Source organism: Sarcophilus harrisii, chromosome 3 (genome assembly GCF_902635505.1).
Source record: "Sarcophilus harrisii chromosome 3, mSarHar1.11, whole genome shotgun sequence".
Lineage (NCBI taxonomy): Eukaryota > Metazoa > Chordata > Mammalia > Dasyuromorphia > Dasyuridae > Sarcophilus > Sarcophilus harrisii.
This window is the reverse complement of record NC_045428.1, coordinates 58764674-58908852: the sequence shown is the minus strand read 5'-3', so window position 1 is coordinate 58908852 and position 144179 is coordinate 58764674. Positions and strand designations below refer to the sequence as shown.

Below are 144179 nucleotides of genomic sequence, written 5' to 3'. Positions count from 1 at the left end.
TTTGGGAGTCACTGAATCAATAGCAGCCAGAGCAGCTTTTGGAGGTAAGTGGTCAAAAACCTGGTCAGAAAGAGGTCTCTTTACTAGCATGAAGGCAAAATTCTGCTTGTCCATATTCAAATGCAATATTTAGTCCTGGCTCACAGTCCCAGGGCAAGGAGGAGTGCTAATACACTAGAACTTACAGCCACAGTGGAGTGGGGACTTTCCTCAAAGTTCCAGGGCAGAAAAGCTGCGGTCACCTACAGACCAAAGCATAGTCCAGGAGAGTATTAAATACATCTCCGTGGATCTTACCACCTTGGAAGAATTGAAAACTTACAGGTCCCTAGAAGGATCTTTGAAAACAGATGCACAAAAGATCTGAAGTTTGGGTTATTGCACTCGCTGTCCTAGAAACAGAGCCCTAGTTTAACAAATAGTTAAAAGCCAAAAAATAGGCTGAGAAAATGAGCAAACAACAGAAAAAAAAAGTCTAACCATAGAAAGTTACTATGGTGACATAAAAGATCAAAACACACACTCAAAAGAAGATAACAAAAGCAAAGCTCTTACATCCAAAGTCTTCAATAAAAATAAGAATTAGTCTTAGGCCATGAAAGAGCTCAAAGGGGATTTTGAAAATCAACTAAGAGAAGTAGAGGAAAAATTGCGCAAAGAAATAAAAAAGATACAAAAAGAAGCACAAAAAGCTAATGAGAATGCCTTTAAAAAGTGAAATTGGAAATGGAAAAGGAGGTGTAAAAGTCCACTGAGGAAAATAATTCCCTAAAAATTAGATTTGAACAAATGGAAGCTAATGACTTTATAAGAAATAAAAAAAAAACAACAACAATAAAACAAAATCAAAAAATGGAGAGGAAAAAAGCAAACAATGTGAAATATTTAATTGGAAAAACAATTGACCTGGAAAATAGATCTGGGAGAGTTCATTGAAAGATTATTGGTTTATCTGAAAGTCATAATCAAAAAAGAATCTAGACATCATCTTTCAAGAAATTATCAAGGGAAGGGAAAGAAGCCTGTATGTGCAAGAATGTTTGTGGCAGCCCTCTTTGTAGTGGCTAGAAACTGGAAACTGAATGGATGCCCATCAGTTGGAGAATGGCTGAATAAATTGTGGTACATGAATATTATGGAATATTATTGTTTGGTAAGAAATGACCAACAGGATGATTTCAGAAAAGCCTGGAGAGACTTACATGAACTGATGCTGAGTGAAACGAGCAGGGCCAGGAAATCATCATATATTTCAACAACAATACTATATAATGATCAATTCTGATGGACCTGGCCATCTTCAGCAATGAGATGAACCAAATCAGTTCCAATGGAGCAGTAATGAACTGAACCAGCTACACTCAGTGAAAGAACTCTGGGAGATGACTATGAACCACTACATAGAATTCCCAATCCCTATATTTTTGCCCGCCTGCATTTTGTATTTCCTTCACAGGCTAATTGTACAATATTTCAGAGTCCAATTCTTTTTGTACAGCAAAATAATGGTTTGGACATGTATACTTATTTTGTATTTAATTTATACTTTAACATATTTAACATGTATTGGTCATCCTGCCATCTGGGGGAGGGGGTGGGGAGAAGGAGGGGAAAAATTGGAAAAAAGGTTTTGGCCATTGTCAATGCTGTAAAATTACCCATGCATATAACTTGTAAGAAGTTATATGAAGGGGGCAAATTGGAGCACAGGGTTTTGCAAGGGCTAAGATAGAAAAATTGTCCATGCATATGTTTTGAAAAATAAAAAGCTTTAATAAATAAATTATATATAATATATTATATATATAATAAATATATAATAAATAAATTATACATATATATATGGAGAGAGAGAGAGAGAGAGAGAGAGAGAGAGAGAGAGAGAGAGAATTAGGTCAAATTTATGAGTAGAAATCATTCCCCAGTTGGTAAATGGTCAAAGGATATGAACAGACAAGTTTTCAGATGGAAGAAATTAAAACCATTTATACTCATATGAAAAAATGTTCTAAATCACTATTGATTAGAGAAATGCAAATTAAGACAACTCTGAAGTACCATTTCATACCTTTCAGATTGACTAGGATGACAGGAAAAGATAATGTTAAATGTTGGAGGAGATGTGGGAAAACTGGGACACTACTAATGCATTGTTGGTGGAACGGTGAAATGATCCAACCATTCTGGAGACCAATTTGAAACTATGCCCAAAAGACTATAAAACTGTACATTTCCTTTTGATCCAAGGTCACTACTGGATCTGTATCCTAAAAGATCATTAAAAAATGAAGAAGGACCAAAATTATTTGTAGCAGTTCTTTTTATGGTGGCAAAAAATTGGAACTTAAATGAATGCCCATCAGTTAGGGAAAAGCTGAACAAGTTATGGTATATAAATGTAATGCAATATTGTTGTTTTAGGAAAAAAAATAATTAGCAGACTGATTTCAGAACAGCCTGGAAAGACTTACATGAACTTTATTGAGTGAAGTGAGCAGAATTAGGAGAACACTGTACACAGTAACATCAAGATTATGTGATGATAACTATGATAGACATAGCTCTTCTCAGTAATGTGGTGATCCAGGATAATTCTAATAAATTTGGAATGGAAAATGCCATCTACATTCAGAGAAAGAACTAGGAATAGTGTTTTTACCTTTTTTTATTTGTTTGCTTTTTCTTTCTCATGGTTTTTCCCCTTTTGGTCTGATTTTTCTTTTTTTTTTTTTTTCCTTATTATAATTTTTTTTCCTTTTTTTTTTATTTTTTATTTAATAGCCTTTTATTTACAGGATTTATACATGGGTAACTTTACAGCATTAACAATTGCCAAACCTCTTGTTCCAATTTTTCACCTCTTACCCCCCCACCTCCTCCCCCTAAATGGCAGGATGACCAGTAGATGTTAAATATATTAAAATATAACTTAGATACACAATAAGTATACATGACCAAAACATTATTTTGCTGTACAAAAAGAATCAGACTCTGAATTATTGTACAATTAGCTTGTGAAGGAAATCAAAAATGCATGTGTGCATAGATATAGGGATTGGGGATTTAATGTAATGGTTTTTAGTCATCTCCCAGAGTTATTTTTCTGGGCATAGCTAGCTCAGTTCATTACTGCTCCATTAGAAATGATTTGGTTGATCTCGTTGCTGAGGATGGCCTGATCCATCAGAACTGGTCATCATCTAGTATTGTTGTTGACGTATATAATGATCCCCTGGTCCTGCTCATTTCACTCAGCATCAGTTCGTGTAAGTCTCTCCAGGCCTTTCTGAAATCATCCTGTTGGTCTGATTTTTTCTTACACAAGATGATAAATATGGAAATATTTTTAGAAGAATTGTACATATTTAACCATATTGGATTGCTTGTTGTTTTGAGGAAAAGAGAGATAAAGGAAAGGAGATAATTTGTAATACAAAAATCTTATAGAAATGAATTTTGAAAACTACCTTTATATGTAGTTGAAAAAATAAAATACTATTGAGAAAAAAAGAAAAAGAAACCCCAAAAGAAAAACCCCTAGCAGTGTCATAGCAAAAAAATAAAAAATTCCTATGTCATAGAAACACTACTATAAACATCCAAAAATAAAGAGATCAAATGCAAGGAAACATAATCAGTCTCACAATCAATCATCCAATAAACATTTACTATGACTTACTATGTGCCAAGCATTCTGTTAAATAGTGAGGATATTAAAAAAAGGCAAAAAAAAAATTAGTCTATTCCCTCAAGAAGCCAACAATCTAGTAAAGGAACGATAGGCTTATAATCAAAAATAACTTGGACTTCAAAGATGAGTATAATAATACAGGGGGAGAAAAATGAACCTTTAATGCAATTCAGAAGCATCGTAATTCAAATAGAAAGGGATCTCTGTGGGTTGTATATTGACTTAGAAAAAAATAAACGAACATTAGGTTTATTGTATTTTTATTTATTTTGTTAAACATTTCCCAATTGTGTTTTAATCTGTTTCAGCTCCACTTGGGAATTTTTCAGACAGCCTGAGTTGGATATTCCTGAAAGTCCTTTAGAATAGAATAGAAAGTCCTTTCAAGCATTTCTGATGAAATGAATAGGAATTTAAAAATGCAAATAGAAGAATAAAGAAACTTATTGGTTATAAAATATATCAGAAGATATCTTCAGGTAAAGAATCCAGAAACAGGATGTGGGAAGGAGAAAATTTGGTTGAAAAATAGAGAAAGGCAGAAACCAAAGCCTTATAGTCATCATTATATATTACAAACGACCTGAACAGAAAAAATAGACCAAAAAATGATGTAAGTAATTTCTCTATAAAATATGCTTTATATCATTGGTATATTCAGAATAGCAATCCAGGAAAGAAGAGAGGAAATAGCCAAAGTAAATTTATTTGAACCATGGGAAGAGCCTGTATGATGATGTGGTACTAATGTTGAGTTTGGGAAGAGGATTCACAGACCAATGTCCCAAGGTGTCTCAAAAGAATTTGCAGGCTTGAACCTATTTCCTTGTCATGGGGCAAAGTTTTATCGTAATTATAATGCCATTACAACAAGCCGGCTAAGTTCCAAAAGAAAAAGCAAAGTGCTAAGAGAGAGGAGACTCCTTTATCCAGCTTTCTATCATTGACATCTAATTCTATGGCTCAGAGGTAGGAGAGGAGTTGTCTCCAGAGTTTGGTTCTTACTGACCAGATTATCAGTCAGCAATGAATTTGTGGTCTATTCAGAATCAGTCATATTGTTGTTCTTAGATTGGGAGTGTGGGAAGTCCAGAAGATTTAGGAATACTGATTTATTGTTAGAATAGAAGCTCCCCCTAAAATCAGGGGACCTCAACATCATTGCTATATTACATCACTAATATTCTAATAAAGGGAGAACAAATAAGTATCCCACAAGAATCTAATATCTTCAAAAAGTATTGAAGGAATTAAACAAGAAAAGCAGAGATTCTTCATGAGGGCAAAAAGAAAAGAACAAAAGGGAAAATAAGGATGTGTTAACAAAATGAGGGATAGCTGGGTGGCACAGTAAATAGAACATTGACCCTGGAGCCCAGCCTCAGACCCTTACTAGCTGAGTGACTATAGACAGGTCACATAACCCTGACTGCCTTCAAAATAGCAATGAGACTTCCCCAAAAAGAGGATTATTAAAACATTTTTTTAAAATACACAGAAGAAAAAAGAAGGAAGCACAGACATAGCTACAAAGGTTTCTTCAGACAACTCTACCTTTTCCCCTTCACTGAAATTGTTCCCCGCTACTGCTTCCACATTTTGAAGAATGAAATTACCATTAAAATGAGTTAATAAATTATTAACTACTCTGCTTTGAGTATGGAAATAGCTCTAAAAGATGGTTAGATAACTAAATCCCTCAACCTTCCTATCTCCTCCCTTTCTCCCAGATTTGTTCTTCATTTCCTGAATGCCTCATCTATTTCTTCTCTCTATTCAGGTGGGATGTAGTTCATAATGATGGCTAGCTGGCTTCAGTTTTTGACTTTGTCTGTTTTCAGTCAAATTTTCTCCTCCATACTTCCCACTTCTTGTTTCTGGATTTCCTTCCCTATCTTCCATATATTTTCTTCCAATACATATCTTCCAATATAATGTCCAACCAATAAACATTAATCTCATGAAAATTCTCTCTTTATCCTTGTATCTTTTTTTCCATAGCAAATCTCAATTCATGGTACTCAGATTAAGTGGAAATATTAAAGGCTTAGAGCTGGAAGGGACCTTAGAGATCAATTACTTTAATGCTCTCATTTACAGATAAGGTCCACAGAGGTTAAATGGTTTTGCTAAGGTTATACAGCCAATTAGTATTACAGCCAGTACCTAGGTTGTCATGGCTCCATCTTTAGGGCTCTTACCAAGCAATCTCAATTGTTAATTACCACATACTTCTTGGTTAATAGGACAAAAAAGGAAAATGACAAATGTTGGAGGGGATATGGGGAAAATGAGACACTAATGCATTATTGGTAGAGTTGGAATTTACTCAACCATGTTGTAGAGCAATTTGGAACTATGCCCAAAGGGCTATAAAACCATGCTTAACCTTTGAGCTAGAAATACCACTACTAAAACTGTACCTCCAAAAGATAAAAACAAAACAGACCTATATGTACAAAAATATTTATAGCAGCTCTTTTCTGGGGACAAAGAATTGGAAATTGAGGGGCTGCCCATTAATCCTTCAGGATGGCTGAATAAATTGTGGTATGTAATTATGATGAAATACTATTGTACTATAAGAAGGGATGAATAGCAAAAAGTTATCAAAGTGTGCATGCCCTTTGACCCAGGAGTGTTTCTAGTGGGCCTGTATCCCAAAGAGATCTTAAAGGAGGGAAAGGGACTCACATGTGCGAAAATGTTTGTGGTGGCAAGAAACTGGAAACTGAGTGGATGCCCATCAGTTGGAAAATGGTTGAATAAGTTATGGTATATGAATGTTATGGAATATTATTGTTCTGTAAGAAATGACCAGGAGGATGATTTCAGAAAGGCCTGAAGAGACTTACATGAACTGATGCTGAGTGAAATGAGCAGAACCAGGAGATCATTATACACGACAACAAGAAGACTATATTGTGATCAATTGTGATGGATGTGGCTCTCTTCTACAATGAGATGATTCAAACCAGTTCCAATTGTTCAGTGATGAAGAGAGCCATCTATCCAGAGAGAGGACTGTGACAACTGAATGTGGACCACAACAGAGCATTCTCACTCTCTCTGTTGTTGTTTGCTTGCATTTTGTTTTCTTTCTCAGTTTTTTTTTTCTTCTTGATCCGATTTTTTCTTGTGCAGCAAGATAACTGTATAACTATGTATACATATATTGGATTTAACATACATTTTAACATATTAAACATACATTGGACTACCTGCCATCTAGGGGAGGGGGTGGGGAGAAGGGGAAAATCTGAAACAGAAGGTTTTGCAAGGGTCAATTTTGAAAAATTATATATGCATATGTTTTGTAAATAAAAAGCTTTAACTAAAAAAAAAGGGGATGAGTAGGATGTTCTCAGAAAAAGCTGGAAAGACTTCTATGTACTGATGCAGAGTGAAATGTACTGTGTACAAACAATGTAACAGCAATATTTCTATGAACTGATGCAGAGTGAAATGTACTGTATAAAATGTAACAGCAATATTATAAGATAATCAGTTGTGAATGAAATGGGTATTCTCAGCAATGCAGTGATCCAAGACAACTCTGAAGGATTTATGATGAAAAATGCTAGGATTGTTAATGTATAAATGCAGATTGAAGCATACTTTTTATTTTTTTTTTTTACAATTTATTTTTCTTGAGGGTTTTGTTTTTGTTTTTGTTTTTGGTGGTGTTTTATTTTTGGTCTGTGTTTTCTTTTACAACATGACTTTTATAGAAATGTTTTATATGACTATGCATCTATAACCTATATTTAATTGCTTGCATTCTCAATGGAAGGAGGGGATGTTGGGAAGGCAGGAAGAGGAAGAATCTGGAATTCAAAGTTTTAAGAACAAATGTTACTGGTGGAAAATAAAATTTTAAACTAAAAAGAAAGAAATTGGCAAAAACAAACAAAATCCAACCACATGCTTCTTCTACCTACTCTGTACACTTCTTTTTGTCTCTCTCCTTGTCCATCTTCCATTCTTTTCTTCTAATATCTTCTTCCTTTTCTTTGTCCTTTCCTTTTCCTTCTCTCCCTCCTCTAAACTTCCCCGCCCCCAGCCAAAGACTTTAGACATATAAATAACACAGTCACTTCTCATTCTTGCTGTTAATGATTAAGTTTCAAGAAGTTGCTTAAGTAATTTCTCTATAAAATATGCTTTATATCATTGGTATATTCAGAATATCAATCCACTAAAAATTCTGGCAACATCCCTGGGAAGTAAAGTTTGAGCTACATTGACTGAAGGATTAGAAGGCAGCTTGATCCATCCCATATTTCAGCCCCGAAGAGGCCTCTCTCTACTTGAGAATAAAGGATGTGATGCTTGGGCTGATTAATTCCTTTGCACACACATTCAAACTTACCTGGTTTAACCTTCCTTTTCTTTCTTCTACAAACATTGACTATGTAGATCTTATATCCACATGAATTTGCTGTTCCTAAAATAAATATTTGTAATACAAGAGAAACTTTACTCTGAAACCATTTGAGAAATCTAGGGGAGACTTAATCTTCTGACAGACTAAAAGTCATTTTCTTTTGTCCTTTGTTTACTAAAAATGTTATTTTTAAAGAAAACATGTAATTTTAAAACTCCAAGAGTTCCTGTGATGATATTTTTAATAAAACTTCATCTATTTGTAGAAGATAAGAGATTATTGCTTCCTCATTGACTAAGTAGTCAAAGAATTTCCAAAAGAGGAAATGAACGTAACCACCACATGAAATAATGGTTCAAATTGCTGACAATAAGAGAAATGCAAATTTTTTCTCCTTAAAAAACTTTTATACATATTTTCTGTTTTTTACATCACTGTAGTAATCCACATATCTCTTCTTCCCCTTCCCAGAATCATCCTTTATGACAAAAAAGTATTTTTTTTTGGAAAAGAAAAAAAATGTCAGCACAATTTAATTAATAAATTGAAAAATCTCAGAACATATACAATATATAAGACCTGTGGACCTCTCACTTCTAACCCTTTGTGCCATATCCCCAGAATAATACTAGCTATTGCAATGTTAGAGAGAACACTACCTCGTAGGAGGATGCTGATCTATTTTCCTCCTTCATTTGCTTGGAAATCACCCTACATCTTTGTTCACTTACTCCTCCAGGTGACAGTCGCTCCTAGGAGTTCCAACTCCCCCTCCAGCACAAGTAGACAGTCACCAAATCCCCCAGACCTCATCTAGTGTATATCAGCAGAACTTCTTTCCACCTTCAAAGGAAGATCTCCTTTTTCTCCCCTTTTCAATCTTTCCCTATGTACTTTCTTTTTTCTTTTCTTTTTTGAGTCATTTGGGATTAAGTAACTTGTCCTAGTCAAGACAGCAATGAAGTATTAAGTATCTGAGGTCAAATTTGAACTCAGGTCCTCTTGACTACAGGGTTGGTGCTCTATCCACTACACCACCTAGCTGCCCCTATGTCATGTCCTTTCTACAGAATTTTCTCATTCTGAGACAACAGAGGTCATCTTCCCCTCATTGCTAGTCCTTGATTTGACTCAGGTATTCACTTCTCTTTATCCTTCTCTTCTCCCTTTCATGTACTTTCTCAATTAATATGGTTCCATAAAAAAAAAAAAGCATCAACTATAGACAGGATATCTCCAGATTCTGTCTATAATGTCCACCTCTTCACTATTACCTCTACTAGATTTCTGCCTTCACTTCAGTCTTTTATGGTACATTTAGAAAGAAGTCTTGCTGGTCTTTCTTTTGTCATTTTTTTGCTGTTGTGCTTTGTCATTCTGTTGCTTTTCTTTGCTTTTCCTGGATTATTGTTGTTAGAGGTCTTGAAAAAGCAAATAACCTCTTTAGTTCAGTATTCTTTTCTTTTTTCTTCCTTTTTTTTCCTGAGGAAATTGGGGTTAAGTGACTTGCCAAGGGTCACACAGCTAGGAAGTTTTAAGTATCTGAGATCAAATTTGAACTCAGATCCTCCTGACTTCAGGGCTGGTACTCTATCCACTGTGCCACCTAGCTGCCCCTGATTTTCTTTTTTAAAAAATACTTCAAACTTTTCTTTATTTTTGAACATCCATCTTTTGTCTTGTATGGATAAGCCCAAATTTGCAAAATAAGTCATTCTGGACCATATGCTGAGCTCCAATGTTCTTTGGAACACATTATTTCATTGCTTCCTCCATTTTCTAGTAGGTACAGAATAGTCTTAAATTAATCGAATATCCTTTTCTTTGTATCCTGTGGTCTTTGTTTCTGAATTGAATTGTTAAATTTGTCACTGTATCCTGGAACTTGCAACCTTGAGATTTTTTTTTGTTTGTTTATTTTTGGTTTTGCTCATTTTGGATTTTAGGGTTTTTTGTTTGTTTGTTTGTGTGTTTTTGAGGCAATCTGTAAATTCTTTCTATTGGATTTCTTCTCTATGCAATTGTCTTTATTTCCTTTAGTATAGTGTTGAAGTTTTTTGTCTTGACATGTTCTTTTGGGTGACAATGATCCACTATCCATCTTATCTTCAAGGTGCATGTTTTACTTGCACAATGAATATATTTTTCTGAACACAGTGAACATGTTTTTGGCTTTTGCTTCTCTTCTTCTACAATATCCTCCAAATTTATGTATTTGCAATCTCAAACTATTTTTCTCTTTTTAATTCTTTGGTGAGACTTGCCATTAAAGATTCAAATTTTTCCAATCTGTTCATTATTTTTGCTGTGCAAGATATTCCACTTGTAACATTCTCTCTCTCTCTCTCTTTCTCCTTAATATTATTATATTTTTTCCAATGACAAGTAAAGATAGTTTTCAACATTTATTTTTGTAAGATTTTGAGTTCCAAATTTCTCCCCTTTCTTGCCTCCCCCCTCCCTAAGACAGCAAGGAATCTGAAATAGGTTATATATGTATAATCATTTCAAACATATTTCCATATTTGTCATGTTGTACTAGAAAAATCAGACCAAAAAGAGAAAAAACACAAGAAAGGGCAAAGTTTATTACAATTGTAATGCCAATTAAAGTGGGCTAAATTCCAAAAGAAATTAGCAAAGAACCAAGAGCAAAAAGATAAATTTTATAGGGAAAAGTGAGAGGGACCAGGTGCTTTATGTCATGATATGCTAATTTTATAGCTTAGAGGTAGAGTTCAAGAGTGGTTGATTTTGATTTTATGCAGATGCAGTACCCCTAATTCTCCAGGCAGAGCTCATGAGGAAGAAACCTTCCAGAAGTGTGTTTTTAGGCCTGAAACTAAGTCAAGTGGCAGGCACACAATTTTGTTCTGCACCTGCGTTAACTTCAAGCATCTCATTATTGTTGCTCATTAGTTTCAGAAAGCTCAATATCACAGACCAACAGGGTGTAATCTGACAATCAGCAATATTTGTCGTCTTAGCATCCTGGTTAGATAGAAGTAGATCATTCCCAAAGCCTTAGAAGTTATTGCTATATCCTCCCTAGAAGCTGCACCATATCACTATTGCCCTCTTCATGGAGTTTGAAATGATTCAATAATTCTAGAAAGCAATTTGGAATTATGCTAAATACAGTCTGAAGAATTCTACCTCAACTTTCAGGGAGACCTGTTGATAAAGGTTACTTTAAGATTCAAGGTATTTTATATGTCTGTATCCCTAAAATCATACCTTCGAACTTATATCAATGTGTTTTTCTTTAGTGTTAGTCATAAGGATATAATTGGTTCAAATCAAAGGCAATTAGTGAATTAGTATAGTTTTTTTTAAAGAAATAATAAAACATTTGCCCTCTAAACTCACACACTATCAGTGGAGGGCCATATGTGAGAAATGTGTGAACACACAAGGAATATACAACCGGTTTACCACAGAGAAACACATATGTAGGGAGCACATGTGGCCAAGGGTATAAACATTGGAAAGACATGTGGCTAGGACATATATGGGGAGGGTCAACTTACATCTAAGATTTTACAAGGTTGCTCATGAGTTCAAGTGACATCATTAAACTGCTTCCATCAGGCCTACTTTCTTTAGTCTTATTGTCTCCATTGGACTACATGACTGCACACAGATTCTGGACCTCCAGCTTCTGACTCAACCAAAATCCAAGCACAAGAAGTAGGTGGTTGTCATGTTCTTTTAACTTTAATCCCAGAAGCAGGGAATTTCCCTTCCCAGAAAACAGAAAATCTTGCTTGGAACCAGCAAAATGACTCCCCTTGGGTTTTTTAGTTTTATTCCCTAGGTTTTTTAGTCATTGAAATTTCTTATCTGCTAAACAGGTTTTCAGCTACAGTCACCAATTTTCTTCAGAACAAAGAGCATGATTCTCCCAACTAGCCAATGCTCTTGGACTCAGTATTTTTTTTTAGGAACCTCTTTCACTGGTTTAGAGATTTTGATCCCTATGTATTGCCTCCTAATTTTAGTATCTGAAAGCTAGACTCCAACAAAGGTAATGGTTATTTGTCCAATAACTACCAAATGGCTTTAGGGTTCAGTGTTCTCTCGTCTTTAAACCCCCAATTTCTTCTTTCTCCCCAGTAGAAGTGTGATTGAGGAAAAGTCATAAACAAAGCCAACCCCAGGAGGCAAAATCAAAATTTATTCCAACCTACTGAGCAGGGTATTAGTGGACTTTTCATATGCAAATGTATTCAGCTGGAAGACCTAAAAGACTTCATATGATATACTTTGCATCACACTAAGAATCATTAAGCCATACATACCTTTTGACCCAGAAATATTCACTGCTACTCATGTACTCCAATGATGTCAAAGGAAAAGGTCCCATATAGACAAAAATAGTTATACAAATGCTTTTTGTAATGTCAAAGAACTGGAAGAAATGTGGGTATTCATCAACTGGGGATTGATTAAACAAGTCATTACATTAATCTGAAACTGGGTTCTGGCCAATAAAAGATCTTAGACCTTTGAAACTGAGGGCACATACAAAAGTCACTAACCATTCAAAAGAATTTCTCTTCCTGGATTCATTGGAATGATAAGTACAAACTGCTGAGGACCTCTTGGTGAAAAACAATAGTATAGAGCAGAGTACATTCAGTTCCATCTCTACAACCAATCAAAAGGCTTTTCTTTTCTTCACCACCCAGTAAGTGGGAAGTAGTCAGAGAATACCTGAACACACTTTGATGAAGAGATTTGGGTCCCTCTATTCCATGTCATCATGAATTTCTAAAAACTGACTCACCATACACTCATGCTCTCTGAAGTAGACCCTGTTATCAGCATAAAGAAATATTGCTTTGATGTAAGAAATGAATAGAGTGAATATAGAGAAGCATGGAAGACTTGCTTTTATGAACTGATGTCAAGTGACATAAGTATAACAAAATGTACATTGACTATAGCATTATAAACAAAAAACAAAACAAATAAAAAACCCAAAAATGAAAAAAAGAAAAGAAAACGAATGACTTGTATTAATGATGGCCAAATATGGCTCCAAAGAAGAAACTGAAGAAAATATTTTCCACCCTTCTCTGCAAAAATGGCAGAATACAGATGTGGAACATCAGCAAGACTTTATTGATGAATGTTGATGAGCTTTGCTGAATTGTTACCCCCCCCCCTTTTTTTTTTATTCTTCGTTATAAAGCATTGCTCTCTGGGATTAGGGGAATACACTGGGGAGGGATAATGCATATGGAGAATTCAGAGAAATTTAGAAAGACTTAGGTAAATTGATATAGAATAAAACAGAATCAAGAAAAAGAATTGTATTATGACTATAATAGTGTAAAGGAAAACAATGCAGAATTTAGAAATCTGATTAAACCACTGACCAAATGTGGTGAAGTTTGCTTCTCATTTATCAACAAAAAGGTAGTAGATAACAGGTAGAGAATGATACATACATTTTCCAGAACATAGCAAATATGGTTATTTGGTTTTTTTTGAAATCAATGATTTATTGGTCTTTCTCATACTTATTTGTTCCTAAAGAGGACCCTCAAAGAGCTTTCCTTCTAATAAAGGAGAGTGTATGAGTTCATAAGGATAACCAGGTGAAATCAATAGAATATAACTTGGGGGAGAGGAGGAAGCCATTTTTATACCTTGTGGATGGAGCAATACTGAAAATCTCATTAATTTTTCTTTTTAAAGTGGTGAATTGAGGAAGGGACTGTCTTTTGGCTCTTTTTGTATCCCAGTGCCTTTTTTCAGTCATTTCTGACTTCAAGAGCAGTGCCCTATTCATTGTGTCACCTACCTGCTCCAGAGCTAGAATCTAAGTTATATTGTTACACAGCTCATCTAACATGACAGAAATCCTAGAAATAGTGTTAGAAGATTCTATACCTGAAATAGTAAAATGCTTACTATAGCAGTGTCAGTAGGACATGAGTACCCATTCCTATAATGCTACTATATTTATAACGAAACTTTCTCTCCCCAAATCAAAGTGGAAGGAGGATGTGTTACTCTTACAGAATCCTTCCTTACTCTTATCAAAGAATGTGCTGCTCTTAGAAAATCCTCATTTGTCAGACCAAATCAACTGGGTAGTAGTGACTGAAAGTCAGGAGACCTGAATTTGTTTAGCTTTGCCAAGCCATGTGATCTTGAGTAAGTCATCTGTGCCCTAGTTTGAAACTTGATTTCATAAAGTTGATTCCCTTCAACATAGTAGAAAAACCTGAAGCTGAAATGAATCCTAGAGAATATATAAGGTTAATTGGCTGCTTATTTTACAGTTGAAGAAATTGCTATATTACAGAGATGTTTAATTATTTGTCCAAGTTCATACAGCTGGTAAGTGACAGAAGTAGGGTTAGAATCTAGTATTACTAGCTCTAGATCCAGTCCATTTGGCCTTGATGAGTATGCTGTTTGATGAGATCTGTTCATAATTTCATGACATTGATTAAAAATGGGATATAGAAGGCAATCTTATCTAATGATAAGAAAACCATTCACTTTGGGACTATACCTTAGAGAGGTATTTCAGGCCTTTTAATCTTGTTAGAAGGGATTTCTGTGCAAGGCTGCCAAAATCACTGAGACCTCAAGAAACATAATTACATATGACATTTGCCCAAGTTATTGCTACCTTATATAAATTGACCACCTAGTTTGTTTATTTGCTTTCTTTTTTTTTCTCTTACAGTTGGACCTGGCAGACCTGACATTTCTTTATGTTAAAGACTTACAGAGTCCGTTTTTACAAGATCAAAGACAATCTAGTTTATGAATATTTCAGATGATGCAATGCAGAATCAAGGTCAAAGGAAAATAAGCAGCTATCCCCACTTTTTCTTTCTGTTCTTTTTTTTTTTTTTTTTTTTTTTTTTAAAGGAAGTCTATATTGTGTAAGCATAAGAATCAAGTTCAGAGGTTTTGGCAAGCTGCTGTTGATTCTTAGGAAAGGCACTTAACCTTTCTAAGCCTCAGTTTCCATCTCTGCAAATAAGAGGTTGGATTTATAAATTCTATGGGTATAAATTGCCAGAGTGTTGTAAGACTAATGTTAAGTCTGGTTTTGACAGTGGAGAGAACTTCCTAACAATTGGGATGGTCCAAAAGTAGGATAGATTGTTTCAAGAGATATTGGGTTCTCTGTCAACTGAGCAAAGGCTAGAAAACCACTTGTAAAAATTGCTGTAAAGGGGATAATTTTTTTCAGGTGTGGGGTGGATTAGATATGATTCTGTGATGGGAGGTATTTAAAATCCTCCCTAGCTCTAATTTCCAATAGTTCCTGGGTATTTTCTCTTCCATGAATTTGCTTCTGCTTAATGGACCTTCAAGCATTATGTGTCTAGTAATTAACAGTGGGAGAGTTGATGAAAACATTCCCACAGTCCAATGTGTTTTTCTTTGTTGTAAAAAGTAGAAAAGGATGCCATGTTTACTGGCTTGGCTGGCTTCAATCAACTTCGTGGTTGTTTTTCATGAATTATCAAAAATGTGAAAGTTTTTTTTTTTTAATTACTAAAGTTAGAGAACTAAAATTTGCTTAAAGAAAAGTGAGAATGATTCCTAAGTGCAGTTACTCCAGTAGTGAGCACTGGACTTAAAACCTAATGGGTATTTATTCTTGTAATTTGATTGAGCTTGTGGCTCTGATTTGTTTGAAAGTGCACAATTGATTTTTAAAGCAACAAAATATACCATATAGGGCACTGGACACGGAATTGTAAAAGCCTGGGTTCAGATGCCACTTTAGACACTTACATGAATCTGAACAAAGCCATATCCTTTCCATGTCTTCGTTTCTTCCTCTTATAATAAGGGAGTTACATTTAATGACTTCTTAATTTCAACTCTAAATCCATGGTGCTGTAATCCTGTATCTGAAAAACACAGAGATGCGATTATAATAGAAATTCCCATTGGAATCTCCACTTTACTCCTAGCCACACATACCCGCACTAAACTTTATAGATATAAATTAGGACATAGGAGCCTAAAACCTATTGATACCAACAGAGAAACCTCAGGGTCTTTCAACTGATTTCCATGGCTGTGTCCAGCAGCAGAAACACTAGCACAGTATAGATAAGCACAGATAAGCATATAGATAGCACAGTGGAGTATATGGGATAGTCTCTATCCTCAAGGAGATTACAATCTAGTTGGGGAAGACAAAACAGAAGCAACTGAGAAAGTTAAATCACAATAAAAATGTCAAAATAAAACAAAAGACTACAGTGGGAGCATAAGCAACTGATGACGGTAGGATGGCATTTTCCTTTTGGAAGACATGAGCTTGTTTACTAGATTGGTTTTGATTACAAAACCTATACCAGCTTCAGTGTTCCCTTTCACTTTAGCCACTCCAGAAAAACATGTACCTAGCTCCAACTTCAGTAAGCTGACCTCCATTTGCCAACCTTGTTTCACTCAAGGCTGCTATTTGGGGGGAGGAGGGGGAAATAAAGCCAACATCAAAAGGTAATACTTAGCTGTTAAATGTGAAGTTGTACATCAAGAGCCAAAATCAGGCCTCTAGAGATTTTGGTTTTAGTGTCTGCCTTCTCATTGTGTGAACTTGAGCAAATAGATTTGGAGCTAAAATGGCCCATCAAGTTCAACTGCCTTATTTTTATAGATAAGGAAACAGACACAGAGGGTCAAGGTGACAGGTCATACAGCTAACAATTATTTGAAGTAGAATTCAAATTCGGGCCACCTAATTGCCTGCTCTTTAAAATGAAGGTATTTGATTACATGACCTTTAAGAAGGCTTCTGTGTAAATTGAAGTGAGCAGAACCAGGAGAGCACTGCACTCAGAATCAGGTAAAGAAAAGATGATCAGATATGAGATTTAAACACTCTCATCAAGACAATGATCCAAGATAATTTCAAAGGATCCATGATAAATAATATTATCTATCTTCTGAGAGAGAATTGATGGACTCTGGATACAGAATGAAGCATATGTTTTAAAATTTTCTTTATTTTTTCTTGCTTGCATATGTTTTATTTTGCAACATGGTTAATATGGAAATGTTTTGCATGACTTCACATGCACAATTAATAACATATTGTCTTCTCAAAGTGGGGGACAGGAAGAGAACTTTGAAGCTGAAATTTTTAAAAATGAATATTAGAAATCTTTAAAAATATAATTGGGAAATATTTTTAAATAAGATATTTTAATAATAAAAACTGCTTTTGACTTTAAACTACAAATCTGGGAATCCTTATGGTCAATTATTTGCTATAGGAATTCAGATGAGAAAGACAATCCTCCACTTTGGATTAGCCTGGAAAGTCTTGATCAAGGAGGGTATAAGTGGAATTGTGTCCTTAAGGGTGGCAGTATTTGGAGAGATGTAGAGATAGACATATGAGGAGGATATTCATAGGTAGAGGAGTGTGAAAATGAACTAAATAAAACATGAAAAGGTAGGTAAAAAGAAAGCTTTGGGGGATCAATATGAACAAATTAGTTTGGACAAATACAAAATATCCATTCCTGCAGGCCAGTCCAAATTAGCCTTCTGTTTACTCAGACCACCTTAGAGAACTGCTCTGCCAGCCTTCAGAGGCTTCTTGCCTCAGAGAATCACTGATAAAATTAATGGCTTAGAAATGGGAGAGGCCATGAAACATGACTCATCCTTGCTTCCCTTGCTTTCCTTGTGTAGTGCAGAAAGAAAACAGTGAACAATGGGCTGCAGAGTTTAAGTCCCAGTGTCTTAAGGTAAATATTTCCCATGTGCTTGACGATTTGTTAGTCTTTATTTCTTAAATATCAAGGAACTCATTCTTTTGTCGTTCCTGAAACAGTTTTCGAGCTTTCCAATTATTCCAAAATGAAGAGAAGGTTGGCATTTTCTCTGCCACTTTCCTGTGGCACTAGAATTTGCATTGTAACTAGAGCTTAAAAAGAATAAGAAGTATTTTGACTTCTATGCAAAGTGGACCAAGAGATGTGTATTATTTAGCCAAGATCTGATTTGACAGGACTTTCTGTGAGTGGGTTGAAGACCAAAAAAACCATGGTTACCTGGAAATGTGATTTTTTTGAAGGTAAAAAAATTTTTTGAATTAATTCCACACTCAAAGCAAAAATGGCAAGTAGCCCAAATAATAGATCTTTTAATATGAAAGCATTCCTACAACAAGCTTATGAAGGTGTCTATAGAAAACTCCCCACTGTATCAGCTCCTTGTCTGGGTGATGGTTGAAAGGAAGGCAGTATGGTGCTTTGGGAAGAATGCTCACTATGAAGTTAGAGGCTCTGGATTCAAATACTATCTCTGAAGCAGTGAAGTTGTACAGTGGGTAGAGCACCAGAAGGAGCTGAGTTCAAATTTATAATTTAAGATTGCTCAAGACTTCAGGGCCATCTCCTTTTATTTTGTATACCTCACTAACCTCTGAACCCTGTCTTAAAGCATTAAATCCCTTGACCTTTCCTGAGCCCTGGTTTGAATTTGAGTTCTGAGATCTACTAGACTTGATTTCTAATTTATTTGTCCTCATTCTCACACTCTCCTTTAGCTGTAGCCACCATACTTTGGTTTCCTAGACTTAAGCACTCACTTCCTCTTTCCCATCTACTCTTTGTCTCCAAAAATTCCAGATCATAAGAATGCTTTTTTCCAGAGTTTATTTATAATAGAAATTTGGAAATAGTACAATTGGCTAAAGCACTTAGAAATGCATATAGAAGAAACCTACTCAGTACTAGAGTAAGTAAAATTTCCAACCTAACCCTTAACTTAAATTGTCTAGTCCTACCATATCTCACAATCCCATAGCATTGGGCTTCTTTCTAGGCTCCAGAGAAGAACAATACTCTTTAGAACTCACCCAAACTGATTAGCAGATTTGTCCTTCTGGTCTCCCTGGATCCAATTCATTTGTGCATCCTTCCAGTTCTAGTTTCCTTCTCAACCAATTTTAACCAATTGTGAACTTATGGTACTCAACTTTCCTTTCTCTAGAACCAAGGGAAAAAAATGAAGAAAAGGATCGATGTGCCAACATACCCAGACGTAGCCAGCTTGTGTTTTATATATACCCACATAAACACATATAGCCCCTCACTAAAAAAAAAATCAAAATGCAACTTGATACACAAGTTATCTTTAAGGTTCTTAACAAGATCTTATTTAGGGAATATGCAAAATATAGATTTTTTTTATCTTGTTCTGGATCAAAGAATGACTTTGTTCCCTACTGTTCCCACTGACACTATCTTTGCTAACTATCTTTAATCTAGCTTAAAAAGGCCAAGATCTCCCTTTGCGTCCAGGGCTATTTCTACTCATCCTGATCTATATCTGGCTGCTGGACCCAGATGGCTCTGGAGGAGAAAATGATGTTGGTAACCCTGCACAGCTCTCCCTCACTCAAATCCAATTCACCTGCATATCATGTCATCATCTCTCTGATACCATGGTCTTAGAGAACAAAGGATTGACAATCACAATCTTTGCTAGGATCTTCATTACTACTTATTTAGTAGCCTTCTAACTCATCTCTCCTGGTTTCTCACCAGTTTCATCTATTCTACACTTATTGCCAGATTAATCTTTCTAAATATATTTCCTCCCATCATGCCATTCTCCTACTCAGAATTTTTCAATAGCTATTACTGTAAGTAATAATGATGTTCAGAGGAAGTTGGGTAACTGGGCTAACTACAGAGGCCAGGTATAAAAATACCTATAAAATAAATTATAAAGTAATTCTCCTAAAGCTCAGTGCTTAATAAATGTCTGCCTATAGAACAATGGAAAGAACTCTGTTATATGTACCAATTTGTTACTAATTCTGAGCATTGTTTCTTACTGTATTAAATCCATCAGATTTGACTGTGATTCTTAAAAAATAATTTTTTTGTTGTTTTTAACTTGGACATCCCTTACCACCTCTAGCTCCTCAACTCCATGATCCTTCTTTCCATTTACTAGTTCTGGCTGGTTACCAGGAAAATTCTGCCCACCTCACTGTATGGGGACTTTTCTGCTACGTATCTCTTCTAACATTAGCAAGTCCATTGGAATCTGTTCATCAGTAGCCCTTGATGAATCTTGACCAAATCCCTAGGATTGGGTAAGGCAATATGGAAAATGCAGTGACCCTCCATTGTTTCCTAAATAAAATCCTTTACCATGGAATGAAGTTCTGAACAATTAACTGCAATGTACACTTTTCTCACTTTATTTTTCATGTTGCCTGAGTTTATTCTACCTTTTCCTGTCTGCATTTCCTCAGAGTGCCCCCATCCCTGAAATGTATCTCTACACACCCCCTTTCCTAACTATCTTTCATGGCTCAGTTTTAGAGCTGCTATCCTTGAATCTCCCAGGTAGAGATGATCTTTCCATCTCAAATCTCTTTTAATACCTTTATGAAGATGCAGAGTGAAATAAATAGAGCCAAGAAAACAATTTATGGAATAACAACAACATTGTAAAGACAAATAATTTTGAAAGATGTAAGAACACTGATCAACATAACCACTAACCACGATTCCAGAGAACTCAAGATGAAACATGCTCCTCCTTTGCTGACAGAGATGATAGACTCAAGAGTACAGATTGAGACAAGTTATTTTTGGATTTGGCCAATGTGAGGATTTGTCTTGCTTGACTATGCATGTTTATAACAAGGATTTTATTGTTTCCCCACCTCCCAATAAATAGAGAAGGTAGGAGAGTCAGAAAATAGATTTTTGTTAACTGGGAGAACAAACCCGACCTTTCTATTTATCATTAACATCTATATAATCATTATTTATAAATATGGGTTTTATCCCCTTCTAGACTTTAAGTTCCTCAAGGTCAGGAACTATTTTATTTACTTTTGTAACTCTCCAGGCCTAGCACAATTCTTTTAATATAGTATATGTATATGTTATATGTATTGTATACATAACATAGCATACATTAAACATTTAACATAGTATATGGATATATGGTATATAAATGTCTTCTGACAATGGTATGGAATTAGATACTGTTTAAAATTTTTCAGGCACTCCAGAATAAATCCTAGTTATAGTTTGTGTCATTCTAAATTATTTGAGAAGCAAACTGAATGCCAGAAATACCTTGTCTGTCTGGGTCATTGCAAAAGGCTAAGTACAGAAGAGGAAAAGAAAGCATTTGGGCAAGGTGACAAAATAAGGGAAGAAGTAGCAAGGGAAATGGTATCATCTCTGGAAAATTTCTTTTCCAAAAATGACTTTATTTTCCCTCATCTGAGAGATGATCAAGCATTTCCAAGGAACGCTGATGGTCTGGAAAATGAGAGCTAAGTGACACATAAGAGAAATACTGAACAATGGCTATGTGAAAAGAAAACTGGAAATGCTGGGATAAAAAAGTTTCATTTTGAGTTTAGGGGGAAAAAAACCTCATTAAAATTTTAACAGTTGTAAAGAACTTCAGAGGTCATCTAATTTGTTTGACATAGGAAAGAAAGTGAGGTGTAAAGAAGTTAAGTGACTTAGATCAGGTCATTTAGGCAGAAAGTACCCAAGGTAGGATTTGAACTTAAGTCCTCTGACTCTTGAACACTGTCTCTGCCTTGTCTGTGTCCTTGCCTCTTTCTTCTTCTTCTTCTTCTTCTTCTTCTTCTTCTTCTTCTTCTTCTTCTTCTTCTTCTTCTTCTTCTTCTTCTTCTTCTTCTTCTTCTTCTTCTTCTTCTTCTTCTTCTTCTTCTCTTTCTCCTTCTCCTTCTCCTTCTCCTTCTCCCTTCTCCTCCTCCTCCTCCTCCTCCTCCTCCTTCTGCTTCTTCTGCTTCTCCTTCTCCTTCTCCTCCTCCTCCTCCTCCTTCTTCTTCTTCTTCTTCTTCTTCTTCTTCTTCTTCTTCTTCTTCTTCTTCTTCTTCTTCTTCTTCTTCTTCTTCTTCTTCTTCTTCTTCTTCTTCTTCTTCTTCTTCTTCTTCTTCTTCTTCTTCTTCTTCTTCTTCTTCTTCTTCTTCTTCTTCTTCTTCTTCTTCTTCTTCTTCTTCTTCTTCTTCTTCTTCTTCTTCTTCTTCTTCTTCTTCTTCTTCTTCTTCTTCTTCTTCTTCTTCTTCTTCTTCTTCTTCTTCTTCTTCTTCTTCTTCTTCTTCTTCTTCTTCTTCTTCTTCTTCTTCTTCTTCTTCTTCTTCTTCTTCAATTATGTTACCATTGGGTTAAACTGCCAGCAATGGATATGTTAATTCCACTTCCAAGGAGAAAGAATGAAAAGGTATCAATCATCAGCCATTCATGCCTGATTCTTTTTGTTGGCTATCCTATGCATGACTAAGACAGTCAAGGAAGGGATTCTCTTTTGCTGCTGGAGTAAGAATCAGCGTACCAGATATTCTGACTTCTTAGGGCTATCCACTGACTTCTTTTTTGGAGTCTGCATCATTGGCTCTTTTTGTGCCTAAGATTTTTTATCTGTTGAAAGTCAATGAGCATAAAAACAAACCCTCCTTCACCTAGTTGTTTGGAGAATTAATGTAGGTCTATTGTTTGTTTTAAAATCTGTAGAGCAGGGGCAATAGGGCAGCAGATGAAACTGCAGACAAATCCCGGTCTAAAAAGGTTTAGGAGAGAGAGACCAAAATAGATCCTGAGGCTCTCTTGAGCAAAGGAGATGTGACAGTGTGGGCTCTGATGGGGAGGCAATCTAATAAAAAAGAAGAAAAACCTAAGGACAGAAGTGACTCAGCATCTGGTCTGCCTTTCCTGAATTATAAACCACATGTGCCAAACACTAGTTATTAGAAGGTGGGGGTGGGGGCAGGGAGCGTTCTGTGGGTTTATTCTTATGTGCTTTTTCTTGAAGTGATTTTTTCCCCCATAAAGCATATTACTGCAAAGGAGGTTATGAAGAAGGGATGAGTAATCCTATGGTGAATATATTCAGCACCTGCCCTCCCTCCCAGCTCCAGTTTAGCTGGGTTTCTGACCACTCTTCTTCCAGTCATTTTTTTGGACTTGTGTTTCTGGTGTCATATTTTGTCTGGATGAATAGCTGTTTTTCTGGGCTGTTTCCTGGGAGGGATTATAATACTTTGATGTTCCAGGTCCTGACGTCAGTCTTCCTGAGGGGAAAAATAATATCTGCAGAGACACACATAGAATTTTAATTCCTGGGGCAAAGTAGAATTGCCTTCAATCCCCTTGTTCTTTAAATTGTGATCTCCCCAGCATTCTCTCCAATATATCTCCCTCTTTCTCTTTTCTCTGATCTAGAGTCAGGAGAAGGCTGTGAATCTAACTCTCAGGCCAGCTTAGGAAACATCCTCTGAGTTGAAAGTAACATTTGGTGTCTACTTTTGTCCTGTATTATATTCTCACCTAACACTTAGTTACTCTACCCATCCTGCTACCTTATGCAACACATCTTGCTCTCTCTGAGTTCCTTTTGATAGCACTGTGTAGCCTCAAATAGTAAGATTCATGATCTCAGTAATGTGACTATTCAATCAGAGATTCAGATAGCAATTCATCCGTGCCTGTTCATATTCTGTGATTCTTCTTCCCCTAAATTCACCCATATGCTAAAAGTCTTTCTTGCTTTCTCTTGATATCACAAGATTTCCAGTGGAACAGGGTACTTTTTAGAATCTTGTTGAATATCTCTATATATAATTCCTATTTGAAGGTTTCATACTTTATCTCTTCACTATCTCTCATGATCTATTCTCCCAATATATCATCACATTTTTACATAAGAGCTAGCATTTTTCAAAAAAATTATTATTAAAACTTTATTTTCATAGCATATGCATAGATAATTTTCAAAATTCACTCCTACAAAACCTGGTGTTCCAAATTTTTTCCCCTCCCTTTCCCCTACCCCTTCTCCTAGAGGGCAAGTAATCCAATATATGTTACACAAGTGCAATTAATTAATTTCTGTAGAGGGACAATATTGAATAAGTCCATGTGCAAAGTATATCTTCCACCTGGCCTTGAATATTCAATTCAGATTCACACTTTTGGGATTCACTGGAGCTGGACTCCAACATTTCCACATATCCACAATTATGCTGCACAAGAAAAATCAGATCAAAAAGGAAAAAATGAGAAAGAAAATAAAATGCAAATGAACAATAACAAAAAGAGTGAAAATACTATGTTGTGATCCACACTCAGTTCCCATAGTTCTCTCTGTGGGTGTAGATGGCTCTCTTTATCACAAGACCATTGGAAGTGGCCTGAATCATCTCATTGTTGAAAAGAGCCATGTCTATCAGAATTGATCATCATATAATCTTGCTGTCGCTGTGTACAATGTACTCCTGATTCTGCTCACTTCACTTAGCATCAGTTCATGTAAATCTTTCCAGACCTTTAAAATCATCCTGCTGATCATTTCTTATAGAACAATAATATTCCATAACACTTATATATCATAACTTATTCAGTCATTCTCCAATTGATGGGCATCCACTCAGTTTTCAGTTTCTTGCCACTACAAAAAGGGCTGCCACAAACATTCTTGCACATGTGGGTCCCTTTCTCTCTTTTATGAGCTCTTTACAACCCAGTAGGGACACTGCTGCTGGATCAAAGGTATGCACAGTTTGATAGTCCTTTGGGCATAGTTCCAAATTGCTCTCCAGAGTGACTGGATCAGATCTCACAGAATCACAACTTTACCAACAATGTATTAGTGTCCTAGTTTTCCCACATCCCCTCCAACATTCATCATTATCTTTTCCTGTCATTTTAGCCAATCTGAGAGGTGTGTAATGGTACCTCAGAGATGTCTTAATTTGCATTTCTAAGAGCTAGCAGTAATGCAATGCTCGAAGGTCTAAAAATGCTTTACATTTATTATCTCATTTGATTTTTGTAACATTTCCAAGAGGTAGGTCCCATTTTTATCTCCATTTTACTGATAAACTGAGCCTGAGAGAAGTTAAGTAGTCATTATCTCTAGATCACAATGGAAATAAATAACTGAGTCAGAATTGGGACACAGATATTCTTGACTTCAAACCCAGCCTTCAATCCCCTGCATCATCTTGCTGCCTCTTCACATGTTGGGGAACACTTTCTTAGAATAGTGATGAATTAATATTTGCATCATGCCCCTCCCTAGCCAGCACAGGTAATTGTCTGTTATCTATTGAGTATCAAGGTATAGGATAGCGTGACTGGGATTTGTTTTTATTTTGAAGATGAATTAATATACTATGAGTGCCAAAGTATGAAAAAAAAATTGAAATGCTGAATTGCAAATTTAAAAATCAGTAGCAGAAAATAGGACTCACCATCTGCTGTTTCATCCTCAAAAAAAAAAATCATCTTAGAATGAATGAACTGGAAGCTTCAAGAACAGGCTCTGTCATTCGTGATCTGTGTGACCTTGGCCAAGTGACTGTTCTTTTCTGAGTCTCAATTTTCCCTCTGGATGGCAGATGAGGGTTTGGACAAGATCATCCCCAAGGTCTTTTCAGACCTAGAAGTCTGAATCAGAAATTCTTATTTTCCTTTCTGTCTTATCCATTTCTGGTCTTATTAGCAGCTTGACTAAGAGACAAGCAGGCATGTTGGCAGATTACCAGGGGCTGATGGGAAAGCTCATAATAGTTCTGCATAATCAAACAGAATAACATGAATGAACTCTATTTGGAAGTCAAGACTATTTGTAAAAAAAATTTCAATGTTCCAAAGGATCTGTGAACCCAGTGATATGGATAATCCTCTGGACACATTCATATCTTTTTCAGCTCTTGACTATGTCTTGCTGTAATCCACCACAGGAACTACAACCAACTGTTGGAAATCATCCTTTATTTTTCTGGATATTGCATACCTATCAGTGGAGAATATAATTTATCCCTTATTCCTACTAATAAGTATGTAAATATGGTCCTTTTTCCCCCTCCTAATCATATGTATCCATGATAGCACCTGATACTCTGCTTCCCTTGAGATTCCTCAGTTCAAGCAGTCCACTAAGTCCCATGAGTTTCTCCATTATTCTTTGGGGATGTCCACCTTTAGTTTAATAATATTCTGTGACTTGAAGCGATATAATATCTTTGAAATACTAAAGTTTTTAAAAAGACTTGTTTTAGGAAGAAGTTTAGGGTCTTTAATTTTGCAATTTTCCAAAACTAATGCAACTTACTTTCCTTTTTTAGTTCTGGACCAACTCATTGTCTTTTGCAATATCTGTCAGAGAGACAGATAAATATCTATCTATCTATCTATCTATCTATATATATATATATAGATATCTACACAGACACAAACATATATATATATATGTGTATATTTATATATATGTATATGTGTATCTATTTATATATTTCACATACAAAGATATAAGTTCTACAGATTTTCCATTGAACTGAAAATCATAGTCTGAACAATAGATACTCTTCATCCACTTGATTTTTTCCTGTGTAGATAGTTTGGTTGAGCTCATTTGATTGGTTATGAATCTCATGGGCTAAATATAATTAATTTGGTTGTTTATTCTTTAACTATATAATATTTTTATGTCTCTGGTTTTCACTCTTGAGTATTATCCTGATGAATTCAAATGTAATCAGATTTTGAATTATTACAAGAATATTTATGTTGAAGTTTGATGATGTGCTCAGCTAAGACATAACATTTTCTTTCATCACACAAATTATGCACTTAGACAACTTCATAAAAGAATCTCAAAAATATAATGAAGCAAAGTGAATGTGTATATGATGATTAAAACTAACGTTCACAATAGAGAACAATTTTGCAGTAGATAGACTTTTGGACCTGGAGTTAGGATTTGAGTTGAAATTAAGGTTTAGACACTTACCTGTTCTGTTTTCCTGGGTAATCCATTTAACTTCTTTCTGCCTCAATTTGTTGGAAGGATCAAAGGAAATAATATCTGTAAAGAGCTTAGCACAGTGCTTGACATATAGTAAGGTACTTAATAAATATTTATTTCCTTTCCTACCTAAACTGAATCTTCTTTGTGCTTTCACTGGTAATTTTAATCATTTTCATTTATGAAATAAAATGTTCAGAATTCATTAGAATCCTAGTACTTATGCATAAATGACAATTTTTCTGGATTTCCACATATATGGAAGTGCAAGTTTTAGATTTCTTAAAATTGTTTATAGACAGATTGCACCTTTATTTTCATATTCTAAGTTTCCTCATCTAAATGGAATTCATAATCACATTTTCCTTGTTGGAAAGATACAAATTATATGTGTATATATACATATTTGTGTATATATATATATGTATATATACATACACATATACATATTTGCAAATATAAATAACTTTGCAAATCTTAAAGTCATATATATTTATATATACAGATATGTTATTACTAATTAAAACTAATGATTTTTTAAAAAGAGAACCAGTAATTATCTTTTGAAAGAATTCTGGCATAAATTTGCTAATTATTCTTTCTTGCTGGATTTATGAGCTCTTATTTATCTTGATTACTTATATAGCAAAAGAAATTTTATTCAGGAAATTTGTAAGTGGATTGGTAAATTTTGGGTGGTAAAGTTATTGTCCTATCATAAGCTGGTAATTCATATTCTAAAACATGAAAACACCTCTTTCTAACCAGTCTCCAGATTTCTTTTTTTTTTATTATAGCTTTTTATTTACAAGATATATGCATGGGTAATTTTTCAGCATTGACAATTGCAAACCTTTTGTTCCACTTTTCCCTTCCTTCCCCCTCACCCCTTCCCTCCAGATGGCAGGTTGACCAATACATGTTAAATATGTTAAAGTATAAGTTAAATACAATATATGTGTACATGTCTAAACAGTTATTTTGCTATACAAAAAGAATTGGACTTTGAAATAGTGTACAATTAGTCTCCAGATTTCTTAAAGGGATGACAAACAGGCTCTAACAAAATGAATCAAAATAGTTGTAAAAAAAAATAAATAACCCTTTCTCCAAATAGGTCCTCTTCTGAAGCATGTTGTATCTATAGCATTTTATCCCTTTGAAATTTAAGTATCTTTGGCAGATAACTAAATCCACACATTTTCCAATATGTCAAATAATTCCAGAGTTGGAAGGATTCCATTCCAAATCTCCCCTACCTGATGAATGACTTTCTAACCTTTGCTTGAATGCCTCCATTTATGCTTAATGGTCTAATGGTATGCTTTATTGTTTTAAGAGCTACACAGAAACCATATTAAATTATTTTCTATTAAGAAAGACAGACAGGATGCAAGAAAACTGGGACACTGATGCATTGTTGGTGGAGTTGTGAAAGAATCCAACCATTCTGGAGAGCAATCTGGAATTATGCCCCAAAAGTTATCAAACAGTGCATACCCTTTGACCCAGCAGTGTTACTACTGGGCTTATATCCCAAAGAGATACTAAAGAAGGGAAAGGGACCTGTATGTGCCAAAATGTTTGTGGCAGCCCTGTTTGTAGTGGCTAGAAACTGGAAAATGAATGGATGCCCATCAATTGGAGAATGGTTGGGTAAATTGTGGTATATGAATGTTATGGAATATTATTGTTCTGTAAGAAATGACCAGCAGGATGAATACAGAGAGGCTTGGAGAGACTTACACAAACTGATACTAAGTGAAATGAGCAGAACCAGGAGATCATTATACACTTCAACAACGATACTGTATGAGGATGTATTCTGATGGAAGTGGATTTCTTTGACAAAGAGAAGATCTAACTCAGTTTCAATTGATCAGTGATGGACAGAAGCAGCTACACCCAAAGAAAGAACACTGGGAAATGAATGTAAACTGTTTGCATTTTTGTTTTTCTTCCCAGGTTATTTTTACCTTCTGAATCCAATTCTCCCTGAGCAACAAGAGAACTGTTCGATTCTGCGCACATATATTGTATCTAAGATATACTGTAACCTCTTTAACATGTATAGGACTGCTTGCCATCTGGGGGAGGGGGTGGAGGGAGAGAGGGGAAAAATCAGAACAGAAGTGAGTGCAAGGGATAATGTTGTAAAAAATTACCCTGGCATGGGTTCTGGTTATTATAATAATAAAAAAATTTAAAAAAAAAGACAGAGACAGAGACAGAGACACAGAGACATATATAGAGAGAGACAGAGAGAGGAAAGAAAGGAAAGAGAATGAGAGGGAGAAAGAGGGAGAGAGAGAGAAAGACACCAACAGACAGAGATAGAGACAGAAAGAGAGAGACAGAGTCAGAAACAGACACAGACACAGAGAGAATTGGAAACTTATTTTCCCTGAGGATTAATATTGGGTTAACTCAAGTACTAATTTGCCTAATGCCCCTCTTCTGGCTCCAAAGGACATCAAAGCAATGTTTTAGCTTTATAGCAAGCAGAAAATCTTTGTCTATATACCTTTTCTTGATTTTCTATTTAGACTGAGTTAATCTATATGCTAACCTAATTGTATCCCTAAGAGAGTTTTGTATCCAGGTAGTTGCAGGACAGAGTGCATTCCGCCTGCCATTAAACCTGAAAATTGAACTAAGACTTCTGGGACACACTGTATAAAAATCCATTTTCTGACCCAAAAGTAGGATCAGTCATTCCTAATACAAGATAGCTAAGTGAGTTGAGGGTTCTTCTCAGCAACGTCATTTGTATTATATTATATGCCACATTTTGTACCCATAATTCCCCAACTTCTCTGTCTAGAGGAAGGAAATGTGTTCCATTATATGTTTGGAGAGAGAAGGGTTCAGAGCATTTTCAACTTCCTATCTTCTCATCTGCATCCTGGCCCTTTCTTCCCAAGATAAGAGTAAATGTGGTGATGTTTGCTTGACTCATCAATTCAAGTGATGGTTGAAATAATCACCTCAGAGTATATTATATATACTATACTTGTCTCCTCATTGGAATGTCAATTCTTGAGAGTGGGGATTATTTTCATTGAGTTTCTATTCCCAGTACTGATCACAATTCATGGTACATAATGGGTGCTTAATAAATCCTCTTAATTGTTCTTTAAATCAAGGGGGTCACTCTGGATGATCTCTTAGGCCCTTAAAATATTCTATTGATTCTAGAAGTAGAACTGCATCTTCTCCCAGTTACCATATTTATTCTCTAAGGCCATGACATTAAAAAAAATTAAACAAAACTAAAATTAGTTGAAGACCTCAGCAGATTGTTTTATAGTCCCTTTGTTTTTAGCTCCTGGAACACTAAGACTGTATTAGTTCCAATCTTAACAATATTTGAACTAAAAAAAAAAGAAAAGAAAAGAAAATTAGCTGAGTTATTCCCCCTCATAATAATTATGTGATATATAGACTGAAAGAACCATACATTAAAAGATATACTGAAATTTCCTAAAAATGGGAAGACTGTACCTTTACCATGTTTCCTATTGAATTAATAATGAGTAATGGAAAAATCAGATTTATGTAATGTTTTACCCTGGAAATTAAATAGGCTGGCAGCCTGGTTGAGAAGAAGTCCACTCCTCCCTTTAGAGAAACACTAGTGAGTCCTGGAACATTTGTAAAACAAAGAGCAGGTTTTATCTAACTCTAAAGCACAATGCTTCTTTTAAATAGTCATTTATTTGTGGTCCTGTTCTCCCAGTCTTTTACTTTGTCTATGATATTCCTTCTCGGTTTCTAATCCAAAAGGTCATACAGAGTTGAGTTACTTGGCAGTTTATTATTGCATTTCTAGATGAGGCTGATTGTGTTTCCATGGAAAGTAAGGTAATCCTTAAATAAAGAAGGAAACTTAATTCAAGTGACTCTGGCTTTTGACTTTGTTTTTTTGTTACATATGTCATAAAGTTTACCCATAAAGTCTTATCCCATTAAAAACATCCGGTTCGCTAGCATAATGTTGGTTAAAGACAAACTAAAAACAAAAGGCATCTCTTTGTTTTGAATTTGAAAATGATGTATGCATTGTCACAATGAAAGAAGCCACCCAATTAGAAATGAATGATTTTGGCAGTTTTTATTGATGTTGCTGTTTTAAAGATAAAATGGATTGATGTCCAGGGAAATGAACTTTATAAAGAAATAGATTCTATTCACATGACTAAGGCATTAAAAAGAATAAATTAAAACAATTGTTCAAATATATCCCAATAGGTTTTTTTTGAAAAGTCATTGCTTAAAAGTCCCCTAAATGACATCAATTAACTCACAGGTACTCATCAATGCTAAATTACTTGGTGATATTTTAGAGAACAGAAGGATGTAATGTTGAATAAGGGAGAGAATAAGTTTATAATATATCAGAACGCCAAAAGAGTGGCTTGATACCTGCAGAAATTGAAATGGATTCAGTGTTAAAGAACACTTTAATGTAACTCATTAGGGTGGAAAATTCAGATCATTAGGACTGACCAAAATCATGTCTGATGATGTGAACTCTATCTGTATCAGTCCTTAATACAATTTATGACCAAATTGTATGTTCCTTTTTTGACATGTCCAATCAGTTATGGAAAGAGCACCAGAATTGGTGAAATAATTAATTCTTCCTCCTTTTGCACATCAAAGTCTATAGTGAGAGTTGATTATAAAAATAGAACATTCATCTATATTAAAATGTTACAAAATATAGGCATGGGGGATCTTTAAAAAAATAGTAGAAGGCATCTATCTAAAACCAAAAGCTAGCATTTAATGCATGTATGGGATGTAGAAGACCCTTACCCAAAATGACTACTCAGAGATCACTCAAAATAGAAAGCAGAAAGCTCATCCTATCACGAGATAAGGGAAAGAGAAAGCTCATGGTAGGAGGGGTAAAGAAGCAGTAAAGATACACAGCTTTTATACAAGAGATTACATCACAAGTAAGAAAGCATTGAGAAAGGGAGAGGAAGGCATCTAATTGGTTGTTGCTATCTGAAGAGATTGGAATGGAAGATTTCTGTTTCCCTGAAATCACCTGATTTCTGGGAAACAGAAAACCAGGCCTTCAGGCTTCAGATATAGCTGGCCAAGGCTCAAGTACATATGGGCCTGCACATATTATACAGGTCATAGGGGAAACACAGAAATAATGAAAATAAAATACAGAAAAAGAATTCACATATTCCTGTAAGTTCTTCACCTTATCTCTCTATTCCATCTAGGCACACACTATAATCTTTTTCAATAAATAAGAGAATAAAGCAAGAATTCCCCATGTTCCTCCTATTATTTGTTATTATTCTGGAAATGCTAGCAATGACAATAAGAAAAGGAAAAAAATTAATGGTATAAAGATAGATGAAAAGGAGATAAAACTATCCCTATTTGCTGATATGATCATATATTTGGGGGAAAAAAACTAGAATATCAGTAAAGATATTAATGAGACAATAATAGCTTCAGCGAAGTTTCAGGCTATAAAAGAAATCTCAAAAGTCAAGCACATTTTTATATAATGGTCACAACTAAGAGACAATAGCAAAAAAACCCAATTCTGAATAAACTACAAAATGTATAAAGTAACTGAGGATCAATTTTTAAAAAGCACACAAGCAAAAGCTTCTTGAATGGAATTGCCCAAAGTGACATAGGCACTAGTTGCATAGCCAGTATTTGATGTGAGACTCAAAACCCAATACTCCAAAATTAAGTCCAGTAACCTTTTCTTTCCACCTTATTGCTTTTTATATTGAAAGGACTCCCATGGAGTCCTCCTTTCTAGTTGACATCCCACCATTAATGGTTACTTTTTGCAATAGCCATTTACCCATTTCTGAATCCATTTAACTAAGCCTTGTCACTTCATCTTTTCCATAAAAATAAAGCAACACTGGCTTTTTTTGAATCATAACTTTCTTTTCCAGGTGTTTACTAACTTTAGGTAAGATCTTGTAGAATTTTGCCAAGATTACTAGCCTATAATTTTGCAAATTCCATATTCTTTTTCCTTTCCTTTTTTTTTTTTTTTTTTTTAAAGTTCAACATTTGCCCTTCTCTAATCTTGTGGTACCTCTCAGTTCTTCTCAGCCTTTCAAGGATAAGTGACAACAATTCAAGAATCACTTTTAGGTCTTTCATTGTAGTTGGTTACAGTTCAACCGGTGCAGGTGTCTTGAACTCATCAAGCCAACTGGGTTCTCTCTTACTATCTCCCTACTTATCTTCAGTATTAATTTTCTATGAGCAAGTCTTGTTCTGTTCTTTCCAGTCCAAAGGTCATTTTTTGTATCAGAAGCTAGAACTGAACAACTAAGATTCTTTTGAAATGGTCAGTGGAAGTCACGCTCTTTATCCAATAAATAAAATCTCCTCCTTTGACTCTTTTTTTTCCCTTTAATATAGCTAAAAATCTCTTTCTTCATTCTTTGCCTTCCTTGCCAGCTTCAGCTTATTCCCAGCTTTAGCAATACCCATAGCATCATACTATATATTTAGATTTCCAGGAAGCCTGGAGTCTCAGCCAAAAACCTGTTGTTGCCTTAGGGTTGGGCTTCAAATACCACACCTTAAACTGGAAAGATTGAGGCCTAAAGCTCAGACAACTAATAGAAAACATCCTTAAACACTAGAACAGAGCCTGAGTGCATGCTCAGTATGTATATCAATGTGTGTATCTTTTGCAGATACCTTCTTTCCTAGCCCTCTTGAGATTTAACTACTGCTCAGGTGCCATATTTTAATTCAGAGTTATCTTTGCAGTCCCAGACTGTGGCCACCCGAATACCTAGTAGCCTGGTATTTGAAGAAAGAACATCTCTCCATCCAAGTATCTTAGAAGCAAGAGGCTTCAAACAATATATACAACTAACAAGTTTGCACTTCCTCTTTCCCTAATTGAGATTCAGAGACTTTGTCTCCCAGAAGCAACTTTCATACATCCCCAGCTTCTTTCCCCTTTATTCTTGTCCTCAACCACCTCAAGCCTACCCTGCCAATATGATTTTCCTCCTCTGCCCTCTTTTTCCATTGTATCCTATATATAGTAATGCCTTATCCCCAGCTCCCCCATTAAGAAAGCTGCATCATTAAGTTTTGCCTTTTTATTCCTATCAAACTCTTCCTAGCTTCTTGCATTCATCAAAACCTTACTGTTTTTTGGGAAAATACTGGAGATCATTTTAGGGATGATTCTTCTTCTGTTATCCCTTCTTTCTCATCCCCAGTACAAGAAACTGGAATGGAAAGAATTGATAAGTTGTTGCCATTTTCTTCAACAAGCTCTACTCTTCCCAAGTTTTCCCTATTCATTTATAATGTAGCCCAAATCTTTGTCCTTGTGATCCAGAGGCCTCTGATACACTTTCCATGCTTTCTTAGGGATTTCAGTACCTGCCACATTGTCTTTCTCTTCAATCCAAGCTTTTTTCCATCTTCAAATTTGCTCAAATATCCTGACCTTCCATTTAATGCAATTCCTATAACTTCAGTTGACCTCAGCCACCTATGTGGGTTGTGCATAACTTAGATTTCACCATGACCCATAATCCTACCACCTCCATGCTTATGATCACTGAAATTATCTTCTCTGAATGTAATTTAATCTCCGTTCTTTCTCTTTCATCCTCTGACCCACTTATCCTGAGTCTGTTCTTTGTCTTAACTATGGCCTCTAGTCTCCATATCCCTCCCTGTTCTACAAGTCTTGCTCTGATCTCCCTTTCTCCCTTTCATAGCCTACCTAGTTGCTAGTATAATTGATTAATTCAATTATAATACTCTTTTATCCTTGATTCACTTGACCCATTGTCTAAATGCTATTCCTCAACTCTGTTCTAAAATTTAGAACATATGTCAAATATTTCCAGGCTTTCTTTTCTTTCTCTATCACAAATTCCAAAATGAAGTGGTTACTTCTTCCTGAAGATTCACATCCTTTTCTCTCAATAAATAATCCCCCTTTGTTCATGAGAATTGGATGAAAAATACCCCTAGCCATAGAGCTTTTTCTCTCTCCCTCTCTTCTCTCTATTTCTCTCTAATCTTTAATCTCTTTCTTTGTCTCTCTCTCTAATCTCTCTATCTCTCTCTAATCTTTAATCTTTCTGTCTCGCTAATATCTCTCTTGGGACAGCTAGATGGCACAGTGGATAGAGCACTGGTCCTGAAATCAGGAGGACCTGACTTCAAATCAGGACTCAACACTTAATACTGCCTTAGTTGTGTGACCCTGGGCAAATCACTTAACCCAATTGCCTCAGCAAAAATAAAAAAAATCTCTCTCTCTGTCTCTCTTTCTCTGTGGCTCTCTCTCTTACCTATCTCTCTTTGTCTCTGTCTCTTTCTGTGTCTCTGTCTCTCCTTTTAAAAATGAAATTATCGTTAAAGAAATTATTAGTTTTTCTGATTTGAGGAAAATGAGCTCCTGAAAATATCTCTGTAAGTAAAGATCTTTTGCTATTATATCAAATGTCACATTCATAATCTATTTCCCAAACTCGTTCTTTAGTTTATCTTTATGTTCATGTGGCCAGTTGTATATTCCAAGGTCAATTGATCTTCAAGTCAAATCAGCAAGCATTTATTAAGCATCTACTGCATACTAGGCATTATGCTGAGATGGGAATACAAATACAATTTAAAAAGAAAGATAATCCCTACCTTAATGGAGCTTACATTCTAATGGGTGAAGATAATAAAAGAAGCTGAAAAATAAGGGGAAGGGGGAAAGGATACCTCTGAAAGGGGGAATATGATGGAGAAAGAAATTCAGAGTCAGGAACATGATCCAAAGAGGAATAAAGAAGTAAAAATGGCTGGCCTAGTCCCTCCCTCAAAATAAAACTTCAGAAGGAGTTTACTAATTAGAGGAAGGATTTACTGGGATGGACAGAACTTCCAGAGAGAGAAAACTTCTGAGACTTGGTAGAAGTATTAAATCTAGAGAGTCAAAAGTGGGGTCCAGAGAGGAGTAAAGGAGTAAACATACCTGACCTGGTCCCATCCTTAAAATGGAGCCTCTGTAAGGAACTTACCAATTAGATAGAGAGATAGAGGGATCTTCCAGGATGAGAAGATGGTTGAGATTTAGTAGATACAGATGAGGCTCAGAGAGGAATGAAAAATGAAAGACTTTACAATGCTTTTTATCATGCTTTGATTTCTAGATTTCTTCACACAATCACATCATCTTAATGATTTCACCCCATTTACTTATCCTTTTCTTCTTGAATAAGGAATATATTTTCCATGGTAGATTTCAGTTACAGATCCCATCTTATCATATTTTACCATTAGTTACGAGGTTAAATTCACCTCTAATCTTTAGTATTTATAGTTGACTTTCTCTTTATAGAAGAAGATAATCTGGGTTGTTATATTATAACCTTCTTATTACTACTTATATCCCAGGGCATAATTACAATGTAAAAATAAAATTTAATATGTTAATTGGGCACTAAGCAATTTTTATTAGTGATCAGATTGTTCTTTAAAAGTTTATCCACATTTCATATTTATTGAAGCCTACTGAATACAGTCTAATTTTTTTTTTAAAGAGAAAGCTGTGGGACCTGTCATCCAGAATCAGGTCTGACCTTCCCTGTCTGATCAACTTGATGAACTTATGGGAAGGTAAGCTTTTTTTGTGAATGTGTCTTATCAGTTGGGGATAAATAACTTGTTTGAAATGTTTATGAGTCAAAGTCCCCCATTTTTGTAAGGTAATATGTAAAAATGTGACTTTTTGCCATTTTCTCCTTTTTAGAAGATAGACTAAAGAACTACAAAGAAAAAAAAAAAAAAAGAACTAGACCACAGTACTACAAGTCTTCCCTGGGAATCACTAATGGCTTCCTTGGAGTAGAAGCAGTTTCGAGTTGCTTGAGCTCTCATCTATTTGTCCCAAAAATTCTTCCTTCCTTCCTTCCTTCCTTCCTTCCTTCCTTCCTTCCTTCCTTCCTTCCTTCCTTCCTTCCTTCTTTCCTTCCTTCTTTTCTTCCTTCCTTCCTTCTTTCCTTCCTTCTTTCCTTCCTTCTTTCCTTCCTTCCTTCCTTCTTTCCTTCCTTCTTTCCTTCCTTCCTTCCTTCCTTCTTTCCTTCCTTCCTTCTTTCCTTCCTTCCTTCCTTCTTTCCTTCCTTCCTTCTTTCCTTCCTTCCTTCCTTCTTTCCTTCCTTCCTTCCTTCCTTCCTTCTTCCTTCCTTCCTTCCTTCCTTCCTTCCTTCCTGCCTTCCCTCCTTCTTTCCTTCCTTCCTTCCTTCCTGCCTTCCCTCCTTCTTTCCTTCCATCCTCTTCCTTTAGCTCTCTATCTTTCTAATTATACATGTGAAGTTATGCAAAACACATTTCCATATTAGCTATGTTGGAGAAGAAAAGCAAGAAAAATAGAGTGAAAAAAGTATTCTTCTATCTGCACTCAGAGTTCAATATTTCTCTCTCTGGAGATGAAGCTTTTTCATCATGAGTCTTGTAGAATTTTCTTGGATTGTCTTGATCAGAATAGTGGTATTGATCATTGTTAAAATATTGTCTTTGCTGTATACAATGTTCTGATTTGGCTCACTTTACTTTGCATCAGTTTTTATATGTCTTCCCAGATCTTCTGAAACCATCCTGCTTGTCATTTCTTATGGTATAATAGTATTTCATCATAATCATATACCACAACTGTTCAGCCATTCCCCAGTTGATAGGCATCCCTTCAATTTCCATTTTTTTCCATCACAAAAAAAGCTGCTGTAAATAGTTTTGTACAAATAGGTCTCTTTTATGTCTTTTTTTTCCTTGCCTTGATCTTTTGGGAATATTATTACTACGAGTAGTATTCCTGGATCAAAAGGTATGCACAGTTTTATTGCCCTTTGGGTAGAGTTCCAAATTATTCTCTAGTATAATCAGACTAGTTCACAACTCCAGAAACAGTGCATTAGTGTGCCTGTTTTCCCACACTCCCTCCAGCATCTATCATTTTCCTTTCCCATTATGCTAGTCAATCTGATATGTGTGAGATAGTACTTGAGAATTGTTTTAATCTGCATTTTTCTCATCAATAAATATTTAAGAGCTTTTTTTCCTGTGACTATTGATAGCTTCTTCTTCTGAAAACTACCTGTTCATATAATTTTGATTATGTATCATTTGGGAAATAGCCCTTATTATTATAAATTTCAGCCCCAAAATTGAATGCTTAGATCCCAAATTTATATATCTAGTATTGGAGGGATGTCAGAGGCATATTAGAACTGCAAGTACTTTCCATCACATGAAACTAGAAGAGGAGAAGTATGCAGCCAAATAGCAAGTGTTCTTAAATTCTGCTCCACAAAGCAAAGATTTAGAATTGGAAGGAACCTCAGAAATCATATATTCTTACTTCCTCACTTTATGGATGAAGAAAGTGAGGATCAGAGAGTTTAAGTGATTTGTTCAAGTTCACATTGGTAGCAAGCAACAAAAACGGGGTTGGAGCTAAAGTTATTTGGACTCCTTAAATCCAATATGAATGCTCTTTCCACTGTATTTTTGCATTTCTCATGCTAACCTTGGAATTGTCTCCTAGTAACATAAGTTTAAAAGTTTGGGGACTTATCCTTCTAGAGAGAGAAGAGGAGTTCCTGGGTAGATAATCCTCTTAAAGAGAAAAAATCCAAGAATCTAGCCTTTTATTGAGAGAAGAAAAAAAATTCCAACACATAGGTCAAAGTGAATATACAACTCAATTAGATCAGAAAAGCAGAGATATGAATTAGTGTAAATAATGCCAGAATAAGTTGCATATATACATCCAAACTAACTTTTGGAAAAATCCATCAAGACCTTAGTCATAAGATTTTTCATTTACTTTTTTCCTACTTCATACTCTAAGTTCAGTAAAGTCATCTAGAAGTTGTAATTTGCATCAGAGGAGGAAGTACTCATGGAAGAAAGATCATGGCCCTTTGAAATATTAAAAAATGAATTTTTTATTGAATACCAGAAACCTGAAAATAGAATATGATTTATTCTTTTTCATCCTAATATAGAATCTATTCTTAAGTAGCTCCTAGAAGGGGACAAAAGGGAATAACCATCTATTTCATAATTTTCAGTTTTGAAAGTTAATATTAAAATAAAATATTTACGTACGTTCAGTGTCAAATCTTCCAATATTAGTAAGATTGGGATCAACTTTTCTTAAAAGCATTATCATTCATTTGGTTTATGGCATTAAGTTTGAACAGCATAAAGACTTAGAAATTTTATCTTTTCTTTTTCCATCAGTGTAGACAGTGAAACTGGATAATTCAGACCTCAAAACAGATTTTGTTTTTGGCCTGAGTTACTCCAGTAATCAGAATTCTTTTGACTCACATAATACAGTCGGCACAATTGGAAGAAATCTTTTTGTCCTTTCACTTTCCTCAATACAATGAAAAATGAAAACAAAATGTTAAAAGTTTTATGGTAGTCCTGAGTGGTTTCATCTTTAATGTTCAAGAAATTAGACTGACTAAAGGTGTTTACACTTTTGATCTCTACCTTCATTTATTTCTTTCTGAGAGGAGAAAAAAATTAATGTTTATGTCTCATTCAGCAACTTACCCTTTGCCCTAAATCATGAAGATCAAAGCGTTTGTTAGTGACTGTTAGAACCCTGCTATGGCAGAGTGCCAATGTGCTTATTCAGCTGATGGCTGAACTCATGTAAGTCATACCCCAAAAAAGGTGCTTAAAAGTTATTTTTAGATAAAATGAGTAAATAGAAACAATTCAATTTGCATTTAAAACAAACCTAATTTGAGGGTTATTAATGGATATTGGTGAGTTAATGAATATATGTTTCTCTCATTGTCTGTCTCTATCGATCATCTCTAGGCAGGTAGGTGGCTTAGTTAATGTATTGGTAAACCTCAATTCAAATCCTGCCTCCTATGCTTTCTAGGTGTGTAATTTTGGACAAGTCACTTAATCTCTCTCAACTTTGCTTTCCCCAAATCTAAAATAAGGATAATAATATAACCTGCTTCTCCAATGTTATTAGCATCAAATGGTGATAATTGTGTAAAGTATTTTGCAAATCTTAAAAACACTGGGATAATGCTGATCATAATTAAAGCAGTTTGGTGGGGAGTTTGGTTTGAGGAGGGTAGGCTAAAGATTCAGCCATCAACCTTCCATAAGCAGGGAAAGTTCTGGTTGTGCAGCCCTAAGTCTATGGAAGGGAGTTGTCTTAGGAAACATTGTGAAAGAGACAAAATTTCTTTGGCATCTTTCCATCTTTCCTTTCAATACTCACACAGAAGCCCACAAGCCTGAACTTGCATGCCTTGAACTATATATGGAAAACAGGAAGGAAAGAAGGAAAGATAAAGATACACTCACATAGAAAGTGACAGAGAGACAGAGTGAGAGAGAGAAAGAGAGAGACAGAGAAGAGAGAGAAGAGAAAGAGAGAAGAGAAAGAAGGCAGAAGAGAAAGAGAAAGAAGAGAAAGAGAAAGGAGACAGAGAGAGAAAGAAAGAGAGAAAGAAGAAAGAGAGAAAGACAGAGAGAGAGAGAGAGAGAGAGAGAGAGAGAAAGAGAGAGAGAGAGAAGAGAGAGAGAGAGAGAGAGAGAGAGAGAGAGAGAGAGAGAGAGAGAGAGAGAAACTTCAGCTTAAAATTAATGCATTAAAATACTAGCCTGTCTTGTTCATGTAGGACATGGTAAAGTTCATAGATAGACACATTTAACTGGAGACCCCACTAACTATCAATAATGGTATGTGGTCTTAAATGGGGGTTACTTTCAAGAAATCAATGTCATACCAAAATGAAACTGCAACACTTTGTGTTCATGGTGACATTTCATTTGGGAAAATTAGGTCACTAGCATCTATTGCCTTCCTGCTGATTTTGATGATACGAATTTCAATATGAGTATAGGAAGTAAACAGTGGGAAAACAAATTTGATCCATAAAATATTCAAGTGTAAGTGGGTTTATCTATCTAAATGAGATAGGTAAGGGTCTATAAATAATGGGGGTATGCCCTGATAAAGGTTTTTAATTGGATTGTGTGTGTTATAAGAGGGACCAGATTCAATACAGTTTTGATTGCGAGTGAATATCATTTGAGATATTCTTATGTATGGATGTTGTTAAATTGTGAGTCAAGGCTTCCTAATTGTATAATTAGAACTGTTCAAAAGGTCAGTGGGCTGACTTATAAGTAAGTGAGTGAGTAAAGAATATTTCTTTTGAAATTTCTAAACCTACTAGATGTCTTCAAACAAAAACTTTATAACTTGTTGGGGATGGCATAAAGGAGACTGATGTTCAATTATAGGTAAGTTGGACTCCAAGCCTAAGAGTTTAAAGTACTTCAGCCTCTAAGATTTATTGGGTTAGTAGAGAAAATAGGAAATGGCTATACTATGTTTCTGATTCCAATTAAGATCCTGGCCTGATGTGGTGCTTATTCAGCTGATGGCTGAACTCATGTAAGTCATACCCCAAAAAAGGTGCTTAAAAGTTATTTTTAGATAAAATGAGTAAATAGAAACAATTCAATTTGCATTTAAAACAAACCTAATTTGAGGGTTATTAATGGATATTGGTGAGTTAATGAATATATGTTTCTCTCATTGTCTGTCTCTATCGATCATCTCTAGGCAGGTAGGTGGCTTAGTTAATGTATTGGTAAACCTCAATTCAAATCCTGCCTCCTATGCTTTCTAGGTGTGTAATTTTGGACAAGTCACTTAATCTCTCTCAACTTTGCTTTCCCAAAATCTAAAATAAGGATAATAATATAACCTGCTTCTCCAATGTTATTAGCATCAAATGGTGATAATTGTGTAAAGTATTTTGCAAATCTTAAAAACACTGGGATAATGCTGATCATAATTAAAGCAGTTTGGTGGGGTAATATCCTAATCATGATCTTCACTAATTGAATTGTTCAAAAAGAAGATTACTACAATGGAAACTGATATGTTTACTCATTTGCTGTTTTCTTAGTCTAAAGACCACATACAATTTGATAACATGTATACAAAAGCAGAATTTGTACAGTATTCACATTGGCAATTACATGATCTAAATTACTCTTAAACTAAACCTTCCTAATTAATCCCAATTATTAGAATACACATCTACATCCAGAGTATACTGGAGATAGCTGGAACTGGCTCTCAGTGAAAATTTTTTAATTTTCAGTGTGAGCATTTACAACTCAGGAATCAGTAAACACTACAAATCATAGCTTGATTTATTATTTTGTGGCCTGTCTAGATTTAAGGAAGTGATAGAGAGAATGGTAATAATGCAAATTACTCTTTAAAATGTGCTGTCTGTACACTTTTGGAAGAAAAGCCAATGTCACTTAATAGCAGACTCCTGCTTATACCCCAAGACATATAACTTATGTTGCTTCATATCTCATACATTCACATTTATAACCTTCCTACATAAAATTTTCATGCAATTGCTTCAATTTCATATATTCTACAAAATAAGTTTTCATAAATGTGAAAAACAAGATATCCACACAAAAATAGACTCACTTTAAGGAGTAGGTAGGTAAATTAAGCTTTCTGGATGATAGTTATGTTTGTTTGTTTATTTATTTAGATAGATAGATAAGTAGATAGATAGGTAGGTAGATATATGTTGTTCAATCATTTCAGTTCTGACTCTTCATGACCCATTTGGGTTTTCTTGGCAAAGATACCGGAGTGGTTTGCTATTTCCTTCTTTAGTTCATTTTGCAGATGAGGAAATTGAGGCAGAGTTAAGTGACTTGCCCAGGGTCACATGGCTAAGTAACTGTCTGAGGTCAGATTTGAATTCAAGAAGATGAATTTTTCTGATTCTAAACATTGTGTTCTATCCATTCTGCTACATAGCTGCTTCATATTTTGGATATATGTAAATATATAGACTGTACATAAATATTTATTTACAAACCATGTCCTGATTAATCTCCATTCAATGTTTTTTTTGTTTTTGTTTGTTTGTTTGTTTTGTTCAGGCAATTGGGGTTAAGTGACTTGCCCAGGGTCACACAGTTAGGATGCATTAAGTGTTTGAGGTCATATTTGAACTCGAATCCTCCTGAACTCACACCTCCAGGACTGGTGCCCTATTCACTGAGCCATCTAGCTGCTCCCATATTCAATGATTTTTAAAAAAATTTCTATAGCATTTATAGTATCAGGAAGACCTGAGAATGCATCTTATCTTAGACATTTACTAGTTATTTGACAATGCTTAGAATATAGTGTTTAATAAGTTTAATGAGTCAATTTACTGACAACCTCTCACCCCCAATTACCTCATCTATAAAAGAGGGATACTGATTGCATCAATCTCACAAGATTATTGTGAGGATCAAATGAAATAATCATAATAATGTAATATATTTTGCTGTTCAGTCATTTCAGTCATATCTTTGTAAGCCCATTTTGAGGTTTTCTTGGCAAAAATACTGAGTGGTTTGCCATTTCCTTCTCCAGCTCATTTTACAGATGAGGAAACTGAGGCAGACAGGATTATGTGACTTGCCCAGGGTCACATAGCTAGTAATTGTTTAAGGCTACATTTGAACTCAGAAAGATGAGTCTTTTTGACTCCAGCCCCAGCACTTTATCTACTGTGACTCTTAGCTGCCCATATTACCTTTACCTGGTAATAGTAGATATAGTGTAGACTTAATAAATGTTTATTGATCAACTGAATGAATGAACAAATGAAAACATTTATTAAACAATAAGTATTTTATGTTAAGCATTGTTCTAATTGATAGAACACAACTAGAAAAAGTTAGAAAGTCCCTGTACTTAAGAAGCTCATACTCTCATTGGGGAAAACATAAATCCAAGAAATGTCTGGGGTTGGAACAAGGGATTACAAAGCCCGAAGGGTCCTTTGGCTGCTTCATTGGATCAGATACAGTGCAGTGGAGAGTAGATAGCATAACATCAAAAAGGATGGACAACTTGGCAGGAAAGATACTAAAGTCTGGTGGTCTTTTATCTCACTGGAAAGAGTAGAATTGATAGTTCCCATCTCATCCTAGCCACGTGAGCATATAAGGCTTTTTTGGCTTTTGGGGGGGTTTTGTTTGTTTTGTTTTTGACATTCTAGGCAGTTATATGGGCTGGATCTTGGGTGAGGAAGAGTTCAAATCTGGCCTCAGGCACTAGCTGATTCTGAGCTAGTCATTTCATACCTGTCTGCCTCCATAATCTCATCTATAAAGTGGGGATAATATCAGCACCCTTATCAGGGTTGAAGTGAGGGTAAAATAAGATAATAGTTGTAAGCAGACAGCAAACATTAAAGTACTATATAAATGCTAGTTATTATTATCATCCTCATTACTATGCAGCCCAGACACCTGAGAATCAGAAGACTGTTACAAAAGTCCAGGTAAGACGTGAATAGGGAGGGTGATGGTTTTGTGAGTAGAGGGAATGCGATATAGTAAAGAAACATGAAGAAAGAAATTACAAAATTTGGCAGTGGATTAGGTAACGGTGGTGAATGAGAAGGAGGAGTTTAGGGTGACAATGAGGTTGCAAAACTGGGTCATTGTAGGAGTTTCTAATCACACATCAGAGAGTCACCTAGGATAAGGGGCTTGGATTCAATCTCAGATGTAAATAGTTCAAAGTCACAGCAAATATCTTTGGACTATTTAGCTGCTTATCTCTTCTGGCTTATTGGTGTTAGAATTACTTTAGTAGAACTACTTTAGACCTAACTACTTTAGAAGTAGAGAATCTCCCTGTGAAGAAAAAAAGTCTAATAAAATTAGGATTCTGGGGACTGTGTGAATGTCCTTATAAGGTGAAAAAAAAAAAAGCAGTGGAATATTTTCTCTAGTGTGATATTTGGTTGTTAAGATTCTAAATGAAATTGATATTTAAACCTAAACTCTAGGCAAAGAGATAGAAAATAGACTTTTTCCCCATAATTTTTGAAGGCTTCAGCAGAAGCCAGATCTGTGGAAGGAGAGTAATATTCTCCAACTCCATGTCCAGTGAACCAATAATTAGTAATCACCATGAGAACAGTGCCTATTAGCAACAGTAGGATTAGTTGTGCAGTGTAGGGTAAGCTTAATAATGGAATTTCTTTGGCACCATGAAGTACTCGAGAAACTCTTTTGAATAATTCCAATGATCTCTAATGATAATTTGTAACTTCAAAAGGTTTTAATCCATCCTCTCAGCATAAATGTAATGATGATAGCAGATGATATTTATATGAGTCATTAATGTTTACAGAACTTTTTACATGTATTGTCTTATTTGATCCTCACAATGATAAGATAAATATTATAAGTATTACTGTTCTAATTTTATAAATGAGGGAGTGGAAGGGCAGAGAAATTTGTCTAAGATCAAACAGCCAATTAATATTAGAGTTACAGCTCAAACCTAATTTTTTCCTGTGCCTCCATTTACCATTTTTCTTTTATGAAAACTCGTTATTATTATTTGTCCTTCATTCTTGAAATAGACCATCACTGTAGGGAGGTGATGCTATGACATCCAAGTAAGTTGGATTTATGTGAGAGAGGGCTGTGCAAAGTCACCGGCCTCACTTTATCCTCCAAAGATATCTGGGTTCACTGGCAAGATATGGCTCAGATTAACTGGAGATGACCCAGATGTAGTGGGAGAACTTGACTTTATGAAGCTAAAGTCTTCCACAGATCTCAGTTGGACTCAGGCAACTGTTTATTCAGTGATTAAAGCTAGGTAAGAAAAATATGAAGCAAAAAATGGCCTTTTTAAATCTAGTCATTCACTTGGAGACAACCAGGGCCCAAATAAAGAAAAAGTGGGTTTTGCTTGTGACTTTATGATTGGTCAATCAATGAGAGTCAGTATGATTTGGGTTTAAGGTATAGTCCTACCCTTGAAGGTTTAAGACTGAAAGAAGATTAAAGACTGAAAATGAAATGGACTTCAGTGATTTCATCAAGTAAGTTTAGAATTGAAAGGGACCTTAAAGATAATCTAGTCATCTGTTTCTTTGTCACTAGAAGTATATCAACAGAAGATGATTGATCACTATCAAGTATTAATGTTGAAATCAAACCCAGGTCTGTCCCATGGTCCCATTAATCATTCTTTTTTTTTTATATAAAGGCAAAATGATGTTATGTAAGATCCTAAAATGAAATCCTGCATGTTCAGAATTGTTCTATTCTTGTGTAATGAAAGATATTAATTGTGTAAGCCCTCTAGTTAAGTTTAGATTTCCTTCAATATTTAATGTATGCCATTTCTAGCATCCTTTATCTCAGGTTAATTCTTCTTCAGCAAATAAAACAATATGTATTTCTTCCTGGAAGCCTCTGAATAAGTACCAGATGGTAATGTTGGGTGGCATAGTTTTGAAAATCAAAAATCAGTTTGGTATCAGACAGACTGGGTTCAAACCCTGCCTTTGACATTTGCTATTCTATGGTTCTGAGAAAGTTACTAAATTTCTAGGTTTGATAAAAATTGTTACAAAGTCCTTTAGCAACATGAGGAATGCAGCAAAACCAAGAAGGAGCCAATGTCAATTAACTTGTAAAATAAAATATAGACCAAAAACCAACATGTATATTCTGTATAATTTTGAAAAAGAGATTTTAAAAAATGAAATATATAATTTTCCCAATGATGTTCCTACCTATATGTCAAAAGCCTCAGTTTATTCATCTATAAAATGGAAATAATAGCTCCTACTTCACAGGGTTGTTATAAAGATCAAATGAAATATTATTATTGTTAAATATTGTTAATATTGTTATTTTTATTATTACTTGTCATTCTCTTTCCCAGAGGGATTTTTATTAGGCTGAACTTGAAGAACATCTGTCTTCCAAAGGAAAAAACTTGGTGCCTCATGGGTTATTTTCCAGGAATTAAGTCTGTTGCTGGGTTCCCTCAGTGTAGTGAATCATGTTTTATCTCTTCTTAGGACAGTTGTACAAATTACTCTGGATTTACTACTTTAATGTCAAGTATAATACAACTTCTGAGATGAAGCTGTATCTGGGAGATCAGAAGATTGAATTCTGGCGTGTGTGTGTGTGTGTGTGTGTGTGTGTGCATCTCCCCCTTCTCCTATACCCCTACTGAAGGATATATAAATACATACATACATACACACACACACACACACGCACTCTTCATTAGTCAATATTTGCACAAGTTCTGTATCTAAGGTTGAGTTCCAAAGATTAGGTTAAGAACACTGCTTTCATAGCTTAGGGATAATGAGCTGGAATTTCACCTAAACCTGATTTTTACGAATGCAGTATTAGCAGTAGCAGAAATATTGAGATTGGAGCTGTGATTTCGCTGGCATAAGGAACTAGCAGGTTAGGAAATGTGTCCGGAAAGACATTGCACTCTATGCTTAAAGCTTTTCTTCAGTCCTTAGAAGGCTTGAGAGTAGGAGTTAACATGAGAAGTATTTTCTAACTTTAAAAGGATTTTCTTCAGGAAGAATAATTAGACTTACTTTATTTAATGCCAGAGGTCTGAATTAGGACCAAAGGGTAGAAATTATAGTGGAGATTTCAGTTCAATGTAAGGAAGATATTTTTTCACATCTTTCTTATTTCAATGGTATATTTAATGTTCTTAGGACTGGTGTTCAGGTAGATAAAATGATTGGTTTTTTTGGGGAATTGAATGCAAGTGTTGGGTCACAGGGGTCCTCAAACTACGGCCCACGGGCCAGATGCCGCAGCTGAGGACGATTATCCCCCTCACCCAGGACTATGAAGTTTCTTTATTTAAAGGCCCACAAAACAAAGGTTTTGTTTTTACTATAGTCCGGCCCTCCAACAGTCTGAGGGACAGTGAACTGGCCCCCTATTTAACAAGTTTGAGGACCCCGGTATGTAGGTTCCTCTTCTGTTAACTGGCAAACAACATCTTTGGGATAATTCTAGTAGGATAAATGTAATCATTCTTGAAGTAGTTATTATAAGCAAAAAACATGGCTAAAGGGTCAATAATTATTTTCTTTCTCTGCTATTTCATCTTGCTCCATTTTGATAATTTGGTTCCTTTGTAATTCTTGCCTCTCTTATAGCTTTTCAATATGGTCATTCCTTCTTAATATCATACTCAAGAGAACAGCTGGGAAATGACTAATTCTCAATTGATACCAAAGGTTGAATAATGTTATTCCTTGGCACAACATCTTTCATTTCTGTGCAGGTTGTCCCTATCCCTTCCTCACTTCTTAAAATCTGTTTTCCCTCAAAACTCAGTTTAAGCAATGAACTCTCTCATATTCTCTTTCTGTAACCCTTGATTGGTGATGGCTGGGTGTGGAGATTACTGTAGAAAAATGGACTGAAGATGAAATGGACACAGAAAAATGTCTTGTAGGTGGTGATTGGTGCCAGGTAAGTAGGGATAAGTGAAACTGTCCATCTATATTTGACAGCAAGATGGGTATTTAATTCTCATATAGCTGTCTTTGAGGTACTGGCTTTTGAAGGGGAAAACTACCATAGGAATTGGAGCTGAGAGTGGGACCCAAATGTAAGCAACCCCCAAAATGACTAGGGAATTTTTTCAATATTTGAAATTTTTAGAAAACACCCACCAAAAATTCCCAAGGGGAAAAAAGCTTTCCAAATATCTCCTCTCCCCAGATACTACTTTGTATATTACTTATTATTATATTGATAATAATAATACTATATTATTAGGTATATTATCTCTTCAAATTACTTTGTATATATTTTGCATTTCCTTGCATGTGTGCATGCTGATTTTTTTCCCTGATAGACTATAAGTACCTTGAGAGCAGAGACTATTTCATTTTCTATCTTTATTTCTCCAGTATGAACACAGGACAGTCTTCAGTCCTTTCATCATTATTCTAAGGCATAAGGAAGAAAGAAAATTGTCCTTACACAGCCCTGAGACAGATGTGTCTGGGATGGGTTACAATTTAGGAGGATAACTTGCCTGACTTTACTTCTTGTTTTTATTCCCCAGAACTCAGTTCCCCTCTCCCCTATTTTCCCTTACCCCCTTCATGAAGGAAGTGATGAAACACATAAACTTAATGTATGTTTTTGAAGAGTTATGCCATTACTTCCTGGTTCTAAGTTGATGGGGAAAGTAATACTTCCTGCACCGTGAGTACAAACATCTCCTCACTTGATTCTGACCCCTAACTTTCACTTCCTTTTCTATTTCTTCCGTAGCTACCCTCAGACTCTGCAGGGCTTCCTTAGTCACAAAATGCACCTGGTCTGTCACTAATCTGTCTCAGGGACTTATATGTTTCTACCATCTGCTCTACTCTTCCTGTCACTTTAATTTTCTCTTGGAGAAATCATAACTCAGAAAGTACTCTGAGACATTGGGCATACTATTAATAATATTGATGGAAAATCTAAAAAATTGTATTGCTCTCACTGCATGAAGCCATTCTTCTGGTATCACAGAAGTTACATAATTCTTTAAATATCATGTCAAAGATACTGACATTCTTTACTCCAGCAAAAACAAACAAACAAAAAAAACTGGAGCAAAACAGGAAAAAACAAAACCCCCAAACCAAACAAAACCCCTTAAATTATATTAAAGAAATATTCAAATCAGGAAATAATGATATCAAGTTAGTTAAACTGGTAATTAATCTACTCCCATATACCTTTTAATTATCTGTTAGTAAGGAGTCATAGTCACTTCAATCCAATTCTCTAGCCTGTTTTGACAGGTGTCAGTCTTTGAGAATGAAGGACAGCTAATAGCAAATAGTGAAGAATATATAATGGAAAGAAAGATGGTTCTAAAATCAGAGAAACTGGATTAATATTCTGCTGTCAAATGTTTATTAGCTCAAACCCTTTCCAGGTCCTATTACCAAATAGATAACAGAAGCATTATTATTCCCCATTTTCAAAATAAGGAAATAGAGATACTGAGAATTTAGATAACCTGCCCCAAATTATACTTAATCTTGCTGATTCTCAATTTCCTCATTTATGAAATGAAAAATAATAATACTGAAGTATATACTGAAGGGGACAAATATCCCCTTCCATCTACTCTAACCTTATCATTTAACAGATTAGGAAACTGAGGCCCAGAGAAATTAAATGATTTTCCCAAAGTCACATAGTGTTGTGCCACAGTTCCCTTTTGATGTCCTGATCGTTTCCCTAATTGTCCTATTTAGTTACTCTGCCTCAGGTTATAACCTTTCTCTCTTAATGTTTGATGAGATAAAGGTCTACCTTAGTTGTCTGCCCCAAAACCCCAGGCTATAATCATTCCCTCTTAAATGGTTGATGAGAAGAAGGTTTTATATCTTTAGGTTATAGACATTGCTTCTTAATGTTTGACAGGATAAAGGATGTCATTAGAATATAAGAAACCTCTCCAGGACCTCCCTCCATTGTATCATCCTAGGTGCCTCCCCCCCAATAGGTTATGCCCATCCAGGTACCTCCCCCATTATGTCATTGTTCTTGTTATCCTATAAAAAAGCTTACTCTCTGATACTTAGGGCTGGATTCTTTCAGATGATAGTCTCGTCCAGCCTTGGGACCAAGATCCATTTGGTCCCAGTATATCTCTCCATTTAATAAACTATTAAATTGGTCTCTAACCTCTGTCTGGCTCAGTTTCTCTGGCATTACAATAGTAGACAGCAGCAGAATTGATTCGAAAATTAGTTCTTTGGACTCCAAATTCAGTACTGTTTTCTATTTTACCATGATTCTTTCTTAGAAGGTTATTGTAAGGTAAGTACTTTGGAAACTTTACTCACTATATAAATATGAGCTATGATTCTGTAATGCTTTCTGAACATACGGCAAATAACAAAATAAAGTTTTTATATACGTTTCTTTTTTTATTATTATTAAATAACTTTTTATTGACAGAACCCATGCAAGGATAATTTTTTACAACATTATCCCTTGAAGTTACTTCTGTTCCGATTTTTCCCCTCCCTCCCTCCACCCTCTCCCCAAGATGGCAAGCAGTCCTATACATGTTAAATAGATTACAGTAGATCTTGGATACAATGTATGTGTGCAGAACCGAACAGTTTTCTTGTTGCTCAGGGAGAATTGGATTTAGAAGGTATAAATAACCTGGGAAGAAGAACAAAAATGCAAGCAGTTTACATTCATTTCCTAGTGTTCTTTCTTTGGGTGTAGCTGCTTCTGTCCATCTTTGATCAATTGAAACTAAGTTAGATCTTGTCTTTGTTGAAGAAATCCACTTCCTTCAGAATGCATCCTCATACTGTATCTTTGTTGAGGTATATAATGATTTCCTGGTTCTGCTCATTTCACTCAGCATCAGTTCATGTAAGTCTCGCCAATCCTCTCTGTATTCGTCCTGCTGGTCATTTCTTACAGAACAATAATATTCCATAACATTTATATACCACAATTTACCCAACCATTCTCCAATTGATGGGCATCCATTCATTTTCCAGCTTCTGGCCACTACAAACAGGGCTGCCACTAACATTTTGGCACATACAGGTCCCTTTCCCTTTTTTAGTATCTCTTTGGGGCATAAGCCCAGTAGAGACACTGCTGGATCAAAGGGTATGCACAGTTTGATAACTTTTTAGGCATAGTTCCAAATTGCTCTCTAGAATGGCTGGATGTATTCACAATTCCACCATTGTGTAATCCACAATGTATCAGTGTCCCTGTTTTCCCGCATCCCCTCCAACATTCTGTGTTATTGTTCCCTGTCATTCTAGCCAATCTGACAGGTGTGTAGTGGTATCTCAGAGTTGTCTTAATTTGCATTTCTCTGATCAATAGTGATTTGGAACACTCTTTCATATGAGTAGTAATAGTTTTCATTTCATCATCTGAAAATTGTCTGTTCATATCCTTTGACCATTTATCAATTGAAGAATGGCTTGATTTCTTATAAATTAGAGTCAAATCGCTATATATTTTGGAAATGAGTCCTTTATCAGAACCTTTGACTGTAAAAATGTTTTCCCAGTTTACTGTTTCCCTTCTAATCTTGCCTGCATTAGTTTTGTTTGTACAAAAACTTTTCAATTTGATATAATCAAAATTTTCAATTTTGTAGTCAATAGTGATCTCTAGTTCTTCTTTGGTCATAAATTCCTTCCTCTTCCATAGGTCTGAGAGGTAAACTATCCTATGCTCTTCCAATTTATTTATGATCTCATTCTTTATGCCTAAATCATGAACCCATTTTGACCTTATCTTGGTGTACGGTGTTAAGTGTGGGTCAATGCCTAGTTTCTGCCATACTAATTTCCAATTTTCCCAGCAATTTTTGTCAAATAATGCATTCTTATCCCCAAAACTGGGGTCTTTGGGTTTGTCAAACACTAGATAATTAAAGTTATTGGCCGTTTTGTCCTTTGAACCTAACCTATTCCATTGCTCAACTAGTCTATTTCTTAGCCAATACCAGATAGTTTTAGTAACCACTGCCTTATAATATAATTTTAGATCTGGTACAGTTGGGCCGCCTTCATTTGATTTTTTTTTCATTAATTCCCTTGAAATTCTTGACCTTTTATTTTTCCATATGAATTTTGTTGTTATTTTTTCTAGGTCATCAAAATAGTTTTGGGGAAGTCTGATTGGTATAGAGCTAAATAAATAGATTAGTTTAGATAGTATTGTCATTTTTATTATATTTGCTCGCCCAATCCAAGAGCATTTAATATTTTTCCAGTTAGTTAGATCAGACTGAATTTGTGTGGAAAGTGTTTTGTAGTTTTGCTCATAAAGTTTCTGATTTTCCCTTGGCAGATAGATTCCTAAATATTTTATACTATCAGTAGTTACTTTAAATGGGATTTCTCTTTGTAACTCTGACTGTTGGATTTTGTTAGTGATATATAAGAATGCTGATGACTTATGTGGGTTTATTTTATAACCAGCAACTTTGCTAAAATTGTGGATAATTTCTAATAACTTTTTAGTAGAATCTTTGGGGTTCTCTAAGTATACCATCATATCATCAGCAAAGAGTGATAATTTGGTTTCCTCATTGCCTATTCTTATTCCTTTAATATCTTTCTCAGTTCTTATTGCCAAAGCTAGCATTTCTAATACAATATTAAATAGTAACGGTGATAGTGGGCAACCTTGTTTCACTCCTGATCTTATTGGGAATGGTTGCAGTTTGTCCCCATTACATATGATGCTTACTGCTGGTTTTAAATAGATGCTACTGATTATTTTAAGGAAAAGTCCATTTATTCCTATACTCTCAAGTGTTTTTAATAGGAATGGATGTTGGATTTTATCAAATGCTTTTTCTGCATCTATTGAGATGATTATATGGTTTTTGTTAGTTTGGTTATTAATATGGCCAATTATACTGATAGTTTTCCTAATATTGAACCAGCCCTGCATTCCTGGTATAAATCCTACTTGATCATGGTGAATTATCCTGGGGATGATTTTCTGTAGTCTTTTTGCTAATATTTTATTTAAGATTTTAGCATCAATATTCATTAGGGAGATTGGTCTATAATTTTCTTTCTCTGTTTTCAACCTACCTGGTTTAGGTATCAGTACCATGTCTGTGTCATAAAAGGAATTTGGTAGGACTCCTTCATTCCCTATTTTTTCAAATAGTTTATAAAGCATTGGGACTAATTGTTCTTTGAATGTTTGGTAGAATTCACATGTAAATCCATCTGGTCCTGGGGATTTTTTTTTAGGGAGTTGATTAATAGCTTGTTCTATTTCTTTTTTCTGAAATGGGACTATTTAAGCAATTTACTTCCTCCTCTGTTAATCTGGGAAGCCTATATTTTTGGAGGTAGTCATCCATTTCGCTTAGGTTATCAAATTTATTGGCATAAAGTTGGGCAAAGTAACCCCTTATTATTTCTTTAATTTCCTCTTCATTGGTGGAAAGTTCTCCCTTTTCATTTTTAAGACTACTAATTTGATTTTCCTCTCTCCTTTTTCTAATCAGATTTACCAAAGGTTTATCAATTTTATTGGTTTTTTCATAAAACCAACTCTTAGTTTTATTTATTAGTTCAATAAATTGTTCATTAATTCCCTTGAATTAATTTTCATAAATTAAAATATATATAAAATAAAATAATTCAATATAAAATAAATAGTTCAATAAATAAAAATTAGTTATCTTTTTTAGTTTCAATATTATTAATTTCTCCTTTTAATTTTAGAATTTCAAGTTTAGTAATTGATTGGGGGTTTTTAATTTGGTCTTTTTCTAGCTTTTTAAGTTTCAAGCCCAATTCATTGACCTTCTCTTTCTCTATTTTGTTCAAGTAAGCCTCTAAGGATATAAAGTTTCCCCTTATTACCGCTTTGGCTGCATCCCACAAATTTTGGTATGATGTCTCACCGTTGTCATTATCTTGAGTGAAGTTATTAATTGTGTCTATAATTTGCTGTTTCACCCAATCATTCTTTAAGATGAGATTATTTAGTTTCCAATTACTTTTTGATTTATTTACACCTAACTTTTTGTTGAATGTAGTTTTTATTGCATTGTGATCTGAAAAGAAAGCATTTACTATTTCTGCCTTCCTGCATTTAATTTTGAGGTCTTTATGTCCTAATATATGGTCAATTTTTGTGTAGGTTCCATGAGCTGCTGAGAAGAAAGTATACTCCTTTCTATCACCATTCAGTTTTCTCCAGAGATCTATCATACCTAGTTTTTCTAATATTCTATTTACCTCTTTAATTTCTTTCTTATTTGTTTTGTGATTTGATTTATCTAGATCTGAGAGTGCAAGATTGAGGTCTCCCACTATTATAGTTTTGCTGTCTATTTCTTCTCGTAACTCTCTTAACTTCTCCTTTAGGAAGTTAGATGCTATACTACTTGGTGCATATATGTTTAATACTGATATTGCTTCATTGTCTATAGTACCTTTTAGCAAGATATAGTTTCCTTCCTTATCTCTTTTAATTAGATCAATTTTTGCTTTTACTTGATCTGAGATAAGGATGGCTATCCCTGCTTTTTTTGACTTCACCTGAAGCATAATAGATTCTGCTCCAGCCTTTTACCTTTACTCTGTATGTATTTCCCTGTTTTAGATGTGTGTCTTGTAAACAACATATTGTAGGGTTCTGACTTTTGATCCAGTCTGCTAGTCGCCTCCTCTTTATGGGGGAGTTCATCCCATTCACATTTACAGTTAAGATTACTAATTCTGTATTTCCTGCCATCCTAATATCCCTAGATTATGCTTTTCTTTTTCTTGCCCTCCTTCCCCACTTCCTTAGTGTTAAACTTATTGGTCCCACTTGCGTCACCCAGCTCTCCCTCTTTAGTATATTTCCCTCCTCCCTTTGAATCCCTTCCTCTTTCTTGTACCCTTCCCTTATTACTCTTTTTCCTTTTCACTTTTCCTCTCTCACTTTTTAATGAGGTGAGAGAAGATTCTCTGTAAAACAAATGTGTCAATTATTTCTTCTTTGAGCCAACTCTGATGAGAGTAAGATTCGCACAATGTTCCTCCCCCTCTCTAAGTTCCCTCAGATATGATAGGTTTCCTTTGCCTCATCAGCACATGAAGTTTCCCTCTTTTTATCTCCCCTTTCCCCTTTTTCTGACACTATCCCCTTTCCATTTCTACTTCCCTTTTTTATGCTATATCAGTAAAATCAAATTATACATGTGATTTTTATGTATATGCACAACAGAAATACAGTTCTCAAGAGTTCCTTTCACCTTTTTCTGCTTGTCTTGAGTCCTGTTGTTGGAGATCAAATTTTTTGTTTAAGTCTGTTTTTTTCTTTAGAAGCAGATGGAATTGCTCTGTTTCATTAAATGTCCATCTTTTCCATGGGAAAAAATGCTCAGGTTAGCTGGGTAGTTTATTCTTGGCTGCATTCCAAGTTCTTTTGCCTTTTGGAATATCAAATTCCAGGCCCTTCGATCCTTTAATGTTGAGGCCACCAGATCTTGTGTGACCCTTATTGTGGCACCTTGGTATTTGAACTGTTTTTTCCCGGATGCTTGTAGAATTTTTTCTTTAATCTGAAAATTCTGAAGTTTGGCCACAATATTTCTCGGAGTCTTTATTTTAGGGTCTTTTTCAGAAGGTGTTCAATGGATTCTTTCCATGCTTATTTTACCTTCCGGTTCTATTACTTCTGGGCAGTTCTCTTTAATAATTTCCTGTAAAATAGTATCTAGTATATACGTTTCTTACAAGTAGGTAATTAGTCAATGAATTTCTCCATTAAAGTCCCCCTCCAATGCTTCATTTTTATTACTATGGGTAAGTGACCCTAGGTTCCTGAGAGTTATGTCAATGAAGTGAAGGTCTTATCAAATTAATAAGCTTTGAGTGTGTGCCAGGTGATGAACAGTATTCTATTGACCAAGGCCCAACCTCTCTAAGTCTGCAGTCTTCTCACTAAACTGGTCACATAGTGCTGAATTTTTCTCAGGATAATTCCTAAAGACTATGTAGTAAATTATAATAAAGGTTGTGTCTGTTTCAGTGGATATCGATGAATTATTGAAGTATATAGCCAATGATTTAAATAGCATATAGGCATTTTCTATTGAGTATGTTATTTTCTCATACTGGGATATGAGAGATATTATTATTTTTCTACAATAATCAGTTATTGGGTTTTTTTTTTTTCTTTTTACTTTCTCACAGCCAGCCCTTATAGGTCAATCAGCCAGTCTATGAAGTATAAAGTTGACAATGAGATTAGCCTAAACCTCTAGGAACATTATTTTCAATTTTGGGTGGAAAATTTGTTTCTGATTAACTTGCAAAGATGATCTAATCTAAGTGAATTCCATCCTAAAAAGCATTAGACTCATGCCTTCATAACTTATAAAGGTAACTCCCACTCTGCTCCCTTAATTGTTCAATTAAAGAGGTGAGTGTAAATGAATTCTTTTGTCCAGCTAGCAGGAGGCAACTGAATCTCATTAATCAAATTCTCAGCTGGAGGACTTTTGACCCATCTCTTCATCAATAAGTCCATTCCCTCATTGATCACCAATCAATATTGATCTCTGCCTGTCAGGGCCACTCACTTTTCCAAAACTATTTAAACATTCAATGACCTCCATGTCTTTTTCTTTGGTTACCTAAAAAAAAAACCATTGACTATCAAATGATTAATTGTTAGTCAAATTAACAAATTAATTATTAATTACCCAGGAACTCTGTCTCAGACTTTTTATTCATCTCAGGCATATGGAACAATAAGGAAGGACTAGCACCTCTGACGTAAGGAGGTTTCTGAGCCTTCTTAGGGCTGCTCATTGACCTTTGGTGTCCACTTGTCACCTAATTGTCACCTGTGGCTCAAAGAACTGTAGCATGTTCAGTGGCCACATCCCGGTTAAACATTTTTGGCTGAAGGGCTAAACCAGGCTGAGGGGAACGGGCAACGGATAGGTCTCACATTTGTTGGTAAGTTAAGGGATTGTGTACCCCAAGCATGTGAAGACTTCCCCTGACAGAATGGGGGGATGAGAGCAATTTGTTCCAACAATCAGGAAGGTGCTGGGGAGCACTTAAGCTTTCTCAGAGATCAAAAATACCAACTCTTTCACTGCATCTGTGGCCATCCACAATCTCTCTACTTTTGTCTTTAAACCAGACTTTTGATGACTGTGGAAGAGTAAGGCTGACAACTTTGTGCAGTACTGCCTCACTTAAATCCAATTCACACACAATCAAATCATCCTATGATGTCATTGTTCCTCTTTGAAAATGAAGGACAAACAACATTAAATCACCAGTCTCTATTCTATCCTTTCTTAAGCCAACACATACTTGTAATTTATTGCAACCCAACAAAACATTAATAGTTTTATTTTGTAAGTCACACGTGTTAATGCCTCAGGAAAAGATTTCAGGAAGCCTTTAGTTAATCCAATTCCTTGGTAAGTGGATACATGTTCAATGAGAGAAATAAAAACTTTAATTGTCCTGCTAAAAGAAGTAGGGATTTTTAAAAATCACATTTAAAAGTTAATTTCACTTTATTCTATTGGTATTTATAGGATATTGTCTGGTTGATAGAGTATTGAGCTTAGGAAAAATAATCATAAAATCATTTAATTTTGGAGAGACCTCAGTAAGTCATTTGGTCCTACACAGAGAGTAAAGAAAGCCATATCCTGAAAGTGGTCATTCAACCTCTGCCTGAAGATCCCCAATGAGGTCTTCAACCACCAGCTCCTGGAGTGGCCCATTCTGTTTTGGGCACTTCTAACTATGAGGAAGTTTTCCATGTTTAAATTGATATCTTTACAGGTTCTCCTAATTGTTTCTGCTGGCTTTGCCCTCCAGGGCTAAATCAAATGAGAGCAATAAGAGACAGCTTTTATAAAGCATTTTAAAGTTTGCAGAGTGTTTTTTTTTTTTTTTTTATTTTATTTTTATTTAATAGCCTTTAATTTACAGGATATATACATGGGTAACTTTACAGCATTAACAATTGCCACACCTCTTGTTCCAATTTTCCACCTCTTACCCCCCCCCCCCCCTCCCCTAAATGGCAGGATGACCAGTAGATGTTAAATATATCAAAATATAACCTAGATACACAATAAGTATACATGACCAAAACATCATTTTGCTGTACAAAAAGAATCAGACTCTGAATTATTGTACAATTAGCTTGTGAAGGAAATCAAAGATGCAGGTGTGCACAAATATAGGGACTGGGAATTCAATGTAATGGTTTCTAGTCATCTCCCAGAGTTCTTTTTCTGGGTATAGTTAGTTCAGTTCATTACTGCTCCATTAGAAATGATTTGGTTGATCTTGTTGCTGAGGATGGCCTGATCCATCAGGACTAGTCATCATCTAGTATTGTTGTTGAAGTATATAATGATCTCCTGGTCCGTTTGCAGAGTGTTTTACAAATATTATTTTATCTTCCCTATAATCCAAAGAATTAGATGCTATAATTATCTCTGCTTTATAGAAAAGGAAACTGAGGTAGGCTGAACATAAGTGATGTGCCCAGGGTCGTGGAGCAAATAAGTGACTGAGACTGGATTCGAATTCAGGTCTTCCTGACTCCAGACCCAGGGTTCTAATCATCTGGCCATCTACCATCTCCCTTTTTGATATTCTGACAGTGAATATCAATTTCTCAATCCTATCTGATACTTTGGGATGTCTGATTTTCTGGTATTATTATTTTTTTAAATGTTAAATCCAATATAAGCATCCATATTTATACAATTATCTTGTTGCACAAGAAAAATCAGCTCAAAAGAAAAAAAAGAGAAAGAAAACAAAATGCAAGCCAACAACAACAAAAAGAGTGAAAATGCTATATGTGATCCACATTCAGTTCCCATAGTACTCTCTCTGGGTGTAGATGGCTCTCTTCATCACAAGATCATTGGAACTGGCCTGAATCATCTCCTTGTTGGAAAGTCATGACCATAAGAATTGTCTTGTTGTTATACAAAGAGCTCCTGGTTCTTCTCATTTCACTCATTATCAGTTCATGTAAGACTTTCCAGGCCTCTCTGAAATCATTCTGTTGGTCGTTTCTTACAGAACAATAATATTCCATAACATTCATATTCCACAATTTATTCAGCCATTTTCCAACTGATGGGCATCCACTCAATTTCCAGTTTCTTGACACTACAAAAAGGGCTGCCACAAACATTTTTGCACATGTGGGTCCCTTTTCCTCCTTTAAGATCTCTTTAGGATATAAGCCCAGTAGAAAGCCCTGCTGAGTCAAAAGTATGTACAGTTTGATGACTTTTTGAGTAGTTCCAAATAGTTCTCCAGAATGGCTGGATCTGTTCACAAATCCATGTTGGTATTATTTTTAATTTTGATTTTTCAAATAAGATCATGATGACTGAGCATCAAATTAATAACTACGCATAAAATTGGTGTTCTTCTTTCTTCTTTCCCAGCCCCCAATCAAGAAGGAATTGGGATGGCTTGAAATAATACCAGAAATTCAGGAGTTCCTTGGATTTGGTCATTCAGGTTAGCCAGGTGAAAAAGTGAATTTCACCTCTGAACCTTCTCTTCTTCTTCCTGTTTTTTTTTTGTTGTTGTTGTTGTTATTAGTCTGTGGATCTTCTCCAGCTTGAAAATATCCTTTTTAAAATGTGGCAACCAGAACTAAACACAGCTGTGGCCTGGCCATGTAGCTTGCTAGCTCTGGGACCTGAGCAAGTGATTTCATCTTTTGGACTCTCCATTCCTTAATCTGTCCTACATGGAGAATAATATTTAGCATATTTTCTGGCACTTATATAATAAATGTTTGATTGATCTATTTGTTGGACCTACTTTCTAATAGTAAGAGAATTGAGAAATTCTATGAAATGTACTTTGCAAACTATGAAAGGATAGTGAAGAAGTAATATTAGCATTAAAATGTTAAGAAACAGATCTTTCTATCAACAGAAACAGTTAACCATCTCATATTCACTGGAATGAAATGAATCATTTTCAGTAGATCTGTGGGTTGTTGGCCTTCTGGGAACATACTTAGCCTGAGGCTTTGTTTTTTTAGGTTCTCCAGCTGTCATCCCATCCCTTACCTCTGCATGGCAGAGGGTTCTACAGCATAGGAGAGTTCTCTAGCATAGGCTAAGTTTTCTGTTTTTACAGTTTCCAATGGTCCAAGGTTAGGTTGGATAGCATTGGCTCAGGTATGCTAGAGACAGCTCAAGCATTACCTTATTAAAATTTAAACATTTAAAACCCACACTATAATTTCTTTTAGTTAAAATATGAAAACCTTCAGGAAATAGCAACATGAAGTCATAAACAAGAGCAAAAAATTGGGTTTCAGCCCAAACTGCATATTTATGAGTTTACAAAGGCATGTCTACAAAAACTTATGGATAATAATAGCACATATTTATATATAGTGCTTTAAGGTTTACAAGAGACTTTATATGCATTGTCTCACTTGATTGTTATATCAGTTTTATGACATAGGTGGTAATATAATCTTTATCTTACAGATGAGAAAATCAGAGACATAAATTAACAAATGACTTGTCCTGAGTCATTCAACTTAGTCAATGTCTGAGGTGATGATAACTAGGTGTTCCTGACTCCCAGTTCAAACTAACTTTACTATGCCTCACTATCTCTGGAATCAAACAGATTATTAAATGATCAGGCCAATTAATTTGTCCATTCCACTGACCATACAATAATTTGATTGTGGTAAGATTAGATAAGTCGAATTGAAAGATCCATGAACCAAATTCACCATTTCTTCCATACTGGAGTCCAAAATGATGGAAATTCAAGAACATAAATTTTTTAATCTGTTCCCTGATGATCAAAGATTTATTGGAGTAGAATGATAATGAAAAAGTAACAGCACAAATGCAGTCATCCTGGACCTTCGTTACTGCTTCCCATTTTGGCACTGAAGGCTTAGAAGAATACTGCAGAAATCTGAGACTGTTCCATGTATGATTGTTTTGGTCCTTCGGGTGCTGTCCAGAATGAAAGACAACTGAGATCTAAATGACTTTGGTTTTCTTTATTATCTTTCTTAGATGGCAAAATGGAGTAATTAACAACATAAATCTTCTCAGAAAGTCATACTCCAAAACAGAACATTCATATTAAAATAAAAAATATGCCATGTCCTTTCTTCATTTAGGATTTCCTCGAGATAAATTTCACAGATTCCAAGATAAATTTCACAGGCTCTTCTTCCACATACCCAACTCAAGAAAAATTGGCTAATTTGGAATATTCTTCTACCCAATTCTGATGTGAGAATCTGTTACTGAGTTAAAAGACCTTCCCAGAAGTCTTATAAAGAAATTAAAGCCAAAGACTGAGACAGCGAACTCTAATGGAAAGGACACCAAACCTTAGCAAGACCCAGACTGAAATGTCACTTCTGGTATTTGCTGTATGATCCTGTACTATTTAACCATTATCTCAGTCTCGATTTCTTCATCTGTAAAATAGAGATGATAATTCCCTATAGAGTCATTTTGAGAACAGAAACATTTTGCAAATTTTAAGGTGCTAGATGAGTATTAGTTCTTATTATTCACTGAATTAAGTGAGGACCCCATTACTTCTTGGAATATACTGCTGAAAGAAAAATTCTTAGGGTTATTTTTGTTTCTTTGTTTTTCTTCCTTATAATTTTACTCACTTATCATTTTATTTATTTAGTTTCATACAATTTCATTAGAGAAAAATATGAAGCAAACCCGAGGTTATCTAGCTAAAATGCAGAAAGAATTAAATAAAAATTTATTGCAGATGCATCACAATTTGATTATATCACTCTGCTTTTTCAAATGCACCAGCCAAACTCTGGCCAGATGCAGCCTTTAACATCCAAATCAAACAAAAATAAAACAAAAGGCCTCTTTGGGTATCTTTCCACCAATTTCCAATATGATGTTTTAAGATTCTTTCAAATACCTATTTTCCTGGGATGTCTGTTTTTTATTTCCCCTACCTCCATGAGGCATGCTTACTTGGATTCCTTTGAGCTGGGACTTGTTTTGCCTTATACTCTTTCATTTAACATCTTATGTCCAGGAAACAAAAGACTTTCTGTTTCTGTTCATTTATGGAAATTCCTTTAGATTTCAGGAATTCAAAATTTTTGTTTTAAAAGCAGACGCTTTTAATTTGGAGTCCGGATAATGCCTTTGGTTTTCAATCTACTACAAAGAACTATGAAATACCACATAAAAAAGTTCTGAATAGTTTATATATTGATTTTAGTGAGTCATTAAGTAGATTTTCTTAAGCAATGAGCCATTTACTTTGCCTAAAATTTTTCTATGGCAATATATTGGAATTTCTTCCTGTCTCACTACCTTCAATATCCTCAGTAACTAACTTTATCATCAACTAAGTCCTCCATGATGTTTTGTTTTTCAGTTCACTTCAAGGTAATAAGATATTGGCTTAGTAGTTTCCAGATATTGTATTTTTTTCTTAGTTTCATGGATTATTATGACAATGACCAAAATCTTGGTGATGAGCTTTTTCAGCCTGACCTGATAGAATCTGCCAGAACTTGTATGCCACAATAATTAATACATTGGAGAAAGATTTTCATGAAAATCCTAGGTGAACCCCAAGATATTGGTAAATGCTCTATGGTGGCTTTATGGGAGGACATGGACAAGAACTGCACAGATGGAGAAAGAGTGAAGAGGCCTTATAATGGATGAAGGAAGCAGACACAATATTAAGAAAACAGGATTACAATTTACTGGCATTTCCTCTTCCCTTCCACAAGATTGGTCTGTGAAAGATGACAAAGCTCCCCACAAGGCTTGGTTAGCCCATAGACCAAGAATCAATTTGCTTCTCCCTTGATTTAGCTCCCTGGTAGCCTCTAGTCATATTGACCTGGGTTTTTGGTCACCTAAGAGCATTCATTATAAAGGCCCATTCTTGAGCTGTATGTAAAGCTCTTCAGATTTGGAAGACTTGGAAGATATCCCTATGTCTTATTTTATCTTGTTTGCTGATAAGATATATTTCTATATGGAGATTTTTATTCCCTTCCCCAACCCAAGTAAAGGGCTAAAGTATCATTTTGAATATTCTTTCTATGCACTAAGTGAAATCTTTTTATTTACTGTTGAATGACTTATGAGTGCCTCATTTCATTCCAACATCAAACCTGAAATAAGAGAGTACCTGCACGAGTCAGATCTATCTCTAATACATAAGAAATATTGAAATACATTCGTTGGTCTCTCTTAGAAGAGAAATAAAATCTAAATCTTTGTTGACTTGGAGGAAAAAAGAGCCTCTCTTCTTATACCACTGTTTCCCACATATCCTCTTCCAGTGGATCAAAACCTGGTAAGGTACTATGTTTTAAGTACCTTTAATGGATAAGGTACCATCCTCTGATCCTAGGATGAACTTGTATTGTTGGGTTTCTGTCAAAGCAAAGTAAAACAAAGTTTTTTTCTTCCTACTCTCTCAAGCTTATTCTTTTTTGTTTTCAAAGTGGTGCAAATTTCTGTGCAAAATACTTTGTGACAAAGTATTTTTCTAATTGGTCTATTCCAAATCAACTCATCTTATATTCTGTCCTCACTTTCATATCCCTTTATCTACCTGGTAGATCTCAGGTAAAAAACAGAGGAAAAGCAAAGCCTTAGAATTGGCTCAGAAAAATATTTTGGAATGAGGAAATAAATTTCTCATAAAATAAAAACCAAGCCAGTCAAACCACTTTGATAAAATGTCACATGGGACTTAGATTTCTGAAATTCAAATAGTTTTCTGAAATTTAAATTATTCACAGAAATAAAAAAAATAATGCATGGAAAAGTTAAATCTTCATTTACAAAAGTAAATATTGAAGTTTTGTGAAGATTTTTTTAAAGAACTATTTTATGCTAAAATAGTTCAGAAAGGCCATAAGCCCTGTGAAAGGAACTTCACTGGAATTTGGAAATATAGTAAAAATCAGAAGTATATATGAGACTTAAATATTTAGAGGAGGCTAAAAAGGTATTGATGCAGAAACTTTAGGGAAGAAAATCTTTTTAGCTTAAAAGGCATTATCAGGCAATTTGTGTTGTATATAATTGGAGCAACACAGGACCATAGGCCTATTGAAGATTGAATGAGCAGACCCACTTTTAATCTGTTGTGATCCTTGCTGTCATGTTGTTGTCAAAACTCCAAAAGCCACTGACTGCTACTAGTTTGAGACACTAAACACAAGTTTTATGAGTAAATTTTGCTTTCTAAGTTAGTGGTAGATCAACTAACCAGGTTGACAGAGAACATTCAGTCTCATATCCTTTTCTACAAGAAGCTTGTGTTCTGAGTGACAGTTAAACATAGAGACAGTTCATACCTTCCTCTATCTTTTTAATGTGTGTTAGAAAATCAGATTTATGTAATTTTGGGGATACCTATTCATGAATTTAACAATGTCTACTTTATTTAGATTATTCTTTAATTGACATTAATGGGTCCTTGGAGAATACCTTGTCATTGGAATTTGGAAGATTTTCTTAAACCCAAATAATTAACCATTGCTTAAGCACCCAAAAGGCTATCAAACAAAAAGAAGGCAACTCAAGACTGTAGGGGTAAGAGAGAGAGAGAGACAGAGAGAGAGAGAGAGAGAGAGAGAGAGAGAGAGACAGAGAGAGCGAGAAACAGAGAGACACACACACACAGAGACAGAGAGATACAGGGACACTTTTCTAAGTTAGAATTCATATTTATCCTCAGATGATAGCATCCATTTACAACCTTGAGTGGATAACAAAGAATGTTGAGCAAAGAACTATATTTTAATTTCTTTAAAGTCAATTCTGCATCCTGTGGACTCCTTATGTTGTTTCACAATTGTTCTGTTTATTCATACTGTTAAATACAAAAGGACATTTTCCTAAACAAATATCTATTATGTTTGAAAGATTTGTGACCCTTTTTTGAACTACTTAAGTTTAGTCAACTTCAGAAAACTGATGTCTTCATCCAAGTCACTCCTTCCTGAAAAAGATGAGTAAATATTTGTCATTTGAACTATGGTGAAAGAGCAGAGACATACTTTGCTTCTCCTTTTATGTCCAAAAATACCTGCCTTGTAAAATAAAGCAGTCACCTCTGGATGTTTTTCTGAAATTTGATTGTTTTTCTCAATGAAAATAAACTCAAAGGAATGTAATATCAAATATTCATCTCATTAAGACTTTTTTCTTAAGTATAAAGGTAGGTAATCAGATTAATGTGATTTTAAAAATACATGTAATTTAAATCAAGTTCAAAATTATCCTCTTTTTTATATAAGTTCTTTAAAAATTTAATGTTTATTCAGTCAGCAGGATGATTTCAAAAAGGCTTGGTTGGATAGACTTACATAAACTGATGCTAAGTGAAGTGAGTAGAGCCAAGAGAACATTGTACATAGCAATAGCAAAATTATAATCAGTTCTGATGGACGTGGCTCTTTTCAACAGTGAGATGATTGAGGCCAGTTCCAATAGTCTTTGATGAAGATAGCCTTCTGGATCTAGAGAGAGGATATGTGAGGACTGAGTGTGGATGGCAACGTAGTATTTTTACTTTTTTTGTTTTTTGTTTGATTTTTGTTTTCTTTCTCATTTTTTTTTCTTTTTGATCTGATTTTCCTTGTGCATGATAATTGTGGAAATATGTATAGAAGAATTGCACATGTTTAATATATACTGGATTACTTGCCATCTAGGGGAAGAGGTGAGGGGAAGGGAGGGAAAAAAAATCAGAACCAGGGTTTTGCAAGGGTGAATGTTGAAAATTATCTATGCATATGTTTTGAAAATAAAAAGCTTTAATAAAAATTTAATGTTTATTATGATCTTAACAAACAACAATGAATGTGAACATTTTAACATACAAAAAATAGAAAACAAAAAATATATATGAAACTGTGAAGTTCTTCCTGTGATACTTTATTTTCAAAAAAGTTTGTATTACATTTAGGATGATAGTAACAAAACTGCTCTACTTATCACGTTCCCTTATAAAGTTTTTGTATAAATTCTTCATTGATATTATTCGTATTAGCATGATAGGGAATCATCAGAACCATGTTTTCTTAGAATTTATTGCTCCTTTAATTTCTTAATAAATTTTAATATTCTTATTATAAAAGAGAAATTCTTATAGAAATGCTCCTTGAAAAATGTGACTCGAAATCTCTCTTTTATCAGAATGACCAAAATAATATTGTAGGGTCAACTGATCCAGGCACATGTTCCTTGATTTCCTTTGTTTGTATCCCCAAGCCTTTTATCTGCTCTGTCCTTGAGTACTCCTTCCTGTTAGTGAGGGCTTCCTTAATAAGAATTGGAGCTCTTTGAGAGCAAAGACTCTTCCTCCCTCCCTCCCTCCCTCCCTCCCTCCCTCCCTCCCTTCCTTCCTTCCTTCCTTCCTTCCTTCCTTCCTTCCTTCCTTCCTTCCTTCTCTCTGGCCCAAAATTCATATCTTCATTGAAGTAATATTGCATTCTAACAAACATATCGATATACAGAGAAATAGCATTATTGTAGAATTATAAAAATTCTCAAATGAAAAAGCAAAGGAAATGCCTGAGGGGAGAGAGCAGCAGCAGCAACCCCAGCAAACCCAGGACCATGTTATATATATTTTTGGCCTGTTTGTGCAAGAGAACAGATGCTTTAATGCAATATAAGTTATCCCCATTTTGCTTGAGTACCCAGTGAATCAGCTGAACAGGCTCTGGAGATAAAATGCCATGAGGAAATGTAGAGGAAAAGAATAAAAATATCCCACCCACTTCACTTTAATCTTCAAGGAGCAGTGGACTAAGCCCAAGTCAGAACCAGTTAGGAAGAATGGAAGGAAATAAAGAAGAAAGAGAGAGAAGAAAGGAGGAAAGTAGAAAGGAAGGAAGGAAAGAAAGAGAAAGAGGAAGGAAAGGACAGAGGGAAGGAAGAAAGAAATCTCTACCAAATGAGTCCTGCTATTTGGGAATGTAAGTGACTGGAGATTGACATGCAGCTTTGAGCCTGAAAGCATACTTTCAGACTGTTTCAATGTACTGATCAACTTTCCTGATTTCTTTCCTTTTTTTAAAATAATATTTGTTATATGGGATGGTTCTTGGGGAGGGAGGACGAAGGATACTCTATGGAATTTTGGTGAGATATAAAAGAGATACCATAAAATTTTATTTAAAAATTTTTTTTTTTACTTTTTCTCCTTTTAGTAAAACTTTCTTGTTTTGGAGCAGTTAGGTGGTACAGTGGATAGAGCACCAGCCCTGAAGTCAGATAGACTCGAGTTCAAATCTGTTTCAGACACATAATACTTCCTAGCTGTGTGACCCTGGGCAAGTCACTTAACCCCAATTACCTTAGCAAAAAAAAATTTTTTTTTTCTTCTGTAATATTGTTTTAGTCAAGGGTACCTCCATCCCTCTCATCAACCAGGATCTAAATCTTAACACCCGTTTCTGCAAATATAACCACTTACCAAGTTTTGTCAGTCTTAGCTCCACGCCTCCTTCTGTCTACTCATATAGTCACTATTCTAGCTCATTTTCTAGTTCCTGGATTATTGCAATAGCTTTCTAATAGGTTTTCCTGGCCTCAAGTCCCTCAATTCTAATCCATTCCCAAATCAGCTGCCTAATTTATATTCCTAAAGCACATGCCTGACTATAACATTCTCTTGCTCAAAAAATCCCAGTGGCTCTCTGTTATGACTAGATTCCATTGTTTTGTCATGTAAAATCCTTTAGTACTTTAGAAATGTTTCATTTTTACAATCAGGAAACTGAGTTGGGTGACATCTCATCCATGGTCATAAGGGAATAAATGACAAGCAGGATCCTTTGTGATTAATTGGGAAATCAGACTCAGTATATTAGAGGGTATCATGTTACATTTCTCCAGATTACCTGAGTTGGGGCCAAAATCCAGGAGAATGAGAAAATTCCCTTAAGTGACTATGGATATTTATTCATAGTATAAATCTATGTCTGTAGCAAGGCTATATTCTGAAGAAGATCAAAACACATGGTAGTGTCATGCCCTCCTTCCCCTTTCCTGTAAAAACTGAACTTACCATAAGAGCTGTCATCACAATGTCACCAAAAAAAAATTGCAAAGGCTACTTTAATGTCAACAGCAACTGACAAGCAGGACTGTCCTACAAGCACACATATTCAAAACAAAGTGATGTGTCAAGACATGTTTCAGCAGAAGGATTATGATGATAGCTCAGAATTACTACTTACAGGAATCCCCACCCTACCCCTGAACATGTTGGTGAGATATACAACCCAAAACTACAAAAAGTTACTCAGAGTACTATTTGTTAATTTTGGTTAGAGGGAAGATTAAATTTGAAGGCTAAGTATGTTGTATCTCAAGGGTCTGTATAAACTGAAAATATATTCTGCAATTTGATAAAAGTTTTAATTAAATTATGTTTCCCCTAAAATGTTTTTTAAATAAAAAATCTAGAAAAAATAAAATTCCCAAATTAGAATTAGTAAATTAGAGTAACCAGAAAATAATCTTAAAAATATGAAAAGGTTTCCTTGATGTAAACAACACTGAGAAGTAAGGCATGCTGGGACATTGAGTGATATTGGGAATATGAAACAAAAAGAAATGAAAGGCAGGAAGAAGTTCCTCCTTTGACTAACAGGGATCCTGAAGAGTTAAAAAGCTAAGTGCCTTAAGTTTTTAAAAAAATGAAATTGAATTTGATTTTATCAAAGAATTGTTTAATGCAATAATTTAGATTTAGTTGTCAGAAAAAGTAAGCTCTAGCTCCAACTCTGTCAACTAATCTTGGGCCAGTTTTTGTGGTTTTCTGAATTTTAGTTTCCTCATCTATAAAACATTAAGATTAAACTGAATCAAACTACCTCAAGTTTTTCTTTGGGAGAATTCATTTTTTCTTTCTTTCTTTCTTTTTTTTTTTTGATTGGGTATGGAGTATGGGGAGTAGGGACTGAAGGTGAAATGCATAAATTGACAGGGAAAGTTCATTATTGGCCTTAGTAGATAAGGGTCTGGTGTAAAAGGAGAAAATGGAGGAAAAAGTAGAGAAAAAGAAAGTAAGAAAAGATGAAAAGTTAAGAATAATGAAGGTATCTTCCTTTTACCCCATAGCAATGTCTGTAGATTATAGGGAATAGGCATTAATTGGGTGGGAAGATATTGCTCTGAAATAGAGCAATTCTGGCTTCCCATTCCATCTTTTGGACATCTTTGATTAGATGATGTCTATGGAGGATAATGTGGTGAAGGGGAGAGAACTAGACTTAGAAACCTAGATCCAAATCCTATCATTTTCCCCTTACCATCCATGCGATTAGGAATAAATCATTTAACCTCTCATTCATTTTTCCCCTCTCTGTCAAATTGGGCTGATAATTTTCCTAATACTTAACTTCCTTTACCTCTCTTGTTGTAAGGAAGGCACTCTTAGAGTGCTTGTTGTGAAGTGCTTGTTGATACTACATCTTGCCATCCTTTCCATAAGAACTGCCAGAGATACTTGTCCATTGTTTTTACCAAAAAATGAATCACACAGTAGTCAGCTTGGTGGTGAACCTCTCCAAACTTTGCTTAGGTCCTCAATGACCAACAAACAATTCATTGTTGACTTCCTAGCGATGAAGCTCATATAAGTTGAGGAGGTTGATGAATTGAGAGATCAGGAAGTTACTAGGTCATGAATGTAATAATGAATTAGGCCTGGTTCTAATTTAAATAACTGATTGAAAAAAAATGAGAGGGGGCAACTAGGTGGCACAGTGGATAAAGCATCAGCTCGGAATCAGGAGGACCTGAGTTCAAATCCGCCATCAGACTCTTAACACTTCCTAGCTGTGTGACCCTGGCCAAGTCACTTAACCCCAGTTGCCTCAGTAAAAAAAATAAGAATGGAGAGTTTTAATGGGAAAAAAACCCCTATGAGTTAATGTTTTAATACTATTTTAAGCTAGTATTATATTAGTATATGTCAGCAGAGTATGATATATAAAACTTTCCATTGTATTGGTCATTTAAATCAATTGAAATTAATGAGCATTTATTCAGCCATTATACAGAAAACAGCTTTAGGTGCTGGGGATCCAAAGGCAAAACGAAAACAAATCCAGTCCTCCTCTAGGATGCTATATTCTTTGTGACCATAATTTTTTTTTATTTAATAGCCTTTTATTTACAGGATATATGCATGGGTAACTTTACAGCATTAACAATTGCCAAACCTCTTGTTCCAATTTTTCACCTCTTACCCCCCCACCCCTCCCCTAGATGGCAGGATGACCAGTAGATGTTAAATACATTAAAATATAAATTAGATACACAATAAGTATACATGACCAAAACGTTATTTTGCTGTACAAAAAGAATCAGACTCTGAAATATTGTACAATTAGCTTGTGAAGGAAATCAAAAATGCAGGTGGGCATAAATATAGGGATTGGGAATTCAATGTAATGGTTTTTAGTCATCTCCCAGAGTTCTTTTTCTGGGTATAGCTAGTTCAGTTCATTACTGCTCCATTAGAAATGATTTGGTTGATCTCGTTGCTGAGGATGGCCAGGTCCATCAGAACTGGTCATCATATAGTATTGTTGTTGAAGTATATAATGATCTCCTGGTCCTGCTCATTTCACTCAGCATCAGTTCGTGTAAGTCTCTCCAGGCCTTTCTGAAATCATCCTGTTGTGTGACCATAATTTTTAAAAGAAAAAAAAGGTTTTTTTTTGTTTGTTTTTTTGCTGAGGCAATTGGGGTTAAGTGAATTGCCCAGGGTCACACAGCTAGGAAGTGGTAAGTGTCTGAGATCATATTTGAACTCAGGTCCTCCTGACTTCAGGACTGGTGCTTGATTCAATGTGTAGGAGGTTATATTCTTAAGATTAGTATCTGGGACATAGTAATCTTAATAAGTGTTTGTTAATTGGTTGGCTGATACAATGTGGATATGATATATATGCAGATAAATAATTGCAAGGTAACTTGAGAGATGGAGAAGCTCTAACAGTAAAGTTGGGTGATGAGGGAAGGAGTTTCTTTAGGAAGTAGCTTCTGAGCTGAGTCTCGAAAGAAGCTAAGGATTCTAAGAGCAAGTGAGAAATACAGGATATATGAAGGTGGGAAGATAAGACATGGAATGCTCACTATGCCAGCTTTGGGGAAGGGGAGGGTCCAGTGGAAGAAAAACCTGTACAGGGGTCAAATAGGATAAGATCTGAAAAAAAGACTATTTTAGTTTTCAAATGAAGTAATTTCAAATGAGGGCGAATGAGGGAAACAATAAAAATGATTTAAAGGATAGGCAATGGGCCCTTGGGGAAAGCTTAAAAGAGACAAGATTTTTTTAGACTAGAAAAGAGGAGGTGAAATGGTGATTTAGTCATTTCTATACATATTAAGAGCCCTTATAAAGAGGATTCTGATCAACTGACTCTTCTGCATTATCACAGATGGTACAGCAAGAGGAAATGAAGCTAAATTTTGGAAAATTGAGTTAAATGTGAGAAATCACCCAATGGCCTAGAGACCCTTTAAACATTCTAGGTCATAGTTCCAAGGGAGATTGGGAGACCTATAATTCTGGAGGTCTTTTTAGAAATGAAGAATAGTAATTTTATAGAGTCTTTGGATTTACTGAACTAAACATTTCATAAGAAAGCAAAAATGGAACCAATTTAATAAATCTGTGAAAGCTCTGTTAATGTTTCCAAAGAAACACTTATTAACATAATAAGCATCTAGCAACTATAAATAGAATTTTTGATTCAATTAATTAAGCAAACATCTTTTTAGCATTTACTATATCAAGGCACATATTGGAAGTCCTGCACAGTATACAAAGAGCTAGCCTCGAAGTAGGGAAGAATTGAGTTCAATGATGACCTCTGATGCTTACTAGTTGGGTGATTGAGTAAGTTAGCTCCATTCACTTTGAGAAAAGGTATATTAAAAACCCCTTGTGAAATCTGTAATCTAAAAATCAGGCTTAATTTATTGTTTTGTAGATTGTACTGGTTTAAGGAAGTAATTGGGAAAATACTCGGATATTTAAAGCATTCCAAAATATAAACATTTATCCAAAATTATTTTTGAGAACAAATGTAACAAAATATACTACCATTTACTCAGTTCACATACCTCCAGTATACATGAAATTCACATATAGCATTAAAAAACTGCAATTTAGTAAGGGTGTTGAACATTTCCTCATGGCCTTAAACATTTGGATTTTTAAAAATACAGTTGTATAAAAGGTTAATTTAAGTGTATATAAATAAGTGCTATTAGGTTGGTAGGGTTCAAGCTTGGTTTTTTTTTTAAGTGTTAATTTTGAAAGTGGTTTCCTTAGTTCTGTAGGGGAGAAAAACACGCACTAAGTTGCAAAAACAATATGCTAAGAAGTATTTTCAGATAAGAAATTCTAAAACTATTTTTGGGGAGTATCAAATGACGATATTTCAAAGGATTTAACGAGTAGTAGAATTTCTATAGGATTCTAGTGGAAGAACAGGTTGCTCAGGTAAAGCATCCGTTCCTTTAGGTAGATAAACTGGCGGCAGGCCCAAGTTAAGTAGGATGTCTTTGTTCACGACGTCACTCCGCCCAATGCTGGCTGCTAGAGATTCTTTAGGGAAATAAGCCCCTACTTTAGCTGGAAGCTAACTAATGAAAATCACCTTTCACCTACTTAAAGAAGATTTGTGTCTGACTGATCTCAAAGCTCTTAGTCCTCTTTACGTTGGAAAATTCTAGCTTCTCTGCATTCAAGAAACACAACAAAAAAAGTTCTCATTCTTGAAGTGGAATACTTGCTTTACTTTTCTACCTTGGTATAATTCAACTAAATAAATACAAAGAGAAATTAATTTTTTTTAAATTTCTGGTAACCCAGAGAATTTAGTATGGAAGACAGAGAGGCTAGAGACTAAATCTATCATTTCATCACTGTTATTAAAAAAATCGCAGGTGAGATGACCATCCCAGAACAGGTCTATACAGTCCCTTGAACTAGAAGACTCTTAGAGAGCTGCAGAAGGCATGGAGAGATTGTGATTTTCGCAGGGTAACACATGCTGTGTTCGAGACCGGACTGGTTTCTCGGTCTTCTTGACTTCTGAGTTTGGCTGGCTTTCTTCCTAGCTCTCCCTGACTAACAGACTGGCTTCTATTTATTCGGTTTTTCGTCTCGAGAAAAGGTTCCTAACATTAGGAATGCTTAGTTAATCAAGCTTTTTGCCACAAACTTGCATTGATTAGTGGTTAATTTCAGTGGGAATCTACTCATTGTGTCATCTCATTTTCCTGCCATCCTTTAGAGTAATTGACAAAGTAATTGACACTTTTTTTAAGCATAAGAAAGCACGAGGCTTGTAAGTCAGAGGTCATAAAGTACGCTTTGACAAAAAAACAAAACACAAAACCTCACTTTTCTACATATTTTATTAAAGGGGGAGCTAATGGGGAGGAGGAGAATTTTCTTTTTGCCTGCTGCCAGACGTTAAGCGTTCAGCTCTTATTATTTGGCGTTGAAAATCCGCTTTTTAGTCCGAAAAGTACCATTTTTTGCAAAAACGTATCAATTAATGCTATTAAAAAAGAAGGAATGAAAACACAGGTGACTTCTCTAGATTCTATATCGGGCAACAGGAATGCTGCACTTCCGATTATTGGGAGCCCTCTCCCTTCCCCCACTATCCCCGCAGCAGGTCGGGACCCAGACGTAGTCGTTCTGCACAGGGGACCGGCGCACGCCCAAGAACAGCCGGGGAAGCTTCCTCCGGCTCGACTCCGGAGCCCGAGCCCAAATGACCTGTAGTAACCTCACTCCTCCTCCTTCCCTCCGCTGGCTTTACTCTTCCCGGCCGGAATCCGATAGGCTCATCCCCTCACGCGCCACCCCCGGCGGACCAATGGGAGGCTGCGGCTCCTGAATATGCAAACGAGTCGCTGGGAGGTGCGTGTCCCGGACGGTTCAGGACTTAACAGACATTGGCTTCCCAGCGCCCGAGAGTGGCGGTAGCGTTAGTCGCCACGGTCAGGGGGCGGTTGGGACGCTGGGTGGCCCGGGAGGGAGGGAGGAGGAGGAGGAGGAGGAGGAGGAGGGCCTCGCTCCGCCTCGGAAGTGCGGCCGCGGGTCCTGCGCCCGGAGCCAGCGGGCGAGCTAGGGGGTGGGGTTGAATGCTTCCAGGCCTCTGGCCGGCTCGGCGCGGAGGCGGACGGGGAGCCGAGGCGCGGCGCGGAGAGCCGGCGTTCGCAGGCGGTGGCGCCGGCGCTGGGTGAGTGAGGGACGCACGCCAGCCGGCCCATTGTTTTTCCTTCGGGTCGAGGACTAGCCGACCGCCGGGCCGAGGCCGGGGCCGGGGCCGGGGAGCGTTGGCCGGCACGCGGGCCCCGCCCCCGGCCTCCCCCCAGCCGCGGAGGGCCTCGGGGGCGCGCACGGGGCCGCGGGGGTGGGGGTAAAGCGTGCGCGCCCCCGGACCCGCGCGGCCCGGTCCGGCTTGGGCCCGGGCTGCTGTTGCTTCTGGGGGGATTGGGCCGGGGACCCCGAGGCAGAGACTGCAGATGCCGCACTCCCCCTGTGGGGAGTGGTGGGGGTGCGCTCTGGGAGCCTCGCTGCTGGACCTGACAGCGTGGGGGCGAAGGGAGGAGAGCCTGGGGGAGGGGCCCCTAGCATCGCTGCGTGGGGAGTGTGGGGGGAGACCCCGCGGGGGGCGGGAACTGTTGGAGCGTGGCTGCTGCTGCTGAAGCTGACCCACCGCGGGAGGGGGAGGCCTCTGGGCTGTGCCGCTGCCGGACCTGACAGCGTGGGGGTGACTGGGGGAGAGCCTCGGAGAACAAGGCAGCTGCGGCATTGGGGTGATAGCAGAGCAGCGTGGGGGTGACTGGGGGAGAGCCTCCGGGAACAGGGCAGCTGCTGCATGCAGGTGATAGCCGAGCCTTGTCGGAGGCTGGGGTTCCAGACCTTGCTGCTTCTGGACCTGGGAGTGGGGCAGTGAGAAGGGGGCAGCTTGGTCTCGGTGGGAGGCTTTCAGAGCTTTGCCCATTCTTCTGGATCTGGTTAGCGGGGGTGGAAGAAGGAAAACCTGGTCTGGAGGGAGGGAGGGGGGGCTGTGTGCTGTTGGGGGCATTGCAGCTGCTGGATCTGTCATAGCTTGGGAGGGGAGGGTTAAGACTGCATGATCTGGGTGGGGGGGTGAGGGTGTTGTTTCCAAGTCACCATGATAGAAATTGAGGCATAAATTGTGGGGGTTGGGTGGAGAATTGAGGCCAAACCCATACCTGAGCCAAGCTAAATGCCCCTGAAATGAGACTTTGATTGTTAAGGCTTGACAACTTTTGTAGGGGAATCTCTTGGCAAGTAAGATGGACGAAATTGGGTTATGGTCTACTTACTCTACCCAACCAAATTGCCTTTGCTATTGCCTTTGCTATTTGGGATAATACAAAGAATGTGCCATAGTTTTTGGTTTGGGGTTTTTGTTTTTGTTTTTTTCCTTTGGAAGTAGTGTATCTCCTTTTGAGACCTTATTCTTTTGATCCAGGTGGTCAGTGCATTTTGTAGATTTCAAAATCATAAGATTTTTAGCCAGAAGGAGACCTTCCAGATAATAAAGTCAACTTTTAAGAGAAGTGACTTGGCCTCCAAGACTTTGCTGCTTAGTGCCTCTATGACCTTGGACAGTTCAGTTCCTTTTAACAAAGCACTTTCCATGTCCAAATCACAGGTTTGTGACCTAACATCACAAATCAAGTAAGCTTCAGAGCCTGATCATATCTGATAGCCAGCCCTTTCCCCCCATCCTAAATATAACTGGAAGACAATTTAGAGACAAGTTCAATATCTTGATTTTACAGATGAGAAAATTGAAGCCCAAAAGTTAAGTGAGCTAGAATCTGAAGTTGTATTTTGACCAGTTCTAACTGATACCCAAGTCCATTGTTTTATTCCCTCCCTAACCATGCTGTTTTATCCTGTGACTTGGGCATAAAAAAATTCAGAACGGCATGGAACACTAGAATATAGATCTTGTGTAAATGCATGGGAGTTTGGCCATGTTACCATATTTTATGACCCAGGAGAGCTGTGGATAATAACACTGGCATAGTTCCTCCTTCATGGTTATCCCAAGTTTTGTGGATGTGTCTTGATTTAACGCTTGAGAATTGATGTGAGGATCATTTGGTTCTTAAGATACCTTAGTAGAATTCATTATGGAAGAAGAAAAGTTTAAATTTCTCTCAACAAGCTAAAAGTCCAAAGTGTAGCGGGAATTAAAATTACTGTTGGGAGAACTGACTGCTCTTTGTTCCTAACAAGGTGCTTGATCTTGGTCAAATTAATTAATCTCTCCTACTTTGTTTGCTGGCTTGGACTAGAAGATCTTTCCAGTTTTATATCTATGATCCTATCAATCCATTAAATGAAAGTGTTGGGATGATAATTTTAAATCTTTTCCAGTTCTGTGACTCTAAATTGATGTTTCTCTTCAAAGGAAAGTCTTATTAGAAAGTATAAATCATGAGTCTGAAACATGTTCTTTGTGGAGTAAAGAGGTCAAAATCCTTAAATTTTGAACATATTTAGAAGCTTTATTTCTCTAGGTTTCATGGCTCAGAGCTAAGAGATCTGTGGGCTCTGATGAGACTCTTCTGTTATAATGTGGACATGGAAGTTAAGTACTGTAGGTGCTCAGATACTAAAACTGGAGCCAGGGCTTTACCCATGTACAATTGCATAATTTTGGATTAATCTTTGAATGCTTCTAAAAGCCTCATCTTCACAGATGGTAGACAAAACTTTTGGTCATAGGAACCAAAACTCCGGAACCAACGGTTCCCTCTTTTCTTCTCTTTGCTTTCATCTCTAGCATCATTTCAGGATATATACCATGGCATTCAATGACTGAGAGAAAATTTTGTTTTCAGAATAGCCAGTCTTTGGGAATCTCAGGTTAGTGGTATAAAGAAGGGGAAGAAGAGGGAAGCATATATATATAGTGCCTACACTCTGCTAGATGCTGTTCCAAGTGCTTTTTACCAATAATCCATTTGATCAGAAGCGTTCATCTTTGGCTTCTAAATGAAGATAAATCACAGCTAATATTTATAGGGTGCTTATTCTGTTAGGCACTGTGCTGAATGCTCACTAGGCTTATGATAAACTGAGTGCTGGTGGTTTAAGTGACTGGCCCAAGGTCACACTGCTAGGAATGTGTCAGAGATAGAAGAAACTGAGAAGCCAGAATCAGCTATGCTTAATTTAGCCTTAGCACTGGTTAGTTTCAGGAAGGGAAAACTTGTAAGTAGACAGATATAAAGAGAACTTGCTTCAGATTTATTCCCTTAAAGCCATGCTAAAAAGAAACTTGTAACATTAGATGAAGCTTATCTCTTTTCCTGGGGAAGTCCCCCCTCACTAGAGATCAGTATCTTCTATGTAGGTTATAGAGAATTGCCTGAGACACTAATAGGTTAAGTGATGTCACACCCTCATTATTTGATGTAATAGACTCAAATCTTCATGATTCCAAAGCTAGCTCACTTCACTATTTCAAACTACCTGTCAAAAAAACAAAAAAAAGGCATCATGAAGTTGGGCTTTGCACAGTTGCACAGTGATGCAGATTGCAATATTTCAGATCATATACATAGATACATACTTCATTTTAGTAAGTGTTGAGGTAGATTACTCTTATGTATTTGATGCAGACATATTAACTTAAATTCTTGGAATGTGCTTCTGGAGGAAGGAGGATTGGTACTCCTTTAGGATAAAGTAGAACATTCATTGGCTTTGCAGTCAGACCTGAGCTAAATGGCTCTGACACAATGGTTACTTTGAACAAGTCACTTAACCTCAGGGATAATTGTTTCCTCCGCAAGAAAATAAAAACTTGTCCTAGATGGTCTTTGAAGTGCCTTCCTATTCTAGACCTATGGAATTGTGTAGTGACTAGGCCTAAGGTGGCCAAGAGAGCTGAAGTTTGCCAGCTTGAACAAGTGTTACTCCACAAAATCATAGTATTAGATCAGCTTGAAAGACATTTTTAATCTTTTATTAAATCTTTTAATAATGTGACTTATGTTGATCTTTAGTTTCACAAGAAAACTCATTCTTATATCCCCTTTAGATTATCAGACATAAATGCTTAGAGGGATTTGATTTTAAAACGATCATTTAGATTTATCATCAAATTATGCTTCTTTATGATATTTTGCATTCTTCATGAGTCATTTTGCTGTTGTATTTACCTGTGCCTCTGACAGGGTGCTTTCTGGCTGTGGTCTCTGAGATATGTCTGTACTCTGGTGTTCCTTCTGTCTGTCTGTCTGTTAAAGCCCTCACTATCCTGTAACTGGTTTCTCATCCAGTTCTGGCTTTAACTGAATCCTCTCAGATTTTGTTCAAGGTCTGCTCATCTCCTGTGACATTCTTGGGGTGATCTCGTCAGTTCTCATGGTTTTGTTTAGTTTTCTTTTCTGATGACTCTTAGATCTATATAATCATAATGATGGTGATGATGATGGTAATCACAGCAATAATAACTTGCACTTTGTAAAACATTTTACAAATGTTTACTTAGTTGATCATAATTACCTTGTGTTGTTATCATCATCTCCATATATATCTCCTATATATACTATAGGCTCAGTTTCCTCTGAGCCATAGTGCTTGACTGTCATGCATAAAATTGAGGCAGGGTTTGAACTCAGGTCTTGCTCCTTCCAAGTGCTGCTCCTTTGTTCCCTCTTGTTTTTGTTCATCCTTCATTCTCAAAGAGGAGCAGTGACATCACAAAGGGCATGTTTTGACCTGCTTGTGAAATGGATTTAAGGGAAGACCTCAGCCTTGCCCCTCTCTTCATGAGAGGCCAGTGGATCTTCTTAGAGTTTAATTGTCCCAATTAATAGTTATCTATTGGACTGGAGATATGTCAAATCAATCATGTCCAAAACTGAATTTAGTCTCTTTTCCTGCAAACTGTCTCTTTTTCCAAACTTCTCTATTTTCTATTCTACCAAGTTCGAAATCTCAGCATTCTCTCTTATCTCTTAGTCTTCCTCATGCCACATACAGGCAGTTGTCAAATCATCCTGCTTCTGTTTTCACAATATTCCATATCTGACCATTCTTTTGGACTCACAGCTGCACCTTAGTTCAGGTCTTCATCTACTTTGTTGCACTTGTTTCTTTATCTCCACCTCATTCCTCACTCTTATCTTTTAGAGGCAGCTCAAGTGTTGATCTGCTAATGTCCTTTGTCCCAAATTAACTTGTATTAACTACTTTGTATACATTGGTATTTATTCATTTTATGTTTGTGTTACATGTATTTAAATTTGTCTCCTCTATTACATTGTAAGGTCCTTGAGAGTATTTTTATTTTTATACTCAGGTTACCGGCATATTGACTGAGCTTAATAAATGTTTAAGCATTTTCATATCTGACTCTTGATGAGGTTTTTGAGGGTTTCTTAGCCAAAATGTCCTGCTCATTTTACCAGATGAGGACCCTGAGGCAAACCAGGGTTAAATGACTTATTCAGGATCAGGATTAGAAGTGTCTGAAGCCAGATTTGAACTCGGGAAAAGGAGTCTTATCTGCTTTGCCACTTAACTGCCCTTAATAAATACTTCTTGGTTGATTTGTAGGCTGCACTAGTAGTATTAGAATGATAACTTGCTAAAAAAAGATCACTTGATTGCACTAGAAAATCTTAAACAGGTCTTTATTTTATTTTATTTTTTTATTTAATAGCCTTTTATTTACAGGATATATGCATGGGTAGGTAACTTTACAGGATTAACAATTGCCAAACCTCTTGTTCCAATTTTTCACCTCTTACCCCCCCCCCCCACCCCCTCCCCTAGATGGCAGGATGACCAGTAGATGTTAAACAGGTCTTTAAACTTAGGTTCCATAAACTTAAAAAAATCTGTAGTAACATACTATTTTGAATCTGAATCAACACTTGATATTATTTTTAATCATCATTTTACTGTATAATTTGTTAGTCATTATATATATATAATTCGTATCAGTGAAAATTTCATCTAGTAAGAAAGTATCTTGAGCTTCTGTTCACTAAATCTTGGTAAAGGATTAGGTTATAGTAAATAGATTGTTTACCAAAAAGATTTCTAAATTACTTTTTTTTTTTTTTTTTTTTGTAAACAAAGGTGACAATTCAAAGACCAATGGTAACACCTTTTTTTTTTTTTTTTTCTTTTGGTTTACCCGTTGACTGTAGGGAAGTTGAAGGTCAAACTAGATTTCTTTCCTGTCATCTATTGGTCTCCTGAGATGCCTCTAAAGATAGTGGAAGCCTTATTAACATTCCCTATGCACCTGCAAAGCACTGTTATCTGATGTGAGTAAGAGCCTTGAAGTTCCTTAATATGGCCCCTTGGGTGGTATGAGTCATTGGGCACCTTCTATCTTAGCAATAGAGAAATAAAAAATCAGTTTTCAGAATATTTGGCTATCTAGAATGGAAACTCTTCCCATTTCTGAAACTGGTTTCACAGATAAGAAGTCTTTTATGAAATTAGTAGATTGCTTAGTAATTGGTTATAGGAATTCCTATGTAACTGAATTGTTAAGATGCAAAGGCTATCTGAATTGAATAGTCAGAGGAGCATGATCAATGCATTGGATTATCCATACTGAAAAAGAACCAAGTTTATTTATATTTCACTTAGATTTTTTTTCTATTTGCATTTGAATTTTCAACAAAATAAAGAAATTAAAGGTCTTAGGAAAAGAAAAACTTCAGTCTTCTCCTCTTAATCCTCCCCCCATGTTGTCTTCCTGTTGGATTCATTTCCTCTTCCATATTCCATGCCAGAATGTACTGGTTTTCTAGTCCCCCTTTTTAAAGTCATTGATTCACATCTTTTCCTGGGAGATCCAATATTTTAGTTTAGATGGGCTTTTTGGTTCCTTCTGAGTTGGTCTGTTAATTAAAAAGTCCTTTTATTTTAACAAAATAAAATTTAACATTTTGGGGGGAGTTATGGAGGCTTAGTGCTCAGTAATTTAATAGAACTGATACTGATTAAAAACATTTTATTTTTATTAGGAACTTAAATCAACAATAAGCACAAATATTTCAGCAAAAAAGAGAACAAGGTTATATATTAATCTCTGAATCTTTAATGTACAATTTCTTTAAAACTGATATTTTAAATTTAACACAGTTGTAACAACATTGTTTTGCTTGTATCCCTTATAAACTGCTTTCTGTTCTCTTTTATGTGTTTTTCCTACCAGTAACATTTTTCTTCCTTAAAAAAAAATTAGTATTACTACTACCCTGCTCCCCTTAACAACTATATTTGACCCTACTCTCACGAATAAACCCCCTCCCTTCCTTGAAATAAATATATATAGGCAAACAAAACAAACTCATTACTGGTTATGTCTGAAATTGTATGTTTTATTCTATGCATCTAGTCAATTATCTCTTTGCTATGAAGTGGGAAGTATCAGTCTTCTTTGATATCAATCTTCTGGGATTCTTCTGGGTTGCTTGTTGCATTCATTAGTGTTTGTAACTCTTAGAATTGTTTATCTTTACCTTATTGTGACCATTGATTATTCTAATTTTTACCACTTCATAAGTTTTTCCAGGTTTCTCAGAATTTGTTCATTTTGTCACTTCTTTTAGAGTAGAAATATTCCATTATGTTCATATAGTATAGTTAACTATTCCTCAGTTGATGGTCACCCACTTTTCCCCAGATACTTTGTACAACAAAAAGTATTACAGATTTTTTTGTACATATGTGGGTCCTTTTCCTCTGACTTTGACATCCTTCAGGGTTTAATCCCAGTAATGGCATTGATAGGGCAAAAGAATATGTACAATTTGATGACTTCTTGGATCTGTTTCCAAACTACAGAATTTTGGAGCTAATTTACAACTTTAGCAACAAACAAGGTATACTAGTCCAGGCCTCCCAAAGTTCTTGTAACAATTATCTTTGACCCTTCTCCCTCACCTCAACTCTTAAGGGGTGTGAATTGGAACCCTTCAGTTTTAATTTATATTTCTCTTAGTAAAATTGGAACATTTTCCCCAGATAGTTGTTGATAGAGTGCATATCTTCTAGCTGATGCTGATTTTAATTATAAAAACTCTTTTATTCTTATACAAAAGTATGGGACAGCTTAATCTTTTGTTTCCGTTTTATGATACTATGGTAATCTTATTTCCTGATTTATTTGTGCTTTTTTTTGGTCTTGGTTCAGAGTACTTTTATGACCATACTATTTCAAGGATGTTTCATTTAATTTAGATGGCTTTTGACATAGCATTGCTTTTCATTCCTCTTTAAAAAAAAAAAAAATATTTATATCACCTAGATTTCCCTGTATTCTCCCTTCAGAGAGCCATCCTTTTAAAAAGTAATTTTTAAGAAAAGAAGCAAAATTCAAAAACAATACATCAGAAATGCTTAAAAGTTTTTTTGTTTTTCTGACTGCCTTCCTATATGGTCTGTCATTTTAACCATCATTATTTTACTTCTATTTCATTTTTTAAAGGACACTAGGTGATTGACTCTTGCAGCTTCCCTTTTTTTTGTATTCACGTTTACTGTTAAGTATCCTGCATTGGTTGCCTTTTTTCTTGATAGTTGCACATCTCTATTCTTAGGAGTTTTATGTATTGCCATCCTTTTCTCACCTCAGCATGCTTCTTTGCTCTTAGTATCTATTTTCATTCCTGTGTAATTCTGCCTGCCTATTTTATTATTTTTCTTTATTTTCAAATTGTGACTACTCCCTGGGGACTAACCCTGGTATAGTGGAGTGAAGTTAAAACCTACCTCAAAGTTGGTAATAATCCTCGGGGTAAGTCCTACCTTTACATGTTAACTCTGACGACAGGGAAAAAAATATGTCTCCCCATGCAATTCAGAATGCAAGTGAGTTGCCTTTTTGCTGCCTCTGTGGAGAGAGTTTCAATATAAGGAGTTCTCATAATTGATGAGACTCTCCTCATGAAAAACAGTTACTAAAACTCTTCTATTAAAAAGGTAAAAAAATGCTTTTTTGGGAGGGGAGTACATCTTTTATCACTTTATACTAATTTAAACCCCCCCAGCTCAATTATCAAATGGCTAATATTATACAAATTAAATTAATACATTGGACATGGCCAAAAATGTCTTATTCTGTATTTGTGGTTCATTATGAAAATATTTGTAAAAAGTGCTTAGCACATAGGAGTTGCCCAAGTGTTGTGTATTCTTATATAATGCTCCATCTCTTCCTTTATCTTCATTCACATGATCCCTACCCTAATTCAGCTCCTGATTACTACTCACCTAGTCTATTGTTATTATGCAGTGGCCAATTAGAAAATTGGTTTCTCTGCCAAAACAGCAGTTTATAATTTCTTTTTAAAGTTAAAATGGATATATTTTGCTTTTATATTACCTAACTTTTCCTCTGTATTACCTTCTCTCTCCACTTGTTCTTCTGGGAAGCCTTCCTTCATAATTTCTGTCTTTCTTGGCAATTGAGGTTAAGTGACTTGCCCAGGGTCACACAGCTAGGAAGTATTAAGTGTCTGAGAGCAAATTTGAACTCGGGTCCTCCTGACTTCAGGACTGATGCTCGATTCAATGTGTAGGAGGTTATATTCTTAAGATTAGTGTCTGGGGCATAGTAATCTTAATAAGTGTTTGTTAATCGGTTGGCTGATACAATGTGATTATGATATATATGCAGATAAATAATTGCAAGGTAACTTGAGAAATGGAGAAGCTCTAACAGTGAGGTTGGGTGATGAGGGAAGGGCTTTCTTTAGGAAGTAGCTTCTGAGCTGAGTCTCGAAAGAAGCTAAGGATTCTAAGAGCACTGCACCACCTAGCTGCCCGCCCTTCATAATTTTTTAAAAGAAAAGAAGGAAAAATCAGGAAAACCACCGGTTCTTTTTTGGGGAAAAAATTGGACAGCATATGGAATGTGCCATACTTGTAGATTGTAGACCCCTCTTTTTTTTTTTTTTTTTTTTTTGTTTCTTCCTTGGAGCCAACCTTGCTCTTTGGAACTCTCCAGCATTCAATTTTGAGTGTTTCATGGTTGTTCTTTACATTTACAGTGTTGTGGTCATTCTGTATCTTATTTTCTTAGCTCTTACTAAAGGGACTAAACAAACATCTACTAAAGTAGATGGTTAGTGAGATGGAAATGATGGGAACCTTGAGTAGATGTGACCCTGTCATCCTAGGGTTTATGATGGAAAAGAGGAAATTCGGTATAGTTTAACATGGACCTTGATTGTGGGAAAATAAAGTTCAAAGAGTTCTGAGACTAAAGTCACCTCAGCAGATCCTTACAGATGAAATTCTGAAGGCATACTGCGTATACATGTAAGTGTATAGGGAACTCACAGACCAATAAAACTTAAAAAAAAAAAAAAGTATGTAAGATAAAGATCAGTAACAGAATGTGAATAATAGCATGGCATGGTATTGTAAAAATTGTCAGGACTTGGGATGGAGAATTGAATCTGCATCCAGAGGAAGAAGTATAGGGATTTAATGTGGATTGAAGCATGGTATTTTCACCTTTTTTGTTATTATTATTATTTTTTTTTCTTTTTCGTGGTTTTTCCCCTTTTGGTCTGATTGTTCTTGCGCAGTATAACAACTATAGAAATATGTTTGAGAGAATTGCACATGTTTAGTTTATATTGGATTGCTTGCTGTCTTGGGGATGGGGGAAAGTAAGGGAGGAAGGCAGAATTTTGGAACAAAGGGTCTTACAGAGGTGAATGTTGAAGACTATCTTTGCATATATTTGGAAAGATAAAATACATTTGAAAAATAATTGTGTGAGGAATGTTCAGAGTGAGATGAGACTAGTGAGAAAAGCATAGGACAAGAGAGGTTTTTTGTTTGCAGTGAGAAAAGAATTACTTGGTTTTGTTTTCTCTTTTCTTTGCAAAGGAGGCCAAAATGATAAAACAAATGACTTTTGAAGTTGATATCCAAAACAAATACGAATTCAAGTCTTCTGACTCAAATGTTAACTGCATCCTGGTTTCTGTAGCTGTGATTGCTGAGCCTCTGTCAGTGGTGTTTGAAAAATAGAAAGTTAAAGAGGTGCTACTAGATTAGAGAAGGGCAAACATTGTTCATTCTCTGTTTATCTCTCTTTCTCATATAGTAAGGAATAGATCCTGAGTAGTAGAGGGAACTTGAATTATATTCCTGGGAACATTTTAGAATGAATCATTAAAGAGAACATGTAGGTTGGAAAATGGTGATTACAGCGAATTACCCTGGCTTCTTCAGTAATATGTCATGCCACATTAACTTCCATTTCCCTCCTTTTTTTTTTTTTTTTTTTTTGGTGAGGGGAGGATATTGTAAATATGACCTAGGTAGAATTTAGCTATTTATTTTTGTGAGGCACTTGGAGTTAAATGCCTTGTCAGTGTCACACAGCTAACGTGTTAAACTGAAGCCATATTTGCCTTCAGGTCCTCCCGACTCTCTGATCAGTTCTTTATGTGCATACCATCTAGTTGCCTCTTTTAAGTGGATATTAGCAGAGGTTTGTGGAGAAGATAAGTCAGATGGATTTAGAATTTGTTGGATGGTTGCATTCCAAGAGATGTTGACATGGACATTTCAGTCAAGAGTTTATGCTTGGTTTTTTGGGTGTAGATGTGGCATGCTCCTCAAATTGTACAGGTGATCTCTGGGAAGCATAACATATTGATGATACAGTCATCAAAAGAAACTCGGTGAGTTCTAAAATATTGGACTTAATCCATTAAGATGAAATTTAAAAAGGACAGACTTTTGTGTTGCTTTTGAATTAAAAAAAAAATCAACTCAAGTATAAGGAAGACTTAGTTAAAATTCAGTTATTCTGAAACAGATTTGATGGTTTTAGTAACTAATTCAACATGATAGCATACTCTGAGGAGCCAGGCACATGAGCTAATACAATCCTAGGTAATGGTAAGGAAGTAATATTCCCATTCTGCTCTGGTCAGGCTTCATCTGTAGTAAAGTGTCCAGGTCTGGGTGCTATGGTTTGAGAAAAATAATGATTAAATGGTAAGTATCTAGAGAAAGACAATAAGATCTCTGTGTCAGGAAGAACCTGTGCGTGTAAACATAGAGAAGAAAAGGCTTGGCCAGGATGGGGAGTTGGGGGAGTTGAAGGGCTGTTATCAACCAGGAGCCATGGGTTGCAGAGATAAAAATGAAATAGTCTCTACTCATTAGAAAATCTTTTTTTTTAAAATAACTTTTTATTGATAGTACATATGTATGGGTAATTTTTTTTTTACAACATTATCCCTTGCACTCACTTCTGTTCTGATTTTTCCTTTCCCTTCCTCTACCCCCTCCCTAAATGGCAGGCAGTCTTATACATTTTAAATAAGTTATAGAATATCCTAGATACAATATATGTGTGCAGAACCGAACAATTCTCTTGTTGCACAGGAAGAATTGGATTCAGAAGGTAAAAATAACCTGGGAAGAAACACAAAAATGCAAACAGTTCATACTCATTTCCCAGTGTTCCTTCTCTGGGTGTAGCTGATTCTGTCCATCATTGATCAGTTGGAAGTGAATTAGATCTTCTCTTTGTCGAAGATACCACTTCCATCAGAATACATCCTCGTACAGTATTGTTGTTGAAGTGTATAATGATCTCTTGGTTCTGCTCATTTCACTCAGCATCAGTTCATGTAAGTCTTTCCAAGCCTCTCTGTATTCATCCTGCTGGTCATTCAGTAGAAAGTCTTAAAGAAAAATCTGGCTAACTTTTGCGGGAATATGTGTTATTGGGATCCCTATTGTGTAGATAGCCACTTATCTTCTCTCAAATGCTTTGAAATCTCCCTTTCTATTCCAACCTCCCCATAGCTGCCAAAGTGGTCATGCTTAAATCAGAGGGGACCTGATCTGGCTCAGTAGATTTGGCTGGTTCTCTATTAGCAGCACCATACCTTTTTAGCCATTAGAGAGATAGACTAATGACATGTGGTATATGCCAGATGTGTCTTTACCTTCACACTCTTTGTTCCTGATAAACTGGTCTTTTTGCTATTCTTCACTTACATATTACAACTCTTTTCTCCATGTTTCTGGTTTGTTTGCTGTTCTGCATGCCTGAAATGTAATTTTCTCACTTTTGCCTTTTATAGTCTTTATTTCCTACAAAACTCAATCCAGTTGCTATTTTACTAGTGGATTTTTAGTTTTGTGTATATGCAAATGCCTTCTAATACATTTTATATATACATGTGGATATACACACATTGTCTCCCTTTGTAGAATCTAAACTATTTGAGGGCAGGAAATGTTTTACTTTTTGCAAGAATCTCGTATCAAGTAATGTAGTGTTAATTGTTCAGTTGTTTCAGTCATGATCTATTCTTCTTGACCCCATTTGGGATTTTCTTGGCAAAGGTGCTGGAGTGGTTTGCCATTTTTCTCCAGCTCATTTTACAGATGAGGAAACTGAGACAAACAGGGTGATTTGCCCAGGGTCAAGTATCTACCTTTAATTATCTGAGGCTGGATTTGAATTCATTCTAGGAGCTGCACTGCATCTAAACTATACCACCTAGTTTGCCTGTAAATAACATAGTAGGCCCTTAATAATGTTTATATAATTTGATTCCTGGATAATTTATAAACATTTATTGAATGAATGCTTCATTCAATAAATATTATTTATAAATTTGTATATATAAATCATAATAATTTATATAATAATAGTTTATAAATAAAATTTTATTTATAAATAAACTTCATTCAAAGCAAGAATTTTTTTCTTGATACAATGAATTTAAAAATCATGTAAGACAGGATCTTTTTCTCATTTGACTTAGTGTTTAATACCATGTTTCTTAAGTGTTTGTGTAATACCTAGGATTACAAAGAAAATCAATTATATTGAAAGTTAATAGATTCTAGGTTAAGAACATGTGATTTAATAGGATGATATAATACATTAGAGAGTAAAGTATAAACAATAAATGCGGACAAAGGTGCAAACAAGCACATACTTGATCTAACATTGTTGATAGTTCTGTGAAGTCTCAGGGAAAATAATGTCCTTAGGGCATTTTCTTTGGACTGATTTTTATAAATAGAAGATTTGTTCCTGAGCAATCAAAATCTGAATTATAATTGTTAAGTATATTTTATTTCCATATGCATAAATTATATAATACACAAATTTATATGTATATACAAATTATAGATCTTCATAGAGAAAACAATGCATTGCAATAGGGAATGCAAATATTGGGGATTTAATTAAGCAAGAACTGTAGGTAAGTAATGTTAGGTTGAGTGGGGCTGCTTGTTATCGGTTCTTATCCTTTAAATGGGTGCTGAGAAATGGCTTCTTTTGGGGATGAGCCAGTTTGTGAGATGATGAGCCAGTTATTGTGTCAATAAAAAGTGGAATAAATAATTTTGATTGTAGATTCTCAGATTTCTGTTGCTTGATTGGATGATAATTTGATAGTATCAGAAGAAAAAGAGTGCTTTTGTTAAGCTCTGGGAGCAAAAATCCTTAGATTTCTCTTCAGCCACTCTTTCTTGTCATAAGAACCAAATAATTTTAACAAATCAGCAACTAGACATAATAATTTATACACTTCTTAAATTAGCCAATGTACATTAGCTAATACAATAATGTATTAATTGAACTTTTGATGTATAAATGATTGTTAGGGTCAGAACATTTATTGAAGAAAATCTCCTAATAACAGGTTATCAAAGGGAAAGTCTAAGAACCTGAAACCTAGGTGTTTTCCTCATCCTACCTCTCTTACCCTTTCTCCCAGTGGAACCTTCTTTCTCTTTTTTTTTTTTTTCCACATTTATTTATTCTCTCTCTCTCTCTCTCTTTTTAGATCATCCCAACATACTTGACTCATACCTGTGCCCTCTGTGTGTAGACTCTCCTGATTGCCTAAACAGTGATAAAATTTTTAGGAAATGTAAACAGTTTAACTTATTGAATCCCTTATGTTTTCTAATGGTTACCTTTTTATGTCTTTTGAGTCTTCTCACATTTTCTATTCAGCTTTGGTCTTTGCATCAGGAATGCTTAGAAATCCTCTACTTCATGAAAAATCTGTTTATTCCTCCTGAATTATACTCAGTTTTATACTCGGGATTTCTAGTTCCTTGGCCTTCTAGAATATCATATTCTAAGCCCTTTATTCTTTTAACATAGAAGGTGTTTAAATCTTGTGATTTGAACTTTGAACTTGGTTATAATATTCTTGGGAGTTTTCCTTTTGGGATCTCTTTCTGGAAATGATGAATGGATTCTTTCTTTTTACCCTCTGTTTCTATGATATCAGTAATTTTCTTTGATAATTTTTTGAAATATTAAGTATAGATTCTTTTTTTGGTAATGGCTTTCAGTGAGTCAATTCTCAAATGATCTCTCCCAAGTGTCAGAGCTAAGAGAGATTGGTGGTTATAATGGATGTAACCCAATTGGAAAAGTATGAAGCATAGTAGTCTTTTATTGCTGAAAGGGTTTGGGGAGGCACTGGTATATGTGACTCAGACTGAAGAAGTTTGGAGCATTTTTGTGGGATGTTGAGACAAATATGAGCCTATTTGAGAATCGGTAAAAGATATGATAATCAAACTAATACCAAATTTGTGTGATTTTATTATATAGCTTGAATAGGAGCATAGAGGATAGGAGGCAGAGATAACTTATTGCTGGGATTTAAAGCATTAGAAGAATTTGAGGGAGGAAAATAAAACCAGATCTGGCATTGCTTGGAAAAAGACAGAGTAACTTGACATTGGGATATTGAAAAATAGGTTTGGAAAGCAGATGAAATCATGGAAGATGAAGAGGTTGTAGTCATCTCTGTGTCTAAGGTGACAGATTATGAGGACTGATTTTTTTTTTTTTAATTTAATAGCCTTTTATTTACAGGATATATACATGGGTAACTTTACAGCATTAACAATTGCCAAACCTCTTGTTCCAATTTTTCACCTCTTACCCCCCCCCCCCCTCCCCTAGATGGCAGGATGACCAGTAGATGTTAAATATATTAAAATATAAATTAGATACACAATAAGTATACATGACCAAAACGTTATTTTGCTGTACAAAAAGAATCAGACTCTGAAATATTGTACAATTAGCTTGTGAAGGAAATCAAAAATGCAGGTGTGCATAAATATAGGGATTGGGAATTCAATGTAATGGTTTTTAGTCATCTCCCAGAGTTCTTTTTCTGGGTATAGCTAGTTCAGTTCATTACTGCTCCATTAGAAATGATTTGGTTGATCTCGTTGCTGAGGATGGCCTGATCCATCAGAACTGGTCATCATCTAGTATTGTTGTTGAAGTATATAATGATCTCCTGGTCCTGCTCATTTCACTCAGCATCAGTTCATGTAAGTCTCTCCAGGCCTTTCTGAAATCATCCTGTTGGTCATTTCTTACAGAACAGTAATATTCCATAATTTTCATATACCACAATTTATTCAGCCATTCTCCAACTGATGGACATCCATTCAGTTTCCAGTTTCTAGCCACTACAAAAAGGGCTGCCACAAACATTCGTGCACATACAGGTCCCTTTCCCTTCTTTATAATCTATGAGGACTGAATTACTGAAATGAGTGACCAGTATAACTAAGGGGACATCAAGATGTATATTGAAGTCCTCAGCCATGAAAGCAAGGGTTGAAGCTTAGGAACCAAGTGTTGGGCTTGAAAAAGGAGGGAGTATGTCTTGTTAGCTGGTATATAGCAGGAAACAGTCTGATAAGGTGATGGGTAGTGTTGGTATTAGAAAGAAGGTCTAGAAATGGCAGTAAAGAAGAAAGACATCCATTCCTTATGTCCCAGAGTATTACTTGGAGGCCAATATGCAGCCTAAAAGAATGGCTAGGAAGCATCTGGAGTGATGGGGTGAGGGAGATCCAGGTTTGTGAGAGCACAAGATGATGTCATGATCTAAAGAAGTCTAAAATGAATGGAAGGTTATCAATAGAATAAAGATTTTAGAGGTCCCAAAAGAGAAAAACGCTGGAGGGAAGGAACATAGCAGAGTCATGTGAAGGAATGAAGAATCCCGTAGTGGTCAGTCAACAAGTGTTTTTTAAGTATTTAATAGCTAAAGATACAAAAAGCACCGAAGCAATTCCCGCCACCAAGAACTGCCCCTAAGAATCTCACATTCTAATGGAAAAATTGCAAAAATTGGGTATATGCAAGATAAGTAAGCTGAAGGTAATTTAAGAGGAATAGCCTTACCAGCAGTGTGTGTGTTTTGGCAGCCACTCAGTGGTATTGACTTGATTTCTTTTCTGTTTATGAGCGAGGTGGTTGGTGGATGAGGAGGAAAATTGGGCCTTGGGTTGAGTCATGATCTGATAGTCCTTACGTTCTGGTTGATTAGGATGGGAAGAGGTCTAATTTGCCTGTACAGGGATAACCTTCCCAGGCCTCTCTTTCCATTAATATGAAGCCTGCTTGTCGATGTGATTTAATGTAAAGCTAGACTAAGATTGATTACAGGAAACCTAGTTAGCCATCTCACAGTAAGGATGCCTTTATATAGGAGAGGACTAGAGTTCCCAGTATGAGATTCTTGGGATTTGCTATATACAAACGGTGGACTTTTGGCTGGTTAGTACAAAGTAGAGGGCTGGCTGTTTCCTTTGGTGTATCACTGCTACCCCCTAGAGGCAGCAGTAACTTTTTCTTCTAATTCTTTTCTCTGCAGAACTAGAACCGTTCCATCTATGGACTTTTCAAAATGCTAAGACTAATAAGCCTTTTAATATTACTCAGGTAGCAGAGAGGAAAAAAAAAAAACTGGATGAGAAGTTGGGAAATCTGGGCTTTTTTCCCCTAAATGTGCTACTAATTGTGCTGTGTATGACCAGTTCATCCATTTCAGCAGATTTAGCACTTTGCCTGTATATGTGTGGATGCGAATGGTTATTTTACAACCTGTTTCCAGCAGTGCTGTGTGTGTGTGTGTGTGCGCGCGCGTGTGTGTGTAGATATATATATGTGCATGCACACGTGCATTCACAAGTTTATGTACATATATAAACATACGCACACACACACACACACACATATAGCACTGCTGGGAATGGGGGTTATAAAATGATATCTGTCCTTGATATATTTATAATCTTTATGGCTAGTTAAGACAACTAGAAGTCAGGAGATTGGGTTTCCTTATAACCAGCTGAGACACTAATAATGCTGTAATCTTGGGCAAATCCCTTTTCTCCGGGACTCACCTTGTCCAACAAGAAGAGTTGAATTTTGATGGATTCCTAAATTCCTTTTTATCCCTATTATGGACTCTGATTGTTTAATATAAAGTGTAAATTTTGTGTAGATATTCATGACCCTCCACAACTTTAGCTTTTCAGCATTATCTCATACTGTTCCCCTTTACATTGTAGCCAGCTTGGATTATGGTTGGCTTTTCTTCCTGCTGCCTTCTTTTCTCCAGCCTTAGCTGTGTACCATACCTTGCTGTTTACTTCATTTCATAAAGTCTTTACTAGTTGGAAAAGCCTTTTTTTTTTTTTTTTTTTTAAGTCAACCTTTTTTTATGGGGCCTTTCTTGAAACTCAAATTGCCGCTTCCCCATCTCCTCCCAAAAAGAAAAAAGCTGAAATTATTTTTCCTCAAATTTCTTTGTATTTGTGATATCTTCCTTACATCACAGTTACTTGTGTATTTGACTTCTTAAAACCACGTCTTAACTTTTCTCTTATCCTAACTAGATTTTGAATTCCTTAATAAGATTTTTAAAAAAGATTTGTTGATCTTTTATTTTTACTCAGCCATATCCAACTATACTGCTTGCTCTTTCATTGTGACACGTTTGTGTACATTATTTTACATCCTTCTATTCAATATTTTATAGCCATGTCCCTTGTTTCTCCAAGAGAAAAGGAGGGAGGTGCATCTCCTTATTTTATTTATACTGTATATCATTTTATCATCAGTTCATATTAGTCCTTGTTTCTCTGAATTGCTTGTAGTTGTCTTATAATGGTACAATAACATTTCATTGTTCTCTTATGTCTGCTCTTTTGTTTTTTGTTCTTTACTATCAAAAAGAGTACGTCTTAAGAGAAGAGAATTTTCATGTTGGTGTGTGTATGTATCTATGTATTTCTTTACCTATTCTTCATCTCCTTGGACCAAATGAATAGTGGTGGAACCATCTACTTTTAAATCATTTTTCATAATAATTGGACCAGTTCAGATCCAGCGATTGTTACCTCTCGTAACTTCTCCAACACTAGCTATTTTTGTCTTTAGTCATCTTAATTTGCTGGATGTGAGAAGAAACTTTAGAGCTGATATAGAGTTCTCCTCTTAGTTACTTGAAAGTATTCTTTACATATGACAATTAATAGATTACAATTCTTTTTTTGGAGAATCATATATTTCTCCTTTACCTACTTACTTGGAATTGCAACTTTTGGTCACAACACAGATTCATCATAGATATCCAACTTTTTGGAGATGTTTGATGTGAAGACTTTGTTAAATTACCCATAATTTTTCTTTCTGCTAGCTATATTAATTTAAAAAAAATAACATTTTCAACTTCATATAATCAAAATTTATCTATTTTATTTTGCTTTTATATTTTATTTGGTTAGAATTCTGTAAAGGTATTTCCAGTTTCTTGCAGCTTTTTAAAATGATTTGACTACATATGTTTATTTGAGATTCTGTTTGGAACTTTTGATATATAGAATAGAATGCTGATCTTAAAATACTCTTTGCTGGTCAAATAAAAAATCTTCCCCAAGTATGTCGAACCTTGGACTTAGTTTGTTTCATTGTTGAATTTTTCTGTTTTTTTAACCAATATCTGAAAGTTTAGCTCATTTATCATTTTAAGATAATTTAAAACTTTGAAGATATTCCCTTTTCTTTTTACCTTTTTTTAACTTAGTGTTTTTACTTAAACATTTGTCATGAGCTTTTCAGTCTTTTGTTTAATAGCAATTTCATTATTCTGTTAAGCACTTTTTTAGTATACTCTTGGTAGTTTTATTGGCATAACAATATAATAGGTAAATTAATTGTATAGATATTGGTTGAGTCATTTAGGAATAATAATAACAATCCAGAATTTATCTAAATTTCTGTACAGAATGCTCTGTAATTGTAAGTATTACATATTTTGGCATAATGACTAAGAAGTGTTTTATGCTTTTTGCCATTATTTTGATTAGGATTTCTATATAATTTTTTATAAGTTTTTGTAGAAATGCCCATAACTTTTGTGGCTTTATTTAATATCCTCCTAATTTGAAAAATCTGTTAATTATCTTAAAAAAAAAATCCCTTGGTTTCTTGGGAGTTTTTTAAGGATATAATCAATCTCTGCAAATGAAACAGTTTAATTGTTAATGTTCTTAATTTTTTTCTTACTTCTACCTCTATGTAATTATTATATATAAATCTGTAAATATATTATATAAATATTATGTAATATTTCTGTAACTTTGTCAAGTAAATAGTGGTGATAGGAGGGAGAATTCTACTTTACACCTTTACATTTAGTGGGGGAAAAAAATCTAGTTTTTTCCATTGTGAATACTTTTTAATCTATAATTTTTAATATATTTTTAAAAGACTCTTCTATGTTGTACTTTAGGGCTTTTAACTTAAATGAGTATTGCATTATTATCAAATACTTTATGCGTCTTTTGACTAACACTATAATTTGTTTTTAACATGATTAATTATGTTGATTATTCTAATGTTTGATCTGTGGTATACATCCAATTTAGAAATAGTGGATTATTTAATATATTGCTGAATGGAAGAAACTTGAAGATCCTGGGTAAGAATGTGGCTTTTACTTATCCCCTAAGTGTGACTTGAGATTTTGTTGTGATAAATTGAGCTATAGTTAAAAGCTGCAGGTGTTCGATTATCTTAGATAAACTTTCACTCCCATCTTACTCCTCCAGGTTTTATTAGCATTTAAATACTTATTATGGTAAAGTATGTTCTTGGGTCCATATGTAGTCTCTGGATAAATTAGAAATCCCCAGTGAGTGGGAGAAAAGATCACAAGAGGGAAGGGGGGAAAAGGGGGGGGGGTGTTCTGCTTTAGGCTCTATATAATTTTGTGTTTGAAGTTTGTGCTTTGCACTCGTCTGCTGACACCTTACCTTGTCTGTTGGGAGTTGTCCTTTCTTCAAGGTCATAATAAATCCATTTTTGCTTTTTACCTTGAAAGTTTCTGATTTTAATTTGGGTAAGGGTTACTGTCCCACACGTTGCTTGTATTTCTTGTATTTATTTAAAATGTTTGTGTCATCATAGTGATAAATAGGTCTATATCTTTTCCTTTCTGCCTTTTTTCACAATTATGATCATACTTGTCTAATGAGGCATTTGATTGCTTTTTTCCCCCAAGTTTTGGGAATTTATGTATCATAGATCTTTTTTAAAAATTCAATTTTAATTTGAATTCCAAATTCTCTCTTCTTTACTCCCTTCATCACTCATTAAAGAAGACATTAAGTCCAATATTATAAATCTTACACTTTCATATATATGAGATTGGGTAGTTTTGATGAGGTGTGAGAATTTAGGGTAAGAGATCCCCTCTGCATACCCAAAGTCTGTGTGGCAAAAGGGGATTTATTTGCACTAAGAAGAAAGCTTTCTTAGTGGGCAGGGTCCTGTTTGGGAATTGTCAAAGGTGCATTTACACTGATAAGAAAATATCTTCATCAGTGGGCCAAGTCGAGAAAGGCAAATAGCTCCTGATTAGGAAATTGGCCAGGGTGAGTTAACACTGAGAAGAAAATATCTTCACCATTGGGCAAAATCCTTTCAGGACTTCTGCAAAGATTTGGGGTTCAGAATCTCCTTTTATTAGCCTTTTGAGGCTTGGGGCTTCAATTTAATTCAAAATTGAATGAGATTACTTAAGTGGGAGTTTGAGCCACTCAAAAGGATGTTGACTGTGTCCCAGGCCAAGATTTCCAATTGAATGAGATTACTTATCAGGAATGGGTGTGATCCCTCCCAGAGACTGGGAGAGATTCAGGAATGCCCCCCTCTCCCCCCAAAGGTTAAAGGGGGACACAATTTACAGCAGTTTGAGATATATTTTCCTTTAAACTATTAATTTTCTGGTGATATAATTGTAATTTTATATATATTTATATGTATATGAGAGAGAGAGAGAGGGGGGGGGGAGAAAGAGAAATAGATATAAATAATTCTTTTTGGCTTGTGACCATTTTACATTTCTCTTTGAAGCTTTACAAGAAGCTATTTTGTCTTCTGATTGTGAACCCAGAGCTTCTCTAGCAGGTAGCTATGGTTGGGTTTTTTTTTTTTCTCTCTCTCTTTTTTTTTTTTTTAAACTCATTCTTTTTAAATATCCCATTTCTTGGCTGTTAACTATATATGTCAAGAGTCAGGCTTTGCTCATGGGTAGGGGATAATATCTCAGGCTTATAGATTTTTCATGCTGTTGTGTTCTGGGCTCTATTTGGTAGCCTTTGACTTCTTAGTTCTTCCAGTGTTTATAATCTGAGGCCAGGTGTTGTCATTACTCCTTCAGTTCATACCTTGGTTTGAATTTATAAACTATGGAACCTCAGGTAGTCTTTTTCCTCAACTGTGACCACTCCTATTCCCTTCTTGTGGTCATTAAGATGGTGCCAAGCCCACTCCTCTGCCCAAACCAGGGACTCCACTCTCTTGTAAATAATCACAACCACTGGGGCCTCTGACCCTGCAACCACACTAAATGGGTTGTATGCTTAACCCTCGTAAACTGGGTCTGGTTAGCATGTCTGGCCTCTTATCCAGAACCAGCAGAGGGCTCCTGCAATCTTCCTCTGAGCAGCTATTGGATCCCCAAACTGAAAACTCCTGGTAAAGTAAGGCTGCTGGCTTATATAGCTGTCACCAGGGCTTGCAAGTTTTTGGTTTGGCAGGCAGTATCTGCCAGACTATCACCGGGGAAGGTCTTTTCTGAGAGTTCTCCCAGGTTGCCTAGGTTTAAATAACTTTTAATTAATCATTACCATTGTTATTTTAAGTGACTTACTTGCCCTGTGTCACACAGCTAATAAGTGTCAAATGTCTGAGGATAGATTTGAAGTCAGGTCCTCCCCAGTTCTGTCCACTCTGCCACCTAGCTGCTCTAGTAAATTAACTTAATTCATTCTGCTGCTCTAAAATTTACTTTTAAGGTACTATTTTAAATTATTTCAGAGAGCCAGGTAGTTTCTTGTCTTATTCTGCTATTGTCCCACAATTCCTTTAGTATTTTTTTAGATTTACTATTCTTATATTAACATATTATCAGTAATGCCACGTGCTTCCAGGCCAAATTCTTAAGTCTGCAATTGATTTAGCTTTGTCTCGTGGAATTTGTATGTCTGTGGCCTGGGAGGGAAGGGAAGGGGAAACAGATGGACCTGGATCTGTGGACTACGGCGCCATCATCTTGTGGTCCACCCCCGCCCCTTCGGAGTGCCTTTAGGGAAACCCCTGCCCCCCTCCGCTACGTCATTAAAGCCACGGGCGCGGGGTGGGGCGAGGGGCGGGGCCACGGGCTTTGTTGAGCTCTGAGGCCTCCCTATCCTTCCCCTTCCCCTCCTGTTTCCTTTCCCTTTACCCTCCTCTTTCCCTCTCCTTTCCCTCCCCTTTCCTCTCCTTTTCCCCTCCCCTTTCCCTTCCTTTTCCCCTCCCCCCTCCCTTTTCTCTTTTCCTTTCCGCTTCTCTCTTCCCTTTCCTCTTAACTATTTCTCTTTCCCCCTCCCCTTTTCCCCTTTCCCTCTTTCTCTGCTCCCCTTTCCTTCTCCCTTATTCCTCTTCCCTCTCCCTTTCTCTACCCTCTCAGTCTTTCCCAACACCTCCCTTCCTCAAGCCCACTTTCCCCAGCCCCTCCCTTCCCAAATCCCCCTCTCAAACACTCGAGCTCCGCCTGCCTCCTGGGGCTGGTTTGGAACCTGCGCTGAGCGTTCGGTCCCATGTGTGATGCCTGTGATGCGGGTGGCGGGCGGGTGGGGGCTCTGGCCGGAGCCGGAGCCCCCGGAGCCCCCGCCGTGGGGACGGCCGATGCCGCGGAGAGGCTGGCCAGCATGTGTCCGTTACGCTCTTCCGCCGTGTGAGTTTACTGGCTCTTTGTCGCCGCCGCTCCACTCGCGTCCTAGCGTGAAATAAAACGTGTCTTACTTTGTACTGAGTCAAACCGAGAGTCTGAGATGATGTTTTCGACGAGTTATTTTTGGGGGATAGGAATTTACTAGGGTCTTTGCAATTTTTTGAGAAATGAACTTACATGTAGGAGAAATTGGAGGATTTTCAATTTACTGTGTGATTGTTACCATTTTGGAAAAATTGGAAATTATTTACTTTGAAGTGATTAAGCTATTAAAAACACTATTTTTCTAGAACCTGGTATTTTACAATATATGAATTAATGTATGCTTTATTTTATATTTCCACAAATATATTTTCCCCTTCAGTCTACTGAGGGACAGTCACAAAGCTCTTTAAAGAATTTGAACAAAAAATAAAAGCTTAGAATAGGTATGCATTGAGTATTTTAAAAATTAGTGCTTATCTAAATTAATCCCCCGTATTGAATATTTGTACAAAGGCGCATCTCTGTGTAGGATGGTAGAAGAAACATTGAAAGTGAGATCTGAAGAGAGGGATTACCTGACTTTAATCAAGTTTAACTTTGTTAACTTGTCAACTTTTACTGTTTTGTGTTACTAATTTACAAATGCCCAGGATCACACAGCTAGTTAGTGTTTTAAGTATCTGATGCTGAATTTGAACTCTGTCCTCTTGACTGAGAGTCAATACTCTATCCACATATAGTCCCCTTTTCTTATAAGATGGTGAAAATCAAATGACATGTTAAGTGCTTTGTTACCATAAGTATATACCATTTTTGCTTAAATCTAGTTATAGAATACAGTATGACAATAATAAGCATAATTATTGTAGTATATAAATAATATTAATATCCATGCTGTCTTACATTACCTATGAGGTAATTCTTTTGATGATTCATTCCACTGTCTCTCTAGTGGTTTTCTTTGTTATGCCTGAATCATCTTGTAATTTTGATGTTCATACTGATGTTTAAAGTGACTACAAGACCATCTTTATTCTTTGTTGTTGTTTTTTTTTTTTTTTGCTGAGGCAATTGGGGTTAAGTGACTCACCCAGGGTTCCACAGCTAGGAAGGAAATACTAAGTGTCTGAGGCCAGATTTAAACTCAGGTCCTCCTGACTATAGGACTGCTACTCTATCCACTAAGCCACCTAGCTGCTCCTCTTTATTCTTTACACAGAGGGTTAAAAAAAAATTGTCTCGTTTATAGTACCACTGTAATTTCTGCCATATTTACAGGGATATGTGCATTCCCTCCAGTGGTACATATTGTAACTCACACATAATACTATCTCATTGTTTATGGTTGTTATGTATATTGTCTTAACAAATCTCCACTTGGGAGTCAGTTCAGTTCCTAATGCACTCAATCTGTGCATCCATCTTTTATAACTTGCTTTTCAATATCTACATAGCCTATTTCTTTTTTTTCCAGTTATAAGTAGGATTTGTAATTTGCTGTTGTCTATGTCCACAGTGCTTCTCTTCATGACTTTTAGATGACATAACTTTGATTGCTTAGAAATTGTGCTATTCCATGAGTTGAAATATAGCTTCATTGAAAAAAAATTGGTGTTAAAAAAAATTTCAGAAAAAAAACCTAGGTGCCACCAAAAGGGATTTACAGTTTTCCAAATGCAATCCAGTTTGCTCTCTTTCTTCTATTTGGTAGTGCTTTCAGTATTCTTGGAAGTTTCCTTTTTCTATTCTTTATTCTTTAAAGCTATTTATATAGATAGATCTGTAGTATAGAACTATTTTATTGGGAAAAAAGAAGAAATCTATTTAGGATTCAAAAGCCAGACAAATAGTAAAGTTATCCTTTTCTTTTCCTAAGCTTTCTTGCAGAAAATGAAACTTTGCTCTGGTTGTTTCTTAAAATGAACAGATCAATTCGTGGCTTCTCAAATGCAGGATAATGGCCAAAATCATTATTCTTGCATGCAGATACTTCCATTTTGCCACTATTCTAGTTCTGTTTCATTTCAAGACTGTTCTTGAATACAAGATATGTGCTATGTGTGCTCTACTGAAACTAGCTAGTTGGATTTCTTCTATGCAAACTTTTAAGGAGGATTCATTCCATCGTTTCTTCCTTGTTCCACATTTTTGCCTATTGTTTAAGGCCAAATTCAAGGTCTTCCTCTGAGGAACCCTTTCCTGACTACAGTTTTTCTTTTTTATGAATTTATAACTCTTCTTATGTATTACTTTGAAATTTTTCCCAACCAAATTCAGAGTTTCTTGAGGGTACAGGTCATCTTACACTTTTATCTTTCATGATATCTTTTTCTTTGCAACTTATGTAAAGATTGACCAAAATAGGTTAGCTAATTTTGATGGGATTCTTTCTGAAACATGAATTATTCTATGTTAAATATATTGATTATATATGAACAAAATAACATACTCTAGATGTGACATATCAAATTCATGTAAAAAGATAGGTTGAGAGTTGTGTAGATCACAACATACATAGCATTTTCATTTCTTTTGTTCTTTGCATTTTATTTCTCATTTTTTTTTCATTTTTGATCTGATTTTTCTTGTGCAGCAAGGTAATTGCATAAATATGTATGCATATGTTGAATTTATTTTTTAACCATGTTTATTGCATATTGGATTACTTGCTGTTTAGGGAAGGGAACGGGGGAAAAGGGGAGAATTGGAACACAAAGATTTTCAAGGCTTAGTGTTGAAAAATTGTTCATGCATATGTTTTGAAAATAAAAAGCCTTAATTTAAAAAAAAAAATTGTCCCCTAAAATAGTCTTTAGGTTAGTCCAGAGATAAAATATTCAAAAGTACTGCACCAGAATATTCATGAGTCTGTCAGCTTTGTTCTTCAACCCAAATTCCAATTCTAACTTCAGTTTTGATTACTTTATTGCTTTGTTACTAAATTACTGTTAATCACTTGCAGAGTTTTCTTTGATATTTTTCCCCCAAGAGGAAATTATCTTCTGATTTAAGTGACTTGCCCAAGGTCACACAGCTAGAAATTGTGTCTTCAGGGTCCCTGCTCTATTTACTATACCATCTAGCTGCTCCCTGAAGTTTTCTTTATAACAAAATAGAAGTATGCCTGCTAATCCACAAATTAAGAAAGAATTAATAATGTTAACAATTAATAGATTAAAAAAAATTTTAAACCACTCTTGTTGCTAAATAATGGAAATCCTGAATTTGAAAGCTCTGACTTTCTTTGGACCTTTTTCTTTTATTGCTTTCTGTGAAAATGAGTACTTTCTAGAGTGCTGAGACTTTTGTACTCAAGATTAGTGAGCTTTTATATGTAATTCACAGGTTAGTTGGTTGATGCAATAATTAAAGTGAAAAGGAAGAGAGGATAATTGGGATGGAGACTCAGGATGTTTGTCTGTTTAAAAATATACATTGAATTACCTAACTGATACTAAATAATTATTTAAAATATATTTAAAAGACCTAACCTCTAAAGTAACTTTTTTTTTTTTTCTTTTTCTTCAGATTCTTCCTGAAATCCATTATTCTAACTTGTGAGCAGTTATGAGTACCCCAGGAGCTTCAGCAACAGCCACAATGAAGCTAAAACAGAATATCAACCCTATTCTTTTATGTTTAATAAACTTTGTAATTTTGGTCTACACTATTTTAACGTACATTCCATTTTACCTTATATGTGGATCAAGGCAAGCAAGATCCAATCAACTTAAAGCAAAGCCTGTAAATAGACAGCCTAATGCAGCATACCGCTCTATTAATAGCTTGTATGGTTTGGCATCAGTGCTCTATCCTGGATGTGATACGCTAGATAAAGTTTTTAAGTATGCAGAAATCAAATTTAAAGAGAAAAGGCTTCTGGGAACACGTGAAGTACTAATTGAAGAAGATGAAGTACAGCCGAATGGAAAAATTTTTAAAAAGGTGAGCAGGGATTTGTTTGTAATAAGTCTGCAGATACAATATGTTGGCCATGAGGACTGAATGCTTTTGCTTATGCAGGTTTTGAAAATTTGAGAACTAGAGAAAATGACTAGCTTTTTGTGCCTTTTAAAATGTCTTTACCTTAGCCATTCACCCAGTATGTTGGGGTTTGGATTCTAACCACAAAATGCTAATCTGTAAGTGGTCTTATAGATATGGGGTCTTCTGAATATCTAAGAAAGGTGGCTCCATAGGCCCTAATTGTTAGAAATTGCTCTAGTATTTGAAGTGTTTGGAGGAGCAAATACAAACGTTCTGATTGACAGTTGTAACCCATCACAATTCCCTCCTACCTTTTCAATCTTACTCCTCAAAAACATATTTTTCCATCAAATGATTCTGGTATTTTGGCCTATTCAGCCAAACTCCTATCTCTTGGTTCTAGGCACTAAGGTTAAGAGTACTCTTTTCTCTTCCCCTAGACCTATTGATCTCCCTAGTGACCCAGTTAAAATTCCCAACCCCTCTTAATTCCATTGCCTTCCCTCTGTTAAAATTATTTCCAATTATGTTTATAGTTTGCTTTGTATATATTTGTTTGTTTTTTGTCTCCCATAGTAGATTGTAAGCTACTTCAGGGCAGGGATTGTCTTTTGAATCTTTTTGTATTCTCTATATTTAGTTAATAAAGATTGAGTAATTGAGTGATGGATGAATTTGTTTAGCAGGAATGTGGAACTCTTAGGGATTTCTTGTTAGCCTGATAATTTTGCTCTTGCAAACTCTGGAAAAGGTGATGATGTACTGTCAGAGGGCAGAGAGAAGTAAGCTTTTATTTCTTAACTTCTGTATTCATTTCTACATTGTTAAAATGAAATGGTATTCTAAAATGTTTCCTCATTTGCTAGTAATGTGAACTATAGGGCAGATTTTTGTGTGTGTGTGTGGTTAAGTGACTTGCCCAGGATCACACACAGCTAGAGAAATGTTAAGTATCTGAGACTAGATTTGAACTCAGGTCCTCCTGACTTGAGGGCTGGTGCTCTATCCACTGCTTCCCCTAGCTGTCCCCCTCACCTGCCCAAAAAAGAGGGCCCTTATTAGAGAAACTTGCAATTATCCCTTTTCCTGTTTCCCCTCTCACCCCAGTTTTCTGTTCACCTCCTGACTTGGCTGCATTGGTTTTGTTTGTGTAAAACCCTTTCAATGTAGTCAAAATGATCCTATTTTATAACACATTTTTAACATAGTCTCTGCCTTTTGTTTAGTCATAAATTCTTCCCTTATCCACTAATCTGACAGGTAAAATATTCGATGTTCATCTAATTTACCTTTGGTATCACTCCTTATGTCTAAAAATCATGTACCCATTTTGATCTTGTTTTGGTATTGGGTGCGAAATGTTAGTATATACCTAGTTTCTGTTTTATTGTTTTCCCGATAATTTTTGTCAAATTTTTGCCCCAGAAGCTTGGATCCGTGGGTTTATCAAATACTAGATTACTATGCTCATTTATTAATGTTTCTTATGTACCTAATGTATTTCAGTAATTCACTACTCTTTCTTAGTACCAGATTGTTTTGAAGCATTATTGATAAAATTTGACATCTGGTACTGTTAAGCTGCCTTCCTTCATATTTTAAAAAAATATATTTTTTCTTGATATTCTTGACCTTTTTGTTCTTCCAGAAGAATTTTTTCCTTGCTCTATAAAATAATTTTTTGATAGTTTGTTATGTAGCTGAATAATTATTAGATAGACTAGTCATTTTTATTATATTGACTCGTCCTACCCATGAACAATTTATATTTTTCAATTTGTTTATTTCAGATTTTATTTGTTTGAAAAGTATTACATAATTGTGTTCAAATAGTTCCTGGGTGTGTCTTGGCAGGTAGACTATATGTTTTATATGTCTGCAGTTATTTTAAATGGAATTCTCTTGTTGCTGGACTTTTTTGGTTGATTCTATATCATCCATACCTTTCTACAAAAAATGATCCTTTTGTTTCCTCATTGCTTGTTGTAATAACTTCAGTTTTTTTCCTTCATTGATACAGCTAGCATTTCTAGTACAATATTGAATGATAGTTTTGATACTGAGGACCCTTGCTTCAAATTTGGTTTTATCGCAAAGGTTTCTAATTTATTCTTGTTATAGATAATATTTACTGATGGTTTTAGATAGATTTTACTTCTCATTTTAAGAAAAGATCTGTTTATTACTATGTTTTTTAGTACTTTTTTAATAGGAATGAGTTTTATATGTTATGTCAGAGCTTTTTTCTACGTCTAGTCAGTCTTTTTTTTTTTTTTTAAATTGGTATGGTGTATTCCTAGTTTAAATCCCATGTGGTCATAAAGTGTATGATCTTTGTGCTATGTTGTGCAGTCTCCTTGCTACTACTTAAAAATTTTTACATCAGTGTTCTTTAGGGAAATTGATTTATAGTTTTCTTTGTCTGTTTTAACTCTTCCACATTTATATCACAAAAGGATTTTGGTGTAGGACTCTGCCTAATTTTTTCCCCCAAATAATTTATATAGTATTGAAATGGTAGAATACTTGTGAATCCATGTGGTTTGGGAATTTTTTTTTCTTAGTGCATTGATAGCTTGTTCAATTTCTTTATCTAAGATGGAGCTATTGAGTATTCTATGCCATCTCCTTTTATTCTGGGTAATTGATATTTTAATCATCTACTTTACTTACATTTATGTAATTTGATAAAATAGTTCCTTTAATTTCATTTTCATTGATAAATATGACCAATTTCATTTTTGATACTGTTGGTTTTTTTTCTTAATCAAATGTTTATGTTCTGTTCTCCCCTCTTCCATAGAAACGGCTTCATTTTATTTATTAGTTCGCTTTCTTTTAATTTTATTCATCACTTTTAATTTCAAGATTTCTAGTTTGGTTAATTGGATTTCTAATTTTTTTTCCCCCTAGCTTTTTTAGTTGCATCATGTTTTCATTTTATTGATGGAAGCATTTAAAGATTTAGCATATTTCCCATATGTATTGTTTTGGCTGCATCTGATAAAACTGTTTATAACATTGTTGTCATTCTTTTCATATGCTATTGATTTGTTTTTTGATCCACTCATTCTTTTTATTATATTGTTATCTGAAAAGGGTACATTTAACATTTCTGCATTTGTTGTGAAGCTTTTTCTCCCTAAGAGAAACAGTGATCAGTTTTTATGAAGGTGCTAATAAGTACAGTTGAGAAAAGGCTTGTTCCTTTCTATTCCCATTCAGTTATCTCCACAGGTTTGTTAGATATAATAAAAATCTATACTTCTCCTCAACGTTCTACTTCTGAAAGGGAAAAGTTGAGAGTTGAGGATCCTTCACCTGTATAATTTTACTGTTTATGGTTTTATTTTCTTCTAAAACTCATTTAACTTTGGATACTATATCATTAGGTCATTTTTACTTTTGCTTTGTCTGAGATTATGGTTGATATTCTTGCTTTATTTTTTTTTTTTTAAACTTTATCCAGAGCATCATGGATTCTGCTCTAACCCCTTATTTTTACTCTGTGTATATGTGTATCTCTTATTTCAAGTTTTTTGTAAAGACATATTTCAGATTCTGTTTTTTTTAATCTTTGTTTTGCGTGTTTTTTTGTTTGAAGTGTTTCTTCAACAACATATTGTTGGATTCTGTTTTTTAATCCATTTTCTCTGTTTTGTGGATGAGTTCATCCTTTTCACAGTTGTCATTACAGTTTAATATATCCTCCTCCTCTCCGATTTTCCTTTTCTAATCTGTTTTGCTTCTGTTAGTTCTGAGCCCTTACCTTCTCTTCCTTGCCCTCCCACCTTTCTCCCTTCCTCTCCTATTTCTTTGTAGGACAAAATAGATTTTTATATTTCCAGCTGAGTATGAGATGCTCTTCGAACCAAGTCCCGTAAGGTTCGGATGTTGCCTGCAATACCCCCTTCCATATTTTCCCATTTTTCCACTGAAAGAGCACTTTATTGTGTACCTCTTTTATATGAGAGAATTTTCTTCCTACCTCTCCCCTTCTGCCAGTGAATCCCTCTTTCTCCTACATTTTAGTTTTTTTGAAATCATTTTTTCATAGTCAACTTATATCAATGCTCTGTATCTACATAAACTTCTTTTTAACTGCCCTGGTAATCATGAAGTGCTCTGTTTCATTAAATGTCCCTCAAAGGATTAACTCAATTTTGAGTTAGTTATTCTTGGTTGTAATCCTTGTTCTTTTGCCTTCTGAAATATCATTCCAAACCCTCCAATTTTAGAAGCTGCTAAATCCTGTATTATCCTGTGGCTCCATGATATTGAATTGTTTCTTTTTATTGTGGACTTATCATGGGAAACCATTCAAGCCCTGAAAATGATTGTATTGTAATCCACCTTCTCTTCTTTTCCACTTAGGATTTGTGTTTAAAATTTCTACTTTACTGCAACAGGAAGAGATTTACTACCCAGGAGAATTTACACTTGTAAAATATATTCCTTACTCTGAAAATGATTAATTCAATTGCTTCTTAAATCTCTAAAACTTGTCTGCAGACCTGTTTTGTGCAACTCTGGCTATTCATTGTATGGAGACCAAGACAACGAAATCTGTTATCATGACCTTTTCAAGCTCTAGGAATTCTTTTTGGCATTATATACAATTCACATTTTTTCTTTGAGGCTTTGCATGTAGCTGTATTGATTTCTTTGTTTTGAGGTTTTTTCTTAATCATCCTTGTCACCTTCATAATTTTCAAAGGTCAGGTTCTTTTTTTTGTTGTTGTTTGCTCATTTTTTCGATTTTATTTCTTGAGTCTGACCTCATCATTTTAGTTATTTCTTCCATGCAAATGTCAAAACTATTTGTCTTAAGATAATCATTTTCCTACAGCCCCTCCAACGTTTGTCATTTTATTTTATTTATTTATTTATTTATTTATTTTTGGAGGGGTGTCAATTTTACCATCTTATGCATGGGAAGGAACTTTAGAGTTGCCTTAAATTACATTTTAAAAAACATTAATGATTTGGAATATTTTCACATAGCTATTGAAACCATGAATTTTATTTTGAATATTGTTACTATATCTAGGCTATTCAGACCATTGGATAAAATATATATACTTATATCTGTGTATGCAGATGGTAATATTTCTTCTTTAATGGCATTTCCACTGGTAAAATCATTAGTTTTTGATAATGAGCCATTTGACATGGGGCTAGAAACATTGTTATTCTTGGCTTCTGATTTGTCTTAGTACAGTAAAAGTGGTAGTGACTTGACCACCTTGGTGCACACCTCCACCTGTCTCTCTTAGGATGACTTATTGCTTCAGAAACTGTCTTGTATTCCCTGTGGGCAGCAGTCTGGTCCAGAGACAGGATGGTCCGGAAGGGGCTCAAAGACTCCTGTAATTTTCCAACTATTGGTGGCAGTTGGTCAGCAGCTGTTTCAGGTGGTGATGAATGGAGAGACTAAAGTGGATGCAAAGGATGTGGAGAGGGAAGTGTATTTGGATATGTTGATCAAATGAAAGGAAGAACTAGAGGATGACAATGAGATTGGCAAACCTGGGTGATGGAGTGATAGTGGTAGTACCCTTAGCAGAAATTTCATTAAGATGCATGGATTTTTTTTAGGGAAAGATAATTCAGTGAGATATATTATGCTTATTACAATCTGTCCCTGATTTCCTGTGGGTAGATAGGAAAAACAAGAGAAAGAATTCTCTCTCTGTCCCTCTCCATCCTGATCCCCCCATCTTCTATATTAATTGACAATATTAATCTTAACTATGATCCATTTTTAACAGTTTTGGTTAAATTCCGATCATTTCTCTCTTCCTGGAGCTTTCCTGGCACTTCATTGCAGAGCATTACATTAGCATGTTGAAAAAGATGAAAGTTTGGATCAGCTATTTAAAAAAAAAACATCTAAAATCTTTTTCCTCCCCTCTTCCCCTCTTCCCCTCTTCCCCTCTTCCCCCTCCTCTCTCCTGTCTCCCCTCCCTCCATTGGGGTTAAGTGACTTGTGCAAGGTCACGCAGCCAGAAAATTGTTGTGTCTGAGGCCAGATTTGAACTCGGGGTCTTACTGACATCGGTCTGGTGCTCTATTTACTACACCAACTAGCTGCCCCTAAAACTTTTCTTTTTAAATATTAATTTCCTAAATCTCTTATGATGCAGATTTTTTTTATCTATTTTTTCCCCCTTCATATGTTTTGAGAAGTACTTTATATAACAAATATTTAGTAAAACAGTCTTTGATATATGTGAATATATCATTTCTTTGGAAACCAGTCTCTTTATATAGCATCTGTGTAGGAAGGAAACACATGAGAAGATATTAGTAGTACATTGTATTTTATATAAGAAAGGATTATTATTATTATTTTTTTTTTGGATGAGTTAGCAGAGCTGTTCCAAGTCCAAACTGGCAAAGGTTTGTTTTTGTTGCTCATCTAAAGCTAAAACAAACAGTTCATAAAGTACTATAAACTCAATCCTTTTCATTCAATTTCTTGCTAGTCGTTGACACAGCTGATTACCCTGCTTTTTTCTTGATACTACCTTTCTTCTCTCACCTGTTTGATCACTTTTCATTCTCTTTTTGCTAGATTTTCCTTTTGCTAGATTAAAAAAAAATATTTCTCAGAAAATGAGATGTGTCTGCTTAGTAAAACCATAGCATTTAATACTGAATGTTTTGTATCTTGATATCAACACTTGGAAAATTGAAAGTGAAGTACGGAAATAAATTGAGTTAAAAGAGTTGATAAGGAATTTAAGGGAAGATGAGAAGAAAATTTGATCATAGTTAATAAAGACCAGTAACTGAAAGGATTTTTATTCAATTTACTTTTCCAGATTTTCCTTAGATTATAAAAAAGCATGCTGAATGAATTGGAAGTAAATGCAGTTACTGATTAATTTGAACTTTTACATAATTATTCCAGATCCAATACACACTACACATTATGGTATATTTATACTTTTTTCTTACTAGGTTATTCTTGGAGATTACAATTGGATGTCTTATGAAGAAGTTTATGTTCGAGCCTTTAACTTTGGAAATGGCCTCCGAGTATTGGGACAGAAGCCAAAGACTAACATTGCCATCTTCTGTGAAACCAGAGCAGAATGGATGATTGCTGCACAAGCTTGTTTTATGTATAATTTTCAACGTATGAAAGTTTTTTTAATTGAATTGAATTTTTTGTTTGATTTTTAAAATTTCTAAAAGTCTCTTAGTATGGGGTTGGTAGAAGTTAGTGATCTAGTTCCCTTTTTTTTTTTTTTTTTTTTTTAATCTGCAAGGGTAATAGAGTACTGTTATACTTTCTAATCAATGGATAACCCATTTTTTAATTACACTTTGAATATGATTATCTTCCTCTTCCTAATAGCATCCCAACCCTCTGTTTTTCTCATTATTGTGAGAATAGTTGGAGAGGTAGTATTGGAAACAGTTTATATATGATGAGAAGTGTTCAAAATCAATTTTAAAAGATTTTTTTGACCATCTTTTTTTTCTGTAAACCTTATATAACTTATCTACTATTATGCTTTTGATACTGGAAGTATATAATGGAGATGACAAGTTTGGAAAAGTAGGAGAGGGGAAAATAAGACCTTAAGCCCACTGAAGAAGTTCAAACTTCAAGCATTGTTTGAGGTTTATATTTTGCAAAATAACCATATTGATGTCACTAATCACACTGCCTCTTTCCTTGTGTCTATCTTCAATAATGAGTGATTTTTTTGATATTGGACCTTAAAGTATCATGTGGATTTTGTTTCTTTGGCAGTTAGAAAAAAAAGAATATTCAAAATTAACATATATAAATGTAATCATTTTATTATGGATGATCATGTTGGCAGATGAATGGAGCATGGATTTGAGGCAAGAAGAGTAGTAAAAAGCTTTGAGATGTGAGCATGCACCAGGGTGGCAGCTATGAGAGTGGAAAGAAGGGGACCTTTTGTAGAGTTATGAAGGTAGAAATGACAAGGATTATTGATTGTTTGGATGTATGGACTAACTAAGTGAGGAATTAAAATGACACTGAGGCTGCTAGCCCGGGTGACTAGGACTTAATGATGGTGTCCTTGAAAACACTAGCAAATTTTGGTAGATGGCTTGGGAAAAAGCTAATGAGTTGTGGATTAAACATGTTTGAGAGTTCTATGGGAAATTGAGTTTGAGATAGCCAAGAGAAGATGATAATGTGAGACTGGAATTCATGAGAGAAGGTAGTATTGACTAAAATGATCTGAGAATCATCTGCACCAGAGATGACAATTGAACCCACAAACCTAATGAGTAGTCTGCAAGTGAGAGAGAACAGGGCCTGTGATAGATTTTGGAGGGAAAATACCAACTTTTTCTGATCATGACATGGAGGAAAATCAAGCAAAAGAGAGTGAGGAATGATCAAACAGGGTAAGAAAAGAACCAGAAGACAGCATCTTTATGAAAAATGAAGAGGTATTATCAAGAAAAAGCAGGGTAATCAGCTGTGTCAAAGATTAGCAAGAAGTTAAATGAAAAGGATTGAGCAATGGCCGTTAAGATTTAATAATTGATCATTGGTAATTAGGAAACTTTCAGTTATGAGGGCTTATGGAAGATCAGAGAAACTTTATCAGGACGTATGCCAGTTTCCCAGTTGCATGGATTCTGGTTAATGGACAATGCTCTCATGCTTTTCCAATTACCAGTGGAGTGAATCAGGGTTGTGTGCTTGGCTCCCATGTTTTTAAACTGACATTTTCGGGTGGTACTTTAACTGACATTTTCAGATGCCTTCAATGAAGATAAAAATGACATCAAAATTAGCTGCTGCATTGTTGGTGAATTATTTAATTTGGAAGTGCTATAACATCCAAGACAAAAGAGGGAAGAATTGGTGCATGATTTTTCATTTGTAGGTGATTATGCATGTAATACAGCCTCTGAGGCTGAAATGCAATTCAGTATGAATCAGTTTCTGCTGTTTGTGCTAATTGTGGCCTGCCAATTCCAAAAAATGAAGTTTTCCACTAGTCAGCATCACACTATCCATAACCATGGAAAACCAGCAAATACAAAAAATAATGCTATGGATAAGTTCATTTGCCTTGTGACATTTAATTTTCCATGGATGTCCAGACAGATGAGAAGGTTGACTTATGCATTGCCAGAATTAGCTTTTCACTTCTAAGAAAAATATGAGAGAGAAGAGATATTGGGCTGCTTACAAAATCTGTACAGTCTGACAGTGCCATGCAATTTGATTTGTCGTAGAAAGATTCTGAAGATCTGACATTACCAGACACAGAAGTCCTTTCTCAAGCATTTAAACTTTATTGCAGAAAATTCAGCTGTTAGTCTGGCTATGATGTTCTCATGTCAAATGTACATTTGCTTAAAAAAAAACTATTTTATGGAGAATTCAAGGCTAGCACTCGCATGGAGGTCAGAAGAAGTGGTACAAGGACATTCTCAAGATATCTCTGATTTAAATATTGGGACTCAATTTGAAATATGGCCAGACAGGCACAGTGACTGCTCAGCACATTGTTCCCGCTTCAGAGAAAATGCTGTGTTCTTTGAGAATTGTAGTAGCTCAAAAGAAATGTGAGGGGCACACATTTAGAGAGATCTCCACTAAAAAAGCTCATATTGACTATTTGTCTCTGACTCATTGTAGTGCTTACCAAGCTTTCATTGTTCTGATTATCCATAACTGGACACACTGTACCCAGACTTTGACATAGTGGTGCCCTTGTGGTCTGTAAGTGACTGGGGAAAGCAATTTCATTGGAATGAGATTGCAATCCACAATGTAAAGGATTCAGAATAAGTTAGTGAGGTAAAAGAATAAGCTTGGAGGTGCAAATCATAGATGGCTTTCTCAGGACTTGGCAGTACAAAAGGCCAGATTTTGTCCTACCTTGTCTGTCTGTCTGTCTGTCTACCTACTCATTCACCCAGTCACTCATTTGGCTAGCTAGCTAAGGCAATTGAGGTTAACTAACTTGTCCAGGGTCACATAACTAGGGAAGTGTTAAATATCTTGAATTCAGGTTCTCCTGCTGGTGCTCTATATCTACACTGTGACACCTAGCTGCCCCTTGTCCTACCTTTTTTTAATGATTCTGATTAGTATCCACTCAGATAAATTTTTTTTTTCAGTCTGTATTGCTGAAGTGCTTAGTTTGTTACTACTTACTTTGGTGCTAAGTCACATCATCTTGGATTGATACTTAAGCTTTTAAAATATGTCTGCTTTATTTCCTCAAAACAAGTTTTGTGAAGTCCTTGTGGACAAGAGACTTTTTTTGTTTTTCTCCTAGCATTAACTACCATGTTGTACTTAATAATATGAAGGGTTATGTTTTAGAAATGTTTTTTATTTGTTAATAATAACCCAAAGTGAGTAGGTGATTTTTATTTTGCAAATTGAAAATCTTTATTTCAAATGAATGGAAGTGGGGAAATTATTGTTGTTTTTATAACATAAATCAAAATGTTTCACTGGAAGTAGATTTTTTTGTGTTTTACAAATGGATTTAAAATGTCTTCATTGGAATTCATTATGTAATAATAGATATGTAATAAATGCTTTTTAATTGATACTAGTGATTTTGATTCATTATCAAAAACTTTAATATTTTAATTATAGTTATCCTTTTTTATTCCTTGTAGTTGTTACACTATATGCTACTCTAGGAGGTCCAGCAATTGTTCATGGATTAAATGAAACAGAGGTAACCAACATCATTACGAGTAAAGAACTTTTGCAAACAAAATTGAAGGTAAGAAATTTCTACTGTTTTTATGATTTTATATATAATATGCTAAGTATTTGTCTTGTTTATACTTTTGCTAGATTTGATTCTCTGCTCTAGCAAAGATCTAACATTTAGCAAATCTAGATGTTAGATCTTTGCTAGAGCAGAGAATCATTTGTCTATTGATCTGAGTCATACTCAGTCCCTCTAAGGCTTCTCTTTTCTTTATGCTGTCTCTCTTGATGATCTCATCAGCACCTATGGTTCAGTTATCATCTTCTATAGATAATTTCTAGATCATTGTGTCCAATCCTAAGATCTTTCCTTAAGATCCAATCTCACATCTCCTCCTGTATTTCTCAAACTGAATGTGCCTAATTCTGAAGGAATTTTTTTCCCCAAAAAACCTTTGTTTTCAAACTTGGCTGTTACTGTCACCATTACTACCACCATTCTCTTAGTGATCTAAGCTTAAAACCTAGATATCATTTGTTTTGATTGAATCTGTTACTCATCCAATTTCCACATCTTGTTATTTCTACCTTCACCATATCTGTACTTACCCATTGCTTTCTTGAGCATTTTTTGCTATACTATTGGAATAGTCTTCTGATGGGGCTTCCTGCCTCAATTCTCCTTTCTCTAATCCATCCTTCCCTTGGCTGATCTGTGCAGTCCCCTCCTCAATTCTGCTGGCTACCTCTTCCCTTCAGGCTTAAATGTAAAGCTTTCTGTTTGACATTTAAACATTAACTCTATCCAATTTTCTAGTCTTTTTACACTTTGCCTCCTTCTCCACCCCCACATGCTCGACCTACTATTGACTCTCCATCTGCTTATTCCTGGAATGCTTTTATCTCCTTTCTGTCTTCAAACACTATTCAGTGTCACTTCTACAGAGAGACCCTTGTCCGTCCTGTCAGTTTACTTCATATTTTCTGTTTATACTTCTTTGCACAAGTGACTCTGCTCCACTAAGAGTGTGAGCTCCTTGAAGAGGGCCTGGATTTTTATCTGTCTTTGTATCCAAGTACTTAGCATGGTGCTTGCTTCACAGTAAGCACTTGTTAAATTCTCATTGATTGAATGGATATCAGCTATAAGAAACTGTTTGAAAAGAAGATTTGAAATATGTCCTTAAGACATAAGAGACTAGAAAAAGATTTTTGGTTTGGAAGTAACTTTTTAACCTCTAAAGTTGTAGACCGCATTAAGAGGATATTGTTGAAGTGAGAAGGAATCACTAGATTAATTTCACATTCCTTTCTTCTCAACAGTGTCTTGGAGGGAGTTGGATGATCTCTGAGGTCCCAAGTGTAAATTGATGATCCTGAGGTCATAGGAGTCTTGTCTTAAATACTTTTGTAGCTGTGTGTTACACTGAATAGATAACTAATGTCTCATGGATTCAGTCATCATAGTGTCCCAATTTCTTTATCCAGCTCTTATTTCACCTGGCCTTTAGATCTGAAGGAATCACCAATTCCACTTTGAAATGTATGTCATATTGATATTTCAAAATAATCCAGTTCAAACAGAACTCATTACGTTTTCCTGTAAACTCACCCCTCTTCCAAACTTTCCTGTTTCTGTTGAAGGTAGCTGCCATTTTTCTAGTTGCTCAGGTTATTTGGACTATTGTAATCATTTCTTGATTGTTTCCCTGCCACATTCTCCCTGCAGTTTATTATCCATACAGCTTATAGAGATTGCTAAAACACGATTGACCCTGTCATTCTTTACTTTGTAAACTCTACCAATTCCTTGTTAATTTTAGAATCATATAAAAATTCCTTTTTCATTTAAAGTCCATCACAGCCTTGCTCCAGCCTACTATCTCAGTTTTATTACACATTTTATTACACATCAGACATTCTTTGATCCAACCAAAGGGTCATTGCTATTGCTCACTCACAGCATTCTGCCTTCTACTTCTTTTTATTAATATAGGTTCTCTCCCTCTCTCTCCTTGAGACCATTTCTTTTATAACCTTTTCTAATCCCCTATTCTTTTAGTACTTTTCATTGAAATTTCTTGACTTTTTATGTTGTTTGTTTATGCATATATATATAAAATTGTCTTTTCCCCCATAGAATGGTAAGTTCCTTGACAGTGGTGAGTTTTAAATGTCTGCTTTTTATTTGTAAAGCTTATATGATAAGCATTTGGTAAATGCTAATTGTTGATGAACTAGAAGGACTAGAATTTACATACAAATCAAAGCACCAACTTGTCACTTTTACATTTTTTTTTTTAATCCGCAATTGAAAGAAAATCAAGATATAGGAAAAAATTTGAAAGCAAAATTAATATCTGCTTGTAATTATTTCTATTTAAAGTGTTAGTTATAGAAGAAATTAATAGTAGAATTTAGTAAAATTTAAAAAAATCAATTGATCAATTGGATCAATTGATATAGCTGGTCTAGATTTCTGAGTTAATCTCTCAGATTTATTATTTATAAAGTGGGGATAGTAACACTTTCCTCAGAAGTTGCTTTGAGAAATTAGATGAGAATATATGCAAAATGCCTGCCACATATGAAAATAAACATATAATAAATGCTCTTATTTTTGCCTGAGAAAGGTTAAATACTTGCAAGTCTATTGATATAAAATGCAGAATAGTCTAAGGTCTGTGGTCTATTTTTAGACTATTTTTTCAAGGGAAAAACACAACTTTGACAAATTTCCTATATTTGTTAGGCTTCTCAGTGTAAAAATACTGCATGAAGTAATGATTATGATTTTTTTTTTTAACCCTTCCTATTTCTATAGGAAATTGTGTCGCTGGTTCCTCAGCTGCGTCATATCATAACTGTAGATGGCAAGCCAACAACTTGGTCTGAGTTTCCCAAAGGTGTCATTGTTCACACTATGGCAGCAGTGCAGGCTTTGGGAGCAAAGTCAAACTCAGGTATGCTGTACTCATTTCTCTTTAATTGTGTTACTTTTAGTCATACTAGAAACTCTGTTAGTATTATATACTCATGAATCTTCCCTTTGTGCATTGCTTCTGATTTTATGGTGATTTGGAGAAAAAGACATTTTTTTGAAATTAGTTTGGATTTAAAATTAACTTTAAAAAATTGAATTCTTTTTTATATTTTTTCTTTTCTGATTACTTGTGGATAGTCAGCATAAACTGTATCATGAAATTTGTGTTCATAATGCTTAGATACAAATGTGTATACACAAAAGTAGTGAACATTATTTGTGGCATGGATTATTTGCTCTACATAGTTTTGCCCATCAAAGCTTGTGAAAGAGAGAAATGTGACATCCTCAAATGGATGCTTTTTTCCATCAGTTTAATATATATATAGTGGCCACATGTTACTTGAACTCTATATCAGTAGAGTGATAAGTTAACACTTCTGAAGTTGGGGAACTTAATAATTATTTATAATGCTGATTCTTTTTTTTTTTTTTTTTAATAGCCTTTTATTTACAGGATATATACATGGGTAACTTTACAGTATAATGCTGATTCTTTTGGGAAATCTCTTGAATTAGGAAAAAAAAATATTTTATATATGCATTTTAACATGTTTGGAATAGGTGTCTACCAGCATACACCAAGTCTTTGTATTGCTTTCTATCACAGGGCTACAATGGTAACCTGATTAAAAAAAAAAAAACAAGCCCAGTAAAATGAAGCCGGTAGCTTTGGGACAGAGAAGTTCCTGAACCATATTTGAAAATGCATATATATATTTGTATACAACTGGTAGTTAGCTATGCATCATTTAAAAGGAATGATCTTTTCTAAATATGTGAATTAAATGTTAGCTTGAGCTAAGCGCACTTAGGCAGTTTTTCTGCTATTGTCTTCTGCTTATTTCATGGAAGGATTGTGTTTTTTTTTTTTTTTTTAAGTTTGTACAATATTTACAATATGTAAGAACTACATAATTAAATTAAAACCCTAGTGATAAGTACAATTTAATATGACTTAGTGGTTAACATAATCTCATCTTTTTTCCCCCCCATCATAAGTAAATTTTCAGCTTTGATTTCTTGATGTTGCAGTTGAAATGCAGACCTCTTCTCATTTCATACATACTCTTCCTTTCTTCCCTCTTTATTTTTAATTTAATTTAGTTTCCCTCCAGTTACATTTAATCATTTCATATTCCTTACAGTGGATTTTGAAAGAAAATTTTGATAGCCTTTTTTTGGATCATTGTGAGGCTTCCTGAGGCTTCTGTCTTTTCTGATCAGCTGTTGGATGCTCTCTCAGCCATTTCCTTTCCCTTAAGTTCTTACTTTTTACTAATTCTAATGTTCATTTCTTTTTACCTTCAACCCAGTCTTCATTTATTTTCAGTATGGGCCAACTGGGTACCTTGATTGTGCTCTGAATATTTTTGGTAGAGTTTTAATTGTAGAGACTATAGATCTGCACAGTCAGTATCTCTAATGACCTTCAAGAAGAAAACTCAGCTATTTGATTGTAATGGGCTTTTGTAAGAATAAGTTATAAGAAATTTCTTATGAGGTAGAAGTGAAATTTAACTGATAGCTTCTTTCTCAATAGAGAATTATTAAGTAAAATACTTCAGACTCTAGGAATAAGAGAGATGTGTCTAAATGTATACACATTTGCAATTCTTAGCTTGCAGATATTTTGTTCATTTTGGTGAACAATTTTGGAAGTTTTGAGATTATGCCTTATGTTTAGGTGTTGGGTTTTTTGAGGTAATAGCATTAAGGGCAGTTGGAAGAGTTGATGGTTTTGGAAAATCTAAAAGGCTTCTGAACATATCCTATAAAAATGTATATAGTGCAACTGTTCTAATATAGAATATTGTATATACATTATAGTTCTTAATGTCATGCTAGAAAATGGTATATATCATTGTAGAGAGTTGGCTCTTAACAGGTTACTAAAATGTTTCTTTGACCATATTCAGAAACATTAGATTCTATATATAAAGTTTTTTTTAATTGAAGCAGGGAGGTGATGTGGTAGATACAGTGTGCTGTACCTGGTATCAAGGAGACTAGAGTTCATATGTGGCCTCTTAAGATACTTAGTAGCTGTATGATCCTGCTACTTTTTTCTGCCTTAGTTTCCTTTTTTTTTTTTTTTTTTTTTTTATTTAATAGCCTTTTATTTACAGGTTATATGTATGGGTAACTTTACAACATTGACAATTGCCAAACCTCTTGTTCCAATTTCTCCCCTCCTTCCCCCCACTCCCTCCCCCAGATGGCAGGATAACCAGTAGATGTTAAATATATTAAAATATAAATTAGATACACAATAAGTATACATGACCAAACCATTATTTTGCTGTACAAAAAGAATTGGACTCTGAGATATTGTACAATTAGCCTGTGAAATAAATCCAAAATGCAGGTGGGCAAAAATAGAGGGATTGGGAATTCAATGTAATGGTTTTTAGTCATCTCCCAGAGTTCTTTCGCTGGGCGTAGCTGGTTCAGTTCATTACTGCTCCATTGGAAATGATTTGGTTCATCTCATTGTTGAGGATGGCCAGGTCCATCAGAACTGGTCATCATATAGTATTGTTGTTGAAGTATATAATGATCTCTTGGCCCTGCTCGTTTCACTCAGCATCAGTTCGTGTAAGTCTCTCCAGGCCTTTCTGAAATCATTGCCTTAGTTTCCTTATCTGTAATATGGAGATAATAATAGCATCTATCTTTTAGGATTAGTGAGGATTGGGATATACTTTATTTCTGTTACTCACTAGCTGTGTTTAAGCAAAAATTTAAACAAAGTCTGCCCTAGTTCTTCCACCCATATTGCTTCTTCAGAGGGAAGTTAAAATGCTATTGTTGAGCATTACTTGAAAAAAGAAATCGAAGATTTGTGATTAGATGTAAAACTTATATTATGTTTCATTATAATTTCATTGTAAGTCAATTACTGGTAGTAATTAGGTAATTGCATATTTTAATTGAATAAGTCAATTTCTCTCAGGCTTAAAAAACAATTGATTTTAGATTTTTCTATGTGAATGAAGTTTTGCTTCCTAAAATTAAATATGAGTGTGGGATTTTGGGGAAACATTTATCAAAAGTTGAGTCATTGAACAAACATTTATTAAATACTTACTGTGATAAATACTGATGATATAAAGAAAGTCAAAAATAGTTACTATACTCAGGGTGTTCACATTCAAATGAGGAAATAGAGGGAAGTGAATAATAAGCATTTATATAGTACTTATGTGCCTGGGCACTGTGCTAGTTAAATGCTTTACTGAGGTTATGTCATTTGATCTTCACAAAATCCCAATTTGTACTTGCTGTTATTTTGCAGTTTAACTAAATGACTTGCTCAGAATAAACACAAATTTCTATGGTCAAATTTGATCTCAAGTCCTTCTAAGGCAGGCCCAACCTTGTACCCACTGTACCACCTCCCAGCAACCTACTAGGGGAGAAAGTACTCAGACAGCCATGACATAAAAGATATATGTGGGATAATAAATTAGAGTGACCCAAGAATTCATTATAGTACTAAATAAAAAGTATCAAAAGAATTAAATTTTTCATCACCTTTTATATAATATGATAGAGCTCAGTTTCTTAGATATTTGTTTTCTTCCACATATTTTTTAAATGCAGTAAATACACCTGAAAACAGGCCTACACCCTCAGATATTGCTGTAATCATGTATACAAGTGGATCTACAGGACTTCCAAAAGGAGTTATGATCTCTCATTCTAATATTATTGCTGGTATAACTGGGATGGCTGAAAGGATTCCAGGACTGGGGTAAGTCCTAACAATTGGTAGAAAGCTGGTTCATTTTATATTTGAGTTTGTTTCTTCAAAGTTTAAGATCTATTTGGAAAACAATATAGTGATGAAACATTAGACCTTATATTTTTACTACCTTATATCAGAAATCATTACCTGAATATGTTTATATAAATTATATAATTAAGATTTAAAAAAAAATTTAAATTAAATTATAATGAAAACATTTTTCTTCTTTGGTATTTTTCTTTAAAGAGCTAACTTGTAAACTCTTAAGTGAACAAAATTTGTTCACTTAAGAGATTATCTCTTATTAAGTGAACAAAATTTGTTCACTTAAGATATCCAAGTAAGAGGAACAATCTCATATTAATGAAATCTGATGCACCTGTCATATGAACGCAGATCTTTTATATAGTTTTTAGAATCTCCAATTCACTTTTTCTTTTTCAATGCCAGTAAACTACTTGTCTGAATTCTTATTTTCCTTTTTAGAGAAGAAGATGTTTATATTGGATATTTGCCTCTTGCCCATGTATTAGAATTAAGTGCTGAGCTTGTTTGTCTTTCTCATGGATGCCGAATTGGCTATTCATCACCACAGACTTTAGCAGATCAGGTATTTCTTAATTAAATCCAAATTATAGAAGACAGGGTGTTAATTTTATGTTAACATATCTTTGAGAGTAAGAATAATAATTTGTTTTCAACTGTTCATTTTGAATTTTCTTTAGAATGGGGTATAAAAAAATGCATACCTATTTGTGACATGTTTGTTGAGGTTTTAAGTTCTTAAATGTAGAACACATTTTTTAAAAATTAAAAAAATTTTTATTTTTAGTCAACAAAAATTAAAAGAGGAAGCAAAGGAGATACATCTATGTTGAAACCAACCTTAATGGCAGCTGTTCCGGTAAGAATTCTGTGCATATTTTTTTCCTCCTTTTATCTTTTTTGTTTTTCCTCTTATGTACTTAATAATATATATCCCCATTATGCACTGTTTATTGTATATTTTACAGAATTGTCAATAAGTCAATTTATATTTCACTTTTATTAGTAGTCTGTCTACATTATCTGCTACCTCTTTATCCAGATTGAGTCCTCCTTTTGCCATTAGTTCCTCTACTTAATAATTCATTTGCTGATAATTATGTTTGATTTTTCCAAAATTTTAGCTAATAGCTTAGCAGGAGAAGACTTAAGCTCAATAGCAAGGATGGGGGAACCTTTTTTTTTTTTTTTTTTTTTTGCCAAGGATTATTTGTATATTATTTATAGTAGGCCATGCAAAATGATCAAATAAAACAACTCAAGTGGAAGGATGAGGAGAAGGAAGGTCATTATTGCCTGTGATTGTTTTGGCAGGACCACGCCAAATAGGTTCCCACCCCTGCTCTGTTGCATCACAATAAAATCATTAATTTTAATTTTTCTAGTAGGAAAGTTATTAGCCAAATGACAGGAAGGGAAAAGGAAGGAATACTTTTGTTCATCTGTTCTTTGACATTTTGATATTCTGCCATTCTTAAGGGAAGATAAAAATTATCAGTCAGAAAGTCAGAATGATAAAAGTCCAGCATTGGATAGTCAGGGCAAAGGATAGAGATGAGAGGAAGTTATTTGTAAAAAAATCACTAAAAATCCTATTTGGTTAAACTGTCAAACTGAGTTTGACAGGGAAGGGGAACGATAATAAGGCTAATAAGATAGGTTTAAGGCTATGGTACTCTAAGCCAGATAGACAAGTTATCCTAGAGGTAATAGGATCTGATTAGAAATTGTTGAGGAGGGGAATGATGTGGTTTTGCTGGTAATAGACTTTACACAGTGGGGATAATGTGAAAAAGATATATTGGAACCACATTGTAGAAAGCTGAAAATTCCAAGATCTTGGTACTTCTGGTTTTTGTCCAGTAATTCTAGTAATCTCTTAATATTACATATAAACATTATTAACAGTATTATGAATGTTACTGTATTAATATTCTGGTATTAAATATATTCCTTTTTTTTATCAACTAGGAAATCATGGATCGAATCTACAAAAATGTCATGAATAAAGTGAATGAGATGAGCAGTTTTCAACGCAACCTTTTTATTTTGGCCTATAACTACAAAATGGAACAGCTTTCAAAAGGCTATTGCACCCCACTTTGTGACAGGTAGCTTACTATCTATACTTTTCAGTGAACATGAATTAAGTGTTTCTTTTAAAAAGTCATTAAAGCCATATCACCTTTAGGTTTAACTGATTTTACATGTACAGTAAAATTTGACAGCAGGTTTTCTTTAGTGTTTTAAAAGTTCTGTTAATTGTGTTTCTCATATTTTGTAACAAGCTTAGTTTCTAGCAGTTGCAGCTGTAATTCCTGATGCTTTTACATTTATTCTAACAAGCATAAATAAAAAAAAAAAAATTCAGATATTTCTCTTCAGTGGAAAGCAACAATTGATGGAAAATTGTTTCTAAAATATTCTAAAATATTTACTATACAGCTTTTATGGATGTATGCTATAATTTGTTGTTGTTTTTTTGAAGCAATTGGGATTAAGTGTCTTACCCAGGCTTATACAGCTAGGAAGTGTTAGAACTCTGGTCCTCTTGACTCCAGGGCTGATGCTTTATCGGTTTTGCCTTTTTAGCTGTCTTGATTTATGCTGTAATTTGTAAGCACAGTAGCAGCTCTGCACAAATATCCCTTCTCCTCTGTTCCTTTTGAACTCCCTTCTTCCTTCATAGCTCAGATCATATACCAATCCAGTCCTTCCCAGCAGCCTGCTCCTCTTGGACCCATATTACCTTATGCTAATTTGTACAGAATTGGTATGTGAGTCTCTCTGTACATTAGTCTCCCCCTTTAAAATGTGAACTTCTTGAGGAAGGAATGATATTAGGAGAAATGTCGTTTTTGTCTTTGACTACTGCACCTGACATAGTGCTCAGCACACACTTCCTGATGGTTTGGTTTCCAAAATAGGAAATATTTTAAAATGATTTTGATATCTTTGATTTTTTTAAGAATTAGAGGGAAGTCCAAACATGTGATTAGTGTGAAAAAATAATACCTAAAAGATTTGTATCCGTACTTGAGAAGCATTTTTTTGTTTAAAGACAATTAGACTATCTAATATAAAATATCTTTATATCATTTGAACAGTAATAACTTAGCTCTGAAGGGGAGCTGATCTGCACTCTAGAACTAGGTGCTTTAAAACAAGGTCACCATCTCTGTCCATCTCATTTTTTTATTATCTGAGATTTAGGGTTTTGGAATACATGATTGTGAGTGTGGAAGGAGCAAGAAGCAGGGGACAGTGCCTGTTAAGGCTAAAATTCTGACTCTGGTTTTTAGGTTTATTTTCCGGAAAGTACGAAGCCTCTTAGGTGGAAATATCCGGGTCCTGCTATGTGGAGGTGCTCCACTTTCTGCAACAACTCAGCGATTTATGAATATCTGTTTTTGCTGTCCTGTTGGTCAGGGCTATGGACTCACTGAATCAGCTGGGGCTGGAACAATCACTGAAGGTCAGTGTTACCCTGAAATATAATATCCATTCATTTGATATGTTTAGATTTTTCCCAAATGTTTTTCACAAACATGAAGCAATTTTAGGACCAAATGAGGAAAAGGACAAGTAACTCTAGATATACTACCAATATAAATTTAAAACACTTATGCAGAAACTTGAGTTTTTGTTACCCACCAATGTATTGAAATGAACTTAAAAATAGTTTTTTAAAATGCTGACATTTTGAAATGATTTTTAAAACAAATCTTGACTGTAAAATTAATTTTTTATTCTCAATATATTTAAATTACTTTGTCAGAGAAAAAATAAAACCCAATTTGCCACATTGTGATTTAGGTGCCTATATTAAGCTACTTTGCAGACTATATACATGAACAAAACAGATATGAAGCTCCCAAAGAATATAGGAATTCAAAAATACAGGATTCAAAATATAATTGATTTTTTTTTTTTAAAGACTCAATTAAGGTGAATTTTGTGTTAATTGAGAACTTTAATGAAATGAATTATTAAAAATTTTTGAACTTGTCTTTTTTAAACTTCATAAAAATAATTAAAAAATTAATTTCCTTTTACTCTTTTAATTTATTTATTTTTATCTTGGCAATGCTTTGTAAATATGATTGACAACCTGTCCAATAATTTGAATTCCTGTCACTTTGAAGGAAATACATAAAATGAAATGCATAACAAAGTATATGATTCTAGATAGATCATTAACTTGACTATAGACAAATGTGTTTTTAAAACAGATGCGTATAAACATTTACCTGTGTTTTGAAAAGACATAACAGGTAATGAATTACATATGCTTATATACATAGTAATAGTAATAGTACTCTCTCCCCCTAACTAATATTTATGTACTGCTTCCTACACACCAGGCAGGCACTGTGCTGACCACTTCACAGTTATTTGGTCTTTACAGCATGCTGGCAGGCATTTTACAGATGATGAAAAGATAGGTTAAATGGCTTAACTATGGTCAACACAACTAGTGTCTAAAGTTGAATTTGAACTCTGATTTTCTTGATTCCATGTCTTGGACTTCGCACTATGGCGCCATATAGATGCTGTGTTTGTGTGTGTAAACACCCTCCCCTCCACCCCTCCCAACACACACACACACACACACAGTCATATACAAGTTTCTGAGACTGAAGTTGCAATTATCATGCTGTGTTTATAAGGGGGAGTTTTGTCTTTCAGAAATCACAGGTCTAGTTCCTATCCTACCTCTAGACATATACGTTTATACCATACTGTTCTGAATAGAGGCCACTACAAAAAAATGTACCATATCCTTAAAATGACTGCTTTTTTCTTTCTTCCCAAGAACTTAGTTACTTAATACAAAATTTGAACTGAACTTATGGTCTTTATTCAGAGAAAAAGAGGCTCAATGTTCTTTTAAGCATTAATACTTTAAAATTAGTTTTTAAAATTTCCTTTGGAGCCTGTAATTTTAAGTATTGAAAGCTTGAAATTGCACCAGGACTTTAGGGACACTCTAAAATAGAAAGAAAGACCATTTATATCCTATGCTAGAAGTTACATTGTTTAATTACTTTGGACATAGAGTCTGCAAGTGTTGCCAGCAAATTTTTAATATTTCTGAAATATAATCCAGTGATGTAAGATTAGTAAATTTATTACCACTTCATATAAACAATTTCCAAATAGATCAGGGGGAAAATAAGTGGCCATGTGAAATGATGTTAGTTTATAACATACTTTAAAAAGTTGTATGTAGGGAATCCTTATTTTTTTGATGATATAGAAAATTATATACAGTTTTTCCTTTTCTCAAATTTATTTTTTTCTCTTTTTAATCTAGTTTGGGACTATAATACTGGTAGAGTTGGAGCACCATTAGTTTGCTGTGAAATCAAATTAAAGAACTGGGAAGAAGGTAACAAATTTTGTACACTGTACATTAGTATGTGATTGGACTTGCCAATTTACATTTAGTTTTCTTATTTTTAAGAAATGGAAAAAAGTTGTACTTTTTCTTTACAGCAATGATATTTTGTCAAGATATAATATTCTTAGTTAATTTTATTGTTTTAAAAAAATTTTATTTAATAAAATTTAAAAAAAAAATTGATTATAAATAGCATAACTATAATTATACCAAAATAAGTTAGAAATTTATTAAAATAATAGGTAAAACATTGATGTCTTTATTATTCTGTCAGTAAAAACATTGGTTGAATTTTTAGAATATTGGTATATGATGTAAGGATATATTTTTTATTAGTTCATTATATGGACAGAAAATTATTGATCCCATGAGTGCATACTTGTAAATATCTAGTTTTTGCTGCTCAAATATAAATTGAAAAAACAATTAACATTTAGTTCTATTAAAAAATAAAAATCTTACCTGATCTGGTAGAAGTCATTTCTTAGTTCATATTTTAGTAAATATTCTAAAGCTTTTCAGTTGCTATGTTAATAAAATAAATTTCTCTGTTAAAAACATCATGAAAACACGATGCATATATAATTTATTGAAATATGTGTTGAACTGAATTGTTTAGTCAGATTATTAAAATATTTAATACTCATTATTCTCAGAGTTTACTAGTTACAAGCAAAGAACATTTTAAAAAGCAAATTTTTAAACAGTTGATTCATTTATCCTGCCATTTAAAAATGAAGTTTCTCATAGGAGGCAGAATTTAAACCTTCACCTTAGTACAGAGGGATTTAGGATTTTAGGTTTTATATAATGTTTTCCTCCTAGCAATTCAATGATGATAGGCCACCTGATGATCCTTGGACCATGAAGCTCAAAGAAAATATAAAATGATCTGTAATCTTGATAGTGACCCTAAATTTCTGCTGTGATGAGATCAGTGAGAGAAAAGTAGATCAGAGGATGCTATCACACAGACTGTCTTTAAATGTTGAGTGCTGGTGATAGACATGTAAGAACCTAGTTTCTTGACTGTTAAATGCAATGAAGTATATAAATCTTTTTTTTTTTTTTTTTTTGGAGGTTTTCAAGTTTACTTTTTTAAATTATAGCATTTTATTTTAAAAATATATGCAAAGAGTTTTCTTTTTCTTTTTTTTTTTTTTAATTTAATAGCCTTTTATTTACAGGATATATACATGGGTAACTTTACAGCATTAACAATTGCCAAACCTCTTGTTCCAATTTTTCACCTCTTACCCTCCCCACCCCCTCCCCTAGATGGCAGGATGACCAGTGGATGTTAAATATATTAAAATATAAATTAGATACACAATAAGTATACCTGACCAAAACATTATTTTGCTGTAGAAAAAGAATCAGACTCTGAAATATTGTACAATTAGCTTGTGAAGGAAATCAAAAATGCAGGTGTGCATAAATATAGGGATTGGGAATTCAATGTAATGGTTTTTAGTCATCTCCCAGAGTTCTTTTTCTGGGCATAGCTAGTTGAGTTCATTACTGCTCCATTAGAAATGATTTGGTTGATCTCGTTGCTGAGGATGACCTGGTCCATCAGAACTGGTCATCATATAGTATTGTTGTTGAAGTATATAATGATCTCCTGGTCCTGCTCATTTCACTCAGCATCAGTTCACGTAAGTCTCTCCAGGCCTTTCTGAAATTATCCTGTTGGTCATTTCTTACAGAACAGTAATATTCCATAATTTTCATATACCACAATTTATTCAACCATTCTCCAACTGATGGATATGCAAAGAGTTTTCAACATTCACTCTTGCAAAACCTTGTGTTCCAAATTTTTCTCTGTTCCTTCTATCCACTCCTTCCCCTAAGCAGCCAATAATCCAATGTAGGTTAGCCATCTACAATTGTTCTGAATATAATTCCACAATTACATGTTGTGCAAGAAAAATCAAATTGAAAAGAAAAAATAAATTGGAGAAAAAAAGCAGGTAAACAACAAAAAAAGGTGAAAATATTATGTTGTGATCCATATTAACTTCCCACAGTCCTCTTCCTGGATGTAGATGGCTCTCTCCAACCCAAGTCTACTGAAATTGGCTTGAAGAATAATATAATTATATTAAGATATGACTTACCATGATGGGAATTGGAAAATAAAAATAATTTGCAATTGAACAGAAGGGTAGATCTTACGTTTTTCTTAGGCAAAAGGAGTTGGAGTTGTACATCTATGATAACAAAAAGTAATTTGTTGAACCAATTGGTTATCCCACCCATGCAATATTCCTGATAAGCATTTACAAAGAGGCTACCAAAAAATGATTGCAAGCTATATGCTTCAACCTCTTATTGAATGCAAGGAGGTAGAAAAAATTCCATGTCAATATAATATTTTAATACTTGATGAATTCAATCTTCAGACTGAGTGTAAAGCAGGAGAATGAAAACTTGGAAAAATGGTTTAGCAGTAATAAAAAGACATGCTTGTGTATTTTACAGAGCTCATGTGCTCGTTTATCATTAATACTTCAAGAAGAATGTTAAAAACTGAAGATGTACAACAAATGACATCATAAAAAATTAAATTTATTACTTTCTATTGGGAAACAAGTGGTTATAGATAAGAATAATTTCCAGGTCCTTTGTTTACAGTTGAATTCATATTAAGCTCTTATTGGTGCAAAGCACTGCTGACCTGGAGATACATACAAATAAAACATTCTTTGCTCTCAAGTAACTCATTCTAATTAGGGGAATATACATTAGGAGGGTTGAACTGAAGGAAAAGCAGATGAAAAAGTGCTTGGACATTCACTTTGCCCATGGCAAGAAAATTAATAGAAAAGACTTTGAACCAAAGATAAGGTGGAAAAAAAAATAGGACTTGGCAACTGAAGCAACTCCATTCTGACATGGATTTTGCTTCTAAAAGCAAATTGATGTCAAACAGTATTGTAGGAGATAATCTGTTTTCACATAATAATTCTTTTAACTGTCACCATTTCCTTAGAAAGTTTATTTTTAAAAAACCAATTCACCCTTTGAAAATCAAGCTTAGTCAATACCTGATTTTTCACACTCTAAGGATAGAGATGGCAGCTAAGAGCTATCCTGCTTTAGATTTTCAACATGTTTATGTAAGTTTGTAAAAGATTATTAGTACTAGCATCATTTCATGAAAAGTAAGAAACAATTCAAGGAAAAACGATGCTCTATTTTAAAAGATTTATTTAAGTAAGGAAAAATAAGAATATCTCAGTCTCCCATTGAAGCTTAAAAAAACAAAACAAAAAAAAATCAACCTTTTTAATGTAGTCAAGTAAAGTTATGATCATGTCCAGAAAATATGCCTTGAGTCCACCAAGTAACTGTGGATAATATATTTGATCAACACAGGCCTTCTTTTGCTTTTGTCCCAAGTAGATAGTGCGCTGGCCAAACCCATTCATGTACACTCTCACCGCCTTGAGACTGGTGATGACCCCCTTGATGCTTATATGAGCAATAGAAACAAAATATGAGAAATAGAAACAAACATCGAGACCTGGTTAGCCAATGACAGGTAAGATTCCTCAAGGACTAGCCGACCTAAGCCAGGAAGAGATGTTTCTGTACATCCTTCCTATGACGGGTAAGGCTTTTCCCCATAGGAACAACCTAAGCCAGGCACAGGTCAAGAAATGAGAAATTCTACATTTGATTTTTTTTTTTTTAAATATAAATGAAAAAAGGGGGACCTGTTGGGAGCCAGCACTAATCTACAGCCACATAAGGCCAACCTTGAATAGGTTGAATCTCCTAATCGCATCATACCAAAGACTTCCTGAATAGGAATCTCCTAATCACATCCTAACTTTGAATAGGCAGATATCTTGGCATCCCCTAATCACATCATAGAGCTTCCTGCCACCAGAAACATCTGAGCAGCTCATCCTTGGCGGGATACCAACCCTTTGTCATGGACCCCCACCCTGTACTGTGTTTGTACAACCCTGCCTTCTTTTCTACTGCTATATATATATCTGTACTATTGCACCCATTAAAATGAGGCTTGATCAGAAAAAAAAAAAAAACAAAAAAAAAACACAGTACCTTTAAAAGAAAGATCCTTCAAGAACTTTCAGGCATAAACTCGAATCTGTTTTGTTATAAAAACAGATTTATCTGAATTTTTGTTTTTTTAACAAAATATTTTTCATATTAGTAACAATGGAGTTTCTTACTTGGACTTTAACATAACAGATAATGGTAAAAAACAAACAAGGATGGGAAGACTGAACAATTTTTATAATGGAAGAGATTGAACTAAAAATATTTACAGCCCTGAAAGCATTCGAGATATAAAAATAATATTTGATGCATGCATAGAAACCAATTTTGAGGTATGAGAATGAAACAGGCTTTCATGAAATCTAGACTAAACCACATCTTAAGTGTAGGATTCTAGTGTTGTTTTTTTTTTTTTTTTTTTAATAGCATTTGATTTGGTTTTAGAAATTAACTTCTGACAGGATGTTATGTTAAACAGTAATGTTTAACATTCATATATTAAAATCTTAAATTATTCTTTGGAAAAGATTATGAAAGGCATCAAATAGAGGTGAATACTTTCTAAAGGTATTTGCCACTGTCAGATTCAGACTAGGAGTGATTTTTCTACAGATGGTGAGGGTGCTTCAGTACTCCTTTTTTTTTTGCAGATGACTTAGTATTGATTTCATTAAGTTCAGAACATTGTACTGTAAATTGGACCTATAGCTGAATAGGAATAGAGTTGATGATATTATTTTTGGGTAAATTGTATAGCATTTTTCATGATATTGAGATTTTTTCTGAAATACAGGCCCATATTTTGAACAATGATGTTCTTCAGGTGATTCTGTATGGTTTCTCGAATTAATACTTTCCAAATAATTAAAATTGCTAATCACAAAAGGAACAGTGAACATATGGCATAATGACATACCATATTGCCAATACATGATTTCACAAGTGAAACGGCACAAAAGGATGCATCAGCGAGAAGTGTATGCTTGTACAAGGAGGTAGCTTGGAGCAGAGGATCGACATTGGACAGTCCACACCCACCATTATAGCCATATATTGTTAAAAAGCTCCCACATATTGGGGGGGACTTGGACTCCTGGTGGAGAATTTGTGGTAGCAAATGAACAATAAACACTTAGAATGAAAAGGTGGTAGTGACCTGTAATCCACATCACTAAAGAGTACCCAAAATGAAATTACGGATCCACCAGAAGTATGTTCTATGTAATGAAGATGAGAAGTCAATTGGAATAATTTTTAAAAATTCAAAATTTTTTTTGTCTTTTTTTTTTTAATTCAAATGTTTAAAGAAAAGTATAACTTTAATAAAAAGTTTTACTTCCTTTTTTACTCCTTCCCTCAATCCATAGGCTGTCATTTAAGGGGTGGTGGCAGCATCTTCCTTCTTCTGTTTGACTCTTCTCATTTTTACTTCATGAGGCAAGCTGATGGTTCTGGAGACATGGAACATTGCTTTGCTGCTACTATGTCCTTAGGTTATCTGGGCTTGACCATTTGTCCTGTGTTGATGCCTTTTGGACTTCTGAACTATTGCCATCTACTTTTTTGCTGCACCCTTAGGACTTCAGGGTCTTTGTCTTTGTGACAGAAATTTTCTTATGTTGTATGTTTGTGTGTATGCTCCCCTCCTAAATAAAGTATGAATTCATTAATAGCAAAGGCTGTCTAATTTTTCCTCTTTTTATCCCCAATGTTAGCAGAATATTTGGCACATAGTTGTTAATAAAATGCTTTTTCATTAATTTATTCTATGTAGATATTTGCTTAATCAGAATGCTTTAATTCTCAGAATAATTTAATCCTCATAACCTTTTGTGCTCTGAAAGTATTTCCTTAGCACTATTAAATGTAATTTATATCAGCTATTAATGCAGTTTATATTTTGTATGTTATACAATTTACAAACATCATCTTGTATGTGTGGTAAAAAGTAAAGATAGAAATGGCAAAATATATATGCTTTATATTATTTATGAGAGCAATAATTACTAAACAATGATGGAGTTAGTTAAAAGAAAGAATATGACATGTCTCATTTTTAATAATTTTGTAAAACATTAACATGTTCTTTTTTGTTTCTGCACAAGTGTGGTGTGCCTCCCTCTCCTTTCTCTGCAGGAATATTAGGAAATGCTAGATTTCATGTGTAGATATCTATAATAATAATTATTCAATCTATTAATATACTTAAGCTATCTGTGGAATGTTATGTTTTTTAATGATAATAGCATTTTTTTTCATTTATATAACTGTATTTTTTCTAAAATAAATTTCTCTATTATTTCTAAGTCATTTTCAACCTTGGAAGATAAGATAAAAATTACATTGAAAAATTTAGAAATATATACTATTTTTTTTTTATTAAAGAGGTTCACATATAATGTAAACTATTCTTTCTCTTAATTAGGTGGATACTTTAATACAGATAAACCACATCCAAGAGGTGAGATTCTAATTGGTGGTCCGAACGTGACAATGGGCTATTACAAAAATGATGCAAAAACAAATGCTGATTTCTTTGAAGATGAACATGGACAGAGGTGGCTCTGTACAGGAGATATTGGAGAATTTGATCCTGATGGATGTTTAAAGATTATTGGTGAGTCATCTGATTATGGGTGTTGGAAATAAATCTTTCTAATACATTGTCCCAAAAATCTTATTTCAGTTTTAAGTTAAAATAGCTTAAAATGGCACTGATCTTTTTGCGTCATCTTGGATAGTCACATAAATTAGAGAATCTATAAGAATTAATAAATTTTAATTGTTTTAGTTTGTGATCTTTGTTTGGCTGTATGTTCTATTAGAATGAATTAGAATAAAGACTGCATCTGAATATAGGTTACTTTACCATATCAAAAATGAGAGTTTTTCCACAAAAGCATTTTATGCTATAAATTCTAGTGATAAGATTTTAATTAAAAGAATTATTTTATGATTATGATTTATATTTGCATTAATAATGCTTTATTTTCAATGTTTTGAATTATTTTCTCTTACCAAGATTGTGATTTCTAAATTAATAACTTTTATACCTAGACAGATTTGGGGGCAAAATGAAAGTCTATATTCAGACTAAGATGGTCACTTCTGGTGTGGATATTACATTCAATAATTTTTTTATTCTTTGGCTTCCAATAAATGCTATAGCAATAATATTTTAGCATGTTAGTGGTACATATTATTTCGGCCTGTATAAGTTGCACTAGTTCATGTGACCTTTCCTATTCAATAGATACTAGATTAGTTTTTGGTTTTATATTTTTGAGGAATCGTGTTTGCTTTGTCCTTGGACAGTTCCCACAAATGAGGCAGCTCAACTATTATTGTTTACATAAAAAGAAAAATTCTGGATGGCTTATTTGTCTATAGTGTTGAGATGGGTGGGGGTGGGGAAGAAGGAAGATGTTTCATGGAACCAGTTGTATTGAGGTCTTTTATTTTTACTGCTATTTGGCCACATAAATCTGTTTAATTCACTAAACATAGAGTATCTTCATTGTACAGTGAGCATTAGGAAAATTATTTTGGCAATTATGGAGCATAGATTGGAGAAGGAAGAGAGGAAATAGAAAGAGGTTATTTCATTAAACTTAAGTGAGAGGAAGTGAAATTCTGAAATGAACTATATTATGAGAAAAAGGGGATGGGTACTAATGATGCTTTAAAGTGAAGTCAACAAGCTTGGCCAATTAATAACTTGATATGGCATATGAGGAGAGGGAATAATAAAAATAACCTTGAAGTTTTGACTAGGTGACTTAGAAGATGACAATATCATCAACAAAAATGTGAAAATCAGAAGAAAGGTTAAGTTTACAGTGAATCATTGTACATGTTGTTTATTATTTGACTCTATTTTACTAAATACAATAATTTCTCCATGTAGTCTGCTTAGGTCTAACTTAATATAGTTGGTCACACATAACAATTAAAAATGTATTAGAGCAAATCTATTTTGAATGAATTTCTAGCTTACCCTTTTAAAAGATAGTTACTTTTATTTGAAAAAATTGTTTCTTCCTCCACTGCAATGCTGGAGCTATTTGCCTAAATTTGCATTGATAGCAAATATTTGTAGTTATTACATAACCACATTTAAAAATTTTCATTTTGTTATAGTTAAATTTTAAAGGTTTTCCAAGCTTTTTCAATAGAAGTAAAAAAATAGATTTTTGATTTTGATGCCACTTTATTAAAAAGGCAAATTGTTTGGCTTTTACTTTTAACGGTATATATTTAATATTGCTCATTAGAACCTAAATTCTTGATATATATACTTTTTGCTTTATCCTTACCTATTATAAATTTAGTTGACAATTAGCTATTTAAGGATATTTAGTGAAAAAAAATATACTTTCATTGTTCATATGTTATTTGTAATTTTCATCTTGGTGATTGATTCTGCTTCATTTATTTTTTTTTAACAGATCGTAAAAAGGATCTTGTAAAACTTCAGGCAGGAGAATATGTTTCTCTTGGAAAAGTTGAAGCAGCTTTAAAGAATCTCCCATTAATAGATAACATCTGTGCATATGCAAATAGGTATGGTAAGAAAATTTAATGCTATTTTGTCTCTTTTAACATTTTTATTTATATAATTATCTTGGGCTTTATTTCTTTCTCTATACCTCATTTCACTGAGATCACTACTGATCTCAGTAGTTCCCATGAGTTCAGTTTTCAGTTTTATGTAGGCAATAATTGCATCCATTTGATTGAACCTAGATTGTACAGTACCTACCAAATAAATAAGGAACTAATAAGTGATTTTTAAAATTGATTATTCTTAAATACCAAACTAGCTAGTTAAGCTTCATGATATTTTATACTCCAATTTTCTTCAACAGTTAAGGGTTGGATATTTAGCATGTATTAGTCAACGTGCCATCTGGGGGAGGGAATGGGGGGAAGGAAGGGAAAAATTGGAACAAAAGGTTTTGCAGTTGTCAATGCTGTAAAAGTACCCATGTATATATCTTGTAAATAAAAGTTATATTAAAAAAAAAAAAACATTTAAGGGTTGGGTTTGTTAAATTTATTTTTTTTTTTTTTGGATTATTGGTTTACCTCAGGGTAGCAAAAGAAAATTTGGACCTTCTCCTGATTATCAATAATAAGTGAGGCATAATATCAGTAGGCAGATACTCACAGAAGGAATCCACTACTGCTTAACAGAGTATGAAAGAGATTCCCTATAGATAGTAGTAACTTCCAGATTTTCCTGTTTGTGGATGATATCAGACTTGATTTTATCAAGTCTAAAATATTTTTCTTGGAGAGAGAGATTCATGAGTTAAAAAAAAAAATGGGTCCAATCTACACAGGAATAAATCAAATGGATGAACAATGTCTGTTGTCTAGAATATTGCATAGAGTTGAAAAGAGATGCCATCCAGGCTGTCAGTGCATCTCTCTTTGTTAGGCAGTACATGTGAATATTAAGTTAGATTCAGAATTAAATGAGGTGAAGAGAAAATTCTAAATTGCTTTAGGAAATTTTTTTTTCAGATAATATGGTAGTGTACTTTATTTTATTTTATTTTATTTATTATAGCTTTTTATTGCCAAAACATATGCATGGATAATTTTTCAAGTTTGACCCTTGGAAAAACTTCTGTTCCAACTTTTCCTCTCCTTCCCCCCTCTTCCCCTAGATGGCAGGTAGTCCCATATATGTTAAATATGTTAAAGTATATATTAAATACAACATGTATACATATTCATACAGTTATCTTGCTGCACAAAGAAGAATTGGATTTAGAAAGAAGGTAAAAAAACCTGGGAAGAAAAATAAAAATGCAAGCAAACAATATAGAAAGAGTATAAATGCTATGTTGTGGTCCACACTCATTTCCCAGTGTTCTTTCGCACTGATCAATTGGAACTGATTTGGATTCTTTCATTGTTGAAGATAGCCACTTCCTTCAGTATTGATCCTCATATAGTATTGTTGATGAAATGTAAAATGATCTCCTGATTCTATTCATTTCAATTAGCATCAGTTAATGTAAGTCTCTCCAAGCCTCTCTGTATTCATCCTGCTAGTCATGTCTTACAAAACAATATATTCCATAACATTCGTATATCACAATTTACTCAGCCATTCTCCAATTGATGGGCATCCATTCATTTCCTGTTTCTAACCACTACAAAAAGGGCTGCCACAAACATTTTTACACATATAGGTCCCTTTCCCTTCTTTAAGATCTCTTTGGGATATAAGCCCAGTAGTAACACTGCTGGATCAAAGAGTATGCATAGCTTGATAACTTTTCAGAATATGGTTCCAAATTGCTCTCCAGAATGGTTAGATCCAATCACAACTCCACCAACAATGCATCAGTGTCACAGTTCGGAAAATTGTTTACTACCTTTAGCTCTTGCAAGATGCTCTTGAAAGTTAAAAAAACATTTTTTTAAATACTCGTTTTTTCAGTCATGGACTACTACAATATCTATAAGAATCAAAAATTATCAAAAATAAAGAACAATGGAGAGTGTATATAAAGAGAGCATAGAATATCATCAGAGATGACTTGTGCAAGAAGGGGCACAAAGGATAACCTTAAAGGTCTAATTGCTCATGAAGAATTCATGAAGAATTAGGACAAGAAATGATCCTTATTCCTACCTGGAAGTCTATTGTCCATAAAAATGAAGATGGTGATGATTGCTTTTACCCTGCCACTTTGGGTTTGAGAGAGAATATGTGAAATCACTTTAAAAAACTAGGAAGCAGTATACACATGGAAGGTGTGATATTTTGTCGTTATCTAAAGCCATACAGTTGCACATTAGCATTACTATTGCAAATTCTAAAAAGCATTGTAGTAAATGTAAAATGCTGGGAAATACTGAAGGAATAGATAGAATTTTGTTTAGTAAAATACGGTACATTCAAATGTCATTAACAAAGGAATTTAGAGATTTTGTAGTTTGGAATTTCTTAGCTTATAGAATTTTGAAAATGACTATTTTTAGCCAGGTGTTATTCATGGCTGTCCCATCTAAAATGTGTTAATACATAATCTACCATGTTTTATATATTTTAGTTATCATTCTTATGTCATTGGATTTGTTGTGCCAAATCAGAAGGAACTAACAGAGCTGGCTCGACAAAAAGAACTTAGAGGGACTTGGGAGGAGATCTGTAATAGTCCTGAAATGGAAAAGGAAGTTCTGAAAGTGCTCTCTGAGGCAGCTGTTTCAGGTGAGTGCTCTGGTAAACTTTTTACAGAATTCATGAAAACTGTTGTAAGAAATAGGGAAAATCTTTTTGGTTCTTCTGATGTTACACAATATTTCCTTTATAAAACTTATATATGTGCTCCTCAACCAACTTTCATTTCTATAAGATAAAGTTCAAACTTCATAGCTACTTATTCAAGATGTTACTAGTCAGATCAATCAGCTCTTCACACTCTCCCTTTAGATAAATTTTTTTTCCCTAATGATGAACTTAATAAATATTAACAAAACCAAATATTTCCTCTCAAAAAGACGAACATAAAAAGGACCACTTATGAAACTCTGAAATTTGCATTACGCATAACAAATGTATAGTTCAGATATAACCTGGTCCAACACCTATCTGCTTGTTTTCATTGTCTTCTTCTGGCCTATTCTCTGGTATTGTGTTTTTAAATCAGTTGATAATCTTTTTTAAATATCACTATCGAGTGCTGTATTGCCACAAATAAATCTAGTTAGACAAAACTGTGTCTGAAATTGAATGTCTCATTCTATAGCTTTAGTTCATAAACTGTGCCAAGAAGTGAGGATTGGGATAGTAGTCTACATTGCATACATTTTCCCCTGGTTTTACTCACTTTATCAGCTCATTTCTTTGAATTTATCCCTTTGGTCCTTTCTTATAGCATGGTAAATCTTTCACTCTGTTCTTAACTCTTTATAGTCTGTCTTTTGACTCATTCAACCCAAACTGCTCTGTCTAAAGTTACTCATGATTTCTTCATTGCCAGATGTAATGGCTTTTTAAGCCTCATCCTTCTTGATTTCCTTGTGGTCTTTGGTGTCTTTACCAACCACACTTCTCTTCAGTACCTTATTCTCTAGGTTTTCATGTCCTGCTCTCCTGGTCCTTCTCTTATCTATTCTTCCTCCTTGGTTGTTCTCCCTTGTTGGATCTTCATCCAGGTTATGCTGTAAATTGTGGGTGTCCTCCTAGTCTCTGCACATCTCCACCATTTCACTTGGGGATCTTATTGTCTCATATGTTAATTTATGCTGATGATTCCTGAATCTCTTTACACAGTTTCATTTTCATATCTCTTAAAGCTTTTTGAACATTTCAAATTTGATGCTCTGTAGCCATCTTAAGTTTTCATGTCCAAATTAACTTTTCCCCCAATCCCTACTCCCTTCTGAGTTTTTTTTTTTTTTTTTTTTCCTTTTTTTTGGTTGAGGCAAGTGGGTTTAAATGACTTGCTTAGGGTCACAGAACTAGGAAGTGTTAAGTATCTGAGGCCAGATTTGAACTTGGGTCCTCCTGACTTCAGGGGTGGTGTTCTACCTACTACGCCACTTACCTACCCCTGAATTTTCCTATTTTTAAAGGTTATCACTGTCAAAACCTAGGTGTCATCCTTCATGGTTTACTTCCATCCCCCTAAATCCAATCTTTTACCCAGGTCTGTCAATTTGAACACTTACGGGACATTTGTCCCATAAGACTCTTTCTGTTCTCTGACACTGCTACCACTCTAGAGTCCATTTTCATCTCTTCACACCTGGGATGTTAACAGTAGCCACTGGTTGGTCTTCCCCAGTTTATCTTCTGCTTAACTGTCAAAGTGATCTTCTTAAAGAATTGAACAGATGAACACAGAATATTCACCTCCTTTTTAATAAATCCCAGAGGTTCTCCACTGCCTCCAGAGCCAGTCATGAAAAACTCTATGGGCTGTGCAAAAGTTCTTCATTACTTGACCCTATCTTTCCTTTTTTTTACCTCCCCCCTTTTCTTCCAGTAATACTAGTTATCTTTTGTAAACAGAATATTCTCATCTTGGAAATTTCTATTTATTTTGACAGGTTGGCTTCCTTCAAGTCCAAACTAATATCCCACTTCTCTTGGGGGCTTTTTCCATCTCCTTTAATTGAATATCTGCTATTCCATATATGTCTTGTATGTCTCCTGTATGCTTGTTGTCGTCCTTCTGACATCACAGACAGACTTTTACCCTTTTTTATATCCAGTACTTTTAGCATAATATCTGAAACAAAGTAGGTGCTTAATAACATAGTCATTTATTTTACATTTATTCAACTACTTCTTGGTCTTTTTCCTCTTGATTGCTTTGGGATGTATACTTAATATTATTGCTACTTGAAAGGATCTCCCCTTTTAAAATTTGTGCCCTGACAAAAATATTTATCTCTAGCAGAACTTTTCATAATATTTGGGTGTCCTGACAGAAGTAATGGACTTTGTTTAAAAACTATGTCAATAGTAATGATAATTTTAAAAATGGGGAATAGTACATATTGTTAATGGGCATTTTTTATGCTTTTGAATTTTGAAACTTTTTTTTATGTCATGGCAGCAGGTCTGGAAAAGTTTGAAATTCCAGTAAAAATTCGTTTGAGCCCAGATCCATGGACCCCCGAAACTGGCCTGGTGACTGATGCCTTCAAACTAAAACGCAAAGAACTTAAAACACATTATCAAGAGGACATTGAGCGAATGTACGGAGGGAAATGATCATTCTCTTTTTGCACCTGTTTGCGACAGTGAGCTCAGATCAAATAGGAAAATACTTGAATTGCATGTCTCAGTCTTTGAGACAAACACCATTCCTCATTTTAAGCCTAAACTGTTATTTCTCATGACATCACCATCTTTAACTGACAGGATTAGTAAAATTTTAAGACAGCAAACTTGTGTCTGTCTCTTCTTTTTTTTTTCACCCCCCCCAATTTACTTCACTACCTATGACTATATTTGTCAGTTTGTGGATTTTCCTGAATCATATTGGGGAAACTGATTTTAAAATCTCAAAATTTTTAAAAATGATTTATATATCCTGTATAATGTTCAGTTTGTAACTTTTTAAAGTTTGGTTGTATAGAGGGATAACTAAGAAATATTAGAAATGGTTGCTTTTGGGGCCTTTTTTACATACAGTATTTAAAAACAAAAGGATATTGATGTGAAATTATGTAAATTTCAAATGCTTATGAATCAAATCATTGTTGAACAGAAGATCAGACTTGTTGTTGTGTAATTATTGTCTTGTATGCATTTGAGAGAAATAAATATATTCAGGCTTATGATTTAAGAGATCAACATCTTGTGAATATGTGCCTGACAGTTTATTCTTTAAATATTTAATTTTAAAATGGGAAATAATGAAGTTTGGTCATGGCACTGTATATAATGAAGCAATACTACAGGTCATTATTAATTCAGAAGATATTTAATGTAGGAAGTATAATGCCAGTTAGTAACTCTCCTCTAATGGTTTTACTTTAAAATCTATCCAGACAATTTTATACAATTGTTAAAACTGGGAGGACACTGAAACTGTTAAAGGAAAACAACTCTGAAGGTTCGACAAGGTATTTTTTAAAGATGGTAGTTTAAAAAGCCAAACATCTTTTTTCTACATCAGCCTTAAAAACATTCAGGTTTCTATATTTTGCAACACATGAATCATTGAAAACTGTCATATATCCCCTACCTGTGGTCCAATTGGCTTGATTATTTCTTGTTTTTAAATTTAGGAGTATTTTCTTGGATATAAATTCGCACCAGGTTGTATTTATTTACATCTATATGTTAGTTGGATATTTGAGTAAGTCCTTCTTGTAAAAAAGTCTTCAACTTTTTCCCTTTGCTAATTACAAATGTTTTTTATCTTGAAGGATATGAATATGATATATGAATAAAAATGGGGCCATCTAGGATTGAAAAAGTGTTCTCATCAAGGTTACGTGATAATTTAGAAGACATTCTTCTTATTAACCTTTAAATTGGAGAACTGTTAAGATTTAATTTCCAAGTTTTTCTATATCACTAGACACTTGATTCCTACAATGCTGCCTGTCTAATAGATAAACTTTTTGAAGTGCTTTAGAATTTATAAAACATTACCCAAGGAATTAGAGAATATGACATCAAAGATGATCACACAAATTGAAATGTGCACAAATCAATGCTTTTTAATTTATTGGCACACTTTTCAGCAACATATTACATGAAATTTTTTTTAACCTATTAACGTAAAAGCACAGTTCATAGAAGTAACTGCATCTCAGCTCCTTTAAACATAAAAACAAAGGCAAAAATATTAAATATTTGGCCCTAGATAACTTGGGTAAGATTTTTGAATGTTGAGCAACTTAAGACTAAATGGACGTATGTTGCTTGATTGGAAGGCTTTGGTTGCATCACAACGGTATCACACCTTGAAAATTAGTTTTTTAATTTTTTGTTTTTGGCTTTTCTTCTTATCATGTATTCGCATATTTCTCTCTGCCATATGTTTTCTTGATAGTTTAGAACAATTGCCCTGAGGAAGTGCTTTTTTAAGATGAGAGAAATTAAGAGGAACAAGAAGGCCTTCTTTCTACATCAATATTAATATAATTTATGAAGTAGAAAGTCTTGGATTCTAGGAAAATGGAGATTAGAAACATTTAAATTGCCCCAGTTTATTGCATACATTACATGACAAAAGAATTAAGAAGGGTATGAAAATGTAGATTTGTAGGAAAACGGCTCATAAAAAGAAGCATGGTTCACATGCCATTTGGACCAGGCTTTTTTTTTGACCTCAAAGAATAAAATTTCCACAGTGGGAGCATTTTTCTAATTTGGGATTCTGTTGCATTTTGCAATATACTTTCTTTCAGGTGGGGGATGTCCTTAAGAAAAGTAGAATTTAGTTAGAAAAGATTAGATAACCAATTAGCATGTATTTCAGAACTGAAAAATATATTTTCTTTTTCCTTCCAGAAACAGCTATTGAGACTTAGCTGACTTCATTATCTACCTAGTCTCTCATTTGTTGATAGGCTTAGAGTGGAACATTGGTTCAGTACACCAAATCTGAGCCAGACAACTATAACCACAGCAAAACAAGAATGTTGAGACTAAGTATATAGAACAAATATTATTCATCCTTCAATTAATCTTGCATTGTCATCATTAGGAAAATTAAATAACTTTAAAATGTTTTATTGTGTGAGATACTGAGTTATTTTGGTGACCTGACAGATAAGAAAGGAAAGAAATAAGTTCTAAGGTGTTTTTCTTGGCTTTGGCATTGTTTCTGAAAATATTACAATAAATTTTGAACTATGTCAAATTCCAGATAGAAGACATTCTTAATAGGGAGGTTTCCTGGATTGATTGGGAAAATAAGATGTTTGAAGAGTTCTTACAAGTTTGTTGCAATAATCTCCATAATTCTTTCTGTGAAGATCAGATGTGCCCACCAAGGAAGCATTCTTCTGTTAGTAGTTTGCTGAAATGAAAGTTAAATTCAGTGCAAAATTGAATCAATGGCATTAGGTGATGTCAATTCTCTAAGTAATAATCTTTTTAATATGTCGACTTGATAACCTCTATAAAATCTCGTGGAGCTTGTCAATTTTTCCAGCACCTGCCAGTAAGAATAAGATAGCTTGGCATACATTTTTCTATTTGCTGCCAAAATTCACAAGCTTATAAACATTTTTGTATTTGAATTCTTAGAGATCCTGATGCAACTTTTTTTTAAAGCTGTGATGTGTGTTCATTTCTTGGGCCTGTAAGAAAATTGTATACATCTGTGTTTTATATAAAGTGGTCCACTTTTAAACAGTGTATATATTGGACCATGCTGAAAATGTAACCGAATGACCAGTTGTATATTGTAATTGGTTATTTAATGTAAACTCATTTTCAATGTATTCTTGGTTGCTCTTACCTGCCTGAAAAAAAGTGTATATCAAAGAGTTATGTTGTATGGATTATTTATTTGTAATTGGACAAGTTTCAAGAATAAAGAAATGTAAAATAAGTTTCTTAAGTTAAACCCTGAAGTTTTTACTTTATTGGGTGCTTCTATATTATTTTCAAAAAGACTCGTTTTTAGACTATTAAAACTATTAACAGTTTTCAGAACTCGGGAACTCAAATTTTCTCTTTGTTTATTATAACTTCCTCCTTTTTTTCTACATAGCATTTGTGTTGAATGAAAATTATCTTCATTTTATCACTTTAAAGGTTTTCTGTGATATTTAAGTTCTAGAATGTTTTACATTCTAACTTTATTACTCAATGTTTCTTCCATTATTTCCCTATGTGCTTTGCTTAGCATCTTAAAAAGCTGTACTTTTTCAAATAGGTATTGGTAGAAATAACATTATTTGGAATGTGAATACTGAGATTTGTGCTACTTTATACCATTTTCTTAGAGATGATAATTTAGTATGCAATTGAAACAAAGCTTTTGAGGGACAGTATCTTTGGAAAAGGATGACTGCAACAGTATCTTTGGAAAAGGATGACTGCAACAGTATTTGAATACAAAAGATTTTCTTTGGACTGGAATTGACATTTAATACTGGGATTAGGATATTCATACCCTAGAACCTTTAGGTTATTAATTAAACTATAATTTATTGTTGTAAAGATAAAATGAGATGGGGAAGGTTAGATGTATGAACAATTCTAATATTTGGCAAATATACTTGTATCAAATTATGTAACAGGCTTTTCTTTTTCTCCCTAATAGAGGATCATACATTTAAGAGCTAGATGGGACTTTACAGGTCACTCAATCGTATATTTGGATGAAGAACCAGTGGCTGACAGCTTGCCTATTATCACAAGGTAGTAAATAATAGATTTAGAATTTAAATCACCTCTTAAGTTTTTCAAATATTTTTAACATTCATCTTTTAAAATTCTTGAGTTCTAACTTATTTTCCTCCCTTTGAGAAGGCAAACAATTTGATATAGGTTATATGTGTGTGGTCATGCAAAACATTTCCATGTTGGTTCTATTGGCGAGTTTGGGAAGGGATTGTCTACCCCAGGCATGTGAAGACTTCCCACGATGGAATTGGTAGATGAGAAAAATGGTCATGAAGGATGCTGAAGCAAGTACTGTTGAAGCACTTAAGAGCTTGGTATTGCTACATTAGTCATATTATGGAAGAAAATAGACTACCATCCGTCTACCCGCACACCCTCAAAAACTGAAAAAGTAATTTAGAAATATTTTTTTGAGATCTGTATTTTGACTTTTAAAAAAAATTCAATTTTAATTCCAAATTCTTTGCCATCCAGTTAGGCAAGACAAATATAGGTCCTAGTCTTATAAAATAAATATCTGTGCTAGTCATGTTCTCTGCATCATCCCCCAAAAAGGGCCAGGAAAAGAAAGAAAGAGAAGAAAATATGCTTTAATCTGCAATCAAATCCATCTTTCATTATCTGGAATTGGATAGCATGTTTCATTATGGGTCCCTAGATTTGTAATTGGTGGTATTCATTGGAGTTAACTAAGAAGTATTCCAAAGTTGATTATATTATTACTTTGTTTTTCTGGTTTTGCTTATTTGATTGCATCAGTTCATATGAGTCTTTCCAGGTTTCTTAGAAACCATCCCC

General features: G+C 34.8%; 1 protein-coding gene across 4 annotated transcripts; it reads left to right on the top strand.

The window, feature by feature from the left end:
• The first annotated feature begins 74577 nt into the window (after positions 1–74577).
• On the top strand, positions 74578–142581 carry ACSL3 (acyl-CoA synthetase long chain family member 3). 4 transcript variants are annotated; one of them, XM_031957965.1, is made up of 16 exons: positions 74622–74684; positions 80662–80781; positions 102103–102519; positions 109528–109705; positions 113212–113321; positions 116076–116214; positions 119901–120051; positions 120532–120655; positions 120878–120949; positions 122062–122201; positions 123393–123565; positions 125408–125482; positions 131958–132149; positions 133981–134095; positions 136606–136763; positions 139120–142581. In XM_031957965.1, exons 3-16 carry the CDS (start codon positions 102142–102144, stop codon positions 139275–139277), a joined length of 2163 nt encoding a protein of 720 aa, XP_031813825.1. In that variant the 5' UTR covers positions 74622–74684; positions 80662–80781; positions 102103–102141; the 3' UTR covers positions 139278–142581. The 4 variants fall into 4 exon arrangements, with proteins under 4 accessions (XP_012402043.1, XP_031813825.1, XP_031813826.1 ...); XM_012546589.3 differs by lacking the exon at positions 80662–80781 and having other exon boundaries at positions 74578–74684; XM_031957966.1 differs by lacking the exons at positions 74622–74684; positions 80662–80781 and adding an exon at positions 98275–98592 and having other exon boundaries at positions 139123–142581.
• Positions 142582–144179: the final 1598 nt, after the last annotated feature.

What these genes read in the sequence shown, in the direction of transcription:
- ACSL3 (XM_012546589.3), top strand. Translation starts at nt 102,142, where the DNA reads ATGAGTACCCCAGGAGCTTCAGCAACAGCCACAATGAAGCTAAAACAG. An exon ending in CACAGACTTTAGCAGATCAG is followed by an intron (nt 120,656 to 120,877) that starts GTATTTCTTAAT and finishes TTTTATTTTTAG; the next exon opens with TCAACAAAAATTAAAAGAGG. An exon ending in ATCTGTGCATATGCAAATAG is followed by an intron (nt 134,096 to 136,605) that starts GTATGGTAAGAA and finishes TATATATTTTAG; the next exon opens with TTATCATTCTTATGTCATTG.